The sequence below is a fragment of the Mytilus trossulus genome, chromosome 7 (genome assembly GCF_036588685.1).
Source record: "Mytilus trossulus isolate FHL-02 chromosome 7, PNRI_Mtr1.1.1.hap1, whole genome shotgun sequence".
NCBI lineage: Eukaryota > Metazoa > Mollusca > Bivalvia > Mytilida > Mytilidae > Mytilus > Mytilus trossulus.
In genome coordinates this window covers 42,837,971-42,956,457 of record NC_086379.1, presented here as the reverse complement: position 1 = coordinate 42,956,457, position 118,487 = coordinate 42,837,971, and the positions used below count along the sequence as shown (strand labels likewise).

The 118,487-nt window shown below is 31.5% G+C and overlaps 2 protein-coding genes across 2 annotated transcripts; one reads left to right on the top strand and one right to left on the bottom strand.

Annotated features, from left to right (window-relative positions):
* The first annotated feature begins 34,559 nt into the window (after positions 1-34,559).
* On the top strand, positions 34,560-36,839 carry LOC134725107 (carbohydrate sulfotransferase 11-like). The gene is made up of 2 exons (XM_063588654.1): positions 34,560-34,795; positions 35,880-36,839. Exons 1-2 carry the CDS (start codon positions 34,646-34,648, stop codon positions 36,780-36,782), a joined length of 1,053 nt encoding a protein of 350 aa, XP_063444724.1. The 5' UTR covers positions 34,560-34,645; the 3' UTR covers positions 36,783-36,839.
* A 3,163-nt stretch (positions 36,840-40,002) lies between these two features.
* Positions 40,003-107,256, bottom strand: LOC134725106 (proto-oncogene tyrosine-protein kinase receptor Ret-like). Its single transcript, XM_063588653.1, has 21 exons — positions 106,715-107,256; positions 74,863-75,036; positions 73,925-74,176; positions 60,872-61,122; positions 57,858-57,999; positions 56,602-56,717; positions 55,245-55,346; positions 53,712-53,940; positions 52,894-53,109; positions 51,873-52,100; positions 51,136-51,413; positions 49,915-50,068; positions 49,196-49,303; positions 48,215-48,432; positions 47,767-47,889; positions 47,089-47,159; positions 45,873-45,913; positions 45,306-45,402; positions 43,863-43,962; positions 43,107-43,185; positions 40,003-42,329 (listed from the first exon to the last, which is right to left on the bottom strand). Exons 1-21 carry the CDS (start codon positions 106,752-106,754, stop codon positions 42,067-42,069), a joined length of 3,282 nt encoding a protein of 1,093 aa, XP_063444723.1. The 5' UTR covers positions 106,755-107,256; the 3' UTR covers positions 40,003-42,066.
* Positions 107,257-118,487: the final 11,231 nt, after the last annotated feature.

The window sequence follows — 118,487 nt, the reverse complement described above, 5'->3', positions numbered from 1 at the left end:
AATGACGGTGATAAAGGCGCGTATAATTGACGAGTTTTTTCCGGTGACGGATGAACTCGAAAGTTGTCTAGGTTTATTTACTGAGAAGAAAGCTTGATTATATGAGCTCTTTCAGCAATTCCATGAAAAATGGATGCAGTCATGCCTATCGATATGTACTAGTATATCATTTTTTTTTTACCGATACTGACTTTTACGAAAAAGAAAGAAAACATTCGACACTCCCTTTTTTGGACAACACAAGTAAACAGGAGTTGGGTCGGTTGTTGTGCTCGAGACCTTTATCCGCCACTCCTAACCCCGATAACTACAATCATTTGTTGCATATTCATGACTTCTCTCTCAATTTGGAAATGATATTAATATTTTAAATTGCATAGTATGCATTAAAACATTTTCTCATTATATTGCTGATCTTTACAGACAATGCACAACAACCGACCCAACTCCTGTTTACTTGTGTTGTCCAAAAAAAAGGAGTGTCGAATGTTTTCTTTCTTTTTCGTTAAAGTCAATATCGGTTAAAAAATGATATACTAGTACATATCGATAGGTATGACTGCATCCATTTTACATGGAATTGCTGAAAGAGCTCATATAATCAAGCTTTCTTCTCAGTAATTTTCAAGTTCAGTTCAGTTCAGTTTCTTGTATATTCCTCCATTAATTGTGGAGCACTACCCAAAGGGTATAGTTTGAGGAACTATGTACATCTAACAAGACAAATTCAATTACAAAAATATGTAATGCACTATTTAGAAGGTACATTTATATGAATATTTTACAACTTCACTGTCATACCTCAATATTGTTTCATCTTTTATTTTACAATCATACGTTTTACTGATAATTTATATATTTCAAAGTTTTGACCTCCACTGAGTTGGGAATAGAACTGGCATGCAGTAAAAAAATTAGTTGGTCGTCTATTTGGCTCTGTGGGATGTACAAGTACGAAGCCACGTTTGGTCAGAATGGGACGCCTAACACATTAAACCCGATGTCTCGATTTAAATGAAGGACCAACCAGTTTTATTCGACAAACACTTTAACAGGGGTCCTTAGGTGGCGTGTTCCAATGGGGAATACCATTTTTTTTTAATACAAAATAGGACTTGAAGGTCTTTTTTGGTTATTCAAAAATGGCCAAAAGTTATTTTTTGGCTCGTGTTTGCTTTGCTGTTGTCATGAATTGTTTAGTTTAAATTGTCTACCTATCTTAAATATAGTTGGTTTTTATTTTTACGTACACATTGGACATGTAAACTGAAATATAAAAAAAAACTAAAACTGTCAATTTGTTTTTAGCCGATCCTGTTATATAATGACTTAAAAAACTAGTTTAATGCTCATTGGCCGATAATATTACTAATCTAGTTATTATGTATTTAATGTTAAGTGCAGGCCGGTCGATTGTTTCAATGTTTAAAAAGTCACGCAATTAAAATCTAGGACATGATTCATTCTACTTAGCTACCCCCCTCCCCCCCCCCCAATAAATAAAAAAATAAAATAATATCAACAGAAAAACAAACATTAATCCTAGATATTTATAGAAAGTGAAGACTATATATATAGAGGCTCTAAAGAGCCTGTGTCGCTCACCTTGGTCTATGTGAATATTAAACAAAGGACGCAGATGGATTCATGACAAAATTATGATTTTGTGATGGTGAAGTGTTTGTACATCTTATTTTACTGAACATTCTTGCTGCTTACATTTATTTCTATCTATATTGAACTTGGCCCGGTAGTTTCAGTGGAAAATGTTAGTAAAAATTTACAAATTTCATAAAAAATGGTTAAAAATTGAATATAAAGGGCAATAACTCCTAAAGGGGTCAACTGACCATTTTAGTCATGTTGATTTATTTGTAGATCTTACTTTGCTGAACATTATTGCTGTTTACAGTTTATCTCTATCTATAATAATATTCAAGATAATAACCAAAAACATCCAAATTTCCCTAAAATTACCAATTATGGGGCAGCAACCCAACAACGGGTTGTCGGATTCATTTGAAAATTTCAGGGCAGTTAGATCTTGCCTAGATAAACAATTTTACCACTTGTCAGATTTGGTCTAAATGCTTTGGTTTTGAGTTACAAGCAAAAAACTGCATTTTACCCCTATGTTCTATTTTTAGCCATGGCAGCCATCTTGGTTGGTTGACCATGTCACGCCACACATTTTTTAAACTAGATACCACCAAGATGATTGTGATCAAGTTTGGATTAATTTAGCCTGGTAGTTTCAGAGGAGAAGATTTTTGTAAAAGATTACTAAGATAAACGAAAAATGGATAAAATTGAATATAAAGGGCAATTACTCCTAAAGGGGTCAACTGACCATTTTGGTTATGTTGACTTATTTGTAGATCTTACTTTGCTGAACATTATTGCTGTTTACAGTTTATCTCTATCTATAATAATATTCAAGATAATAACCAATAACAGCCAAATTTCCCTAAAATTACCAATTCAGGGGCAGCAACCCAACAACGGGTTGTCGGATTCATCTGAAAATTTCAGGGCAGTTAGATCTTGCCTAGATAAACAATTTTACTTCTTGTCAGATTTGCACTTAAAGGTTTGGTTTTTGAGTTATAAGCAAAAAACTGCATTTTTCCCCTATGTTCTATTTTTAGCCATGACAGCCATCTTGGTTGGTTGGCCAGGTCACGCCACACATTTTTTAAACTAGGTACTCTAATAATGATTGTGGCCAAGTTTGGTTTTATTTGGCCTGGTAGTTTCAGAGGAGAAGATTTTTGTAAAAGATTACTAAGATTAACGAAAACTGGTTAAAAATTGACTATAAAGGGCAATAACTCCTAAAGGGATAGACTGACCATTTTAGGTATGTGACTTATTTGTAGATCTTTCTTTGCTGAACATTATTGCTGTTTACAGTTTATCTCTATCTATAATAATATTCAAGAAAATAAGTGAAAATGGACAAAATTTCCCTAAAATTACCAATTCAGGGGCAGCAACCCAACAACGGGTTGTCCGATTCATCTGTAAAATAGAACATAGGGGTCAAATGCAGTTTTTGGCTTATATCTCAAAAACGAAAGCATTTAGAGCAAATCTGACATGGAGTAAAAATGTTCATTAGGTCAAGATCTATCAGCCCTGAAATTTTCAGATGAATCAAACAAACCATTGCTGGTTGACAATTTTCCACATGTCAGATTTGCTCTAAAAGCTTTGTTTTTTTAGTTATAAGCCAAAAACTGCATTTTACCCCTGTATTCTATTTTTAGCCATGGCGGCCATCTTGGTTGGTTTGACGGGTCACGCCACACATTTTTTAAACTAGATACCCCAATGATGATTGTGTCCAAGTTTGATTTAATTTTGCCCAGTAGTTTTGGAGGAGAAGATTTTTGTAAAAGTTAACGACGACGACGAGGACGACGATGACGACGACGGACGACGGACGACGGACGCCAAGTGATGAGAAAACCTCACTTGGCCCTTCGGGCCAGGTGAGCTAAAAAAGGATTGATATTTCTACCCTATTCTGGTTCCATGAATTCAGAGAACGTATTGAATGGTAAATGATGGTAAACAGATTCCTGTTATTGGTGTTATGTCATCCTGCATGCGCGAATTACATTGTTTATATCTTGTAGGAAGGTTGAAGATAGCTTGTACAATAACTATAAAACTAAAGCCTTCATCACATATTTTGAAATTATATTCTTTCTCATATACATATGAACAGATGTTTGTTTATACAGTAATCTAACGAAACAATAAAATGAGCAAAAAAACAAAAATAATTATATGGACTCAGTTTGATGATGAGTAATTTGAAAAATCATTGTTGATACACATAATTCTAACGTTCGAATTAATTTTGGCAAGGAACATGCACATTTTTTAATGGCAAGGTTTTTTTCTCTCAGGATTTTTTTTTTTTTTTTTTAAAGAACAAAGAAACTACTTTTAATTACAAACATGAACAATACAAGACTCATTTTTCGACTCCTACTGTATTATTTTATCCCTAAGATGCCAAACTATCCCCCTTAACTTTAGAAACAGATATGTGTTTTCAAGAAATCTAGAATCAATCAATTGATTTAAGAAACAAGTAGACCACACTCCCAAAATAAAATTGATACACGGTGACTGATAGAATAAAATATTGTTTTAAGCAAGTACATGTAGCTAATTTATTTTATTCCATTGAGATGTAAATTATATGTGTGAAAAAGCAATTGTAATGAAATAGATCCATGTATAGTAGTGGAAAAGTAAATAGTTCAATTAATGGTACTGTGAGTATTGGATATTTGATTAATAAATAACGATCTAGAAATAAAAAAAGAATTCAATTTGGTTTTATAACTGACCTATATACAAGTCCTATATATTGGCATAAGACTACCCATTTATTGAACTGATAATTATTGACAAAATAAGTGGTGCATACAATTATACTCTTCTTGTTCGTACAAAAAATGTATATCGTTTTAGGTTCACGCGTGTGTCAATGTCGTGAGACATGAATTAAGAGACTTAGTCAAATTAATAAGAAATTCAGGATTAAGCTATTTAATTTCTGATTACTCTTAATTCGCAATTGCTTTTTGCATAAATATCACCTTCTCTGGGTCAAATTCCACCAGGTATGCTGACAATCGGATGTTTCAAAAGTTAAAGATCCATATGTTTAAAAAGCCATATATCCATATATTGAACTCAAAACGATTAAAACTAATACACAAATATGTCAAAAACAATGCAAATATCCACATTTAATTGGAAACTATAAAAAAAAATTATTCTTGAGTAAGGCAAATATTATCTTCCTAACGTTGTTACGCATCTGATTTATATATAAACTTTACTTAAAAAATCACATTATCATATTACTAATAAATTCTTCGGTTAAGCATTTTTGTCCGAACAATTAATTGCTTAAACATAATATATGCCTAAAGAGAGCACCAAACTGCATTATTTATAGATACCGTTGATATCGTAAAACAAAACTGCACAAGAAGCCTTCAAATTGAACAGCTAGTTGTGTCAAAAACATTTTTATTTCTTTAATGTATTATTCTATAGTTCATTTTACATCGAGGAACACGTAACATATGGACATTTTTAGCATAGTGTGCTTCAAAGTAGCATTCATAGGTTTGATAATATTTTACGGGACTGCTTACATGTAATATAAGCAAAGTTGCTTGTTTATGAGTTATTATTTTCTACACGTATAATTTTACATTGCATAATTCGACCCCTGAAAGAGAAACATGCCGTATAAATGCAAATCAAGATGAAAGAATAAATTAAAGCTTGAAGTTCTACTGTCTATTTTCTGAACTGTATCATAATTTTTGTTCTGCTTTGTGTGTAAACTTCGTTTTTTTTTTTTATTAAATGAAAAATGGACTGTCATCGTAACCACGTCGAATAGCCCGACGGTCTCGGCCAATAAATCGTCTCCTGTCATAAATAGATACCTCTCCTAACAAAACTTCTTCCTTTACCTTTAGCATTATTCAAATCACTACCAAGTCTCATATATGGGATCTCTTCAGACTTTTGGTGAACATTGTTTTAATAAAAGATTTCTATCTCTGATACTCCTACTTTTTCACATTAGTCATTTAATTGTACAGTGATAGAAATACAAGAGAGTGTATTCCGAAATCTATACAAGATTTCATATCTTCTGAAATTCTTCACGGAATCAGGTTTTATGCTGCGCATAATATTTAATTGTTAAGTAACGTTGCAAGTTGCCTTCACAACAGTATCTTTATGTTGTATAACTGAGACAAAAGACCAAGTTAGAGGAGAAAGTAAATCCCATACAAGCTGATTTACTCTTGTACACAATTTTCTGGCCTAGTAACTAATTTAGTCAACTCATTATGCTTGTCTTCTGAAATACCCTCACGAAAATAACGCATTGACAGTGTCTGCAAAAGCGTCGTCTACAATAAAATCAACATATATTCAGACCTTTAAGATTGAGCAGCGACATTGTGAAAATCTTTGTCACTCTTTTTTGTTGTTCCTCCTTTCATGTTCTACAACCTCCTTATCTAACAACTGATCACATGTATGCTTATTATCTACATGATTGTTAGTTACATCACAATATTCTCCGGGTATTTTTCTAATCTACTCGTGCTCACGATACGCGGGCCGTATTCTATTCTGATCATGTCAACTTCCGGCGGTGAGACCTCTTAGCAGAATAATTCCAGTTTCAGTTTGTGTTTGCTGCACTTCTGTTCCTGTTGTTTCTTTGTTTTCCTCTTATAGTTGATGTGTTGCTCTGGGTTTAAGTCTGTAACCTGGATTTTCTCTCAATTGCTAAAATTAATGACGTTTGAACACCAGTATACTACTGTTACCTTTATTTGATAAAGACCAACATTTAAACTTGGAGTGGACCTCCAAGTTGTATCTGCCAGATATTTGCCATTGTACCTTACATGGATAGAACAAGTTAACCTTATCTATAATTTTATTATAAGTTATTGTATCAAATATGGTGTCACAAGTTAATACCAATCTAATTAAAATATTGATCTCTGATTACGTTATACTGCATATGAGCAGTATAACGTAATCAGAGATCAATATTTTAATTAGATTGAAGTTAATACCAACTCACCTGGATATTACCGGAAATGGTTTTGGGGAGGCGAAATTGTTTTAAATTGTGTTTTGTAACAAGAAGACGATTTTGAATACAAGTAGACGAAAAAGGCGAATAACGTTTTAAGTGTTTAACACATGTCAATATTCTTTTGTCAGTTTCACTAATAATTTATTTGACAGTTATTTATTCCTTTAGGGACAGAGGTTTGATTTTGTTCTTTGTCATTGTTATGACAAACTATAAGGACAGGTGTCAGTGTTACTGTAACTTATTACCATCATCAGTGTTTCTGATAATTAATATATTTATACTGCAACTAGTTGTGTTTATTTCCTAAATATAGTAACACAGCTATATTTTGTGCAATGCCAATTTCATCATGGAACACTTTCTTATTAGATTGTTATTAAGATTTAGATTTAAAAAGCTACCAATGTATTAATTTAAGTTGTAGTATAAAAATAATACTGTGGATTCATTTTCATTCGTTGGATACCAATTTTCGTGAATTTCGTGGTTACATGTTAACCACGAAATTATATGATCAACGAATGACAACTTTTATATAGGCTTGTACGCAGAGAAAACCCCGAAATTAAATTTCCACGAACTTGTAAATTTTCCTTAATCCACGAAAATACAAGAATCTACAGGATAAGGTCAATGTCTTAAAAATATAACTCTGTGTACTCGGCGCAAAACTAGGGATGGACTCATACAAAAAAGTTTATATTTTTCCGACTTTGACTTTATATTAAAATTGAGAAAGGAAATGGTGAATATGTCAAAGCGACAACCACCCGACCATAGAGCAATCAACGACCGAAGGCAACCAATGGGTCTTCAATGTAGCGAGAATTCCCGCACCCGTAGGTGTCCTTCAGCTGGCCCCTAAAATATGCATAATAGTACAGTGATAATGGACGTCATACTGAACTCCGAATTATACACAAGAAACTAAAATTTAAAATCAAACAAGACTAACAAAGGCCAGAGGCTCCTGACTTGGGACAGGCGCACAATTGCGGCGGGGTTAAACATGTTTATGAGATCTCAACCCACCCCCTTTACCTCTAGCCAATATAGAAAAGTAAAAGAATAACAATACGCACATTAAAATTCAGTTCAAGAGAAGTCCGAGTCCGATGTCAAAAGATGTAACAAAAGAAAATAAATAAAATGACAATAATACATAAATAACAACAGACTACTAGCAGTTAACTAGCCAGCTCCAGACCTCAATTAAACTGATTGAAAGATTATATATATAAATACATTGTATCTTACAATATTTTTTTTATAAGAGATCATGACAGAACCCTTAAACAAAGCTACACTTATATAACTGAAGTCTTTAAATGGCATAGGGGAGGCCACAGCAAATGCAATAATGAGAGCAAGATATGAAAAGGCTCACAATGAGAAAATTTCTGTAATCTTAATTTCTAGTAGCTTTTCTCAGTCAGACTGTCTGACTGATGAAAACAATACTGAATTTTGCAGAATGTTTTTCTGACTAGTAGAAACAGCTCCAAAGAAATAGAACAGTTTACACTGCAGGATTGGGAAACCCTGATGAACGCAGATGAGGATGTTTGAGACCTGACAATTATTTATGACGTAATTCCAAATGTGGACACACTAGTTAAAACCCGTTCGATTGTTTGAATAATAACAGGGAAACGACCTCAAGATCCTTACCTACTTTGAAGACATTAATTGGCATTGTCATGACAAAGTTGTAATAACATGAGCAACACGACGGGTGCCACATATGGAGCAGGATCTGCCTACCCTTCCGGAGCACATGAGTTCACCCTCATTTTTTTGGTGTTCGTGATACGTCTTTAGTTTTCTATGTTGTATCGTGTGTACTATTATTTGTCTGTTTGTCTTTTTTTTTAGTTTTGGCCTTGAAAGTTTGACTGTCCCATTGGTATCTTTCGCCCCTCTTTTATATATATAGTTATGTAGGTTGCATGTTTAATACCATTGTATATATAATAAGACGAAGAACTGGATTATGGGCCGAAGAAAGAGAAAAAGGCATCAATGAAAGATGGTAGAATATAAGGTAGCATCAGTAGTTTAATATAAAAAAAGGTTGATGACATGCTGTATGTACCGCAAAATTTATTGATATCAGAAGCTATATACTCCGAGCACATGCCCACTAGTAAACTGCACCTCTGTTGGAACTGTCAACTTCAAGTTTAATTAACAGGGTGCACTATCCAAACACTGAAATAACTATCATAACACAGAGAAAAAGCATGGATATAAAGATGAGTTATTGCTTGATTGGTTTGAGATGATTTTGGTTTGCTCATAGAATTTTTCCGTAGTATAGTACGCACCCTGGGTTTCAACAAGGCACATTTGTTTGTACATCTTGTCTATCATAGAATTAAGCGATAAAAATTTAGGTTTTTAAGAACTTCGTACAATCAAATTATATAGTCTTGAGGTATTTTTGGTCAAATAATAAGTAAACTCTTCTTAAGGTGGTACCTAACACTACAGGGAGATAACTCTGTAAAGTCAACTTAACGTTTTAATTATGCTGTGTTGTTATAAGAATATTAGGCTTCTCGATGATCAAAATGAGTGTTTGTCTAACTGCTATATAACCAGTGTAATTTTTCTGATAAAACGGTTGGTTCAAAATTTTTTATATTTTTGTCAAAGGGTAAAAGTGAATACTTTGTCAAAATTTTAAGAAAATTAAACGAGCCAAATTAATTTTAGTTAAAGTGTTGGGTACCACCTTAAATGAAAAAAAAGGAAATAACAAATAAACTCATCATAGATACCAGGACCAAATTTAGTATATACGCCAGACGCGTGTTTCGTCTACAAAAGACTCATCAGTGACGCTCGAACCCAAAAAAGTTAAAAAGGCCAAATAAACTACGAAGTTGAAGAGCATTGAGGACCAAATTCCCAAAAGTTTTGCCAAATACAGCTAAGGTAATCTATGCCTGAGGTAGAAAAGCCTTAGTATTTAAAAAAAAATCAAAAATTTGTAAACAGCAAATATATAGATATAACCATATCAATGACAATCCATGTCAGCACAAAAAGTGCTGACTACTGGGCTTGTGATACGCTCGGGGAAATAAATCTCCACCAGCAGTAGCATCGACGCAGTGGTTGTAAATAAACTCATCATAGATACCAGGACCAAATTTAGTTTATACGCCAGACGCGCGTTTAAAATATCGAACTTCGAAGAAAATTCAAAACGGAAAGTCCGTAGGGGTGATTGCCCATAACTGACGACATTTTTTTTACTTCTTTTGTATCTTTGGTAATAGCTGAAGAAGATATAGAGAAACGGTAAACATAAAATGGTCAGCATGTACGATAAAAAAAAAAAGAGAGTGTTTTCATGAATCTATTCGACAAAGTTGGACTGTGCCTATTGTTGTTGAAAGAGGGACGAAAGATACCAAAGGGACATTCCCACTCATAAATCTATAACAAACTGACAACGCCATGGCTAAAAATGAAAAGACAAAAGGACAAACAATAGTACACATAACAAAACATAGAAAACTAAAGAATAAACAACACGAACCCCACCAAAACTAGGGTGATCTCAGGTGCTCCGGAAGGGTAAGCAGATCCTTCTCCACATGTGGCACTCGTCGTGTTGCTTATGTGATAACAAATTCGGTAAATAGTCTAATTTCGGTAGTTCACATTCATGAAAGGGAAGGGGATTGTAGTTACGACGCAAGGAACATATCCGATATCATTTGTGAAACGGTTATTCCATAACGGTCAACCAACTCGTGATGGCGTCCGTAAAATTCACGAAGGGATGATTTCACTTCACCATTTGGAACTCTTGGTTTAATAGCTTCCGTGTGAGCAGCAACCCTCTATCAAGAAAATCATGATAGGAAATGCAAGCACGGGAATATCATATCAATTGGAAGATATATACCCCGTTTGCAGGTGCTGCTGGAATGTTGCTACTTAGAAATGGAAAGTTCGCAAGATTATTTTTTTCGAAATTCTCATCATTTTCCCCCCAAAATCGCCCGTATAAAAAATATCTTTCCGTTTCCGCCGTTTAGCCACACCCATTTTCGTTTTAATATCCTCTTTATAAAAATGATAGAAATGGGAGTGTTTGCATGAAACCTCGTACTTAACAACATAAGTACACATACATTCATTCGTATAACTTGGTTAGACTGTCGTACAAGTGAGAGGTTTAGGTCTCAGGATAAAATATTTGTCATAAAGGGACAACCTGTAGTAAAATCACGATATATTGAAGCCCCCCATGAAATATTTCTAAATTAAACCATCGGAAGATACCAACACCTTATTGATAAATATTCAGTATCAACTTAAAAAATGATACATCACGGTCTTTAAGTATAGATCATATGTACAAACGTAGTGGATCATCTCATAGTGCTCTCTTTAGTCGTTTTTTGTATATTTTTTACCTTTACTATTTAGTCCATTTTTAGTAATATACTATTAACGTGACTCGTTACTTACACATATCACCATGTAGTTATTGTGATATGGTCCTTTTTGTATTCTTAACAGTCTCTGGGATAAGTTTGCAATTTCGCTGAGTGCAAAAGTTGTCACCTTAATTTTTGGAGTTAAGTCAAAATGAAGTTGATAACTTGGTTGGTAATGGTTCCCTGATATTTGTCTTAATTTTGTTTTGCTCTAGCACCACTGTTGAAAAAGTTATGACCCTTTTTTCAACAATTTCCTCAGAGGAAAAGTAGTCTTCCTGCGTACTAAATTATAATCCTGGTACCTTTGATAACTATTTACACTACTGGGTCGATGCCACTGCTGTTGGACATTTCGTCCCCGAGGGTATCACCAGCCAAGTAGTCAACACTTCGGTGTTGACATGAATATCAATTATGTGATCATTTTTATAAATTTTCTGTTTACAAAACTTTGAATTTTTCGAAAAACTAAGGATTTTCTTATCCCAGGCATAGATTAATTTAGCCGTATTTGGCACAACTTTTTGGAATTTGGAATCCTCAATGCTCTTCAACTTGGTACTTGTTTGACTTTATAAATATTTTGATTTGAGCGTCACTGATGAGTCTTATGTAGACGAAACTCGCGTCTGGCGTACTAAATTATAATCCTGGTACCTTTGATAACTATTTCCTCACGGGAAAGGAAATTTCCCGAAAGGAAAAAGATTTTCCTCAAGGGAAATTGTTTTTTCCTAAAGGGAAAAAGATCTCCCTTAGGGAATTTGCTGCATCAATATTTCATTAGAGGAAATCCTACTTCCTTTTAGAAAATTGTTTTTACTTTCGGAAATTTGCGGCATCAAATTTTCCTTTGAGGAAATTCTATTTCCTTTGAGAAATTTGAGGCTTCAAATTTTCCTTGGAGGAATTACTTTTTCCTGTGAGGAAATTTGTGACAAACACTTTTCCTTGAGGGAAAATTCAAGACAACAAATTTCCACTAAGGAAATCATTGTTCTTCAAATTTCCTCTAAGGAAATTTCTGAACATCAACTTTCCCTTAAGGAAATGGTTTCCCTTATTTTTACTCGTTACTTCACTATACAATATACAAACAGTATGAATATAATTTTTACATGACTGAATAATTGATACAAATGATATTTAAAACTTTAATAAACGTTTGACTCAACATTTTAATGACATTGAAAATTAATACAGTCTTACTGTTTAGGTCTAGGTATTTGTTCATACTTTTTATATAACTTTAACTTTGATTTAAAAAAATTATTTGTAGCAAAGGATTCTGTTTTCTTTGTAATTGTTTCAATGCAATACATTGAATAAGCAACTAATTTGAATATCATACTATTTGTGGTGTTCTAAAGAATTTGTTTATAATTGCAGATTAAATAATAAAATAAACATTTTTCCTGTTGTTTCAAATTAAAATTTTCTACTGTTTCAGCTTGTGTACAGTTATTCAATCCACTACGTAGGAATTCAATGAATACAGTATTCCATTCACTAAAAATTTTCCTTCGATTCTAAGAGAAAACATTTTTGCAAATTGTTCTTCAATGATCTTCTTTCGTATATTTGATATGAGGGAGCGATGTAAATGAGTGGATAAAACTGGTGTTCCTTTTTTCAACAACAAAATAGTTTTTTTCTGCATTTATCATTTCGTTCGACTAATATATATATATAATATGTTGTTGATTTTATACAATAGTGTGTTTGTGTATCTATGATAGAGCTCCATTTTGTTTCTGGCCATTAGCATGTGATTATGATGAAATTTCCTATTTCTTTTTTGCAGGAAAGAACATATTCCAGATCAAATTAATTCAATTGCATACTATGTATGCATACTTTAAGTTTCCTCTGCAGTAATGATCATGATATTTAGTTCTAATATAATCTTAAAGCAATCCTAATTCTATCTCACTTTTGAATTATAGTTTTTCATGTGTGACGTCATGCTGTTTCTAAATTTCATAAATTCAAATGTGGCATAACGTTTGCCTTTTCGCCATCGTATGTGACGTCATTTTTTTTAATGGCGTTGACGCCTGGACTGATTCGGGCGTGTCTATGCTGTATTGAACTTGGCTTCATGTATTCGGGTTTAGTTTCTGTAAAAAGTTTATACTTCAGTTTCATTATGAATATATCTTTCATATTCATTTGTTAAAATTTACTGTTTCAATAGCATGAATCGTTCTACATAATAGTGTTCTTATCCCCGGCATAAAAACAAGGCCGTATTTGACAAAACCTTTTCAAATTTTGATCTTCAGTGCTGTACAACTTTGTATTTTTTTCACTTTCGATCTTTTATATCTGGGCGTCATGTATTCGGGTTTAGTTTTCTGTAATTAGTTAATACTCCAGTTTCATTATGTATATCTCTTTCATATTCATTTGATAAAATTTACTGTTTGCAATAGCATGAATTGTTCTATATAATAAGAATGTTCTTATCCCGTGCATACAAACAATGCCGTATTTGGCAAAACCTTTTCAACTTTTGATCTTCAGTGCTCTACAACTTTGTACTTTTTTCACTTTCGATCTTTTATATCTGGGCGTCACTGGTGAGTCTTGTGTGGACAAGACGCGTTTTTGGCGTATTGAATTTTACACCTGATGCTTTTTGTTATCTATTAATCATGCTTTTCTTTGTCTAATATAATCTCCTTTTTATTTGTATTGTAGTCCTGTAATATTATGTTTTCATTTCAATGTTATATTTAACTTTGCCATTACAGTGCGAGGTTTGGCATGCCATAAAACCAGGTTCAACCCACCACTTTTATTCCCCTTTAAAAGTGTCCTGTACCAAGTCAGGAAGATGGCCATTGTTATAATATTGTTAGTTTCTGTGTGTGTTGCATTTTAACGTTGAGTCGTTTGTGTTTTCTCTTATTTTTGAGATATTGAGATAAGACGTGGCACGGTACTTGTCTATCCCAAATTTATGTATTTGGTTTTGATGTTATATTTGTTATTCTCGTGGTGTGTTGTCTGTTGCTTGGTCCGTTTCTGTGTGTGTTGCGTTTCGGTGTTTTGTCGTTGTTCTCCTCTTATATTTAACGCGTTTCCCTCGATTTTAGTTTGTTACCCCGATTTTGTTTTTTGTCCATGGATTTATGAGTTTTGAACAGCGGTATACTACTGTTGCCTTCATGGAAACCAAGATGTCTGATCACCTATGAACACACAAAATAAACAAATAAAATGTTATAAATGGAAAGAGAAAGAGAAATACAAGTTTGTTCTGTCATGTTTATTAACATTTTAAATATAATTCCTTTCTTACTTGTGAATGCTTTTGTCTATATAGTTCTTATATATTCTGTTAAACCACTGTCTAAAGTTAGGGTAGGATTGAGTGTTCATACACCTGTTTTTATTACATGCATTAGTTTTTATGGATTTTTAACTTGAGCTGTCAGTTACTGTGAGTACTTAACTTTGTGTCTTTTCAATTAAGGGTAATGTATAAAATTCTTGCTTACTGTAAACCAACTTAATATTTTGGCGAGCGATTTATTTCACAATCAATTTATTTTCCGAATTATTTTCATATGTATCTTTCCTTATTAAAATACACTAAGTAAACTTGAAAATCGCAAAAAAATAAATAGCTGCAATGTAAACTAGAAAGTATAAAACGCAAAAAAAAGAATTCGCGAAAAAATAGTTGGTTTATAGTAGTCCAGTCTTCGTTTGCAGGAAATTTACATCATTGGTTGTCTGGAGAGCTGCCACATCTTATTTTTATATAATCTTGCCATATTCCTATTGTGCCTGTCCAAAGTTCGGAGCCTGTAGTTTAGTCTGACACTAACATTTAGTGGTTGTTTTTTTTATTTCATACCGGTCATATTTATTTTTTGTTATAAACTAGGCAATTAGTTTTACGGTTATGATTGTTTCAATTTTTTATCTGAGGGTCTTTTATAGCTGCCTACTTTGACTATAGGGTATGGATTTTCTCATTGTTGAATGTCGTCACAGGCCTACAATTGCTTTTTCAAAGCCATGATAAATAGTTTTCATATTTAAGATACCACATCTTTCAATTTTCATAGTGATCATGATAATCATCTTTCAAGTTCAATAATTAAAAAAAAAATAAAAGCGGCATTACCATTTAGGTTTAGTTGGCTTCTGCAAATTTTAAATCATCTCTGCTGTTTATAATTTCTCTGTATCTTCTATAGTTCTTGTCCTATACATAAAAGAGTGAAAGTAATTATTGAATGACATCTTGCATCAATATTTTTTTTTTTGCTGTTTAATGTACATCATGCACATGATGTATAATGCTGTATATTAATTTGTTTAATAAAAATTTGTACCATGAGTGCTTGATAAGCTTGTCGCCCTTTTAGCTGGTCTTTATGCTCTAAATGAATTTTAATGATCAACTAGAAAAACTATGAGCACTGCGCAAATAAGACCCCCCCTTTTCTAAAAGAAAGGACATGCATACAATTGTTGAAAAAGGGACATAACTTTTTCAAAAGTGGTGCTAAAGCCAAACAATTTTAGGACAAATATCAGGGAACCAATACCAACCAATAATAAGGTGACAACTTTTGCACTCAGCGGAATTGCAAACTTGTCCCGGAGACTGTTTCTTGTCTTATTTTACTAATTTCCATTGTCTATAGAGTGTCTGTATGCCTTTTTATTTTTCTATGGTGAAATGGTTATTTGTTGTATATACCCAAGTGATTAAGATAATAACTCAATGTTGATTGCTATAGTTTGTACATAATTTTACTAAAATTTACTTATAACTTGTACAATGATATTTAGGGATTTTGTTATTAAAAAAACATCTATCCACACTAAAGAATGTTTAAGAAAGTCTGATAGACGATCCTACTCATTTGTAGTAATAGTTATGCATTTTGTTGAAAGCCATCCTTCACATTTGCCACAACAAGGACCATTTCCATTTTTTAGATAGGTCTTCACATCTGTGCACTTATTTGATCTAAGTATGCCAACAATCCTGCTTCAATGATGGAGAAATAAGATTGAAATACGGTGTTACAACCATATTAGACAAGGAAAAGCATTACTCGACTAAAGTGTTATTTTACAACCAGGTCTAGGGTATTGGACAAAGTATATGCAGTGTTCCTTTAATGTCATAGGAGCAGGTTATAGTAGTCTCTGTGTCTTTGTTAATTATTAATTTTACGGTTTAGTCTATTTTTGCTGATGTGCTTTATCAATAGGCCTTTCTCATCACTTGGCGTCCGTCATCCGTCGTCGTTAACTTTTACAAAAATCTTCTCCTCTGAAACTACTGGGCCACATTTAACCAAACGTGGCCACAGTCATCATTGGAGTATGTAGTTAAAAAATATGTCCCGTGACACGGCTTACTAACCAAGATGGCTGCAATGGCTAAAAATAGAACATAGAGGTAAATTGTAGATTTGGGCTTATATCGCTGAAACCAAAGCATTTAGAGCAAATCTGACATGTGTAAAATTGTTAATCAGGTCAAGATACATCCTACCTTAAATTTTCAGATGAATCAGACAACCTGTTGTTAGGTTGCTGTCTCTGAATGGTAATTTCAAGGAAATATTGCCGTTTTTTGTTATTATCTTGAATGATATTATAGATATTATAAAATGTAAACATCAATAATGTTCAGCATAGTAAGATCTACAAATAAGTTACCATGACCAAAATGGTCAATTAACCCCATTGAGGGCATACGATTCAGTTTTGATCCCGAATTTACATTTTGATAAAAATTACCATGTAGGCTATTTTTTACCGGATTGAATCAAATATGTAATAAAAATTATACCTTCATGTGCTACTTTTTGAGTAAAATGAGGTCGAAAATTTGTATATTTGCTCAAAATTTGAATCTGTGGCCGTATTTTCCCTTTCGAAGAAAGACATAACTTTTTTTGTTTTGAAAGATAAGGCCACACCAATTTGATTCCTTGTTCGACGGACCCGCCCGCACCTATTTTTTTCAAAACAGATTTTTTTTAATTTTTATTATATTCCCGCTTCCCGCATCCGGAAATGAAATCATGTCCATTTCCCGCACCGTTTTTTTGTAAATATTATATAAAGATCTCAACATTTGTTTTTTAAAATCACAGTCTAGCCTTTATATAACGATTTTAAACCTATCAGCAGCCCACAACACTGTAAATATCTGCGAGAATATTTGTTTCAGCATGAAACCATTTTATTCCAAGCGGGAGTGCTCCGATATAAATAGAAATACCAGTACAGAACAAAACGTTGGTTTCTTTCCCCCTAACTTATATTCCCTATAAAAAAAATGTTCGTTGTTAAAATAAAGTACAAAGAACTTCTGAAGGATTTGCCTTCAACTGCAATTATAATGTATGGTGACGGTCATACCCGCTGCCGGTTTGTGCACCTGTCCTGGTTGATTCAGAGACCTGTCGTTCAGCAGTTATCGTTTGTTGATGTGGTTTATTGGTATTTTCCCGTTTGGAAATATAATTTAGATCGTTGGTTTTCCTGTTCGAATTGTGTACAATACTAAGTTGTGGTCCCTTATAGCTTGCTGGTTGGTTTTGATCAAAGCACTGTGTAAAAGGCCGTACTTTGACCTATGTTTGTTATTATCAGGTTGGGACAAACCCTCCCTAAGACAAGGGCCTTGAAGGGGTCATTTTACCATGTTTACTAATACTGTTCAGTCTGTTGTAGAAAAGAAAATAGAAATATTAAGGATTTGTACAGTGCTACATTTGTACTATACAAAACCTTTGACAACTTAAGAAATTTTTATTCAAAAAGAGGAGAAATACATTATATTTTAAACAACTTTTCTAAAAGAGGGATGGGTCCACTTATTTTGAATGATATCAAACTGTTTAAGTAAATGTGTTAACATGGTTAAAGTCCAGGAATATTACAAAAATCTTCGACATATTTTGACCATTTAATACCAAATATTAATTATAGTTCTTTGGGAAGATATAAGCCCTTTTGTACTTAGTGTTTTTACAAAAAAAATATATTATAACTTTAATATTTTGACACCTCATAAAAGGGATATATTCATAACATTAAGGGGTTGTTCTCAACCTGATTATGACTGTGATGGAGAATTGTCTCATTGTTAGTCACACATACATAGACCAGATTTAATTTTTCAATTATTTCTTGTTGAACAGGGAAAAAATACTTCATAAATTAAAGAAATGTCAAGGTACAAGTGATAAATCAAGTTTTAATATAGTCAAAACCTACTATTTTAGGTTTACAAAAAGAAATTATAATCGCTCGCCTTTGCTTTTTAAGCTTCGCCTAAAAAATTTGCAAATTAAATATTTTTTCATTAAAATTTTCAAATCGCTCGCTCGCCCCAATTTTTGGAGTCCAAAAATCCGTAGAACAAGAAATTAAATTGGTGTGGCCTAAACACACATTGTTTTTTGTTAAAATAATTTGTAATTTCTGTATTTTATAAGAATTCTAAAAATTTATACATTTTTTAATCAAAAATAACTCATACTTCAAATGTTCGTAAATGTAGAAAAAACATCATGTTTTGCTGTATATTTATCAAATTAAAAAAAAAGCTCTATTTAAGTTATCATGAAAATTTGCACAAATAATCTTCTTGCGTAATCAAACCAAATGAAATTTTAAAAAGAGGCGTCTATGAACTCGTTTTCAAGTTTAATAAGTTTGAATGGTGAAGATCAGTCGAAAACTGAATCTTTTCCCGATAAGCCATAGTATGACGTCAAGAAAATTACTATTTACGTTAGCAACGCCATTACCTCTCCTGTAACTATTTAGTATGCCCTAAAGGAGTACTTGCCCTTTATACTAAATTTAAAAAAAAAATCGTAAATGTTTGTAATCTTTTGCAAACATCTTCTCATCTGATACTACACAGACAAATTTAACCAAACTTGTCCACATTCATCATTAGGGTATTTTATTTACAAAATGTCTCCGATAACCCTGCACGCGAACAAAGATGGCCGACATGGTTAAAAAATAGTACATAAGGTAAAATGCAGTCTTTGAATCATATCTCTGAAACCAAAGCATTAAGAGCAAATTTGACAAGCTTAAACATTGTTTATAAGGTCAATATATATCTGCCCTGAAATTTTCAGACCCAACAAAGCATTCTGTTGATGAGTTGCTGCCCCTAAATTGGTAATTTTAAGGAAATTTTGCCATTTTTGGTTATTATCTTGAATATAATTATAGATACAGATAAACTATAAACAGCAATAATGTGCAGCAAAGTAAGACCTGCAAATATAAAGTCAACATGACCAAAATGGTCAATTGAACCCTAAAGGAGTAATTGCTCTTTATAATTTTTTTTTAACAATTTTCATATATTTCTTTTAATATTTTCAACTCTAACTACTGGGCTAAGTTCATTATAGATGAAGATAATTGTAAGCAGCAAGCATGTTCAGTAAAGTAGGATCTACAAACACATCACAATCACTAAAACACAATTTTGTCATGAATGCATCTGTGTCCTTTGTTTAATATGCACATAGACCAAGGTGAGCGACACAGGCTCTTTAGAGTCTCTTTTTGTTTTTCTTGGTTGACATATTTCTTTGTTTTTATGGTGATTAAGATTATAACACAATGTTGACAGCTGTATCCCTATTTTTAACATTTTACCTATTATGTGTTTGCCTTGTTCACACATTATTGTCAAAATAACGGATTGTTTTTGCGACTGTTATACAAGTGAAAGGTAGTTATCTTTAAAACCATGTTAAATCCATCATATTCTTCATTTGAAAATTCCTGTACAAAGTCGGGAATATAATATTTGTTGTCCATACGTTTGATGTGTTTGGTCTTTTGATTTTTCCGTTTGATTACGAACTTTCCGTTTTAAATTTCCCCCGAGTTCAGTTTTTGTTTGTTATTTTACTTTTTATCATTCATATTTATATGTTGTATGCAATTACATTAACGGTACCAATTTTTGGCACTAGATGCGCATTTTTACAACACATGTCTCTTCAGTGATGCTCGTGGCAAAAATATTTTAAATCCTAAGCTTATATAAAAGGTGAAGAGCTATAATAAAAAAAGTCCAAAAAGTATAGCCAAATCCGTGAAAGGAATCAAAGCTTTGCATGAGGGAGATACATTCCTTAATTTTTAATAATTTCTAACATTTTGTAACAGCAAATTTTAATAACACAAAAAAAATCCGTAATTTCATGCCAGTACCGAAGTACTGTCTACTGGGCTGGTGCTAACCTCTGTGACTAATAGTCCACCAGCAGAGGCATCGACCCAGTGATAGTAATAACATTAACGATACCAATTTTCCGGCACCAGATGCGCATTTCGACAATAAATAAAATTAAGAATGGAAATGGGGAATGTGTCAAAGGGATAGCAACCCGACCATAGAAAAACACCAGCAGAAGGCCACCAACAAGTCTTCAATGTAGCGAGAAATTCCTGCACCCGGAGGCGTCCTTCAGCTGGCCCTTTAACAAATATATACTAGTTCAGTGATAATGAACGCCATACTAATTTCCAAATTGTACACAAGAAACTAAAATTAAAATAATATAAGACTAACAAAGGCCAGAGGCTCCTGACTTTGTATGCACATGTATGCAAGTTATCATTTATTTTACAAATACATGTAATAATTTGTATTTTGACTTTGTACAAAATTTTACCAAAATTCTCTTATAATGTGTACTCGTTCATAGATGGATGTATTATTTCGTATTGAATGTATTCAAATGCAGCACCGTTTTGTCTAATTGTAAATACTTTATTAAAGTATTAGCATGAACTTCTTGAAGTTTAAATCGCAGTATGGATTAGAGTTACCTTTCTTTGTGTAGTCTTTTTGTAGATTTTAGAATGATCGAACTCCACATACCGTGTATCTTATTCTGTGCAGATAAAGAATGTGCCGTTTTAAAATTTGCACAAAAAGGTTGTTAATCGTTTCGTTGTCTCAGTGGGACATGATTGCCTTTGATATAAATTCAAACATTACACTATGTTTCAGTTTTCAAAACATCCGCATAGATTGAGACACTATTTCATTTATAACCTTCATTTTTTTTAAAGGATACTTGTAAGCCGTCCAGTTTAAGTTTGAGTTACCTTTCTTTATGCAGTCTTTAGATTTGTAAATGATCGAAATAAAGATACGGTGTATCTACTAATGCCCAAACTTAGAATGAGACAATTTAAAGTTCACACAAAAAGGTTGCTGAATGTATAACAATCACAATGTGACATGATTTCTTATGTTATTATGTCATTCACGACATAACGTTTACGTTTTCTGAAAATCCACATATATTTAGACAATATTTAATGTATTCACTTTATTTTTAGCTCACCTGGCCCGAAGTGAGCTTTTCTCATCACTTAGCGTCCGTCGTCCGTATTCGTTAACTTTTACAAAAATATTCTCATCTGAAACTACCGGGCCAAATTTACCAAACTTGGCCACAATCATCATTGGGGTATCTAGTTTAAAACATGTGTCCGGTGATCCGGCCAACCAACCAAGATGGCCACCATGGCAAAAAATAGAACATAGGGGTGAAATGCAGTTTTTGGCTTATAACTCAAAAACCGAAGCATTTAGAGCAAATCTGATTGGAGTAAAATTATTTATCAGTTCAAGATCTATCTGCCCTGAAATGTTCAGATGAATCGTACAACCTGTTGTTATGTTGCTGCTCTGAATTGGTAATTTTAAGGAAATTTTGCTGTTTTTGGTTATTGTCTTGAATATTATTAAAGATATAGATAAACTGTAAACAGCAATAATGTTCAGCAAAGTTAGATTTACAATTAAGTCTCATGACCAAAATGGTCAGTCGACCCCTTTAGGAGTTATTGCCCTCTATAGTCAATTTTTAACATTTTTTTCTTAAATCTTAATAATATTTTAGAAAAATCTTCTCCTCTGAAACTACTGGGCCAAATTAAACCAAACTTGGCCACAATCTTCATTGGGGTATCTTGTTTAAAAAATGTGTCCGGTAACTCAGTCAACCAACCATGATGGCTGCCATGGCTAAACATAGAACATAGGAGTAAAATGCAATACTTGGGTTATTTCTCAAAAACCAAAGCATTTAGAGCAAAATTGACAGGTAGTGAAATTGTTGATCAGGTAAAAATCTATCTGCCCTGGAATTTTCAGATGAATCGGATAACCGGTTGTTAGGTTGCTGCCCCTGAATTGGTAATTTTAAGGAAATTTTGCTGTTTTTTGTTATCATCTTGAATATTATTATAGATAGAGATAAACTGTAAACAGCAATAATGTTCAGCAAAGTAAGACCTAAAATTAAGTCAGCATGACAAAAATGGTCAATTGACCCCCTGAGAAGTTCTTGTCCTTCATAGTCAATTTATAACAATTTTCATAAAATTTGTAGATTTTCACTAACATTTTCCACTGAAACTACTGGGCCAAGTTCATTATAGATAAAGATAATTGTAAGCAGCAAGAATGTTTAGTAAAGTAAGATCTACAAACACATCACCATCACCAAAACACAATTTTGTCATGAATCCATCTGTGTCCTTTGTTTAATAATCATATAGACCAAGGTAAGCGACACAGACTCTTTAGAGCCTTTAGTTAATGTTTACGTCATAATGAGAATAAAGCTTCAATTAATTGTGAAATCATTCTAAGTGCTTCAGTTATGTTAGAATTGAGACAGTTGCATTGTTTGCAAACTTCCATGGACCGGGTCATAGCTGAAAGTCACGAAATTAACAGGTTTCGACACATGGTATAGAGAGAGAAAAAAATGCCTACAATGCAAAAAAAAAATGACTAAGTGGTGAGCATGTTTGTACAGAAGTACAGAAGCTATTTTTGGCCTAGAAAAGAAATGAACAGAAATTTGGAGGATTTTTTACGCCCCAAAAATGTTTACCAAATTAACTTGTAGTGTTTTTATTTACTAAATACAGCATTCTTTATAATTTGAATGCCGTCAATTTCCGATCATATTGTGCATTGTCTACAAAAATATATGCGCTCACAGTTTGGGCACTATTTATCTGAATTGGAGTGTTGCAAATTTTCTATGAGTAGTATACATTTTGACCACTAGTATAAGGTTTACCTAGAGCGCGTTTTATGTATTATTGAAGTAAAGAAACTATATGCTTTTCAAGATATTCTAGATTGTTTGAATATAAGCAATTTTCATATTGATCCAAATGTCAACAAAGTTTCCTGATAACAATTATGTCATAAACCACTCAAAGTTTGTCAAACTGTTTATTATAAAGTATGAAATATGAAATTAAATAGCCTTGTCTCTAACATGTCTAAGTTGAAAAGCAATATATAGATAATTATATTTTAAACTCGCAAGCTCAATCTAAAGATATAACTTGGGACAATATTTAACAATATTGAATTTCATGCAATATCCAGACTAAATTATAATTCACATGTATGTTTGTTCGTCTTTCATAGTAATTGATTTTTTTTTTAATATAGATTATTCTAGAAATACAAAATGTAGGACAACTTCTATAATAAGAATACCCTTCTGTAAAACATTAAACGTTGAATATAATGTTAAATGACATTTTCTACGATTATCGCAAAAGATATTTTTTTTTATTCAAACAGCAATTAAAAAGCGGAGAATTAATAATTATTCGTTAAATGCAGCCACTTCGATTCAATTTTGTAAATATAAGCAAATAGACATTGCAAATATATTATTGTATTGCAAGACAATAATTCTTCCTCATCTAGGTCGATATGCATGCAACCGATTTTTTAATTTAAATTTTTGTGTGAGATTGGTTTTCCTGGTGCTCAGACGGCGTTTTGCATTTGCGCCGATTTTTTCTTTCATTTGCACCGATTTTTTCATTTGCGCCGATTTTGTTTACAGGTAAATGTTATTTTTCAGTTACAGTTATCAATATGTAATTTTAGTCAACAATTTAGTAAATAAATGTCAATTCGTCGGTAATACATTTGACACGTAAGAGCCCCTTCAAAATTAAACCTTAGAAATTCCGAAAAGACATTTTTTAATGCTCGTTATCGACATTTTGCATTAAGAAATAACCTCACAGCAGTGATTGGTATGGTATAAAGATTCTATAGAAATCCACCCTTGAAGTAATTTTGTATTATATTCTATGTAAATTTACTATATATATACATGCTGTATAATGATATCATATTTCATGCATATTTTTTTACCTAATGACTTGACATACACTGCACTCAATTTTATGTCATTATATTTGATAAGTGAATCGTTCATTTTGTATTTAAACTGCATTTAGCATGTTTTTGTATCTTAAGAAAACAAGATTGCAGAAAGGATTCCATTATTGATCAAATTGAATCACGTAACCGGTTACAAACCAGGTATACATGTCACCATGACAACGTAAACAATAATTCATCATCCCAATTAGCGATTGTATGATAAATTAATTCTTTTCCAAATATTGAAACTGGCACATATAGCGACAATAATTATTAAATTGTACTGTTAATAATTCGATAAATACAAGTGTTTAACTTAGAAGAATACATTTTAATAGCTTCATTTAATTCTATCAATTCTCAAAACTATATACAACGTCTTTCCAAGAAACGAAGGGAAATAAATACATGTATATTGTTTTAAATCTGTATACATGTACGAAATTATTGAGTGTGGGGAATGTCACAACTGCGTGTCAAGACTTAGATGATAGTTCAATGGAGACAAAACATTTTTAACAGATACAATTAAACACCATGAGTTATAGAAATGTTTATTAGACACCGTTGTTTGTTTATAAATCAATATCAAGGTAGATACACTTATTTTTAACAAACTATTTATTGACCATGTTGGGGTAGCGTGTGGAAGCATAATTATTATGACAGTAATGAAATATAGCTTTGATGTAAGTAATATAGATTTTCTTTCATTATTTACATGCATGTACGATAAAAAAAAAAAAACAGGTATGACATGCCGAACAATGGAATAAGCTATTGGTTGTGAAAAATAATCTGTTATTATTGTAAGTAAAACTATATATATTATAACAAACAAGTTTAAGAATTAAATATTATTGATATGGATGAACTTGGGGTTGACCATTCCCTCTACATTGGACGGGGTTTAATGGTCAACACAGCGTTTTTATTTGTCCCATTTAAGTTATCGGTCGTGGGATTTACATGTATTAAAAAGGTACATTTTAAACATTTTAATGTTGAATGGAAGTTAAATAAAATCTAATAACCTGAATTGTACGTGTAAGATAATTATGTCACTGGGCAAAATGTTTGTATTTGACTGAACATTCATTTCTCTCCAATTTATGTTTTTTATGAATATTTCATTACTTAGCTGTATTTAGCAAAACGTTTTGGAATTTTGGTCCTCAACGCTCTTCAACTTCGTATTTTATTTGGCCTTTTTAACTTTTTTGGATTCGAGCGTAACTGATGAGTCTTTTGTAGACGAAACGCGGCGCGTCCGGCGTATATACTAAATTTGGTCCTGGTATATATGATGAGTTTATTTATTTACATTTTAAGTTTTTTTTACTACATTAGTAATATATACAAGTAAGATTTAACATAAAAATAAAAATAATTAATATTTGAACAATTCATTGTTTCATTTCTCTATATGTATGCTTAACCCATATATAAATGGTTCGTTTTTAAAAGAGTCGTAAAAACTACTGTGTAACATACATTTTAACTTGACAGTGTATTATGAAATACATTTACAACCGTACGGGAAAATATCTTATTCCGCATATTTATTTATTTTGTGTTATAAGAATATGTGTACAAGGAAGATAATAACAAGTATCTTAGACCAAATTAGATTTCTCCGTTTATCACACTTCTATGAGATTTTACGCTGATAGAATAACAATTGACATTTCTACTATTTTGAATAAAAGAAATGTGAGGCTTACGACCAACCAGGCAGTTAACCTACGACACAAAAAGAAACCTAAAATGTTCAACAACATAATTTTTATACGCCTGTCAAAATTTTCACGGGAAGTATTATAATAAAAAAATGTCTGGCGTCCGTCCGTCTGTCTGTCTATCTGTTCGTTTGTCCGTCTGCCTGTCCGTTTGTCCGTCTGTCTGTCTATACATATATTGCTTTAAACTTAACACACTTCTTAGTTATATTGATTTAAAGATCTATAAATTTTTGGTGATGCATCAACATTCTATTTTAGAGTTATTGAGTTTTTGTAAACAGAAAAGGGGCTTTAACATGTCGCGTCGTATCGCAGAAACTATAGTTATGATTATTGCATAAAACACACAACACGAATGATATACATTGTATCATGTGCTCGTTGCGCAGCTATTTATTGTCTTTAGACAAGTACAAAATGTATTGATGCAATTTGTCAATCTCTTAATGACATGAATCTAAAAAGTTTAAATGATTTTAATAAAAAATTCCTTAAAGATAAATTTAGAGGCTAATTCAGAGGGGTAACAAGGGGGTATTTTATGGGGAAGAAAAACTGATGATTGGTAAGTGAATAACTGGAGTGGGACCCCTCTTATTAGAGTCATTTTGGGACCCTCTGTATGAACATGTCTGGATCCGCCACTGAAATTATAAATACATTTTTATTTTCAGCTACTTTTTGAGTGTGTGAATGCTCATTCTAAAAGACAACGACTGACCCTGTTGCCTGACGTTTCACATGCATATGGACTTGTATAGATCATACAAACATGACAAACAATAGGAAATAAATAAATGGTTAGATCGATTTTGTTTTATGGTATTCAGTTTGAATATGATATTTTTAGAGTTAATTATGTAAAAATATACTGTTGTCTTAATATTACTATTTAAGTTTATATTACTTAAACAGTTCAAGTTAAATACAATCAAATTCAAAGCAAATATTGATATTTTAAACTTAAATGCCAGTTAAGTACTAATATTTAACGATTTAAGATGGAATCTATTCAAAAATTGATAAGACAGTTTATAGTATTGCAAATAAACTGTTTGAAAAAGATTACAGAATTAAAATACGTGTATTGGACAGGATTAAAAAGTATGCACTATATCACATAGAAATACTTCTTTTTGGATCGATTTGCTTCGCTACCCGTAAATACACCAAAAATAGTTTCTATACGTGTAGTTTGTTTTCTAATGCAACGAACCGATACATTTTTTAAACGAAGCTGTGATTTAAACTAGGGCGTAGTTTCCCGACTGATCAATGGTTTCACGGATTTGTTACTTTCAGGATAGATCTGGCGAATCCAATGGTAATCGATAGCACCCTTTCCTGATGGAACTTTGGAAGTGTAAAAATACTTATAAAGATGCGACCATATATGATAAAGCGATATGTTTTCTTCGTGTTTCTTATGACGACCATAATTTTAATATCAGTATTTTTACATGGAGACATTGTAACACAGGATAACTCTGAAACAGGAGCAGGTTCGTAAAAAAGAAATTTTTAACTAAAAAAAATTAATTATAACTTTGAAAGAAGGTGAAGCGTGTAATTGAGCTATAATGTTGTAAGGAGTTAATTAATTGTTGGAATCCTTCTTCTTTTTATTACATTGTACTCCCATACGTTTCATGTAGATATAAAAAGATGTGGTATGAGTGCCAATGAGACAAATCTCTATCCGAGTCATAATTTGTAAACTATTATAGGTCAAAGTTCTGCATTTAACACGGAGCCTTAGCTCACATCAAACAAGAACATGTGTACACGTACATTTGTAGTTTCACTGTATGATATCATAGCTGTTTATTGTGATCATAGCTGTTTATGGTTGCTTAGACATATCAGATTTCTCTACTGAAATCTGCCTGTATCGATGAATCAGAGAAGAAAAGGTGTGTTAACATTTTTGTGGTTTCAGTCTTATTACAAGCTGGCATACATGTACATGTACGTCTTCTCTTAATTCATTTATTTAGTAATTTTCACTTTATGATAATCAAACAAACTAATAAATTAAAGATAGGAGAAACACTTCGACCTCCATGGGACGTGTGTACACAGTTTAAGTGTGTAATACACTCATCAAAATTCGCAAATTAGACTTAAATACCTGAATCGATATAAATCTTAATAAGTAGACTTTTAAAATTTAAATATTAATATAGTTTTACAATGTGTGTCTATGTACTGATTTGGCTATATTTAAATTGAGATACTGTACGTATTCAACCGAATACGATCGGTATTTAATGACCCTGATAATGATGAGGGTTTTATCCGACCGTGCAAGGGCTGTATAGCCAGTTAAGGTCGTTAAAAACTTCCATTTGTTGTTGAGGGTTTGTTGTGAAACTCCTTTGGTAAATTGAATAAAGGCACAGTTAAATTGTTGTAACGTTTTTGATTTACTCATTCCACACCCCTCTAGATCGCACACAATAAAAGTGTTTTATGAGCAGATTTGTAGCCATTTTCAGAGGTAGTAGTGAATGATAATTTTTCACAAACTGTTTGAATACAGTACATGTTGTATAAACTGTTTTTGTGATCGATGCATGTTGGAGGCGAAATATATCAAAGTGACATCGATATTCATAAGTCAAATCGACATTCACAAGTACAATCGACATTCATATAAAGTCAAATCAACATTCACAAGTCAAATCGACATTCACAAGTCACATCGACATTCACAAGTCACATCGACATTCATAAGTCAAATCGACATTCATAAGTCAAATCAACATTCACAAGTCAAATCGACATTCATTAGTCAAATCGACATTCATAAGTCAAATCGACATTCACAAGTCAAATCGACATTCACAAGTACAATCGACATTCATTAGTCAAATCGACATTCACAAGTCAAATCGACATTCACAAGTACAATCGACATTCATTAGTCAAATCGACATTCATTAGTCAAATCGACATTCATTAGTCAAATCGACATTCATAAGTCAAATCGACATTCACAAGTCAAATCGACATTCACAAGTACATTCGACATTCATTAGTCAAATCGACATTCATAAGTCAAATCGACATTCACAAGTCAAATCGACATTCATTAGTCAAATCAACATTCACAAGTCAAATCGACATTCATTAGTCAAATCGACATTCATAAGTCAAATCGACATTCACAAGTCAAATCGACATTCACAAGTACAATCGACATTCATTAGTCAAATCGACATTCACAAGTCAAATCGACATTCACAAGTACAATCGACATTCATTAGTCAAATCGACATTCACAAGTCAAATCGACATTCACAAGTACAATCGACATTCATTAGTCAAATCGACATTCACAAGTCAAATCGACATTCACAAGTACAATCGACATTCATTAGTCAAATCGACATTCATTAGTCAAATCGACATTCATAAGTCAAATCGACATTCACAAGTCAAATCGACATTCACAAGTACAATCGACATTCATTAGTCAAATCGACATTCATAAGTCAAATCGACATTCACAAGTACAATCGACATTCATTAGTCAAATCGACATTCATTAGTCAAATCGACGTTCATAAGTCAAATCGACATTCGCAAGTCAAATCGTACATCAGGGTCCTGTCCTAAGTCAGGAATCTTATGTACAGTAGTTGTCGTTTGTTTATGTAATATATACGTGTTTCTCGTTTTGTTTATATAGATTAGACCGTTGGTTTTCCCGTTTGAATGGTTTTACACTAGTAATTTTGGGGCCCTTTATAGCTGGTTGTTCGGTGTGAGCCAAGGCTCCGTGTTGAAGGCCGTACTTTAACCTATAATGGTTTACTTTTTAAATTGTTACTTGGATGGAGAGTTGTCTCATTGGCACTCACACCACACCTTCCTATATCTATTCACAAGTAAAATCGACATTCATTAGTCAAATCGACATTCATAAGTCAAATCGACATTCACAAGTCAACATTCACAAGTCAAATCGTCATTCACAAGTCAAATCGACATTCACAAGTCAAATCGACATTCATAAGTCGAAGGTAATCTTTCGACATGACATCAACCCAAAAAAATACCCAAAGAGGCTCTAATTTACATTTATGCTAACACAAGCAGAATGAGGGATAAAGGAAAAGAAGTCTGTAATAAAATAAACATTCTGTAGGATAAAGAAAAAAGTCTTTGTTTAATAAAATGCATCTTGTGTATTGTTAGAAATTGTCAACCAGTCAAACAAGTTTATGTATAGAATCCAAACTCATATATCTTCGACTTAAGAATTGTATGTTGCTTTTGTTTTCTTTATAGGTGACATGTTGGTCCAACACACAAATGAAAAGGTAAATTTTATCTTTATATTGATTCATAATTGAAACTAAAAAAATAATGTATTATCCACCACAGTTGCAGATTATTGATAAATCATTTGAATTATGTGAAAGTTTTTCTTACAGTGGCTTTTATGAGGGTATAGATAGGGATCAGTAACTTCTTATTTTTGAAAATTTTAAAGCATTTTTCTTCATCTTGGAAAGTAAAGCGTAAATATAAAAAAGAAAAAGTGGTATGATTGTTAATGAGACAAATCATTTCAAGAAACCACATGACACAGAAATTAATTAACAGCTATAGGTCTCCCAAATATTCTTTATTGTACAACAGCTTTGAAAAATAAAGGGTATAATATTTTACCTTTGTCTGTCCATCCATTCATCCGTCAGTCCATCAATCAATCTGTCCGTCCGTCCATCCCATGAATATTTTTCGTCACATTTTTCTCAGGAACTACAATACATGAATTTCTGAAATTTGGTTTCAAGGTTTATACAAGTCTGCTATACCGTGTGATGCGTTTTCAGATTCATCCCTCAACAACTTCCTATTTTACGAACACTTACATATTATTACACTTGCGGCAGGGGTATCATCAGTTAGCAGTAGCTCGCAGTTTCACTTGTTTTATATATTTTTGCTCATTTCCCCCTTTCTTTTTGACAACTATTAACTTTTTTGTCCCAACTAGACCCCCTTTACTGTTTCATCCTTATTTTTTGGGGTTATTATGATCTTAAAAACTTGAAGTCTAGTATTGCTGTACTAAGGTACATGTAAAAATGACACTTTTTGGTAGTAAAGTTTTAATTTATAACCTTTTCTATTGCGTTGTACTTGCAATAAAATACCTTCAGAAAATGTTTATCCATGGTGATATTGGCCCTTCGTCTTAAATGATTTATGTTTTTTACTTCTAAAACCCTTGGGCGTACACGGCAAGGCAATAAAAAAAACCTCGATATTGACACAGAAGTCGGTTTAATATGTTTAATAGGGAATAAAATAAACGTTTTAAAATCGGTTGAAAGTTATATGTGTACAGGGGCAGAATTATTTGAAAAGTCTAATGACAATCACTTTTCATGCCCAACCTACGATGGACATTATGTTTTCTGGTCTGTGCCTCCGTTCGTCTGTTCGTTCGTCCCACCTCAGTTTAAAGTTTTTGGTCAAGGTATTTTTTGATGAAGCTGAAGTCCAATCAACTTGAAACATAGTATACTTGTAGCTTCTGATATGATATTTCTAATTTTAACGCCAAATTAGTCTTTTGACCCCAATTTCACAGTCTACTGAAAATAGAAAATAAAAGTGGGAGTTTCAGGTTAAAGCTTTTGGTCAAGGTAGTTTTTAATGAAGTTAAATACCAAACAACTAGAAACTTAGTACACCTGTTCCATATGGTATGATCTTTCAAATTTGTATGCCAAATTATATTTTTTATCCAATTTCACGGTCCATTGAACATGGAAAATAATAATGCGAGTGGGGCATCCGTGACTATGGGCACATTCTTGTTTAAAATGTTTTGAATGATCATGGGTGTGTGTGATAACTTTGTCTCTGTAGGATCTTTACTTCTGCAGTGGTCTTCTAGATTTTTTCATTTAAAAAACCCAAACAAATAGCAATTGAAAACTCGATTGAACGTGACCAGTTTTGAATCAAATCTAATAATGTTAATCGATGGCATCGGAATATCCCCCCCCCCCCCCCCCATACAGTTATTTATTATTAAAATAAGGAGATTAATTCAAAATTCGAATGCTGAGTTCTTGAATATGCTTTTGAAACCAACTCTGCTTAACCAAATACTTTCCCATATAAGAGTTATCTTCCCGATCAATTCCTTTGAGACCGCAACTTAACAACAGAGGTGAATCAAAATAAACATTCACCATATGACATTTAGGCAACAGTTGGACAAGTAGTCATAACGTATAGTAACTATTTATTCATTAATTTTTAAAATTGATTTTGAATAAATAAAAATCGACCAATATATGACATGTAAACCAAAGTTCTTCGGAGTATAAATACAAGACATTTAAAGACAGCAAAAATCAATGACATAGTTCGTAAACATGTGGCGATATTGAATTAGTTTAAACAATTTTCACAATTTCTCCTTAACGATATTTCGTGATTACCCCCCACTTAATTTGATCATTAACGCGATTAATCGGTACTAGAACGTAATAACAGGATGGTGAACTTTTGACACTCCATTAAATTGTTATAAGCTTCCGTAAATTGACATCTTAATTAATTTCAAAATCAATGACAACACATTACAATAGTATTTATTGTTCGTAACAATATAGTACGAGTTATGGGTAACAGGAATTTGCCGATATTCCAATCCATTAAGCAGATCCGATGTGCATCATAAAAATGAATTTTAACATCGATAACATACTGTAACCTTTAATTTATACCGTGTTAAAAGTAAAACACAAAGGCTGCGAGAATTGCAAAATGAGAGAGAACGGGTGCATTGTCCAGCGACGAATAGTACATGCGTTTCAGAACATCAAAATGTGAAAGAACTTGAACAATGCTACACATGTATGTACTTGTCCGATATGCTGAGCCGGATTTCTAATGTGCTTAATGCACGAGAAAACCGTTCACAGTAAGACATGTCCCAATTGTTCCTAAACAGTTTATTTTGACTTCGAGTTGTTCAGATACTACTCCTAATGTCTTATGCTTAGCAGTGACGCAGCAAATATCAATATTCAAGTCTTTACTTTGACCCGGCCGGTTAACGAACCCATTTACCTAACGCACACGTTGTGGTCGCGCTAAAACGAAAACTCCTTAGTAGCTTAATTATCACAAATCAGTTACAGATGCATAATCATTCACTGCCATGTAACTTGATTTTTTGGGGGAGAATCAAGAACCACTACACAGTGTATAATTCTGAATTTCGTTTACAAATAGATGTTTACATGTAAAAGTGAAACTTGTGATAATTCAAAAAGACCCTTAATCAATCAGTATTGGTTAACTGATTACTAGCTTATCAAATGCTGTTTTTATGGTTTTGGCTGAAGGATCAGCACCCAAACCGTATAACAAGATCTTACTTTTCTCTATTATTGAAAAGTCATTAGTCAACACAAAGACCGTAATTAACAACTTAACATCGACCCATATAATTTCTCAATGGACAGACATGTTTTATAGACAATCAAAGTCATTCCTTATTTGGAACGTGAAGCAGAGTTTATTAATCTATGGAATCAACTCTTGCGTTAGTAATCATCATGAAAATCTATGTTTACATAATAGTTTCAAAACAACTACACAATAAACAAACTGAAAATTCGTAATTACGATGCGAGTCATTACAATCACGAGATAGTTTTTGAGAACTAAGACCTGTCAATGATAAGACTATGAAAAGTCAAGAGAGAACATTTTCCCGCCAAAATTTCAATGACTTATATCTCGAAAACAAGCACATTGACCTATATATTTTTTGTCCCTTTCGGTTCCTTTATTAATCCCCAATCAATATATACTAGTGGTATGAAAAGCTTGGTATTTTGAAACTGTGTAGCAAACTTCCTTAATTTACATTAGCCAACTGGTTTAAGTGGGTATAATACATTCTTTTGAATGAATCTTAAAGTTTTTAAACCACCCATCATCGAGATTTATAATTTAGCAAGTGGTTAACAGTTTGTCTCAAATACACCAAAAAATCAGTCTTAATCACATTTGACACACTTTGGGAGATTCAACAATCTAAAATTAGAAGTAAGGGAACGAAGTCTACCGAGGAGTGCCGATAATTGTCTAGACTGTTTATAAAGATCTAATTCATAACAAGACGGAATTTCGACCTTACTTATGGTATACTAACATAATTTATCAAACATTTACAATCATGATGTACCACATTTAAACTAGTTTGTAAATTAAATTATCTGTCTATTCAATACACCATTTATTTATACCCGATGATATATATGGGAAACCTTTGAAGTTCTTTATCTGATTCCGACCATCCGCAAAAAGTTTCATAATATCATGTCCTTGATATAGAACGTTGCATCATAATTGACAAGAAATCTTTCAAAAGATTGAATATCATATTACCTAATTTTTTTATTCTATTTTTCAGATTATAGAAGATCCTAACTTGAAAGTATTCAATGATAGACGAAATACAATGATAAATGCCTGCAGTAGTAATGAAAGTTATACAGCTAAGAATTCCGAAGGCACTCTTAGGAGCCATTTTGTAATAGACAGAAACCATAAATTTATATATTGTGCAATGGAAAAAATAGGTTCGACGTTCTGGAGACGACTTTTTCAGGTAATAATACACCAAATAGAAATTAAAGATAAAAATGATATGGATGAACATAAAAGATATGCATAACAACAATATAAGGAAAATACACAACAAACAAGCGATAAAAAGCACAAAATATCTTTTGAAAGAATTCAACAAGATACCAAATAGGAAACTATAAATTGCAATCAGTTTAGAAAAGTCATGACGATCCGAGTTCTCCTAATATATCGAAAGTAAACAACCAACACAAAACCAACATTTAGATTATATAAAAGACAATGCAACTATCAGTAAGATTCTCGACTTTTGACAAGTAAATACATATACATATTGGGTGGAGACGAATTAGTTTTAAACATACCAACCCTTTCCATTTATAACCCATTATCATTGGATTAACTCCGAAAGAAGAATCGAAAGAAAGATAACAGGAAAATCATTTGAATCCATAATGATATCGATATATCAAAAGACTACACAACTTATCAACCATAGTGATTTAAAAAATGATTGCGATTGTTGAAAGCAAGCTTGGAGTTTTCCTTCTGTACAAACTTTAGACCATTGACTGGTTATAAAAATCTCATCTTGTTTAAATCTAGCCTATAGTATGGACGAACACATTTGTGCTAGAATGATGACTACAACATAATTTAATAATTTAATTTTGGATGTAACGCGTATTCTGATTTGGAATTAAATGATAAGAAATGGCTATTATTTCCTCTGTCTATTCGAATAACATAAAAATGTGGTGCTTTAAACTACGCGAGATATTCATTGTGCACCACATTTATTATTTTATTTCTTCATAAACAGAAAAAAATATTACAGTCATTCCTTAAATACACAGAATAACTTGTTTGTGTTAATATATGAATAAAACATTCTATGCTACAATTTATTCCAACAGTCCCTGTTAAGGAAAGGTAACTGGGATAACATATGGAAATTTTAAGATTCACATACATAATGGTTTGCTTTTTTTTAAATTGTTATTTGGATGGAGAGTTGTCTCATTGGCACTCACACCACATCTTCCTATATCTATCATATATTCGACCAACTCAGTTATATTAATAATAATTTCGTGTATTTACAGATTATTTCTGGTTCTTCGAAGAAAAAGAGTCCATTCGATATTTCTCCAGGTGCAGCCCTTGGAGGGCATCAAGAAACTTTCAAATCATTATCATTTGACGATATTCATTCAGCTCTAGGTTCATCGAAAAAGTTTATAATTGTAAGAGATCCTTACGCACGTCTGTACTCAGGATATATGGACAAACTTTTCTCAGCGAATCTTATGTTCTGGGAGAGCATAGGAAAATTTGGTGTGGAAAAATTTCGAGATAAACCGTCAAATATAAGTAAAAAGTGTGGACACGATTTGACGTTTACAGAATTCATTAAATATTTCATTCATTCTGAAACTTATAACAAAAGACGAGATGGACATTTTCTGCCAATGTACGACCATTGCCGTCCGTGTGAAATTAAATACGATATCATAGCCAAAATGGAATCCATGTCTAAAGATACATTAAGCGTGCTGAAGATATTAAATATGACAGAACTGCATAATACTCTTGCACAACAATTTACCGAAGATACTCGGGACGATTCGTTCATTGACCAAACAAAAATATTATTTGGATCTTTTGCAAGAACTAAAAATTGTTTAAGTATTTATGAAAACCAAAAGCGAATGTGGACGAAATTTAAATCAAGAGGCTTAATCAGTAAATATGCAGAGTTTCCATTTCAAGAAAGTGAAAGTGTAAGTTTAACGAAGGAAAAATATATAAAAGCTTTACAACAAGCTGTTAAAGAATCGAATGACAAAGTTAAATCTAGACAATATCGAAATGATTATTTACATGATGCTTTTATGTCAGTGCCAAAAGACGTTCTAAGACGGTTACATGCTATATTACGGACGGATTGTCTGATATTCGGATATGATTGTGATAGTCATCTGTGGGTGAAGAATGCTTTCCATTGATACCATCTCAGTAGTTCATGAATCATTTTGTTTTTATAAATAAATTGTTAAAGAGGGTATTTTAATAATGATTTAGTTTTCTAGGAGTTTTGCAAACATAAAAACACTTTTTTAACATGCTTTTTTAGTATTACCATTGACAATATCTACATATTTGGTTTTATTCATCGGTAAGTTTCAGCAGAATTTTACATTTGCATGCTTATTCAATCTCTGTGTTTGATCTGCTCGTGTGTTTAAAAATTATCGTTTTTTAAAACTCACACTGAATTTTGTCCTTTTATCAAAAAGATAGAGTCGTTACCCGCTTTTAAAATTTACAAATGCATTTTTTAAAGCCTTTCCCTCTTTACATGTACAGCAAAAATCATTTCGAAGATGCATTTATACTTAAAAGAGTGGTGGAAGATAATTGAGGAAAAGTCAAACTCAGAGATCGAAAATAAACTGACAACTTAATGTACAAATACTAATAATACAATGAGTGACATAATCTGTTTTTTTTAAGACGATGTATCATTGACGTAAACAACCCTAAATTTCCTTTTTTTATTATTCATCGGTATGACCATTTGTTTACATTAATACCTATTATGTATGTTAGTTTTTTTACACATCGTTGTCAATATAATGGAATTTGATGCGACTGTGAAACAAGGGAGAGGTTATATTAAACCAGGTTCAATCCACCATCTGAAAATGCCTTAACCATGTCAGGAATATGACACATTCTTTTGATGCGTTTGATTTTTTAATTTTGCCATTTGATAAGGTACTTTCCGTTTTGAAATTTCGTCGGAGTTCAGTATTTTTGTGATTTTACTTTTTAGTTTGTGAACTATGTTGTGGTATTTGTTTCAAATAAAACAACACCAACATTCGGTTGTAAACGTATTTCTAAATGTTTATGTTTTATGATTGCAAAAATACTGTTGATGTAGAACTTATATTGAAGGGTTTACCAGTCCATTTTTCAGTTTTCAGTTATCTCCCCTTATCCGATATATAAAATTGAATTAATCATAGCCATTATTCAAACTTCACACAACGTACTGGGGAAAAGAAAACATCTGTAGATTACCATTTGTCACGTATCACGTGTATAACAGTTCTACTGCTTTACGTCGTGAGATGTTTCCAATGTTACATGTAAAACTAGCAATGGCCAAATAGAATTGCATGATTTGTCTATCTTAAAAAAACTATTTAAAAGAAGGCAACATAAGATAAGATTAAATCACAAAGTCTAGCCTTTATATAACGATTTTAAAGCTATCAGCACCCCACAATACTGTAAATATCTGCGAGAGTATTTGTTTCAGCATGAAACCAATTTATTCCAAGCGGGAGTGCTCCGATATAAATAGAAATACCAGTACAGAACAAAACGTTGGTTTCTTTCCCCCTAACTTATATTCCCTTTAAATAAATGTTCGTTGTTAAAATAAAGTACAAAGAACTTCTGAAGGATTTGCCTTCAACTGCAATTATAATGTATGGTTACGGTCATACCCGCTGCAGGTTTGTGCACCTGTCATTGTTGATTCACGGACCTGTCGTTCAGCAGTTATCGTTTGTTGATGTGGTTCATTGGTATTTTCCCGTTTGGAAATATAATTTAGATCGTTGGTTTTCCTGTTCGAATTGTGTACAATACTAAGTTGTGGTCCCTTATAGCTTGCTGGTTGGCCTTGATCAAAGCTCTGTGTAAAAGGCCGTACTTTGACCCATGTTTGTTATTATCAGGTTGGGACCAACCCTCCCTCAGACAAGGGCCTTGAAGGGGTCATTTTACCATGTTTACTGTTGTAGAAAAGAAAATAGAAATACTAAGGATTTGTACAGTGCTACTATACAAAACCTTTGACAACTTAGAATTTTTTACTCAAAAAGAGGAGAAATACATTATATTTTAAACAACTTTTCTAAAGGAGGGATGGGTCCATTTATTTTGAATAATATTAAACTGTTAAAGTAAATGTGTTAACATGGTTAAAGTCCAGGAATATAACAAAATTCTTGGACATGTTTTGACCATTTAATACCAAATATTATAGTTCTTTGGGAAAATATTAGCCCTTTTGGACTTGGAAGTGTTTTTACAAAAAAAATATATTATAACTTATTTTGACCCCTCATAAAAGGGATATTCATAACATGAAGGGTTGTTCTGAACCTGATTATGACTTGGATGGAGAATTGTCTCATTGTCAGTCACACATACATAGACCAGATTTAATTATTCAATTATTTCTTGTTGAACAGGGAAAAAATACTTGATAAATTAAAGAAATGTCAAGGTACAAGTGATAAATCAAGTTTTAATATAGTCAAAACCTACTTTTTTATGTTTACAAAAAAAAAATTATAATCGCTCGCCTTTACTTTTTAAGCTTCGCCTAAAAAATTTGCAAATTAAATATTTTTTTATTAAAATTTTCAAATCGCTCGCTCGCCCCAATTTTTGGAGTCCAAAAATCCGTAGAACAAGAAATTAAATTGGTGTGGCCTTACTTAGTATTTTTTTGGTAAACTGTTTGTCTTTTTGTCGATTTTCTTTTTGACCATGTCATTTTCCGTCTTTCCATTTAATTACGGTTTTTGCTTCCGTAGTATATCATGCCACTTTCGGAGGTAGCCAACTTGGTTTTGTGAGTTCTTTTTGGTTTGTTTACTATTTTGTTATTATTTCTCCACAACGGCTGCTTTCAGGTACAGTTTGGTAAGCTTGGCAGCCCGCTAGCCTCGATCGTGGAGTACTGGTAGATGAGTCTTGGATGTAGTGCTAAAGATGACAGGAAGCGTTACCAGGACCAAAGCCGCGAGGCAGTGAAATGAAGTTCAATCATCTAACACCTAGGATACAGCACTCGGACGTTTATCGGCATAACACTCCCTCATCTACAATGGGTTGTGGAGTGCATGTTAACGCGGAAATACGCCAACTACAACGTTTACTGTACAGCGTTGAATTGGTTTCTGTCATCTAAAGTAGTCAGTCGTTGATCATCTTAAAGTAAACTCTCATCGAAGATAGCGGATAAAGGAGAGCTGGCCCAAAACGACCGTTCAGCTGTAATGACTGGTCGTGACTGGTAATGATATTGAATGAGTATCATTGACACTCATATCAAATCTTCTTATATCTAAAAATAATAGTAATTGCACTAACAACGCGCGCACGAATAAGAGTAACAGGTAGAATTTTCAGAAATACTGCATTTATTCAAATCATTGACAACAAATGTTGAATATTAATATACATTTCCATTACACTGTAAAGCCAACCCATTCCAATTTACAACTCAACATAACAACACTATAAACTGTATGATTAGTTTGTGATTATTGTATGTGTTAATAATTTGCATACATGATAATAGTGATGCATAAACTTTAGTTTAATTCAAACGAACTTGTTTTGTCTGATAATGTTGCAAATATGGGCTTGATTTAGGAAAACAATGATGTAAAAATAAAAAACTAATCTTTCAACAAAAATAAAGCCATTAATAAGTACACATTGTCCCTTCCGTAGAAACTGAAATACTGGATTAATATTTTTATTATTTGAAAATAGTTTAATCCAAAATGTTAAATAAATTTTCATGAGTTCTCTATCTCTGCATTCTTATTAAATACATATAATTGGAGGAGTTGCTTACAGGTATCTTTTTTTCAAACAGATAGTTAACAAATTAACTGGAATGTACCGATACCCGTAAAATTTTAAGCAAATGTACCATGTATAAAAATAGAGTTAGACATTTTGATTTTTTAAGACAGTATAGTTTAAATAAAAACTAAAATGCAACATTATCAAAACTATGCGATCGGAAAGAAAAGGAGGTTAAAAAGTTAGTGGCATTTTTTTCATATTCTTTTCACAATTATTTCTATTTTTGGTTTTTAAATGGTGTGAATAGATAGTCAAAGAAACTGAAGAGCAATGGTCAATAATAAACTTATTGTTCACACTAAGTCCATTGATAAATGATGAAAATTGGATTTAAAATTATCGAAATTAAGTAAACGAAAAGCAGAAATGCTTGAACGTTTTTAAATGAGTGAAGTTCAAACTAGTTCAAATTAAAAAAAAAAATCCTTATATCATTTTTTCGAATTTTTCACATGGAAAATGTAATTTAGGAAGAGACTACACGTAAGTCAATGGTCTACACGTGAGTCAATACTCGCGTTGTAATTAAAGCCATGACCAGTTATTAGAAATATTTATAGTAATAACATTAACTGTATATCCATCATATGATCACTACCAGAAAAGGAAACAAATTCCTTAAATCTAATAATTTTTAAAAGAACTTATCATCTACATACCCGTTTCTATTAAGTCACACTATTCATGAAACTAATATCACAATATTTTATCAGACATTATACAAACAAGTTTTGACAGTAATAAATATGGTTACATGTATGCAGAATATAATGTCTGCACTTTTTGTACCCAATTTGTGACCTTATTTCGAAAATGATGAACGCACATTTGATAAATAATGGCACTCTTCTTTACTTTGGCTGCTGTTAAGGCTTGACAGGCATTTGATTTTATAAATTGTAGTTTTTAATTCATAAAGCAGTTACCCTAGCCAAGTAGTATACACCAAGATAAATAATATATATTTATGTCTTAATCTTAAGACAAATACATTTATTTACATTACATTTAATGATCATTATTTAAATATATACACAAGTTTTATTGTATACGCTGTTTGGCATTGTGTAACAGGAAGCAAAAATTTGACCAAATATTAAAATGTTAGAAAGCTATCAATAAAACCGTTTTAACTTTGGGTCATAATTGACTTCCTTTTGCACCATCAATGTACGGTGATTGCGCAAAGAATGTACAATTTAAGGCTACAATTTATCATATATATTTTGATACAAGTTTAATATACAATTAACAAAGGTTTGTATCATACAAAAGGAAATGCTGATTATGATACAAGTAATATGTATATACAGTTACACATGACAATACTTACGTGTTCTTTTTTTCCTTGAGATTTATTTTGAAAAAAGTCATATGACCTATTCAATGCAATTACTTAGTAACAGAAACCACGGATATCAAGCATATTGTATACATTTTACATATTCAGATAATATATAAGAATATTTACACAGATACATATTTGTTTGAAGTTCATTGCATAATTATATATAGGTTATAATGTATATATGGACTCCATCACAGAAAAGCATGACTAGATCAATTAAACAATTTCATTATGTACACATCACAATATAAATTTATTCACACAACCGTTTGTTCCGCTTTTGGACTGACTAGACCTTCATTAATAAAAGGGTTTTTACTTCTATTGTCAATCAGTAAAGACGCCATCTCTGAAGTTTCACTTTGTTCACGTTTTGACAACGTAGAGTCTGAAAATCTAGTGTTTGTATCAATAGGGTTAGTTAATGCTGGCGTAAGATATGAACTTCCACTGTTCCTATTGTCCATAGGTGTGGGTTCGGAATGTACAGGTAAAGGCCGACTACCAAGTATAGAAATCCCTGAAAAAAACCCAAATACTATTAATTATAAAAGCATAACTATAGAGAAAAATGCAAATAGACCAACATAAAATACATAGAAAATTAACCTAAGACAGGATAATATGAACCGCACTATGAAACTGCGTTGATAGCAGATTCTCCAGAAGGTTTATTATACCGTGCTCAAGTGTCACCCAACGTATTGCTCAAGGTAAGTACATATTCGATTCAAACATAAGATGATGTTTCGATCGAACAAAATGGAACGTGATTATGGCATACAAATGGAACATATCCTGTAATACCGATATTGCATAACGCACAACGTCAAAATGGCTTTCTGAAAACTTTATTTTTTTAAAAAATTTTTTGTACTTGACGGTTTATAATATAATAACCAACAGAAAATATTTCATGGAATACAAACATAACTAGACGCGATGAATCCGACATCGATAAAAAAAAAAGCTCTTGATCAGCTCTGGTACTGTTCAAACTACACGGACGGAGAATTTGGAAATAAAAATAGAATATATCAATAAGTCATAGTTATCTGAAAGTCATTCACTGTGGCAAACAACTATTGCTGACAACAGCATACATTTCTTTTCGTGTTGTAATAGTCATATAAGCTATCAATGATATGTCTTTGGCATAATGATAGGGTTCTACTTTCTGAAAAGAGAATAGAGCGGAAATTTGGGTAAATCCTACTTTTTATCAATCAATCTTATTAACGGTTACAGAAATGTAAAATACACCTAAAAAATTGCTAACATTAAAAAAATTACTCACCCGATACTGACGGAGCATATCGACTGCCAAAAAGGTCTGATGTATCATCTTCAAAACCACCCGTCAGTTCTAGATACTCCTGTAAAGGTTTTTACATACTTAATCAAATGAGCTGTTTACGATTCATACACTAAGTTATAGCATTGTTTCATAATTGCGATTGGTTTAATGGAGAAGCCTCTCATGGTGAACAATATTATGTGATGAATGTGAATAGCGTATCGGGCCATAGCAGTGTAAGCACAATACTTTAAATGGTTTCATATAATTGCATATGATTTATCTACGTAGAGGCAGTATCTTAAATGTACCGTAATTGTTTGCGACTGACACAAGTTAAAGAAGACCATTTTGAATTTTCAATAGGAAGAGTGTGTACATCAAAAAAACCGAAAGCAATAAAAAAAAACTAAGTCGACGGAAGAGAGACAACTGTGTCAAAAAACAAAAGGATGACTATACAAATAAACAATCATAAATATATTCTTGAAATAAAACATTTAGCAGTATTAAAACATTAACAAGGGTTGACCATATGTGTTCTCTCAAATTTTGCACCGAAAGTGTTGCGGCGATAATTTTAATCTCCCATACAACCATTATTAGCACCTCGACCCGGTAAGTCTTTATATAAACAATATGTATGCTTAGCAAAATAAACAGAAATATATTGAATGAATTAACTACAGCATTGTACGCGTAATTTTTAAAATGATTCTGATATTGTAGATACTTTATATATGTATTAAATAATACCGTTCTTTGCTGCAACATTCTATCAAATATATCTGCAAGTTTTGAAAATGTTGGTCTATCCTGTGGGTCTGTTTTCCAACATTTTTGCATCACAGCATATCTACAATCAATACATTTAATTTTTATTACATCTATATTCTTGGACTGCACAATTTGAGTTTTTACAGTTATTACATTGGCGCAAACAAATGGTATAACGTTTGCGTGACTTAACATTAATGTTTTACCTTTTATCAGATAGAGTTCTGATAAAGCGTATTTTAATTTAAGTAGTAAACCTAACTTCTCATTCACGATAGTTATTTTCACAATTGTGCTCATTGTTTTCGTGGAAGCAAATCTTTGCATTCGCGATCAGTTCTTACCGATATATGCATATTTATTTTTTTATAGCTACATGGAAAGTATATCGAATATCTAGAATGTTTCCCTTTATGTGTCTCTGTAATAGTTAACTCTGTCTTGAATGTCATTTTCAACTTGTCATTTCAATTTTGTTAATATTATTTTTTTTTCAAATTCATCTTTTCGACAGTTAATTGTGTTTTGTAGTGCAAACATTTGACAATTCGCGGAAACGTTATGCTGTCCAAAACAATGCCAAACTCGGACAACCTGTCATTATTTAATACTACATGTATAACGTTCATATTCGTAGTTCACTATTTTTGTTGTTTTACTGTTTTATTCATTTAATTAGATGTACAATTTTATTCGTTATTTTTCTGAAAATTGTTTCAGTCAACACATCATTCAAATAGAGGTACAATTTGTATTTTATTTTTCTTTCTGAAAAAAATCAGCCAACACATCAGTGTTACTTTTTCCAAATACAAGACTTCCATTTAAAACAGTCAAATTACCTTGACGCCATTTCACCTTGTGTTTATTTCAGAAACTCAAAACTATTCTGTCGCAAAACATGTTGTTTTGACACGTTTGCAGCTTTATAACTTGACAATTGTCTTTTTAGAATACAAATCAGCAATCCTAACAAATCTAATGAGACATATTTTTAAACCTAAATTGAATTGATGGTGCCATTAAATTGAAAAATTAGCAATTTTATATAGGATTGTTTCTATTTTATTTCTGGAAGTTATTTAAAACACATTACATTATCTTAGAATGGGTCTATTTGTAAAGATGTTCACATTTTAGAAGACAAAAACGTGTTTGCTGATTAAAATGCAATTAGAATACTAAAATACAATCTTTTGTTACAAAAATAAAGGAATAGGATTGGTTTTCCTTTAAATGCAATTTCATATTCTGGTTTTTATTTGACAATGACATGAAAATTAGAAAAAATCCTTTTAATTTACATTTGCTTTACATTCAAAATACTTTCATATTCTTTCAGCTAATGTTTTTAACCTGGTTGTCTCTTCTGAATCGATCAGATTAGAACAACGGTTAACTGCTATGCCTAATTTAACTTACAGCTCATCAGAACAATTTTCAGGTCTGTCCATGCGATAACCTGCTAATAATAGGTTATAAAGACGCTCTGGTGGTACACCAGGATATGGTGGTGCCCCTAAAATAAATAGCAAAACAAACCGTTTAATTATACGAATGATAATTTCGTATGTGAAATGTGTGATATTTATCCATAAATATATAATTTCTGTTGCAAAAAAAATCAGTTAACAAGATGTAATATTTTTGAAGTAGATTTAATCAATTTTTAAACTTAACATTTCATCTTTACTTTGTTTATGATTATACTTCCTAGATTTAATATTGCCAGAATCGCTTAGATCGCCTGTTGCTACAGCAAAAATATGTAATACCATGGATATATAATATTTAGCACATGTGTATGTGTCAGACAACTAGTCTTCAGAACATAATAATTTGTAGTCCAGCATTAATTTCACTGGATATTGTTTGAAATCGAACTTGTTAAGTTTTCGTGTTTAATGTATATTGGAACCATAACTCATCTGGAAGCCTCTTCAGTTGTATTGCGTTCGTTTGATATGTTTTAGCTTTAATTTCACTTACCGAGAGTAACAACTTCCCATAAAACAATACCAAAGGACCATCTAGAATTGAAAAAAACCCAAACGATTACAATAGGTTAATACATATCAACGCCTATGGCATCAATTATAAAATTTCAGTATTAAGTACTGGTATTTTGTTATTTACTGTTCGTTTTACTTTTAATAATACCATCTTGTGCAGAACAAACTGACTTTCATCTAAGGGTGCGACTGCTTTTCTTTCTTTCGCTTCATTTGAAAAGTTTCTACTATTTATTAGGGTTTTGTTCCTTTTAAATAATCTCTGTTAAAATGAAATTCAGTACCGATTATTTATACGTTGGTGTTCCTTGTGGTTTGTGTCTGAATTGCACACTATCTTAAGCTAAACAAACTCATTTTCATTCATACACATGACTGTTATTTTTACTTTCGTAAATTATACTGCCTTTCATTATAGATGTTTCTATTTCATTCCTCTTTAATTATCTTGTCCGTGCTTTTTCGATTTACAGTTCATGATTTAATTTGATATCTTACAAAAAAGAAGATGTGGTATTATTGCCAATGAGACAACTGTCCACAAAAGACCAAAATGACACAAACATTAACAACTATAGGTCACCGTACGTCCTTAAACAATTAGCAAAGCCCATGCCACATAGTCAGCTATAAAAGGCCCCGATAAGACAATGTAAAACAATTTGAACGAGAAAACTAACAGTCTTATTTATGTAAAAAAATAATGAACTAAAAACAAATATGTAACACATAAACAAACGACAACCACTGAATTACAGGCTCCTGACTTGGGACAGGCACATACATAAATAATGTGGCGGGGTTAAATATATTAGCGGGATCCCAACCCTCCCCCTAACCTGGGACACTGGTATAACAGTACAACATAAGAACGAACTGTAAAAATCAGTTGAAAAAGGCTTAGCTCATCAGATCGATAAAAAATCCAAGTGGACGTGGCCGGGTACTTATACATCCCGACAAAAAAAAAGACACAATGAACAGATCTGAGAGTACTCGCAGTTATCTGACAGCTAGTTCAAAGCCACTAACAACTAATAAAAAAATCATACATCTAAGACTAAACTGTTTTGATGTGTTATCCTCGGTTTTAGTTTGTTTCCAGATTTGTTATCGCTAAATCGGAGAGTGACTTTTGAACAGCGCTAAACATCTGTTGCCTTTATTTTTAATGATGACTGGTATATACTTACACATCACTTTGTGTGGTATATATCTGTGCATATAGTGACTCAGGTGCTAACCATTTTACTGGAATTCTTCCCTAAAATAATTTTAAAAAGAGAATCTAAAATTACTCTTTTTGATATATCACATCTGAATACACACATTACTTGAAATGAATATAATACACTGATTTGATTCAATAATAAAACGAAAGAAACATTTATGATACATACTAGTATTGTAATCGATTTTATATAAACATAAGCGCATAACATTTTTTTTAACATAAACTTGTGTATTGCTTCACGTCGCTTCAACAAAAAAGGCATTACACGGCGATTTTAGTTTTGAAGTCAGCATTTTGTGAACGTTGTGTTTACTTCTAAGAATCATACATCGTTATTTTGTTGTTTTTTGTATTATTGCTCTAATACATAATACATTAAAACATATACTGTAAACCAACTTATTTTCGCGAGCGATGTATTTTCGCGAGTAGAAAAATAACACGAATATAAATCGTCACGAATATGTTAAACTAGGATCTTAACTACATCAAGTAGATAAAAAAAATCGCAAAATTAAGTAGCCGCGAAGTAGACTAGAAATTGTAAAACGCGAAATAAAGTATCCGCGAAAATAAGTTGGTTTACAGTATACAGCTGTACGCTCTATTAAAACGATGAAAAGTTAAATGTAATTACCTTGCTCTGTTTAAGATATGTGTCTGCCTCATAAACATCTCTAGTTAAACCAAAGTCTGATATCTTTAACACCTTGCCAGAACCAACTAGAACATTTCGAGCTGCTAAATCTCTGTGTACAAGCTTGAATAAAAGAATATACATTTAATGTCTTATAATCTGAAAAAAATTAATGTATTGCTAAATTATTGATTCCATACTTAATATACAATTTTCATTTTCCAAATAAACAGAATTATGCACTTTTTATTCTAAACACAGGAAACATAACCGATACTACTATTCAATTGTTAGTTAACATTATTTCGACTACCAAAATATTTTATTAATGTCGATGAGCAAATTCAGAAAAAACAGATTGAACACAATTACAAAACATGTAGAATAATTGCTATATACGCACAAATCAATTTTCAAATTATCAAAATAAATATAATCTCTGACTTACTTTGATTTCGCTCAGATATTTCATTCCCTTTGCAATTTGCCAACCAAAGGAAAGCAAGTCCCGAATTGTGAGAAGTTCGGGTGGTTCTTTTGGATTTGATATATGTTTTGATGGTTTATACCGCTGATTAACATAACCATTTTCTTCAAGTCTAGAATTTCGTAAGTAACTTAGTAAAGATCCATGTTCACAATACTCCACTATCAGATATGTTGGACCTGTTTTAAAAAAAACAACACTACAGCTGTTATCTTATGTAAGCAAGTTAAATGTTTGGTTTGCTTGCTAGCTTTGACACGAATATCAATAGTGTAGTCATTGTTTGGTTTTTTTTTTATAAATTTCCTGTCTACAAAACTTTGAACATTTTGAAAAAGATAAGGATTTGGTTATCCCATGCATAAATTACCGTAGCCGTATTTGGCACAATTTTTTTGGAAATTTAGATCCTCAATGCTCTTCATTTTTGTATTTGTTTCGCATTATAAATATGTTGATTTGAGCGTCACTGAAGAGTCTTTGTAGACGAAACGCGTGTCTGGCGTACTAAATTATAATAATGGTACCTTTGATAACTATTTTATTCTAATAATGTTTGCTTAAGCATTGCATCATGATTGATACCTGCAATCAATTTAAAAAGACAGAGTTTAACCTTTATATATCATATCTAAAGTAAACAGGTTTAACTCCGCCGACTAATATTGCATTTCCTTCACCTTTTAATTTACCCTGCACCGGTTTGCCCTATTATCTTTTTCGAGTTTGCATAAAATTAAATTATACTAAAGGAAAACCATTCAATCTTGAAATGTTTATGCAGATCTACTATGTTTAAAAAAAGTCATCAAATATGTTTACAATTTAGAAATTTTGACTATTGTCGAGTATCCGATAATCGTATATTGATGGTGTAACGTTGTTATGTAATCATGCTTCCGATTCACTGTGTTTGTATCCTGTTATTAGTGAATTACTCACCATTCTGAGTGCATGCACCCAGTAATCGTATTACATTAGGATGTTGAACATCTTTCAGTAAATTAAACTCCGACCATAATGCTTGTTGTTCAACCCCAGAGGCACAATCTAAAACATTTAAAAACTTACATTATATTATTTTTTTTAAATGCATTAATTTGCCCACTCGGGGAAATAAATATAAATAGGAAATATTTATTATGACATAATAATGAGAATGTTAGAATCCAACTGTAGCAGAGTGTTCAATTTAGTGTTGATCTATTAAGAATATGTTATTTGCAAAGAAAGAAAACAGATCCATTAAAACGTTTAATCCCGCTGCAAATGTTTGCACCTGTCCTAAGTCAGGAATCTGATGTACAGTAGTTGTCGTTTGTTTATGTAATATATACGTGTTTCTCGTTTCTCGTTTTGTTTACATAGATTAGACCGTTGGTTTTCTCGTTTGAATGGTTTTACACTAGTAATTTTGTGGCCCTTTATAGCTTGTTGTTCGGTGTGAGCCAAGGCTCCGTGTTGAAGACCGTACTTTAACCTATAATGGATTACTTTTTAAATTGTTATTTGGATGAAGAGTTGTCTCATTGGCACTCACACCACATCTTCCTATATCTATGAAGATATAAACAGGCAAAAAGATTATGATTTATTATACAAATTCGTATATTTTCATTTGGTTTAAATTAATTTGTTTAAGCGTATAAGTAAATGTTTACTTTTGAGCATTTTTACTGCTACTTCAGTATAATTTTGTTTTCCGTCTAAGTTGTAGGCTTTTGCTTTGACAACTTTCCCGAATTCTCCTTCACCAAGAGTTGTGTCTAATTGTAGATGTTCCCTCTCAAATTCCCACTTTGCATCTTCTGGGGACTGCAATAGAAATACAAAAAAAATCTAAATATTGATATGGAATATAAAAATTTGCAGCAATATAAAACAAGGCCTTAGGAATAATGTGTTACAAAAATTAAATTTTTCCTGTTATTGTCAACATTGTATTTATCCAGTCAACTGCGTACCTTCATCTTATCACACATTAGTGTTGGAAACAATAACTAAAAGTTACATTTCATATAATTTGAATACTTACAAAATGACAATATATTTGTCAAAAGGAAGCATTATCTCGACAAAAGGTAATATTTGCTTCCTTCAGATTTATGAATACAAAAAACACACCTTTATTGTGAGTTGGAAGAATAAATTCCTATTGTTATCTACACGAAAAAATGAGAAAAAAGCAGACCATTCTTCCACTCTTTTAATGGTTTAAAGGTGTAAAGAAAAAAGTCAGTAACCTATTTTTTCACAGTTTCCACGTCGTTACACCGAATCATATCATATTTTCAGACATTTGATGTGATTAAAAACACGCATCATGTCATTAAACAACAGAAATTTGGTTTATGTCATAGAATCAGGTGTTCATTCAAAATTTAAAAAACTTTATAAAAAGAGCACGAAAAGTGAGAGTAAACTCCTTGGATAATACATTATGAATATATGACATCTGTGTACAGAGAAACACTTTAAATTATCCTCTGGTTTCAATAGCACATATTCAACATAGCCATAGGGCGTTTGCATCGATCTAGAGCAAATGTCCGATTTATAGAAAATATCATATAGCTTTTTCGAATAACATATCCATTTTAACCCAAGACACCAATATAATTACAATAGCTCGGTTTAGCTGTATTTGGCAAAATTATTTGGAACTTTTGGTCCTCAATGCGTTTCACATTCGTTTCTATTTGGCTATTTTACTTTTTGATTCCAGCGTCTCTGATGACTCTTTTGATAGACGAAAAGCGGGTCTGGATTTCAAATTGTATTCATAGAATCAACGATTTGCACTTTCTTTTTAAATATTTTTTAAAAAGGAACAATTGACATATTGATCAAGAACAAAAAACGTAATATGTTAAAAATATTACCACGCTGCTATTGTACGACTCTTTGTAATATGGACCGTACTGTGGGGAGGAGTGTTGTGTCCTGTAATCTCTATCGTCAAAATAGTCCGATGGTATTACAGACATTGATGCAACACTTCCGACATGCTTTAGTGTTTTATTCCTCTGACATTTAAATCTTCTGGTCTTCCACACAAGAACAAACAAACATGCAAGCGCACTGATGCATCCGCATATCGTTGCTATTGTAATTTTACAGTCTATATCACAGATAGTATGATCACTGTTATTAAGCTTGTCTGCAAAATATTAACAAGATTTTTGTCATTATATGAATGTTATAATAATAAATGTATCTAGTAATAAGATGGAAATGTTGTTATAAAAACCTAAGACGTTAGAATAGTGAATGAAAGGTAAATAAAGTAGAGTCCGTTTAACTTTATCTTGAAAAGATATAATATATATTTTATTAATTTCTTATAATTTGTTTTGAGTAAAATGATGGAGCAAGATTTGCTAAAATGGACGTTTGATATACTCGTGCAATGGTTTTTAATTCCAGAAATCACCAATCACATTATCATCTGTTCGTGTATGTATTCGTTTTGGATTTTTAAACTTATACTGAACAAATCAAAAGTTTTAAATGTATATTCTTTTATTTTATCGTATATAAAATACTTAATGTTATGTACAACAAACTAGATAGAAAATAAATTATACAAGACTGCCGAAGCTGTCATAGAAATACCTACCATCTAAAACTGGATCAACCCTAACATTTTCTATGGTTTGGTTCCTATCTTTTGTACTACTATTATGTCCGCCAGGTTTGTATATGACCGAAAGTGGTGTAGTTGACTTGAAAGGAGCGGGTTCAAAGCAAGAACATTTCCCGTTATAATCACACCAACATGGTCCAGTAGCTTGTAGAATACCTCTGCCTGTCTGGGGATCCTGCTTTACGATCCCAATAGTTTCAGCTATAAAATAAAACTATATCATAATTGAAATCAAACAAATTGAATACACCTAAAATCTTAAGTGACATCACTAGATATTAACAATTTTTGTTTTGAATGCATTTTAAATGCATTATGTTGGTTTGTTTTGTTCACACATTGTTGTCAATATAATGAAATTTGATGCGACTCTCATACAAGTGATAGGTTAAGCTAGCTTTGAAACCATATTTTATCCACCATGTTCTACATAAGAAAATGTCTGTACCAAGTCAGGAATGTGATAGTTGTTTTCCATTCGAGTGATGCGAATGAGCTTTTGATTTTTGCTATTTGATTAGGGACTTTCCATTTTCAATTTCCCTGAGAGCTCAGTTTTTTGTGGTTTTGCTTTCCAAGTAGCTCTAGTAAATGTTTGCGATTATACTTGTCGAGAATAAGAACGATATTTATCTTCTCATTTGTATAAATCTTTATTCGATATAATTGGTTGTACATAAATCACATGTTTCCGGACTCGCCTAGAAAACTGAAGAACATTTAGTCCAAACGTTCACAATCTCTCTTATATTTAGTTATATATTCCAAACTAATAAAATCTTTAGAATATACATCAACGATATTATGACAATTTTCTACAAAAGCTTTCATTATTTTCAAATTGTTTTCCTATATTTCTTTGACTAATTATAGTATTTCAGAGAATTCAAGTCGATAACTAGCAATGATATTGTATGGTACTTTTCTAATTATTTTGGTCACGTCTTTAATTCATAGATTAAAAAAACTAAACAATAACGAAAAGCTTACTTACTTGTACAATCTTGTGGACACAATAAATGAAATGCCCTTTCTAAGGGGTCACAGACTTGATCAGGACACGTATGTAAATTTGGAGAACATGTTGAATATTTAGATTCAAGGCCACTTCCATCATTTCCTTGACGCCAGACACATTTCCCATTTGGTGCACCAAGGCCACAACCAGTTTCACAATATTGTTTATACATAAATCGAGAACAAGACTCATCTATAAAAAATATTTTATCATGTATGAAATTGATAAATAACGTTAAACGGTGTCTGTATCATTTCCAAATTGTTTTCATATAATTGGTTTGTGTTTTTAACAACTATGACTTAAATAGCTTTAAAAAACTAATAACAATTTCGAACAGTTTTTTTTTGAAGTTCTAGACAATACCAAGTTGTCCAATTTTCCCTGTCCTCATGGGTCATCACTATGCCGGGATTTTCAATGTTTGAGTAGAAAAGTTGGTGTCAATAGAGAGAGAGAAATTATTTTAGTTTTTAATGTTTAGATAACCAGAGTAGATTTCCGTACAAGTGAGTTTTTGTCAATTCAGTACGAAACCGATGTTTTACCTCTCTGCTGCAAAGTTGATTGTGTTATCGATTGAAAGTCATTTTTGGGGCATACAACCTTTAACAAGTAGTTTGTCAACTTTGTTAATTCAATCAAAGAACTTGTTGGTGCTCTTGTTTGTTTCCCTTTACAAATTTTAATACATAATATATAACTTGAATTTTCAAAAATTTTGGAATTTTACATGATAAAATAAATATGCTTTCATGGCAAAAACATATAGTTTAAATAGAAGCTTTACTTACTACAAGGCTTGTCGGTCTTCAAGACATGGTATTGTCCTATTACAGAGATAAACAAATCTGTTTGGAAGTTATCCGGATGCGAGATAACAGTGACTTTAACACCAATATCACTCTGTCGTAACGTATCCGCATTAGAAACATAGACTATACCACTTGTTATATCAAAGGCATGTTTTGGTGGATTCATTACATATACAGTCTTATTAATGTGTTCAGGAAACTTGTACACCTGCAATGAACACATGTTTATTATAATTAACCGGAAATGATTTGTGTATATGTACAACAAATAACAGTTCGCTGTAATATAGTTTTGAATTAAACTGACTAATGTCTTCAAAAAGGATCAAATTGTTTTGTATTAAACATATCAAAATCACACTGTGTCTTGTGAATCCAACCTCTCGCGAAACCCAAAAATCATCTTTTATAACTAGTGTATTATTTGATTAAATTTTTAATATTATTTTTTAAGGTATTTCATTTAATTTATCATGTTGCTAATCGAGGATTATTGACTCCAAAAAGGAAATAGATTTTCCCATGCATGTTGATGTTTAAGTGAAAGTAAAAAGGATAAATAATTACGTAACAAGTAATTGACTTGATGAAATATTAGTATGTGCACAGTTCAGATGGTCAAATAAGCTTTAAAAACAATTGCAAGTGTTAAACATTTAAAGATCATCAAACTGGACAACAGAAATTAAAAAAAAAACAAGAATGTTTCCCAAGTACACGGACGGCCCACTCGCACTTTCATTTTCTATGTTCAATAGACCGTGAAATTTGGGTAAAAACTGCGGACGGACGAACAAACTGATGAACGAACGGACGGACCCACACACTAGAAAACATAATGCCCCTCTAATATCGTAGGTGGGGCATAGAAACAGTTTAAGGGATAAATAAACACATCATAGATACCAGGATTGCAATTTTATGTTTGCGCCAGAAGCGTGTTATCACGTTATCTCCACAAAAAAATTCATTTGTGACGTTCGAATAAAATATGTTATATGCAAAAAAGAGTACGAAGTTGAAGAGCATTGAGGACCAAGCATTCCTAAAAGTTTTTGCAAAATACAGCTAAGGTAATCTATTCCTGAGGTAGAAAATCATTACTATTTCAATATTCATAGTTTTGTTAACAGGTTTTTATAATTATGACCATATCATAAGAAGCCATGTCTACACAGAAGTGCAAAGTAAAAAATGATGTTTAAAATTTCCAAGAATGTACTACGTTGTTTTGTAAGTTTCAGGTATTGTCCGTTCATTCCGTTGGTTGTAGATGAATTGTTGTCTTATTGACTAGCATACATCTTCTTTTTTGTTAATTGTTATGACCTTTATTTCCTGGTTGTCTCGAGTACAGAAATATTTTATTGTTTTGACAGAAAATATCCATTTAAACTTTCTGAATGAATAACGGAATGTTCAAAATTTCTAATTAATATCTCTTTGACTGAAACTTATAAACAACAACACATATAATTCTGATGCAATAACTATGTTTTTCAACAACTGTACCTGAGTAAGCTGACTTGCACTCCTATTTATTCGCAGCTGTATCATTTTGCTATTATCGTTGACTGCATTTGTACCTTTCTGCCATCGTAACTCTAAAATTACCTATTAAAATAAATGATATATCCTATATTCAAACTCTATATTTGAATTATATATACAACTGCAGTTTTAATATGCCTGTGTGTCTCTTGTATTCTTCAGTACATTACATGTAACAGTATTAAACCGAAGTTCAAAACACATATGTTATTAACATTTTGGATATACAAAACAGGAGGGAAAATAAGATAACTGTAAAAATTATAAACGCGTGACTCAGGAAAAGCAAGACAAATCATGAATTGGAAGAAAAACTAAATCGATCAACACATTTCTATTGTTGTAGGATTTTGTCGTTCTTCGTCATAACGCTGATGTATGAGCTTTGCGTCATGTACTCGCACATGAAGACCAAATAATATAATCATGCATAATTTGTGTGTTCTTGTTGCAGTTTCTTAAGTACACAATATAGTGTGTTTATTTCACTTGTTGTTTTGGATTTAATTCTATTGTAATTTTTAGTTTATTAGGTTAAATATTTTATTGTAGTTGTTTTTATTTTCCTATTTGTTTTGTAATGTTTTGTTTTTAGTTCACTGATTTTAATTTCCTAATTAATGTTAAATGGTTATAGATAACACCGTTAGCTTTCCCGTTTGAATGGTTTAACACTAGTAATTATGGGGTCCTTTATAGCTTGTTGTTCGGTGTGAGCCAAGGTTTCGTGTTGAAGGCCTTACTTTGAGCTATAATGGTTTACTTTTTTAAATTGTTATTTGGATGAAGAGTTGTCTCATTGGCATTCAAACCACATCTTCTTTTATCTATATAAGAAGAGTAGTATGATAGCCAATGAGACATCTCTCCATTCAAGTCACAATTTTAAAAGTAAATAGTTATCAAAAGTACCAGGATTTTTAAACCATTATGTGTCAAAGTACGACCTTTACCACGGTGTATTGGCATACACCGAACAACAAGCTATACAGTGCCATAGAAATGGTTAGGTTAAAATATGTGTTTGTTTCATTGATCGGATTCGGGTTGGTTTTTATCAATTTGTTTTAAAAACAGGCACAAATACAAAACTTCTCTTGTTTTCTTTCAAAGGTTTTTCGATTCGCCGATGAATCTTATCTCATATAACGTTGAATCAATAACAAATATCATATACCGGGAATGACGTCAATATCAAAATCAATCAAACTCAGCACAACGTTTTTTATACTTGTTTTATTAACTTTTTTTCGATAACCATTAGCTTTTCCTGATAGCTCAACTTTCTTTCCGAATGATAATCGCATATGGAACTTACTCTATCAGATCTTGTCTCATTTGATGACAGCATATATCCTTCGTCGATAAAAGCAACATTACACGTGTAATCCTCCGGAAGTGGTACTTTAGGCCTGGTATTATTAATGTTAACGACTGGAATTAAAAGGGGACATTATCAGTAAGTCGATGTTAACTTCAAAATTAAATCTTTGTTATACTAGTTAACACTTAGGTTAATAGATGTTTACGATGCAATTTGCTACGTATATCACACCAATACAATTTAATTTGTCATATATACTTTTCTTATTGATGAGAAGTTTCAGTTGTAATAAATCTAGTTCTTATCAGTCTGATTTTCAGATAATAAAGTGGTCATTGTGTTGAAAGGTAGAGCAAAGAAAACCTTGGACTAAACGAAATAATTCCTGAATTACTGCAACAAATATATGTTTATAGGAAATTTCTGCAACTTATAAATTCAAATCGGTTCATATAAAAATATCCGTTTCATTTCATGTATTGACATTTTGCATTAATTGTTGATTAATTGTACTTTCAGAAATATGCTTTTTGAAAAAAATAGTACAATATATCTTGTTCGCGCCAAATTATTTCCAAAAAACAGTTAATGCAAGCAAACAATATGTGCGTATTGTTCTTCCTGTATATTTCAGCAATGGTTTATAATTGTTGTATTATATAATGTAGACCTGTACGAACCTGTTATTGTGTCAATAATTCTTTTCCTTTAAGTTCTAATGGTAAAGAGGAGTGAAAAACTTTCAAAAAAAAAGAAAAGCGCATCGAACGCACGTTATTTATGGTTTTACTTATTTGATACAAGTACATGAAGTATGTCCTCTCTTTTGCAATAAACAGCTACGATAGCAGCTAAAGTTTAAAACATTACTTTGGTTGTCTGTCACATAGAATTGACCTACGATGTTAACATTGTTGAGCATAGCATGGTCGTCCTAATACGATATTGTCTAACACAATGGTTTACATTGCATTCCTACATCCTTTGAAATAAGCTTCACTTTTGTTTTTCATATCACAAATAAAAGTTAGTTTTCTCGTTTGAATTGTTTTACATTGTCTTATCGGGTCCCTTTATAGCTGACTATGCGGTATGGGCTTTGCTCATTGTTGAAGACCGTACGGTGACCTACAGTTGTTATTTCTATGTCATTTTGGTCTTTGGGGGAAAGTTATCTCATTGGCAATCATACCACATCTTCTTTTTTGTATTAGTCTTCAAACTGTAATTCAAATCACAGATAAACTTACTTAATCTACAAATTGTTACGTTCGGTACCCTGAAACCAAGTGGTGATATAGCGTGACAAATGCCCAGAGAGTCTCCAAATACTTGTACAGAAAACTTTGAACAGTCAAAATCATCTTTATCTGTCACGATAACTTCAATTTTCTGTAAAGTAAATTTGAGAAAAATTATATATATATACATGTAGCGGAGCTTGCAGTTATTTAATGGTAGTCATATAATGCTTCTTCTTATTTCTCATCAGAATTTTTTAATAGGTCTTGTATGGAGTTAGTTTAATATGAAGAAGAAGTGCACAGCTAGGTCTCCTGGGAATGCCGAATATTGTTTTAAAAACTTGTCTCCCAATGCTTCTCTGTCAAGAAATCAAGCATCACGATACCGCCACTTTTGGTTAATACTTTACTTTACTCAGTCTAAGTCTCTTTCGATAATACGATTTATCATTTCTTAAAACAGGATATATGGGCATTTAACCATTTAAGGCCAATACATATTTTTTTATCAAGCATATTCACACAGGACCTATTGTTTGTTTCTCTATGTGCGAGGACAACATCATAATTGGCATGGAGGCAAGACAGAAGCTTAGAATGAATTAGGTTGTTGAGCCCATTATTTCAAAGTATAACATAGTGTCCATATATTTCAAATCATATAAAATGTACATGCATGAAAATATAAAAAAAAATGAAATGTAAAATAAAAAAGCCATGTTCATCTTTTAGTACATATAATCCTCTATGATAAACAAAAAATGACGAGACAAATTTGTTGTAACGACCTATCAAACTTGATGGGGTTTGTTTTGATTGTATATAAATTTCATCTACGTCATAACACCGGAAGTTGCATCATATATCACAGCACGCCTATCAATGTTCATGCTGTTGCTCAGATGTAAACTTAATCAATTATGAAATTATAACTATCTTCATCTATCATTTTTTTGTGAAAAATCAATGTCATTATGAAATGGAAGACAATTTTACTGCTTTCACACCATGAGCAAATGTTTTCCCGCATAATTTTTAATCGTTACATCCGGTTTTTTGTTATATCATGTGTTGACATATAATAAAAATCGTAAATTATAGGACATTCGATAATGTGAGATTAAATGTACTTTTTCAACTGGAATGATTTTACATTCAATTGGTAGATTATAACTTGACTATTTTATAGCTATTTCATAAATCAGACATTTACTAGGCTTGTTTTGCTTTATAAATATTTTGATATGAGCGTCACTGACGAGTCTTATGTACCGGGGGACGAAACCCGCGTCTGGCGTACTAAATTATAATCCTGGTACCTTTGATAACTATTTAATATACCCGTTAACATATCCAGATGAAAAGGGAAAAAACCCGAGAGCCTCTTTATTGAATTTTGCAATCTTGAATCGTGTCTTGAAGACGCAAACAACTGACATCTTTCCTAACTTGATAGACATACTCGCGTTTCGATTTTTGTTTAATAATTTCGTCTTTGCTTCAGAATTTGTGAATGTGAGCATTATTTTTCCTAAGAGAGTAAATTTGAATTGTTTAACTCTATATCATATGTCAGTGCCCTTCATAGCTGACTATATGGTATGGGTTTTGCTCATTGCTAAAGAATATACAGTGACACATAGTTGTTAAATGTAACATCCACGTCATTAAAATGGATAGATCGCTGTTTAACGTCATTAGGTCTTTGGTAGGTTCATGTAGTTGTCTCATTGTCAATCATACAACATCTCCTTATTTCACTAAATATTTTATTCTGAATTGAATGGATAATATTTAGCAGTGTGAAATTAATGTTTTGAGTATAGACATAAAATATAGTTTTACAACTCAGTTAAATTGTTTTTATCAAATCCAATATCGCAAAGCTCTCAAAAACTCCTCATGCACGTTCTGACTTATTCATTTTGTTTTACCCTTTACGGTTAGAACCATAGACTGGCATCAGAGAAATTGGTTAATTAGCAATAGACTGACGTTTGAGAAATGGGTTAAGTAAATTTCCGAAACTAGTTAAAAATGTTTCAGGATAGAATAAAGTTTTAATGAACAATAATATAGGGTTATTGCATTAATATTGGGGAATATTGTCCCGAGTAGAATTTTATATTGCACGAGCTTGCGAGTGCAATATATGTTCTACGAGGGACAATATTCCCCAATATTCATGCAATAACCCTTTTATTGTATAGCAATATAATATCTAAGAGTAAAAATTGGTTTAAACTCAGATTTAAACGTTGATGACGTCATGAATTTTGAAGATTTATTGCACTAGTGCAATATTAGAATTTATTGCACGCTAACTTTTGGTTACGTTCTGTGGGAAATATTATATTGCTACGCAAAAAAAATAGATATTAAAATGTTTAAAAATCAAAAAATTATATGAATGGTGTTTAGACTATTTCTACTTATGGTTTCAGTTCGGAGTACAATGATGATGCCATGAAATTGAAAGGGACTTCTGGAAATGGTTTGGCAAAGATTTTAACATTGCATTTTTTAAGATTCCAATAAAGACTCGATTAGCAATTGATGTCTTTGCTGAAGTAAATATAAAATTTAGTATTTATATGTAATAATAGGAACCTTTCTAATAATTTTATCAGATTATACTCATTTGAAAATATCAACTTTATTTTTATTACCCAGTTAATGTCCGTCAAAAACATATTGGGGGTTGTTTTTTCTTCATCTGCTCTAGCGGGAAGTTGGTTTTTGTGATTAAAAAAAAATGTATTTCAAGATCATAGAGTTTGAATTCTCTCGTATACATTTTTCTCAGGATGGTTAAACAAAACACCTTTCTGTGTTAATTGATGGGTTTTGTAGTCGACATGACTTACAGCTCTGTGGAAGACATGTTAACCATTTTACAATATTCCTTGAATCGTGTGGTGAAAAGAACAAAAATCTGTACTAATCTGTAATTGTAGTTTCAATGGTATTCTTAAACTCAATGTAGTGTAACGATCTTTTATTATTTTGAAACAATATACCTTTTTGTCGTTTGTCACAAGAACTGATTTAATTTGATTTGATCTGTCTTGAAAAAGTGGCGGACTGTCATTCTGATCTTGAACTATGACTATTAAGTTGGCAGTATAATTTCTGCTTGTCTTTCCTTGTGTCAGCTGACATCTGACTTTCAAGTTCCATGTAGTTTTTATTTCAAAGTCTAATGGTGACAAAATAGAGAATTCTGAGGTTGTTGAATCAATCCCAAAAAACTTTGAAATCTGTTGATCTTCTGAAATGAAAGAAAGATAAAACGTTTAATATAACACACACTGAAGATCAAGATTAAATGATTATCAAAAAGGTGAAATTATTAATACATATTTTCTATAACAAAACAAAACAACAAAAATAGAACAAAACATAGTCAAACGAAGTTATGAGACACGAAATGATTCTATATGTGATCCTCTACAGGCAAGTGCTGGCAAAGGATATATTTGTTTTTCAAATTGATATGTTTGTTTGTCTTGTGATTGTAACACAGTGATGGCTGTTGTAACAATATTTTGACTATTTTACCGAGTATGTCTGTTTTGTTCACGCATCGTTGTAAAATAACGAAATTTATTGCGACTGTCATATAAGTGAGAGGATAAGCGCTATAAAACCAGATTCCATCCATCATTTCTGCATTTGAAATGCCTGTACCTATTTGGGAATTTGACAGTTGTTGTCCGTTCGTTTGATGTGTTTTATCATTTGATTTTGCCATTTGATTAGGAACTTTTCGTTATGAACTCTAATGCTACATGTAAATATGTCAGAGTTGCTTTATCATGACAATATGTAGGTGTGTGTATGGTACGACATTTATTGAACACGCACATTGCAGCTTATAACTGAAAATAACCTTGACTGATTAGTTTCTGAAACAATAATTTTCCCGTCAATGCAATCTTTCTCTGGGAGCGAGTCAACTGTAATATGTAAACAGCAAACACAAGGGACATTCTAACACGAGATTACTTATAGGGAAGTTAATGTTGTCATCTGTCATACAGATGAGTCCTTAATAACCTGACAAGGATAAACTAATGAAGCAGCTTTGGCATAACAACTCACGTTATTGGAAACATACTTTATGAGCTACCCTCTAGACATTCGATATACAATATGCATGTAAATATATGAATACATTATTAAAATGATGTTGAAAGAAGTAATCTGTTTCCCTATAGTAAATAAACATGTCAAATACGTTTTTGGAATCTAGAGCATAAAAATTACACAATGTGGAAACTTCGTTATTTTATTATATAAAGGTTCTGGTTCAGAGTTCTGGAATCTATAGTGAATAATGTTACCTTTCAAACAAATGTGTTACGATTGACAACTCTTCGCATTTCCCAACGTAATAACAGCAAAGTTTTAGAATTAAATATGACTGAAGATAGTTTTAACATCAAAGTAGCTGATGCTTCCCTTAAAAAATTAAAGGTCAATATGTGGATGTCTCGAGATTAACATACATTTATCTCTATGTCAACATCAGACATCTAGAGGTCAACATATAGACATTTAGAGGTCATCATGAAGACATCTAGTGATCAACGATGACGTTACAACCATCAATAATAGTCAGCAACTGATTTCGCAAAAAAAATAAAAATATTTACATTTCAGTAAAGCTTTGGATCGATTGATGTCTTAAGATTTTTGTCAAAAACAAACACTTTTCATCACATAAATACCAAACGCTACAACTGAATAATAACGACGAGGGGGTTTATTAGCTACCTTGACTTCCCATATGAACCACAATTGCGTACCTTGTAATAAGTTGCTGGTTCCAAATATATCTTCAAATATATTACATGTTTATCTATACATTGATAGCATAAGTATTTTCGAATATTCTATGAATTTTCTCTTTTAAGAATGTCATAATAAGGCAATTTTAATGATTAATTTTAATCTATTAAAAGCATTTTAATTGGCTACTTTAACAATACTTCCGTTTTATTATTTTGTGTGAAGTACAAACAGAATAACATACTAAACTTGTTAAAATGTTAAAGTATGATTAGGTGCTCGAATGACAATTGTGTTTAAACAAACTTTAAAAAAGGGAACTTCCTTTGTTGTATATAGATCAAGAAGTTCTTGACATTTCAGAATTTCAATCAATGTTTTAAAACTAATTCTAACTGCTTCTTAAAAGAATAAAGATTACTTTTTGAAATTAATATCAAACAGAAATCGTTTCTTTTCTTTGCAATCGCATAATGTTAAATGCTTAGATATGCGTGTACACTGTAACACAATAAAAAACATAATTTGCTTAATACCACAAATAAAACATAACATGCAATATCACACTACCACTTCCACATCCCCCGAATCAAAAGTGAAAAGTCTCTGAACATACTAGATATGAAAACGTTTTTAAATCAACAAAAATGAATCTAGCTTAGCTCATACATTCAATGCTCTTCAACTTCAACTTCGATTTTGTTTTTATCTTTTTTCACTTTTTCATATTCGAGCGTCTTTTTGGTGAGTTTTTCTGTAGACGAAGCGTGCGTCTGCCGCATAACAAAATTTTAATGCAGCATCTTTGATGAGTTTATTTCCATGCATATGTTGCTATGACGAAAAAACGTCATCGTATAGGCATTTTGGTCAATAGTTGATCAACCTATTGTATATGAATGAATTTTTCAATCAATAAAAGCAAAAGCTAGGACAGCTCAAACATTTATTATATTGTAAAAAGAGCGTTAATATAGCAACAAGAGTCATCTGATTAGCGTCAAGGGCAATTCGTATACTATAGTCTATCAACAAAGCAAAATCTAGTTTAGCTGAAATATTTTGTCAACTTATTAACATTAATGCCAATGGTATATTAGCATACTGCATACTTATGAATTTGTTTTTTCAATCAACAAAACAGAATCTAGTTACGATCATCCATGTCTAATGTTGTAAAAAATTAAGCTTTGACTAAAACAGTCAACTGATAACATTTAAGTCATAAGTCTATTAATTGATTGTATATGAATTATATTCTAATCAAAAATCAAAATCAAGAATAGCTGAAATATTTATAAAATTGTAAACAAAATAAGCCTAAACGAAAAAAAGTCAACTTCAAGCATTAATGTCAATAGTCTACTGGAATACTTTATATGAATGAATGTCTCAATCAACAAAACATAATCTAGTTAGCTCATACATTCTTAAAGTTGCTTTGAAGAAAAACAGAGTAATCTTACAAGCATTAGGGTCAATAGTCTATTAACATATTGTATATGAATGAATTTTTCAATCAACAAAACGGATGTAATTAAGTAATCTATCAGAGAGGACATCTTAAATTAGGTTACTAACTAGCTGTGTGATCACTTTTAGAACTTCATAACCATCCTTAATTTAACAAAGAAGCTGACACAAATCTTGTTTAACGTGTACAGACAGAATATAAACAAGACCTTATCCGTTTCTAATAATATTCAGTTAATAATCTAATTTTAGTTTATCATTACTTTGAACATATAAGATTCCGTTGAACGGGAATGGGTAATTTGTTGGTTAACTTTTTTGTTTCATTTTATGTAAAAAATAGATAATATAGCAAATCTAGTGTTAAGGACATATTTATATGGAATGGTAATTAGCTCTAAATTATATAAGGCTGTTCAAATCTGACAGTAAGAGAAACCAAAGTAGTATAATATTTAAAGACATTGATCGCAGCCGAAAGGGGAATGGACAGAACAACCGAAATCATCTAATGACATTTTTGTCTTAATTGTAGTACGCATATGCTATCTAGAACAATCGACATCATCCTGACCATATGAGAAACCACCACAAAAACACCATTAGACCATTTTTAAAAACAATACACAGAACTATAAAGTCTGACCAAAACAAACACAACAAAATTCGATCTAAAAATCATCAGTTCCTTCGTTGATTATTTATCAATCTTAAAAATATAGTAGAAACAGAAAAAAATTTGAGTGCAAACATTAATGCATTTGTTCTCAGTTTTCATCACATGTCATATGCTTAATCCGTATTTAATAACATTCTACCTTCTTTAAGGGCATGCATCCAAATGATAACTTGTTTTGTCACGTGAAGATGTCGTTTTTTATACAAAACTGATTCTATTTTAATTGACAGACAATCTCTTTAAAATCATTTACCATCAATAAAGATTTAACAAACTCTATTCAAAAATGCTCCGGCACTTTATCTCTTTATCTTGAATTATAGAAGTGCCCTTATTAAAGCTAATGTCGGATCGCAGTATTAAACTTATCGTAAATATTACAAATGCATCCCCTGACATAAGAAGTGAAAGTTTACTATATTATAAAGGCATTCCAAAATAGCCTTAAAAAGATAAAAAACGAATTACAACAAACAATGTTTTAATTAAATGCTATTTGCATCAAACCTCAACCTGCCTCAAAAACACGGAAAATTTTCTTTTCGAATGTCCATCTTGCCCAAATGATTTTTGAGGTACAAATAGGCGATTTTCTGTCGTTTTTTTATACACATTATATTCAATTTCATACAATAAGCTTGTAGCATATTTTTTTACAACACTGACGTTCGAAAAAACGTAAAATAACAAAAATAACTTACTCTAAAGAAAATTGTAAACAGAAATTCAAAAGCAAAAGGCAAAATCAAAAGCTCAAACACGCCAAACGAAAGGATAACAACCGTCATTTTCTTGACTTGATATAGGCTTTTCTTAGGCAAAAATGGTGAACTAAACCAAGTTTATAGCTAGCTACATCTTTCACTTTTATGACAGTCTCATACAATTACATTATATTAACAACTATATGTAAACGGAAAAAAAGACATAATAGGTAAACGTTTTGATTTATTTGTTGTATGTTCAACACTTACTGACAAAGATATCAAGAAAATCCAGAACGAGGACAAGTTTATTAATCTACTCGGTGAATCAATCTGTATAGGTGGCGCATACAACACTACAGAAAAAATGAGGGAAATTTGGACAGACATTTTGCCTTGCATCAAGTTAAAAGGAACTTTCCATTTTGAATTTCCCCCGAGTTCTGTATTTTTGCTTTTTTTACTAATTACATCAAGATAAAAGACTCCTCGCTGATTTGTTACAGGTTTTTTAACACGCAGCTGAGAGGTCGATTCTATCCGTTCACGATGCACAAGATTTACATGTATCGTCGTTATTTGCAATGGCCGTTACGGTATGTTAAACTTTATAAATCACGATCGACCAAACTGACGTATCTCTTTACACCTAGGTTATACTACCTAATGAGAAAATATGATTTTGATTTGATTTTGATTTTTGGTGTTTTAAAGCCACTTGTAAGCACCGCTTTTGGGCTATTTCGTGGCGGTCAGTTTTTATTGGTGGAGGAAACCGGAGTGCCCGGGAAAACCAGCGACCTTCGATAGAAAAACTGACAATCCTTGTCAATTATGTTTGGAGTCGAGTGCTTTCAAACAAGCGGGGTTCCAACTCACAACTTCAGTGTTGACTGGTAAGTGATTACAGTAGTTACTTCTTAGACCACTCGGCCACAGATGCTCCTTGTGAAAATATTACCGAACATGCTCATCTAATGAGAATGATCATGAAATTTCAAACGCGTGGTTTATATTAAATGTTAAAATGTCGTCTAACAGTAATCTATCTGTTTACATTAATAGTTATTTAAAAAATATGTATCTGAAATGTCTTTGTAACAATGTGTTCCAAACAACGCTTACATCGCTTCGCCATTTAAAATGCAAATAACAAATAGTGAAACAAAAATGAAGAATGGAAATAGGCGTAATGACAATTTCATCCTACTGTTTTACTTCTACTATAAACACTCCTGTGAATATATTAAATTGATACGGCTCGTTACACCAGTAAATCAATTAACAAAATGCACTTTTGTACTTTCAAACTGATATATGAAGTAGAATGATTTCAATGAAATTGTAAAAACATATTGTAAAATGCAAAACAGGAGTCAATTTTACGCTTCATTAATAAAATGTGTAGAAAAGGTACAGAAAGGTAAAATTACTAAGTCAGTATACGTACAGTCTGTAGTGTGATTTTATTTCATTTCAGGTCTATCCCTATATTTGTCGGTAGTGAAACACCAAAAAATATCCAATAAACCTACGCCATGATAGGTACCCGTATTGGCAGGCACATACAAGTATTGGACATGATAAAACCCGGCTAACTCATGTTTGTCTATACGTCTATTAATAAAGGCAATAGTGTGTACTGTTATTCAATAGTCATAAATTGATTCAACTGAAACAATGCAGGGTCTCAGACCAAAACCGAGGGAAACACATCAATTATCAGAGAAAAAGAACGGAACAACAGAAACACTAAACATATAAAAAAAAAAAAAAAAAAAAAAAAAACCATACATTTAAACGAATTATTTTATAACAAATTCCATATTCCTAACTTGGTACAGGACTTTAGCTATCCACAAATAGCAATGCATATTTGTAACTTCAACACTATACCCAGCTATCAAAATGTGTTATCTGATGAAATATCGTAATAGCATTTTGTGTATACAATTCTTTTTAGTCTAGTCCTGTTAATCAAACCAGCTAGTAGTTATGACAATAAAGACTTTATTGACAACGACATCTGAAATGAATGTGAATTAGATAAATAAAAGTTGCAGTTATGAATTATTCAAATAAAACAGACCGCAATTCTAAATTATAGTGATAAACAGACTGCAATAATCACATCAACAAGGTCGAGTTTATTTATTATTAGTTTCTCCACGTAATAATTTGACAAACAAAGCGAATAACTTGATTGTTCAAACGTTGTTGTTCTCCAAATAACACCACCAGTTAAGCATTTCCTTTCGCACTGTTATGATAAGTGTAAAATATTTTGAACAATCACATATGAAAATTGAATCTATGACACATTAAAGTCATTTCAATTTCATTAAATCAGAGGCAACAGTGTTTAACTGATTTCATATCTCAATTTATAAGATACAAATGGAAAAAAAACAAAAAAACCTCCATAACTTCAATAGGGAGAGGCTATTAACAGATAAAAACGTCACCAACAAGACTCTGTCGGTTTACAGATATTGTCACCTACTATTTCTGCATCCCTTGCCAATTGGATCCACACGAAATTCGATTGGCGAGTGGTCGAAATGGTTTATCAACAATATTTACAGCAATTACTAGCCAGTTAACACTTTAGTTGTAAGTTCGGAATCACACACGTGTCCGGTGCTTTCGACTCAAATCTAAATGTACCAGTATTGTCAGTTTTGCTACATAATGTTTGTGGTTCCGTCTTTTTATTCCAGATTTTGACATATAAAACAATTGGCCGCCACTATATAGCAAAACCACAAAATGCGTTAAACACTTACACTCAAAAAATTATCGAGTCCTCACACTATCAAAATGTTACAATTACGAATAGAACGCCATTGGTTAAATCACAGATCAAACAACTATTCCAGTATCTTATTACAGATCGTTACAACGTATTGATCAAAACAGAGTTATACCTGGTGAGAAGACGAAAAAAAACGTCCCCTGCTAAGCATTCACCTTTCATTATGTGAATAAAAGACCAGAAATAATCAAGTAATATCCACACAACCATAACAGTGTTTGGCTGATGAAGTGAATAAGTGGATCAATGCAAAATTAAAATGTCTGTAATTAGATGAGAAACCGAGATGTTTCTTTATAATCTTGCTGAAGTTTTTACTGTTAATCTCTGTAAACATTTTTAGTAAATTTGTGTTTATTCAATTAGGGGAAATAATTTGTGTTTTTAAATAAATAATTTTATTCTTGATTACATATATTATAGATATTTATACATTTCCTTGTAACAGAAAATCGTACTGAAAATTAAAAAAATATTATTATGCAACAACTGCGCTTTAACTACTGCTCAGTGTCGTCTTAAGTTTAAGTATAATTTGTTCCTCAATCGTGAAATCTCTGCCCTCAGATACCTTTTTAAAAAAAGTTGAATGTAATCAATTTGAAGAGGATTATTTGTCTCCATCTGTTTATCAAATTGTTTTTCAATCTTTCATTTTTTTAAAATCCCTATAATACCTTCAGATGCATTTACAGTGCATAAAGGTATTAAAATAAGTAATCTATGAGACGTAATAGGTTTTGTGATGCTATGCACTTATGAGGGGCTGAATGGTGACCCAAGCCAGGAGCCTGTAATTCAGTGGTTGTCGTTTGTTTATGTGTTCCATATTTGTTTTTTGTTCATTTGTTTACATAAATAAGGCCGTTAGTTTTCTCGTTTCAATTGTTTTACATTGTCTTATCGGGCATTTTATAGCTGACTATGCGGTATGGGCTTTGCTCATTGTTGAAGGCCGTACGGTGACCTATAGTTGTTAATGTTTGTGTCATTTTGGTCTTTTGTGGATAGTTGTCTCATTGGCAATCATACCACATCTTCTTTTTTATATCACCCGTTCTTTAATTTTGTTGGCAATTTTGCCCTTATTTTAATTGTTTTCTTAGTGTCTTTTTTCGTAATGTAAGACTAACGATCTTTCTCTTTTTTTTGTGTGTTAGTGGTATTTTCTTTTATTCTGTATCTTTAGACCCTTTATTAGATATTTTTGCTCCATCCAAACCCTCACATTTATATTGACTGAACATAATAATAAAAGGACCATGATCTGATTAGTAGTTTTTTCAGCTCTGAAAAGTTTGAAAGAGATTTCTTGCAAAAAAACCCAGATTAATGGTTTTCCAAAGTATTGTTTACTGCTATTCAATGAAATATAAATACAGTTCTCAGGAAAGACGCCTACATTTTTTCATAATGCGCTCACAAAAAACATTGATAACTTTATAGTATTTCTCTTAACACTTCATTGTATCGAAAATGGTATTCTGAATAACATTAAAAGAACTATTAACGGAACCACATGATATCAGTTTATAAGTATAAGTACGCACATTAATCACAAATACAGAAAACAGTGATAAAATACACAATATATCTTTTGAAAGAATAAGAAAATCTACTACTATTGTTTGATATGGTTGATTTCAAGGAAAATGCCCTTGGGTACCAAAAAAGATAAGAAATTTATTTAAAAACAGCCGACACAACAGTGGCCATATTCATAGCTTAAACAGATAACAAAAATAAACATAACATTAAAGATTTAAATGTAGTTCTTATTTCATAGTAATCAGTTTCGCATCTAACTTTTCGAATTGGAAATTTGGTTCTAGACTCGCAGGAGACTTATTTGCTTTGGTTGAATGAGTAACATATACATTTGATTTGTTTGGATGAGTAACATATACATATACTTAGATACGGCCTAAATCTTTTGAACTCCGTTTTTTTTCTAAATGATCAAATGTAAAGTTTATCGTGATATCAATATTTAAAACTTCGATTCATCTAAATCTCTTTTAACATGTAATAAAAATTCTTCCAGTTTGCATGATAAACATCCAGTAAAACGAATTGTATGTTTCTTTGTGAACTAACATGCAATGACAGATCTAAAAACACTGAAATTTAAAAGGTCTTTCATTACATTTAAAGTTTAGAAAACATGGTTTGATATAAGTAACTGATATTTCTTCCTCTCGAAAAATTTAAATATATATATATAAATATAAATCGTGAAGGACAAAACCTGTTGATATGGTCAGCATCAAATAATTGTATGTATTTTGAAATATAAGGTAGTCATTACAAACGAAATAAACACTGTATACGTTTCGTGGATTTGTGCATCAGAACTACATCTTCATTAGAAGCGTTTAAACCTGAACAATTAAAAGATATTGCTTAATCCGAAAAATATCTTGATTTAAAAAAACGTAATGCCAAAACAAAACAAAAAAGTAAAACAGGATATCATGATCAACCAATGATGAATACAAAACCACAAATCAATACTATCTTAGAAATGCTAGGGGCCTCAGAGGCCAAGTGGTCATACTAGTTACTGCTGTAATCACTAACCATTCAACACTGCGGTGCACTAGACTTCAATCTTAATTGACAAGGATTGTCAGTTTGCCCTATCGAATGTCTGTATTTTTTCCGGGCACTCCGGCTTCCTCCACCAATAAAAACTGGCCACAACAAAATAATCTAAATGCTGTGCTTAAAAGTGGCGTTAAAACACAAAAAAATCTTAATTTTTTTTAGAAATGCTAATTTTTTTAATTTTATTTTAAGAACGTTTGCGTATGCTGCCATAGTCTTGTCTTGCACGAATATACTGCCTTTCAAAGGCACACCTCTGGTTTCAGAGTAGAATATATATTATAAATGATATTACTAATTTTCATAAGATATGTTTGATGACAAATTACATATTCTTTTTTTTTTAAAAGTTCTTGCTAGATGCACATTCATAAACTTCTTTTTCGATTGTTTTCCTTTCATGACTATGATCCGGTTGCTCTGTCATTAATATAAAAATCTGAGATATGATATTTCTAAGAAAAGGGTAAAGGTAATGTAAAATTATGATTTGTCATGATTATAAGAAATAGATATGGGTTCAGTAGCCAATCATATTCTAACATCGAAGCATGTTGAAATCTAAAGATACAGTTAAGTACGCTTATCAATCGAATTTCTATCGTGTTTCAAATATTGCGTAATTTACAGACTTTTTAAATATTCTAATTAATAATGGATTTATTTGCATGCCGGAACTCAAGTGTCGGAAATCCGTAAATCAATCCAAACGCAGATACTTTATAATTTAGTATGTCATAGGGTACAATTTTCTATATAAACTCTTTTACGTACATTTTTAAAGGTATTCATTATCTATTACCTATAACAAAGAAGTAAGTTAGATATATATTTTTTTTTGAACGTACAAATTTCGACATTGTCAGAACCAACCCACTTGTTACGAGTCAAATGATACCAAGGGGGGCAAAAGTAAAATATTTTTGGTACCGACCGAATGATGGTAATTTAAACGATAGATAGATTGTTTTATGTATTTAACGCCGCTGTCATCACTGTTCGTTACATTGTGGTGGTACACTTTATTTATATAGAAAAACAGAGTAAATCACCAACCTTCGGCCACGATTGCCAGGAGAAATTGGCAAACCTCAGGGTTGACTTGCTAGTGATACAATATACGAAAAACTTGTATACATTCTCGCCACCAATGCTCCTTTTGAGGCATGAACACAATTACCTCATATTTTAACTCACCAATTCATAAACTGAATTGTCAGGCTCTGTGTTCTTATAAATAACGTTATCTTGACCAATCAGAACATGCCACTAATCCTGGCCTATTAATTACCTAAGACTGGCTACTACATTAAATTGTATCATTATATTGTGAAAAATCATAGATCGGCTCTAATTATTTATCAAATTTCTATTTCAAAAACAGACCATACGTTAACGAGGGTAACAAGATCATGTCGTTTATTTTCAAGATTTCTTTGTTTTCAGCTTGTTTACAAATAATTGACAGTAGTGAAATTTTCATGTTTTCTTGTATATCATCTTATATTGCCATCTTTGATGAGTTTTTGAAAATTTTTAAATGTTCCCAATTTTCGATCTAAAAAGTGAGGAAACAAGTAATACAATTATTAACGCACAACAAATATAAATAAAGGCAATAGACGTATATCGATGTTCAATAGTCACAGATCAGAAATAAAAGAAACAGTAGTACACCGCTGTCCAAAAGACACCAATCGATTGAGAAAAAAATAAATCCGGATTACAAACTAAAACCGAGGAAACACTTCAACTATAAGAGAAAAACATTGTAACAACAGAAACACTGAAATGTAACAAATAAAAAAAAAACCAACCAGAAAACAGATTTTCATTCTGAATATCATAACCACAGAATTTTATATAAAAAAATACACCATCATAACTTTTACTGATGACATTTAAAGGATTTAGCAACCAAATACTAAAAGGAAATCCAGTATGCAGGACAAGGTAATGATGCCATCATATATATTTACCACGCAATTAGAATGACTTCTCTAAATGCCGAATATATGGTTCCATTATAGCTTGTCATTTGTAAAATCAAATTAATCATGTTAATGATAAAGAATTAAAAATTCATTTAAATAATAAATAGTTACTATAAAATTCATTTAATATATACAACAATCAAATGACTGTTTTTTAGCAAAATATGGGATGAACAATAAAAGATAAAATTTGATACTGAAATAAATAACATTAATGTATTCCTACTTGGAAAGAGGATATTTTACCATATTATTAAAAGTTTAACAGAAAAAAACATTAAAGCTATAGGTTTCTTTGTACCTTTCAAAAAGGGTATGTGGGAAAATGTCAAGTTTTGTTTTAACTTGTTTATAGCTTGTTTCATTTCATTACAAATATTTAGATTTTGCGGGCACATTCATTGTTGTAGTGCAAAGTATTGTTAAGTTGTGTTCGTGTTTGTCTATACTCCTCTAAATCTTTAATTTAAACTTATAGATTAGTCCATGTGTTCATCAACACATGATTAGTTTATGGTTTAATGATATTTGATTTACATTGCATTTGGGGCTTTAGACTACTACTACTTCCAGATGCATCGTGATGAACGTTTTTCTAGTGCATTTCACTAAATTTAATAATCTATAAATTGATATATTGTGTAATTAGCATGTTTCAAATTAAAATTTTCCTCACACATTGCATGCTTTGAATCATTGATATTTGACATGTTCCCAAAGGACATATAAATGTTTCATAGATAGCCGCGAGATTCAGATCATGCATTTTTGACAGCTAACCCATTCTTTATAACTTTTGGAAATTCATAAGAAATTGAAATCATATGGTCCCTAGGTATTAATTACAACTACATGTATTGACTTGCACATAATCATCTACTAGTATTAAGTTTTATTCTTTTGCTCATTTCTCGATGATAATCTCCATTCAATGATACATTGTTCGCTGCGTTTAAGCAATAAATGCTAAATATCAAATATAATATTTTTATAAGCTGCATACTTACTGTTTACTAATATGTACTCTCTTGCGAATCCATTATTAATTCCTGAATATACAGATAACTTTCCCAATACAGACTTCAAAACGTTTTCTGTAATCGTAAAATTCATAAGAGTTCCGTCAAAGCACAAAAGGTTCTTTTGATCTGTAGACAATGAAGACGGGTCACAGTTAGCAATCACATCAGCAAGAGCGGTTGTTTCCTTTTTATGTCCATTTTCTGTGCATGTTGCTTTGACTATTAAATCATTAATCCCTAGAACAAAGATAGGGTCAGTTTTACAATTGAAAAAAAAAACAAATGTTTTATATATATCATTCAATATTCTAAATCAAAAAGGTTAATAGTATAACATTTTCTGTCGTCTGACAGTTTTGATGTTTGTTTTGATAGATTGATAACATCTAATAAAATGCGTTGAAGCTGGAACATATCACTTTCAAAGCTGAGTAATTTTTGAAAAGGTAAATTTTCCGGAGCATTATGTTGTTTCTAAATGACAGAAACCAAATAAAACAACAGGACATGTTCACTGAGCGTGTAATGCATAGTTCTATGTGTATCTAATAAAAGACATCGTGATCAAACCTATATAAAGTCGATCTCAATTGTTACGTATGGATCTTTTTCATTTTACATAGATTAGGTTTTTTTTTTTTTTTAATTTGACATTGAACAAGTGTCAATAGACATCATCAAAAGTTGAATGTAAAGGTTAAACAAGAAATTAGTTATACAAAAAGAATTAGTACTTATTTAAAGTGCTACGAACCATATGATGCTCGTATATGTTATATAAAGTTTTTATAGCTATTGATATTTGACCCGGCATATTTGTGTTTTTATATTTTGCTTCGACAGTATAACATTTTTAGTTAGATAATGATATATAATTGATAATCTTCCTAATTTTTTTTATAGGAATACATAAACATAATTACCTTGTTTGGCATTAAATGTAGTCACCAAACCATTAGAATTTATGTTGAACGCATTGCGGGAAACAGTATATTTCAGAGATCCGGGAACACACAGAGAACTGTCTACTAGAACTTGATTTGAAACGGAAGGACAAAACTTGTATCTGTATTGCTTGAAGTACAAACACTGAGCACCTGCAAATCAACGAAAATAGATACAAATGTGTTACAATCATCTGTCTGAATTAAGACAAGTACTAAATTCTAATTTACTTCCCGCATTGTAAAACCAGAGTGCAGATTTATGTATGTCAAAAAGAAATCAGGTTCGTGAAGAGGCAGAGAGATTTTGGAGTTAAGTACATTCTGATTCGAAGTTTATGATTTTGAAATATAATATAAATGGATGCATTTGTAGTGAAATTTAACATCACGAACGTTATAACCACGACAAGAAATATATTTCCCCATATTTTCATGGTATAATGTGCAGATTTGTTTTCAAGTCAAAGTCTTTTTACATGTATATAGAAAAAATTGGTCAAGAGTCTATTTTCATTCATGAAGTATATAAAAGTATATTAATATTCTGTTTTGCAGACTAGGATGGGATTAAGCTTCTGCTTCAGTGTAAATTGTTAACACGATACTCATGTAATACTTGACATGATGTAAAAGATCAATTTCTAAAGCACTTAATTTAGCTAAATCTTAATAATTCAGACAATTAAAGAACGAATAATTTGATCTTTAGGTCAAAAGTCTTTAATACATAAGATGAAGATGTGGTTTGAATTACAACATGAATGTAATCATAACTTTTGTAATGACTCTTGATAGCACATATAAAACCATCAAAGGCATCCAAATCATCATCTGATGAAATATTTATTGTCTTAAACACATTAAAAGATCAATGAATGTTCATCACTAATGATGTACATAGAACGTCTTCTTTCCGACATTGAAGGAAAACATTATCCTAGAATATCAGTGATTCGTAATTCTTGCAGTATGGAATTTCATTTCGAAGGATTTTAAAAAGTTGTTAAGATTTCTTTAGTATCAGTGAAATGTACTAAACAAAACAAAACTGTTGGTCATACAAAAATAACCAAAAAGGATAGATAGTAGGCGAGTAAAATAAAAAACATTAAATTTATCTGAAGGTACTAATAAGGTGACAATATTAACAATATTAACATGGAATTTATGATGCAGAAACATTGTACATGATGGGCTTTATAGCCTGATTAAAACATTTTGGCTGTTGCTGAGACTAAATGATGCATGAATACATATATCAAGAGCCATGTAAACATGGGACATGATACACTCATTCGACGCTCCTTGTCTCGCCCTTTTTTGTGGATTGTTTTTTTGGAGCGCGGGAAGGGGGCTATGCGTTATCCTCAATTGTGTATTATAAAACCAGAATGTGTTTCATTGGTAGGGTTAGAACTGACCATAATATTTGAATAATTCAAATTCAAATATTTCGTCCTATACTTTTGGCGGTTATGTGAATATAAGATATTGCCATTCGAGGTTCGCTTTTGGTGCAGTAAAGTTTCCATCCTTTCCACCCGACAAAACGATTTTTTCTTGTGATGTTTTTTGATTAATGTGAATATTGATGTGTGTAAGATCAGAAACTAAAATTTGAATCATAATCTGTATATTTGTGTACATAATAAAAATAGATTTTGTTTGGTAGTTTGGTTTTTGCTTTTGTTACCTGCAACGGCCTAGGCAGATACTTTATTTTACGTTTGTCTAAAATAAAATTAAAGCTTTGCTGCACACTATATTTGCTGATCATATACAAAGGTGTGGAGTGTATTTTGTAAATAATTTATGAATAAGAATCAGTTTGTCTTCCTGATCATTCTTTAATATTTACACATCGGTAAATTACTGAAGCATTAGTTTTATTGTACTTTTAAAATTGATATAAAAATTGATGTAAAAAACACTTGAAAAATGAATTGTGGAATCACTCAAAGCATTTATTTGTTAAATAATGCATGTTTCCGGTAAAAAAAATACAACATTAAAGTAATACAGTCCATACATTAATACTTGAAATATGAAACATGAATGAAAATCAATTGAATCGTGATAATTAATCTGCTGACTGAGCATTTTAAAAGTAGGTAACTATGCTAATCAAATATTTAATGGTAGCATAAAAACAGTAGATTCAATCATGAAGAATCTATATAGATCTACCATAATATAACAATGACCATACAAAAAAGCATAGACAGCATTATTGCGTTTTTACAACATGCTGCAGGTTCGTCACGAAAGAAAATAGTAGGTTTCTTACATTTTAATGCATTATGGGAAGGTTACCGTACGAACTGAAATCAATGACTGATTCATACTTGTATATTTCCAAACCACGTGTTCATTCAAATGGATAAACAATTTGTTTAAGGCCAAATGTGTCGTCTGTTGCAGTTAGCGTTTTTATCGCTGACATTAATTAATAGGTAATAAAAGTCAAGTAAACATAAATAACTTTCACTAAACTGTAAATATGAATATTTACCTTCATCAAAACCGGCCCAAAAAAATTAGAATCAAGAATGTATTACTTTACATACATTTGTATTTCTGCTAGTTCTACAATTCACATACTTGTTCAAATTTTCTTGACTAAAGTATTGGATGGATTTTTAAAGTTATAACAACCGTCAAAAAAAAAACATTGATCAAACAATTGACGGACTTGGATGGAATACAATCATATCCTATATCTATTAAAACTTGGATGGAGTTGGTCAAGAATTGCCTGATCACAGAGTAGTTTTTAGTTTGATCAGGTTTTATATAGAAAACTTTTATAGTGGCAAAAAGTATAATCACAAAAATACTGAACTTCGAGGAAAATTCAAAACGGAAAGTTCCTAATCAAATGATAAATCAGAAGCTAAAATACACCAAACGACAAGATAACAACTGTCATATTCCTGACTTAATACAGGCCTTTTCCCATGGGGAAAATGGTGGATTGAACCTGGTTTTATAGCTAGCCAAACTTCTCACTTGTATGACAGTCGCATCAGATTTCATTATATTGACAACGTTGCGTGAACAAAACAAACATACATAAAGGTAAACATGTTAATTTTACAGAAATCAACATTGTGCTATAATCCTAATCACTAAAATAACACACAAACATGTAACAAAGAAGATTACTCGGAACAAGTTTACGTTATCAAAGAATTATTTGGACCATGTTAACTATGTTCGTTACAACAGCGTTATGGTTATTTTTAAATGAGACGTGTCAAAACTAAATTGGAAAGGTAGTATATTGTTTTGTAATTATCGTAGACGTTAACAAATACCAGTTAACCAAAAATACTTCAATATTACCCTGCAGTGAAGACCAGCTTATACAAAAACTAATAGTTGCTGGTTTGGGGAGCGATATTGTTTAAAGAATTGATAAACCATACCTTTTCATTTCCAATGAGTACTAATCTATATATTTGATCTACTACTTAATATATAAATATGCGGTTTCATGTTCCAACGAATTCTACAAAAAGTGTAACCCCACGAATTATTCCACTGTAATACGAATACAAACATTTTCAATACAAATTTAGGGATATGTTCAGTTCATTTGTCCTATGTACATGTTATACATGTAGTTTCAACAGCTGTAAAGTTTTCCTGTATCATCTAAAGAAAAAAGGTTCAACGATGAACGAAACAAAATTGGCATACAGATCATTATATATATATATATATCAAAAGCTATAGTTTTCATTTGGATAACATTTCACAAGGAGCATATGCGCACCCATTTATGTGTTTAAAAATGTTATCTGTAGCTGTATAAATAGGAAATTAAAACTGTGATGTAAGCAATCATATTTCTAACAACGAAAATTTCAAATAATGTACGTGATGAATTAAATGTTATATCTTATTCTTTTGTAACTGATATGATAAATCATGTACTTACATCTGTTCAGAGAACTGAAGAAATAATTTGAGGAAAATTGAGACAAACTATCCAATTGCTTTTCTTAAAAATGATAAGGAAAATGAACAACATCAGAAGTTTATAATCATGTATACACACTTTTGTAATGTAATACTTGTCAGAAAATTTGCAGGATATAGGTATTATTTTAAACGTAATAATGTAATTACCATAATTGTTTTCCACAATAACTACTGTCAGTATTGATAACACCACTAAAATTCAAAAGATCAGGTCAGCAAAACGTAAAAACATTAAAAAAAGAAGCTAAAAGACCGACACATGCGGCTAATATATATAATATATAACTTGTATGCCGTATATGTCCAGACGTTGTTTTGGTAGGATTCGTGGGGCTTAGTCCTTAGTTCTTTGTGTTTTGTTTTGTGGACTGAACATACTGAAAATTGATGAAATTTTGCACAGAGTCCAAGAACAAAATTTTAAAATATTGTATATTTATTATGTGGCCGGAGCTTATAATTCTTTGATAAGTCTGTGATGCTCTTCAACTTTGTACCTATTTGGCTTTATCACTATTTTGATCTGAGCATTACTGATGAGTCTTATATAGACGAAACGCGCCTGGCGTATCAAATTATAAGCCTGGTACCTTTGATAACTATTGTGATGTTTTAAAACATAAGTTGTTTTCTTTTTATTTGAAACATAATTGACGAAAACAAATAATGCACCGTTCTGTCAATCAAATTATGATATTAGTACATGTATTTCTATGAACTGGAATCTACTGTAAATTTCGAATGCATAATTCGTCCTCAACTTTTCTCACTTTTGTTTTAAAACATCTATACTGGTGAAAAGAAAAATCACAAAAATACTGAACTCATAGGAAAATTCAAAACGGAAAGTTCCAAATCAAATGGCAAAATCAAAAGATCAAACACATCAAACGAATGGATAACAACCAACTGTCATATTCCTGACTTGGTGCAGGTATTTTCTTTGTAGAAAACATTACAACTTTTAAGATAACTTAACAATCGCCCCATTTAAATTATGACACTGAAATACATTTTGATATCCTAGACACTCAGTTCATATTGAAATTTCCATGTGATAAATATTTGCGTTTGTCTCCATAATGAACCAGACGGACTTGTTTTATTGGGGTGTCTTTTTCCTATACGGAATTAGATTGGCATATTCCATGCGATGTCTCTATTTTTTCCAGATGTTCCTGACAACCATGCAATAATGTAATTGAAATTTATCGGAAATAATATGTTGTAAGTTGTTGTTCAACGGCATAGAAAGTGACAAGAGTAAATTAACAGATAATATAATGCCGATTTAGACCAATTCATAAAACAAGTTTATTGATCCCTAGGGGAAACATGAGCATAACCATTGATTCAATTGTGTCTAGGTCAGAAACCTACAAAGGGAATTTCGAAAAAGATAAAAGACAAAATGGCTGAAAAATCACAGTTATATGTATGTCAGACAAGGTATATGTCCCAAAATCAATTACAAAATCGTTGTGGTATATATTCTTTAGACAACTAAACATCACCACTTCATAGAACTAATGATATTAAGCGATGGCGTAAGGATAGAATGAAAAGGGTGGAGTAAAGTCTTGCCCCGCCCCCAACTCTTAAATGAGTTGACACCCCTTGTCCCTTTGGTATTCCTATGTCCCTAGCATGTGTATTAAAATAACGTTTATATTCATTTAAATATTTCAGGGTCTGCGAAAGGTAAAAAACGTACCTTATAAATTAGTACATCCTTTGAAGGTCTCTTAATTTGGACTTTTTTGTAATGTCTGAGGAGTTTAAGAACAAGAATCACAATTTCTCATTTGAATTTTAGCCAGCAACATAACAAAATGATAGTGATGTGCTTGCATAAAAATGGTTTAATTGGTTTGAAGCTGCGCTTAAGTTATCAATCAATATGTTGGCGGTTCCTTTCTTTATTCCACCTATATACATGTGTACTTGGTATGTCAAAATGGATTAGAAAATTAAATGGAAAGTTTGACACTGTTAAAATACAATTAAAGGTTAATATTTACAAGTCTGTAAACTAGGTCGAATGTATAATTTTTTTTTAATTACAATGAAACACTGTTTATTTACAAATGCATATATAATTGTTTAACCTAGTCTTAAGTTTTTAACTAACATATTAAACTAGAAATTCAAAAAGCATTTATTATAACGCAACATCCATTGGGATTCTTGCACTTGAAAATGCAACAGACGCAATAATTCAATTTAACCATTTTGTCCCTTTAAATGAGTGTAATAACGCCTCAATCAGTTCAATAAGGTCGACTAATAAAATATATGTTCGTTTGAAATAAAGGTATACGTGATATGTAGTTTTTTTCCTATTCCTGGACTTGTAATCTATTGAATGCGATGTAAATTATTAAAAGTAAATAATCTCATCACATATACCAGCCTAAAAGGTCTGTCCCTTAGACGCGCGTTTCGTCTGCAAGAGAGTCATAAGTGATTGATGCTTGAAAATTAAATGTTTTAATGATAGTATATTTTGCATGACATGTTTAATTAGTTTGAATTTTCGCTGAATGTTAGACTATTATGACATGTCTGAAATTTAATTTGAAGTTTGAATTGAAGCTTTTTGAAATAGAATGACTCGGTTAAGTACAGAAATAAGCTAATATAGATATGTCTGCATGCAAGCTAGTGCGAAACTAAGATGTAAAGTACTTTAATTTTGAACAAAAATCTAAAGAGCAGCAAAATGGTTTCCTGATCTAATTTTACAGTACGATACTACTGTACGTGTTAAGTACGGGTCCTTCTTGTTCGTTCTTTTATGTAATATTAGGCTGGTTATTGGATGTCATTCGTAATAACAAATATCAGGGGTAGTGGGGACAAATGCACTGTTATAGCGAAAATGGAACGGCATCATGATGTATCTGTTTCTCTGCTTATACATTTTGTACATGTAAGCAACCTATATATGATATAGAAAAAGTTTTCTTATTAGCCCATGAAATAGAAAAATTGTACGTTTTCAATACTAAAGATGGATAGTTTCCCGTTCTCTAGTTTAAATTAATGCCCGATATAGTTTAACTCAATGCATTCCGGACTGTTAAAATAGAGTCGCGAGATGAAATATTATCTTATTGGTGTGCTCGTCGCTCTGGCTCTGAAGAATAGTTTTTCAAAGGTGTATGTCACGATAAATTTGTTAGGTCTATTCAGTTTTAATAACACACTTTTAAATTTTCGTTATTTGGCCCAATACCCCCCCCCCCCCCTCGTTTTAAAAAAAATGTACATGTCATTTTTGCGTAACTGATTTAGACAGATTTTATTTGATTCTTGTGGCAGACGGATATATAAGAAAAAGCCCGTGTTATTCTTTCAATCACTTTCTTCCGTGTTGTGTGTGTTAATACGTACATATTACATATATTAGACATTAGTGTTCAGTGATCTAAAGTATTACAAAGATAAAACTTTAAGTAAAAAATCCATAATTACTTATGAATTTTAAAGTTAATTGTTTTATATTAGATACAGGTACACATGCACTATAAAGGATCGAATGCAGAGCAAAAACAAAAACTAAAATGGAAGAAAAAAGTGTTATGCCATTAGCAATTTCGTAATTTCTTGAAAGCTCTAAAAGTTTAACGACAGAGATAATCATGTTGTTATTCCCTGTATGCACTATATAAAACAACATTGTGTTCGTGCTTTCAGTGAGTTATTAGAAACAAATCAGTGTAAATTAGTTATAATATAAACTGAAATTCGACGGTTGTTTCGAAAAATTGCATTTCGAAAGTATATTTAGAACTTTCATATCACTGTTGATTTCTTGATAGAATGCAAAATACTTTGTTCACAGATTTGACGATAACTTTATTTAGGTTTTTATAGCATGCATTAATGGTAAATTGAAAGACACGTATAGAGATTTGAATTAAGACTGTACATGTATGTATGAACAATTCTGTCAACATTCAGTACGCTCAGACGGAAGAAAAACAATGCCACGTTATTAATTCAAAGTATGTTTACTTCTTAGGTCAATTGACTACTGAAGCAAATGGAATTACACAGCAAACATTCCAAAAATGTATGTAATAAACGTACAGGAATGTGAAATTATTGTAAGTATGAAGTTAGAGTACAACCTGTCATATTGTAGAACATAAATCCCTTTCAGTGCTGTTAAATACTTTTATTTAGTATGAAATGAACTAGTGGAATGTCAATCAATAACATTACATCAATATGAATTATACTTTACATTTTTTATGAACACTTTTTCAGTCTGCTGAATCAACAACTTACATAAAATGGAACGGATAGATGGTGTGTTTTTCTCTAATTACCCTAGATTTAAATTGTTTTATTGATAATTGGTAAAAGAAGAAGTAGATTAGCAAAAAAAACTGAACTCCGAGGAAAATTTAAAACGGAAAGTCCCTAATCAAATTGTATAATCAAATGATAAAAAAACATCAAACAACTGTCATAATCCAGATTTGGTACAGGCATTTTCAAATGTAGAAAATGGTGGAAACAAATAATCAGCAATTTATTTTAGATATCTTCCTTTATTTAAAAGATAAAAAAAAAAAAAAAAGGACAGCAAATTGACTTTGTTTGTTTGACTATATCTCATTTAGAGTGTGTTGTTTATTTGTTGTACTGGTAATCGTATCATGTTATCTTCAAGTGTTTAGATCAGATGATATCAAGAAAAAAAGTGGTATTCTAGATTTGTCAATTACATGTAGACTATGGTCGCTGCTAATAATACCCCTTTTTAGCAGTGAACTTGTACAATGTATCAATCGAATTATTATAGTAGTAATATGTTTAAATATCAGGAAAGACAACAGGAAAGAGGTGGCGACCGTTCATATAAAAATAAGAAGATATGTTATGATTGCCAATGAGACAACTCTCCACAAAAAGCGTGAATAAAGTCAAACTACGATATTCACATTCAATTACTTCTATCATCGCATCTTAAACGAATTCAATCTTTATAGAACCAGGAACCGCCCGAGTATCTGTATCGAAGATAAAGATCGGTAAACCCTACTAAATCAACATTATATTTCAAATATCCGATAGCGCTCTTTAGATATAATAGATTTTTACTGTTGCAGGAGCGACTCAGTAGGGCAACCACCTATCAAGATAACCAATCAATGAATACTGGTGCTGATCGTGACATTTCTTACTAGTACGATACGCGTGACATGATATCCATAGAAGGCCTTGAAATGCTAATCCTTCGACACAAATGGTCACAAACGGATTTTACTGTATTTCGTCAATTATTTGAATTTCCTTCCGGTATAATGATATGTGGTTGTGACCACAGTATATTATTTTCATATATATATATAGATAAAATATATAAATATATAAATGGATCAGTATACGAAATTCAACGTCCGCCCTAAGAAAATAACAATGCACTGTTTCGCCGTCCTCCTATATGTAATTGCAAACATTTCGATGACAGAAATTCCATTTATTTGGCTATATTCAAACAGAATAAAATTAATGTTTTAAAGTTCAGCGGAAAGTATTACAAAGAATCTGCCATTGATCTTACAGATTCTACATATTTGTTGATGCATTATTTAATACATTATTGTCCTATAATGTTTTGTTAATCTATTATAAATACCATGGGATTTTACCTTGAACTTTTAAACTATAGGAAATCCAATTTTATTACATTTTAGTAATCTAACTTTTTTACAATTAGAGAAACAGCTGCAGTTCGTTGAACGGAACGGCTTTAAGTAGGTATGTTAAATTTTCAAGTTTATTTGATGTCAAGGAAAGATTTTTTCATTGCAAATAAAGACGTCTGAATGATGTTTTCTACATATTACGAAATTTAATTTGATTTCATTACTTTTTAAGGACACATTTGCAACTATTTGACTCTAATGAGTAATATGTCTTGTCAGAAGTTCACGTCTCCGTTTTATTTGACAATGCAAGTGCCTGAGATAATAGCATGTCATGACGGGTTGATGTCTACAATGTATGTGAACCTTCCCATTCACAAAACTAATATAACAGTGACTTACCAGAATGACATGTCCTATAAAATTAGAAGCAGCGCATATTGTTATGGTATTTAATTTGTGTGCATTGTATCGATATATGAGTTAACAGTCATCAAAGCATTTTAATGTACCAGGCTTATTATTTGGTTCATCAGACGCTCGTTTCGTCTACACAAGACTTATCAGTGACGCTCAGCTCAAATTGGTAAGAAAGCCAAACAAGAATAGAGTTGAAAAGCATTGCAGAACACTGATAAGGAATACTGTTTTCCAGTTTGTTCTTATTTACACCGTTCCAATTTAGGATAAGGGGGACTAAGAACTCACACAAATGTTGTTCGCTGCCAAATGAGTAGGTCCGGTAAGGGCCGATTTTGGCCTCAAAATATAGCAGTTTTACAAAATTGATAAAATGTAAACTTTTAGTTATTTATTGAACAGTAGAGAGCTTCTGCTACATAAATATGGGCTATTTTTGACTATACAATGAACATATATCGGGTACTGGCACCCTAAAGTCATGCTAAATTACTGAATTCTTCACAATTCTAGCATTTTAGTTAAATTTTAGACGGTTTTCGTGTAAAACGAACGTTGCCGCATTCGTGTTCATCCCTAATATTGAAATGGAAGTTGTATTTTGTGATAATACATAACATATATAAAGATTGAGGATGAACACGGATGCGGCCACTTTCATTTTTGACAAAAAAACATCCGAGAAGTGAAATTTTTCGGCATATTTGGTTGATTTTTCATATTTGAGCTTGAATCGGATAGTTTTAAATGACTAAATCAGTTAAAATCTTTCACAAAAACGAATTGAATCAATTGAAATAGACACACAAGTGTTTGAAAAGTGGTCAAAATCTTTTGTCAGATGAACCTACTCCTTTTGTATGTACCTGTCCCATGTGACGAATCAGTAATTTAATGGTTATAGTTACTAGTAGTTCTTCATGTTTGTCATATTTGTGTTTTGTAAATTGTATTGTGGACCTAAACGTGGTTTTTTTTAAACGATGCCCTCTAAATGCATGTACAAGACCTTAGTGGGTTTTCCAGATCGTTAATAATCGTTGTAAATGCCTTTTGTATAGCAAGTATTTGTTTATAATACAGGTTGTAAACACTATTATTCAGAACAACTTCAATTTTGTACAAATATAAAGATTGGAAAATGTCATTTGCATTTATGTCAAGTGTCCCTGAATTTCAATTGAGACATCAAATGAATGAAATAAATTGTTCAATGGACCATGGAGTAAACAGCAATCAACGCATTTGATATATGTCATGTGAGCTGTCTGAAGCTGCTACTGATATTTCAACAGTTATCAATAACGTATGATCAAAACACCAAATCAGCTAAGGTATTATGACTGAAATGTCTCAAGCCTTTTGTTATGGAATTCCACAAAAAAACGTTTCTAGAAATATTCTTACCATCATCAGTTATATACAGGATGGTCAATGGATAATATTTACAACGGCTGTTTTTTTGAAAACAAGGATGTATATGTACATGAATGTTTTTGAAAACAAGAATGTATATGTACATGAATATTTTTTCATACAGCTTTAATCTATTCTCTTTTTTTGTTAAATTATATGTCTTTCTTATTTGTTGTTGTTGCTTTCCCTATTTATATCATTGTCATTTTAGTCAAATGCTGTTTGAGTATTGCCGGAATTTTCTTATAGTCTAACAAATTATCAAAGTGATAGAACTGTAATGGAATGTCATGCTCTTGGGAGGCTAAGTGTCGCAAAACATATTCATATCTCACAGAAAGTCTGGTAGTTGCATATAACAAGTCAGAATTATCAAGTAATGACGTTTATTAGTAGTATATGGTTGCGACTCCAGGTTTTGTAAGTATACAGGTGTTATACAACAGTGACTATCTATTTATCCCTATTGGTCTTCATTAAGTTTTGACCTTTTAAAAAAATGTGCAGATTTATCCTTCAAGTTGTTTCAAATAAAGATAATTATTTTTTAAATACTTGGCATAAGTACACTTTTATCCTCTCCAGTACTATAGAAAATTATGTCACATATCATTTCATTGCGTATAAGATAATAACCTGAAGTTGACCTATCAAATGTTCACCTCTTTCTGTTTTTTTTTTAATCTAACATCAAGTTTCTAAAACATCTATAGAATCGCCAAATAAAATGGTGCTTTGAAACACCCAAGATATATGTTTAAGACTCAAATCTTTTACTGCAATGAATTGTATGATTAATTCCCTTCAACTGTTAAATTAACGAGAATATATTGTTTCGACCCCTTGACGTATGCAACATGGTGTGACGTACTATTATTTGGTGGTTTTACACCTACTGATGATTTTTCTTAAAATTTGCAGTATTTTATCTATTTTCGAAGTATTGATAACATAGATGCTAGGTTTATGGGATACGATGTTCGATTTACCACTTATAAGCATACTTCCTGTTCGTATGCTTCATTTCCTGAACATTAATCGTTATACATTATTCATTGAGATGTGTACATACTCAAACTACTCCTCGAAATTTTCTACGAATCCATTTCAAGTAAAAAAAAAAAAAAAAAAAAAAAAGGAAACAAATTCTAATTGTAAATATTAGCTGTTTATTCAAGTTTGTAAAACTTAATGTGTTAATGCTCATTTTATATGTATATACAATTAATAAAGCAAATATCAATTTAATTCTAATTTGAAAATCTATTTAATTATATATGTTTATGATACGGTCGAGAAGCCAATATCTAATAGGTCACTTTCGGATCTTTAAAATTAGGAAAATACCGTTAAATGAAGAAATCAATTATAATAGAAAAAAGGTGCTTTAAGTCCTTTATTTTCGTTATTTTCAAATTTTATTGACATGTTTCGTTGATAATCATAACACAATAGTACTAAGCCAAACGCTAACTGTAATGTTCCCTGTTGCTACATTGTATATGCGGGTATATTAGCGGGTTTCAAATATCAGTTTAGATAAGCTACTCATATTTAAATCTCGTTAAAAGCCGTTTTCAAGGGTGAATTTTAGTTTATTTAAAATATATACATCTATACCCCACAGCAAGGAATTGTATATTTAAATATACAATTCCTTGCCCACAGATACATATCGTATCTGAAGTCTTGTTGACTTATGTATATATCAATCATTGCGCACGCGTGGGGTGGGTAGTTATTCTTAGCAAACGCCGGAGATATGAACATGATAAAATAATTAAGAAACCATATCGATTAGGAATCATATTTCAGGTGTTTTATGTTGGTAGTGACATTACAAAAGAAATGTTATCAGGACTTATTTGATAGTTTTGTAATAATTACCAGTTTTTGTTAAATGTCAGACGAATCACAAGTATGTAAAGGGTAAACATCAGGGTTCTCCTGGTACATGCCTTAAAGTAATATCAAAACTCATGGCTTAATTTTAGACAGATATACATTTTGTTGAAGGCAACACTATATTTTGAGATATAATGATGTAGAAATGCAATTAATATTGTATCATTTATAGCATTCGATGTTTTAATTGGAAAATAATATTCCCGTATATCTACATTTTGTAGATAAATATCAAATAATCCGTTATCACTAAAACAATTCAGAAACATAAATGTCTAGCAACTCAATTATATAAACATTGCTATCTAAAGCAGAAAAGCCGTCGACATCATACATAGACTGGAAACAGCAGATTGTAATACAGTAAAATGGAGGCTAAACTACGTGGCTAAACAATACGGGCGCTTGAGTAAGCCAAACATTAAAATTAGTAGAAAAACAAACTGATGCAAATCATTTAAATTGGGTGAAATAATAGAAGGAATGTGTTTAGAAGTTGTTGGCATCAAAAGTTGATCTATAATCATGCTGTTTAGAAATGGTTTCAATTATTCCATATGTTAACCTTGTTTAGAAATGGTTTGAATTAATATATATTCCATGTTTTAATCTCGATAAGACATGGTTTCCATTATTCCATGTTTTAACCTTGCTTAGATATGGTTTCAAATCTTCCAACATATAACCTTGTTTAGATATGGTTTCAATTATTCCAAGTTTAAAGCTTTTAAGAAATAGTTTCAATTATTCAAGATGTTTGTTAGCCTTGTTTAGAAGTTGTTTCTATTATTCCATGTTTTATTCTTATTTAGAAATGATTTCAATTATTTCAAGTTTTAACCTTGTTAGGAAAGGTTTCAATTATTCTAATCTTGGTCTCATTATAAGAGTGGGACAGAAGTACACAGTGAAGACTATAGAAATACAAAAATGTCAACACTTTAAATATTTTTTTTAAATCAGACCACAGTTTTGTAGATATCGACATAGTCAGCCTTACCACAGAATCGACTATAAATTTCTTAGCATTCACATATGGTAATACATTTTGCGTCAAGATCTCTTATCTGTACAAATAAAGAGAATGGACAGGTAAAGATAAAAACAATAAGCAGATGGAACCAACAATCTTAGTCACGAAACATGCTGGAGAATGTAGGTTCAGGATTGTTTAGAGGGTAATTGCAAACCAAGAAATTAAGAATTCAATGAAGAATAAACATAAAAAGTTATCAAATGCACCAGGAGTATCAAAGATACCAGTTTATATTTAATTTAGTACGCCAGACGCGCATTTCATCTAAACAAGACTCATCAGTCACGCTCATATCAAAATATTTATAAAGCCAAACAAGTACAAAGTTGAAGAGTATTGAGGATCCAAAATTTCAAAAAGTTGTGCCAAAAACGGCTTAGGTAATCTATGCCTGCAGGGATAAGAAAATCCTTAGTTTTTCGAAAATTCAAAGTTTTGTAAACAGGACATTTACAAAAATGACCACATTATTGATATTCATGTCAACACCGAAGTGTTGACTACTGGGCTGGTGATACTCTCGGGGACGCAACGTCCACCAGCAGTGGCATCGACCCAGTGGTGTAAAAAGTTATCAAATGTACCATAACACTTGAGTTTTGTTGTGAAAACAGAATTATAGCTTATTTGTATTGTTTATCGATGATTTACAGTACATTTCCATTTATGTTCGATGTTCCTTGCCTTGTACAGTTTAAAGAAAACCCGTTGTTAAAAATTAAAAACAAAAATTTTGTATCGAGAAATTATTATAGGTGACCGTATTTCCACATGGTCTCAGTTTTGTTGAGCAACTCTTGTGTATGTTTAATAATCATCAAGAATTGCAAGAAAATACGCACTTACGAGAGTAAAATACAAAAAAATATTCAAGCATAAAATGAAAGTAATTGATAAACAAATATTAAAGAATATCTTTTAGTGACATCAGCATCATCAAGTATTCACGTCATGCTGTTTTAATCTTAACAAACATCATTAACATGTTGTATATGGTGAGCATTACATTGCAATAAAAAAAACAAATATAGATATGAACTAGCATTCATGTTTACGTACGATGTTTAGAATTTTAAAAAAAACGCGTCAATATAACAAAAAATTAACAGGGATGATATGTCATTGCATTGTTTTCCTTCAAGTATCTCTTTTTCCGAGGAAAATTAGTCTGGTCATGAAAATTAGGAAACATTAGATTGAGTTTTTACTGATGGCCAATACATTCTGCCCTCGGAACCTTTTAATTCATTATCTTGTCACTTTTAACGACGGTAGTTAATTACTTACCATCAAAATAGAGCAAATAAATACGTACCTGACAGTCAGACCAGGAAAATTTCAACAACATTTGAAGATTATTTGTATCAGAACTAATTCAAGGTCATAATATTCAATGACTAGTTTATTTTCTTTTTATTAAAACACGGGTCTTATAAACGTCTAGAAGAAATAATAAAAAAAAAGATTTCTCAACTTTTTTGGGAATTTTGGGTCCTCAATGCTTCTCAACTTTGTTTTTGTTTTAGCTTTCTTACTATTTTGATCTAAGCATCACTGATGAGTCTTGTGTAGACGAAACACGCGTCTTGCGTATCAAAAATAAGTATGGTACCTTTGATAACTTTATTCATAACAAGTAATAGCATGCTTCTAAAGTTCTAGTAACCTTACTTGGACTTAATCAACCATTTCTAATGTTACGACTGGCTGTAATTTATACATTTCAAAAGATTGCGATTCAGTCATGCGGGCATGGATGATATGAATGATAAGAGTATGATTCTGATTATTATAAATTAATTCGTAATTAAGTATCCTAGATAACAACCTTCACCAGGCAATTTTGATACGGAAAAATTGTGCTTCCACGTGTTAAAAAACTTCAGGATGGATCTAAACCACGACAACGCGAAAAGAAATATCAAAACTATTTCAAACATACTATAAGAGTTACAAACATACAATACTGCATTTCATCTGTATATCCTTAAAAATACACTTTTAAAGTAAATCCATGAAGTCCGTAGAAACCACGAATCTCAATATTATAAGCAATTAAACATTTATAAAATATACAGGAGTTTACTAGTATGGCGTTCATTATCACTGATCTAGTATATATATATATTATATTTGTTAAGGGGCCAGCTGAAGGAAGAGTGTGGGAATTTCTCACTGCATTGAAGACCTGTTGGTGACCTTCTGCTGTTGTCTGTTCTATGGTCGGGTTGTTGTCTATTTGACACATTCCCCATTTCCATTCTCAATTTTAGATATTTAATTTATAACATATGAAAACTAGTAAAAAAGTCCCATATACCAGCGATGTCCAGATTTATGCATAGTTCACTCATAAGAGGTCCTTATTTCCAAATTACTGATATTTTCCGGGGCAGATTTTCCGAAACATATCAATATTTTACCACCTCATTCTTTTTTATTTTCTCTTTTTTAGCCTATTTTCTCAATTCTCTCTCTCTTTTATATTTTGCCAATCATTTAACTCTGCTCTGTTAAACCCATCCAGACCCATCATAGTCGAGTCTCAATGGTACTGTATCTTTATCCCTTTCTATTGAAATATTTAAATATGGCTATTGGGACAATATAAGCCAATCAAATTGCGACAAATTGCTTTAAAACAGGATAATTGAATTTGCATTGACGCTCATTTAAACGTAAATAATCTACTTGAAATAGGCAAACATGCTAATGTATGGATACAGTTTCCGTATAAGCATCTTCTATGTCTGTTCTGTTGTAATATACGTCAAACAGCAGGCATATTTGTGTCTATAAATTTCATGAATTTCTGAAGAGTACATTGACATATAAATTTAGTATTGCCTTATGTATCAATTATTGTCTTCGAGTAGACCTCGTTAGTTTAAAGCCAATTTTCAACCATTGTCAATTTTTTTGTTAGAAAAATAAAATACGATTCAAGTACATGAAACAGTTAAAAAAGAAAGAAACAGAAAAAGGACAAGTGTCTTACATATATATATATAAAAATGTAGGACGTAATAAACGAGAAAAAAGTCTAGTCTTGTGAATGTCACAGTTTTTAACGAGTTGTATAATGTCGCAATTAAAAAAATGACGAGCTAGCACTTTATTCTGACAAATTTCATTCCGAAATAAGTCTTGCAATTCCATTTATATTAAATTCCCAAATGATTGTTTTAGACCTTTAAAAGAACCGCAGTCAAATATTCAAAACGCAGTTAAATATTTCTGTGTTCATTTTTATCTTTTGATACACTTTTGGGGCATCCATACTTTTTTAAGAGCATGATGATCTTTTTGAGTTTGGGGTTTGTTACGTTAGGTTTGATTTCTTATTCGTATACCCCCAGTCCCCATTTATTGATTTCCATTTTCACAAGCATACAAAACCCCTATTGAGACCTCTCACACACCGTTTCTTTCTTTTTCTTGATGTGTGTGATCTTATAGAGCATATGGTATTATATTGTTAAATTCTCACTACCGTTAAATATGAAATATGTGAGGTATTTACTTAATTCTTGTGTTTACGAGTAAATATCAATAATTTAATAAAGCATACAGTATTCAATTAAATAAAATGACAATACTTTGTTAAACTAACACTACTTAATGCTTAATCGATGAAATATCTTCCCGTAAGGTTATAAAAATGAATAATATACCATTGTATGTTGACTGTATTGAGCTTTTCATCCTTTCTTTTTCCACTTAATGATTTCTTTCATTAAAACCGTAGAAAATTGCGGTATAAGTGTCATAAAACATATTAAAGATTTTATTAAATACCTGTTGAGACAAAATATAATTTACCTTTTTCGATAAAATTGATAGTGAACAAACCACAAAGAATAAGAATAAACCCCATTTGTTATAAATTTCAATAGGTTATTTCAACCTTACAAAATGAACCTTTTTTGAAAATTTGATATTTATTATACGTTTAAAGTATCAAACATAACGATTGTGTACATCATGCTCAACAGTATCCATAAGAGGGGAAACTTTTGTAAAGACAAATATGATTTACTTTTAATCTATTCATGCATGTGGTCTAAAATTTTACTCAACTGTAAGCAATATTATTTGAATTACCTTAACAATTATCAAAATATTTTTGCTCAACAAAACTGAAAAGGGTTATGAAGTATAAAAGAATATTTTGGTTAATTGAGAGTACAATAATGTGTACTAGTAAAAGAACAGTAGATAATACATATATGCTACACGTACATGTACTTCATACTGTACAAACAACTTGATGAAGTTGAATGTCAGCAGACTCATTCTTACCCGAATAATTTGGTCCCTCTCGTCATCGACTCCCCAATTGCAAGGTTAATGTAGCAGAAGCATATTATCATGTTTTAAGTCCAAATATCAAGAAACAATTTATTTCTTATAACAATTGCTTTACTCCAGTGGAAATCTTACATGTATTTTCAGGACAAGAACATTCTAACACAAACTAAGATATATTATATCCGTTAATATATACATGCACATGTTTTTATATTGTAATTGGTGTTACGCCTGTTACAAATGATATGTATTTAGATATGAAAATTAGTTTGTCCTGCACTGTTCAAGACGTTGATATATGCAAACAAACTCGGAAGTACAGCTAGATATATAAACATATCAGAGTACATAAAGAGGTTTGATTTAATAAATAAAACAATTAAACATGCAATAAGCATTTTAAAAGGTTATCAGATAACCCAATGTCTTTTTCTTTCTTTCAAAATAGTTTTGGAAGCATTTAATCAACCTTTAGTATTCTTGTTTGAAGTACCACCTACAACTCCGATTAACGGTTATCATAAAACAATCTTATGAATAATAATATGAAAACAGTTATAAATATAGATTGATTTAACTTTATAAGGCTTAGCCCACCTGTTGTTCTTAAAGAGGATAAAAACACCTTTTATTTTACTGTGTTAGAATATAACAAACAAAATAATTACTATTGATCGTTCATATCCAACTTCTTAGAACTTACGAAAACATTTATGTTATTTGGTTGTCCAACTGTTGCTACAAATACTACATGAATTTGTATTTTATTATTTGTTGTGTTTTATGGAAAGTTTTTGGAAAATTTGACCGATTTAACGACTATTTACAACAGTATCATGATCTTTTTATATTAGTATATGATTTATAAAAAAACTCATAGCCATAGTAAGACAGTTTTGGTAAGACTTTAACAATAAAAACTGATGTGTTTAATTCTCAAACAAGTCTCAAAGACAGACGTAATTGCAAATCATGAAAGTAAAAAAATAGGGGGGAGGGGGGTCAACAAGGTAAACTTATAAGTGGAAATTATGAAAAGTCTACGTATTGGGAGTATTATAATTATTTAAATGAGTTACAATAGCTAAATTTTTAAAATTAGAGAATTAAAAAGGGGGGGGGGGGTATACCATGGCAAAAGGGGAAAAGGGGGGCAAAATCCATAGCAAAATAACATTTTTAAAACTTCTTAAAAAGCATGTAGAGTACATACAAACTACTTATAAGAGTATTTTTACTATGTAAAGGAGTGTATCACTTGAAACAGCCAAGATGATTAAAAATAATAATGTCCTTTTCAATAATATATCAGGTACGTTTTACAATCATGAAATCAAAGTCTAGTACTATTATAGATGAAACTGAATTCTCAGAAAAAAATAGCGTGGGAGGTATATTGCATGATCATTATTCATTGAAAAATTGATTGAAAGTGTAAGAAACAAATTTGATAGGACAACTTATAGAATTAAGTAAAAAAAAAAAGAATAGCCAACTGTGTTTAGATTTTATTGAGTGTTTGGTGTTATATGTCAGCTTGTGTCTGGAAATCAATCTATACCTGCTATTATCTCTTCTCCACATGGAAATCAAGTTTTTAAATATCTTGGTTCGATGCACTTTTCTTTTTCAAATGATTGTTTTTATCATAATACATGCAGGTGTAAATTTCAGTAAAATCAATACGTTTTCAGAAAATAGAAACATAATATCAATGCTGTGAAAGATGCTGACGTGACAAATTTAAAGTATTACGTTCAAGAATGAAAGATTAGTTCTGAAATTACAACTGTCTGAAGAAACATTGTCTCGTCTTGAAGAAATAAGTAGCCATCCAGTCTGCGTAATTTATCTATTCTATCCTTCAGCAAAACAATAAAAACTATGTGTCTTGTCCGTCTGTATAGTATGGCTGTACAGTGTCCGTCGGGCAACTTTGCAAAGACATACAAAAGCACAGCACAAATCGTTAAGGCAGTGCGTAAAAGGGAAAGGTATTTTGATTTTTTTTTGCTGATTGTTATAAAAGTTTATTGAGAGGCACGTATTATTAATTTAGTATATGATATAGTTCGAAAATTTAAAGGAAAAAAGAGGGGGTAAATCACGGTTTAAACGATGGAAGAAGAAAGAGTACACGTATTTTTTGCTATGCCAACCTCTTTGTTTTAAAAACTGTTACTTAGTAATTTGCTGATTTTGTTAAAGTTGCCGTGGTTTTTGGCCTTCACCTTAAAGAACACATCGGACCTATACCTATGTTACTTTTGCTACTATTTATTTAGCAGATATAATTTTAGTTTTAAAAGTTTAAAATTCGACTAGAAAAGTATTGCCTAATGTATTATTGACAGCTATGTCCGTCCAGATTGGGGATGAACAATCTAATATTTGGGATTGATCTAGTTGTACACAACCAAATTTAAAGAGAAACAGTGACATGTTTAAACTGTTTTGTATCACTATGAAAATCAATTTTATTCCAAGTATATGTGTCCAACTTTTTATAGTACATAGAAATTTAGAAAAAAATCATGTTATGAAACGCAAAGGATTGGAACCGATTTGATAGCAGATTGTAAATAAAGCTTACTGGGTCAATACTGTCATTTCTGGAACTTTTCATAATAAACGTATGTTTCACAAGCTAAAAATATGAAATAACTATTGTGAAAATTTACAGGTCTCTAATGATTATCAATCAATTTATTGATATTACTGCATTAATGGCTATTTTCTTGTATTATCCATTTGGGACAACGAGTAAAAGTATTAAATGCATATGAGAAGTGAGGTGCATGTTGTTGATAGAATTAATGCGTGTATACAGTCCAGAGGGAAATCGAGATGCCAGTACAGACGTTCGGGTGTTTTAATGTTTAAAATTTGTATTGTATGGTTGATACATAGTTGGTACTTGTCTTTAAACCAATGGATACATGTACTATCATCAATTTGTGTAAAATGGTCAGTAACCAATGTCATCACTTCAAAGATTTATCAAAAATACAAAAATCCATCCAAGTCACAATGTACAAAAAGTTAGCTTGTTATTCTTAAACAACAGGGATCTATACATGTAAATTAAATGGTCTACAGTATGCTTTTATAACGCATTCTTTTTTTGTTAGATTGTTTATGTTCCAAACACATACACTATTTTTATAAAATTTTGGAAATGTTATTTGAACTTTTTTTTTGATGGAAGGTTACTATACACATGCATGGTCGGGTTGTTGACTCTTTGACACATTCCCCATTTCCATTCTTAATTTTATGTATGGCTGTTTGTGATTTGCCGTGATATTGTAAGTTGTCTTTAAATGTAATATTTCTCCTCCTGGATGAGCATGACATGACCATAGACGTGTGTTTGTTGCTTTCAAATGAAAGTTCGTAATAACGATCGTAACCGGCATTATTTATTTAAATAGGGGTTTAACAACACTTGACATACTGAAGTCATATACATGTAAACATGGCTAGTGATAGTATACACTGTTATATTGATACACCACAGTACCAGATAAAGGAGTTTTGGGCGTTCAAAACATGAATGACCTGGCCTTAGTACAACGGGTTGTCGTTGATTTTTAATGTTAGTAGAATCACTCATGCCGTTTGTTTTTCACTTTTGAGTTGGTTTTGTTATATGGTTTAGAAGCTAATTATAGCTTGTTGTTCAATGTGAGCCTAGGCTTCGTGTTGAAGACGGTACCTTTACCTATAATGGTCTACGTTTATAAATTGTGACTATGAGGGAGAGTTGTCTCATTTGCACTAATACCACATCTTCTATATCTTATTGCTAGTTGTTGAATGTCGTGCGGTTATTGATGGTTAATAATCTTGATCTTTGGTCTTTATTTTGGTGATTACAGCCGCATTGACATGCAATCATACCACATCTTTATACTTTTATAATGCATGCTCAAAACAGTCTCATTTAAGTAAATTTCCTACTGTTTCGTTATATTTCGAATTATATAGTATCTTCCCACTTCGGTTTACCAACAATAAAACTTATTTATCACCCACACTTTATTGGTATTCATTATATATGGCATGCTGCACAACAGTCGCAGGGGGCATTGTTATTTGAGTAATGTCAGATATTGCGTGAGGCAGAACATATCTATTCGTTTTAATATCTGAGTGATAAACACTACTAGTATACGATAAAATACAAGCTACATTTTTTGTACATAAAGGTCACGTAGAACGTTATATTGTTTTGTTAACTCATGATTCCTGCTTGATTATGTAAACTAGTAAGACACATCTCGTGTAGTACAATTATCTATTCAATGCGTAAATTAATACATGATAACTCTTCGAATCTGCAGAAGCAACAAGCGCTCTTTATGTCAAATCAACAACAAACTTGCATGTAAACATAACCATAATTTACTATACTTAATTGTTAGTGATCAAGTAAGGATTTGATTTTCGAAATGTCAAAAAGATAGTCGTAAGAAGATGTGATATGAGTGTCTATGAGACATCTCTCCATTCAAGTCACAATTTGTAAAAAAAAAAGTAAACCATTATAGGTCACCACAGCCTTCAACACGGAGCATTGGCTCACACCTAACAGCAAGATATAAAGGACCCCAAAAATGACAAGTGTAAAATCATTCAAACAGAAAAACCAATGGTCTAATCTATAAATAAAAAAAAGAAATGAGAAACACTTATGAAGCACATCAACAAACGACAACCACTGAACACCAGAAACCTGGACATCATGATCCTGAATTAGGACATGTGCAAACAAATGCGGCGGGTTTTAACGTTTTAATAGGTGCCAAACTTCATCCAACTCAATGTATGCTACATAGAATTAATAAATTGCTCTTTGGATATGCAAAAGCAACAGTCGCTCTTTTCGTAAAAAATAAACAACTCAAAACGTGCAAGTAAAGTTGATCGTCAGTTATTACACTAAATCGTTGAGTAAGGACTCTCCTCGTAAGAGTTGATCGAAATGACACATAAAATCCTCTAGCGCATGCACAGCACAAATGTGATTATAACACAAAGTATCAGAAAATATTTTATTTTTAAATTCCTCAGAAACTCAACTCCTACTTCGTAAGTAATTTTCCCTTACGCTAAGCATTTTCCATTCACACCTTTCCCACAGTTAAGCTGACGTTTTTAGTTCCATTTTCTGTCAAAACATGAAAATATTAAGCTGACAGATGTATAGATAATCTCAAAATATATTTTTATAGATGCAACAGATAATGTATTTTAGTTTAAATTGAAGATCGGTAGGGGAACCATGTTTTTTTTATGAACACATTTATTTAAGGTTTTATTTCATTGCATTTTACTATAGCAGTACCCACTAATAAAATGATCACTAAAATTATCCTTATTTCCCGCGGGAAACTGTGCGTAGGCAAAATAACTGTTTATGAATGTTTTCGTAGTAAATATCACCCCCTTTTCCTGTGGGAAACTATATATGCGTAGGCAAAATATATGTTTGGAAACGTACACTTTATCAAAATCCGTGATAGTGATAAAGTCATCCTTGCTACGTTTCGTTGATACTTTAAAATAGCGAAGCAAAGTATCTGCTGTTTCGAAGTTTTACACTTAAAGAACTGAACAGTTGCTAATTTGATGTTTGCCCTTAGACAAAAAATAAAAAGTTGACGTCTGCTAAAAGTTTCCACAATCACTATGATATTAGGTTCCTGTTCTGATTTAGACAAAAAATATATTTTCCAACACACACTAACAATTGTATTTACATATAATTATAGCATTAGCAGTTTGTTTTCGTACAATTATAAAATTGAGAATGGAAATGGGGAATGTGTCAAAGAGACAACAACCCAACCATAGAAAAAAAAAACATCAGAAGATCACCAACAGGGTCTGCAATGTAGCGAGAAATTCCCGCACCCGGAGGCGTCCTTCAGCTGGCCCCTTAACAAATATATACTAGTTCAGTGATAATGAACGCCATACTAATTTCCAAATTGTACACAAGAAACTAAAATTAAAATAATACAAGACTAACAAAGGCCAGAGGCTCCTGACTTGGGACAGGCGCAAAAATGCGGCGGGGTTAAACATGTTTGTGAGATCTCAACCCTCCCCCTATACATCTAGCCAATGTAGAAATGTAAACGCATAACAATACGCAAATTAAAATTCAGTTCAAGAGAAGTCCGAGTCTGATGTCAGAAGATGTAACCAAAAAAAATAAACAAAATGACAATAATAAATAAATAACAACAGACTACTAGCAGTTAACTGACATTCCAGCTCCAGACTTCAATTAAACTGACTGTAAGATTATGATTTCATCATATGAACATCAAAGAATGCATTACATTTTTAAAAATAACAAATCTAATTCTTGAAACGTTTTCCCTCTGTCTTAAGACCTCTGAAAAATTACAACTTTTTGATTTAATAATGTAGCATATTAACTATCGATGAAGGTCATGATTGTATATATAAAACTGACAAAAACAGGAGTTTTCTGTTGTTACATGACAAAAACTTTAACTTTAAATGCAAGTCGATTTACAAGTATTTATAAGTAAAGTTTTTTAACGGAATTTTATACGTTTTGTAGTGATCGCACAATTCGATATTTTCTTTGTATTGTATTCGCTGTTTACACCTTCGTAAAAAGTGTTTTATAAAATGCATACATTTTTTAATTGTCTGTTATTACATTGATTGTATTTCATACAATCAATAAAAAATAAATTACATCACAGTAATTAAGAAACCAATTAAACTAGTTTGTGATGAACTCAATCGTTGTTGTGCGCATGCACTGAAATCGACATCATAATACATTTATACATTGTACTACTGGCCCGAGAACACAGTTATTTCGTAGTGCATTTCTTTTAGACAATAAATTCAAATTAAAAAAGTCGCACCTGCTCTTTCTCAAAAATATTTTTACAGTGTAGTGTACTACCAGTGAGACCAATAATATCAAAATTATAGAAACTTCTCCCAGCTCTAACTCAAAATATTGACAATTCTGTGTTAAGGGGGTGTAAAATTCAGTTTGACAGCTTCAGACGTGATAAAATTTGACCTTTTAGAACTGGACAAAATCACTACTTATCATAAAGTTTCAGCACCCAAATTTTTTTGACATGTAATTACATCCCCCTACTTAATATTTCATGCATTTAATATAAAGAAATAAATTGGGAAAGTGTATTAAATAAATCATGCAAGTTATACACATGACTGTTTACACTACGGACTATATTCGTAGACAACGAAAACCAAAGGACGATAACTGTGTCCTTGGACCTACTGTCTTGATCTGACCTACTACCGTTTTGGTCCTTATTGATACTGAATACAGTTATTTCATATATACATGCGATTGCCAATTTTGATGCCCCAAATGCACTCAAAAATATGTATTTAAAATAATACACGAGGGAACTGTAATGTTGTTCAGACAGTGGTGATTTTTTTCGTGTTTTTTTCAAAATGTAAAAACCTCTTGCAATGATGAAGAACTGGTACAATTGAAAAAGGCGGCAATTTATTATAATTATAGATTTTTGTGACGATCTTTTATGTGCGTTGCCGGTGAAAACAAACACCATATAGCATGTTAGATTATTTCATACTTTTGTTATTTATGGAAGTCAATTATATTTCTGCTTGATCTGAAACGAATTTATCGTTTCCTCATTCGTTTGAAGTCTGACTCGGCATATATTTATTGGAAGGCTGTCAACTATTCTACAGAAATATTTACGTGTACGTTTCCGACATTGACTTTTATGAAATGCCAAGGGAATTTTTTCCATTTACTTGTATTGTTAATGACAAATCGGTCTTCAGATTATAAACGAATATATGTCTTTCTAGAAGTTTTGTCAACTTTCATCTTCTTGTTACTAAGAATAGACCTTAATATAGATTTCAAAAGAGAGAAATTATATAATAATATAAAAGAACAATAGCGTTCGCTGTCAGTTACATTTACTATATTTAATCATTTAGGGTATATTGGATAAATTCACAAAATCACGCTACGTAAAGGTATATCTGTAATTATCGTCATCCGTTCTTAGATTTCTATGTTTATATACAACGCATATCGTTTGTTTATTACATTTTTTTATGTTATCTTTTGACATGTTAAACTAATTGTGTTCTTCTGTTTGTTTAGCATGGTAAAATATTCCAAGCTCTCCAGATTTAATTGACCTATTCCCACTACAAATGAATACAATATTAGAATCGAATCTCTTCGAATAAAAGTCTGAATGGCTTTATCTTGATTTATTCATTCATGCTGAGACATACGTTCAATCAACAGAATTGTCTGTAACGTTTGTCTCATCTGCGAGAATGTCACAAAACAAAAACAAAAACAAAAACAAAAACAAAAAAGTAATTAAAAGAATAAGATGTGGTATGATTGCCAAGGAGACAACACCTAATGACGTTGACATAAAGCAACTATAGGTTAAAACGAGGCCTTCAGTAGTGTTTTGTTTGAGAAATACCACATAGCAAGCCTAGAAACTCATCAAAATTAAAGGCTCTTGACTAGGGACATGACCATACAAAATTTGGCGGGTCCAAACGTGTTTGAGGGCATCCAACCCACTCCTAAGCTGGGATCGTCGTGTAACAGTACAACTTAAGAACAAACTATGAAATAAGTATAAAAGGGCTAAAATCATATGAACAGTATATAGAGCTAACTTCAAAATGCTTGTAAAGTAAGACTTTGGTTGACTTGCTTGCTTTGTTTGTATGAACGCTAGCTCAGGCATCTTAATAAGGATATACATATGCAAACAATACAGATAGATATAGATAAACCTGCATATATCATATCTAAATTTGATTGAATGTTATTGTACAATATACAAAGAAAGAAAGCAATCGTACCAAAGTCTTACTCTACATGCATTAGGACATTAGCTCTAAGTACTTATACTTTATTGATGCGGTTTAGATATTGACATACGGTTAAGACATATAGACGGTTGGATACCGTATGATGACCTCTTAATAATTACTAGTTTTATCATTTTATATCGGTTAGTTTTTTGTCTCTTTGGCGATAACGCTATGAAAGTCTATCCTTTTATTGGTATTTTAATTCTGTATTATAAAATAATTATCTGTGTATTTCCAAATAAAGCGGGTATAAGTAAGTATAACTCATCTTATGGCCTTCGACAATGAGCAAACCCATGCAGTATGGTCAGCTACATGTATAAAAGGCCACGACATGACAAAATGATAAAATTTCTATCAATTCTAATCATTACTTTTGATTGTAAATGGACGCGCGCTTTATGACATTATTATCGTTTAGGAAATATTTATTATCTTTTCTTTAGTTTTGTAAGGAACTACTTTAACCTATAATGGTTTACTTTTTAAATTGTTATTTGGATGGAGAGTTGTCTCATTGGCACTCACACCACATCTTCCTATATCTAGTCTTTCAATATTTTTCTACTCATAAATTTATTTTGTCCCTGTCGATTTTCTCTAAAATTTGAAATGCATTTGTCGTTCCTAAGTACACTAGCATGACTAAATATACACAAGGGTTGCGAAGGTCAAACAGTTATTGGCTATGAGCTAAATTAACGTGTACAACTATCTTAAGGCTTTTATCTCTACGATCTCTACGACCATTGCAAAACAAATGGCAAGCGACTCTAGATTTACCGATAAGGTAAGAGGTCTGTCTTTAATGTATAAGCTTAAGTTTGAGCAAAATCCTGGAAACTCTGAATTATTCGTATAGAAAATTGTACCCTCATATTTAGCGAATGCAGATAAGCAAAAACAAGCAATACAATAGCATGTTTTCCCTCAGTGTTCATTAGCATTACCGCCATATTTTACGAAATGACTTTAAGCTCCAACAAATAAACAAATACATAAAATATATAATGGCTTATTTTTTTCTAAGTGAGTAAAAGTATTGCCTTGGGACTTAATACTATTTGTTACAGTTGATTGAAGAATGGTATACAGAAGAATTTTTTATCGACTTGTATTGTTGAACAACATTATCACTGGTGTCAACGTACGGTAATGATCGTAACTGCAATTACGATCATCTCAATATGGCGGACGTAAATTCAGGTAAATTTTATATGGCCAATTTTTCCCGCGTAAACAAGTTACTTTTAGGTCTATATCATGTCAAGAAACATCTATATAAGCATTGTCCGCCATATTGGGATGATCGTAACTGCAATTACGATCATCACGTTGACAGTGATCACGCAAAAGTAGATGACTCTTAAATTCGTTTTTTTTTTATTAGCTTGAGACACTCTTAAGGTCAAGTGTTATTTTTCAAACGCAGTTCTTAATGACGTTTGCGAATCTATTCGTTATTGCCTTGTTAAACATAGTGAGTTATTCCAAAAAGTAGATGACTTTTATTTTCGTTTTTTTTTTTATTAGTTTGAGACACTCTTTAGGTAAAGTTTTTTCAAACGTAGTTCCTAATGAAGTTTACCAATCTGTTCGTAATTGCTGTTTTAGAAATGGAGAGCTATTCCAAAATCATAAGACTTCCATACTGAAGCCAATTAACTGGTATTGTATTAAAACAGAATTTATTTTTAGCTCTACGACCATTGCCAAAAATTGGCAAGCTACTCTCGATTAAGCTATAAGGTTAGAGGTCTTGTCTTTTTTATTTATTGGTTTGAGACACTCTTACCGTCAAGTGTTATTTTTCAAACGCAGATCCTAATGAAGTTTGAGATACTATTTGTAATTGCCTTATTAAAAATGGAGAGTTATTCCAAAATCCTTAGACTGCTATGCTGAAGCCAATTAGCTGGTATTGCTGATAACATTTATACTCTATTCATTACGTCAAGGAATGTTTTAAAAACGGTGTTTTTGTGAAAATATATTATGAAAGTTAACTATCTTTTTTAAATTAGAGACCGAATAGATGCTTTAAACATCATAGAACCTTCTTTTTTCTACTTAACGATACTTTGTATCCATTATTGTTCGTTGAATGACTTATTGTCTTATTCAGTCATATTTTGTTTTTTTCTTTATAAGTTTAGAAAGAAGACATCGTGTTAATGAGTTTACCGCTTAAACGTTTATAAGCTTAACTTCATAAACGCAGTGAATTCATAAGGTCAATGTTTTAAATGAATTTTACATTATTGAGACATTGTAATAAATTGTACCATTTATTTCCACGATGCATAAAACAGTTTATTAGATTGTAGCAAAATAAATGAATATTTCATTCATCTTATAAGATAGGTTGCAAAACTATTTACAAAAAAGTGTCACGTTATTTAATATCAGTAAACAAACATTTAACAACATGACAGTTGTTTAAGTGGTTCATAATCTACTTTAAACTCTAAGATTGTGAGTTCGAACCCCTTACATGATATAAGCACTAGACTCAAAACTTGATTTACGAGTATTGCAAGTTTGTTTTTTGGCCAAATGGGTTTGGCTCTCTGAAAGTTGTCCGTAATGCAATGTTTTGCTAGCATTTAAGAAAAAAAGGTAACTAAAATGATAAGTTGGTATTTGCATCGGTAACATGTTTTGCTTATGTGTTGTGTATCTTCTTTTCAATTACAAATTCCAATGAGTATTTCCATATCGTCCAAATGGAAGATTTTGAATTTGTTGGTTTGTTATCATTGTTTATCCTGCAATTGACCTTTCTAAACAAATACAGGGTGACAGATGGGATGGGGCGATAAATAAAATATACATTTACAGTCTGCTGGTATCCCGCTTCTGTCATGAGCGAACATAATATGCTCAAATTACAATCAATACTGTTCACATCACAGTTCAATTTGGAATTGCGGTTTTCTATAAAGTCGTTCTGATTCGGGGAAAATACATATTTTAACTCAATGAAACATTGCAGAATTTAAATTGTATTTAAACAGAGTAGACTATCATGTTGTATAAACGGCTTCTATCTATTCTACTGTTTTCCAGTACAAATACATTCTATATCTTCCTACAAACCACCCACCAGTGACACTCGAGTATACTAAAACATGTTTTTTCTTGTCGTGAAAGACTATAATTTGAATGTAATGTCATATTTAAACTCAGTTTTTTGAAAAACTAAGGCTTTTCTACCTCAGGAAAATATAACCTTAGCTGTATTTGGCAAAACTTTTAGGAATTTTTAGTCCTCAATGATCTCAAATTTCGTACTCTTTTAGCCTTTTTAACATTTTTGATTCGAGCGTCACTGATGAGTCTTTTGCAGAAGAAACGCTCGTCTAGCGTTAATTAAAAAATTTGATACTGGCATCTACGATGAGTTTATTCGGAAGATGTTACTATGAAACAATTCCTCATTTGGACTTTGAACTAGAAAGTAAGTATTCATAACACATATCTGTGTGTGTCTGTGATTGACAGCACTTTAAGCTACCACGGCAATACCATGGATGAAAATTGTATGTATAAAAGGAAGCCATCGTACCGTGAGAGATCCACGATCTCGAACAAGAAGACTGGTAATCTTTGTCAATAAAAATCGTAGTCGAACATAACTCGAAACAAACGGGGTTTCAACTCTAATCCCCGGAGTTGACATGCTAGAGATAACTGTATATATTATGAACTACAACTTATAAGACCTTTCGATTACCGAGGCTTTAAAAATCAAAATGTGAATGAAAAAAACATTGTCATCCCACTTGACTTTGAACGTCAATAAATTCCCGGAATAGTGTGTGTGGCGTATGACAAAGCTACTATTTTAAAATTATATGTGTTATTACATGAATTACATGAAGACTAGTACCTGGAATATAAAGCTAGTATCAAGTTTGCATTGCGTGTTCAATTTTATAGATAATATTTCCAATATCCTCCAAACCCAATTTATTTATTCAGAATTCCACATGCGAAGTCTTTCAGGTGTAATGCTTTGAATGCAATTAATGAAATTCAGTGAATCATAGAACTTTTCAGTGCAATACCACACATTAAAGAAGTAAAAACATAAAACAATTCATTGATTTTGTCATTTTGTCGACAATTTTTTTGAAATTAAGAAAAATGAGCAAAAACTTACCTTGAAATAGGACTAGTAAACACAAAATATAGAATCTCATAATGTATATCCTTATCCAAGTAAACAAATCATTTCTAAGAGTTTAAAGTAACAATTTTACAATTCATTTTCTAGTTTATAAAGTATTAGTACATTTTCCTTGTTCCATAGCGCAACACCTGTGAATACGACTAAAGTCAACAATAAAATAATTTTCCAATTGAAAACCAATTCCTAGAGTTTTACTTCATTATTGATATTTGTTAAAAATCCTCGTGTGTTCGGATCAGTATATAAAGCCTGTAGCAAATGAAAGCAAATATTTCAATATGTTCATATAATAACGCTAACCGGACCCCAAATATCGTTAAGTGTAAATTACCAATAATTCAATAAAGATCTCGTTGTTGGTTAGTCAAAAGCGTATTTAAACGTTTCTTTATGATTTACATGCACTTGAATATATTTTCTCCACACCTACGAACCGACTTAATTATTGGATTATCGGCCTATCAGTTTCAGCAATAATGACAGGCACTATATTGTTCATATTTGAAATTAACATTCAGTCAATATTTTAACTGATTGAAATCCAATCATGTGCTACGGTCTGATGCGTATGTATCTTTCAGGAGTGCGTGGAGCGGGTATCGTGTAGTGTTTACAACAAAACTCCATTTTATGACTTTGAATTCAGATTATGCTTAAGCTACAGCCGTAAGAATGTACTCGGAATATTATTGAATATGTTTTACAGCACTGCAGCTGGATAGATTCCTTGCAGAGCAAAGATGAAAGAGCGATAAGTTAATCAGTTCTCAATAAATAAATGAACCATAGAACAGTGGTGGGTGTCACAATAATTATATATAATGAATAGAATAAAATAACATTTCTGGGTACATGCGATATTTGTTTTCAATTTCCTTATCGATATTAATATCAGAATACAAAATAAAACGTCCCGTAATTCACACGTTTAAGGGCATCATTTTCTTTTTATTCAGGGGAAACTTACATTTCAAATCAATGGCAAAGGTAAATTAATTACCTGAGTGAAATTGACAACTTCGATGCATGTGTCAATAAAATTTGATAAATGTATCGATCGTTGATATTTTCTGTTTTAAACGACATGATTAAAAGAGAGAGGATTGCGACGACTTTTTATGGAAATATCATTAGTATTAATATATTCAACAGCTTGCAAAACTTCTGGTGCGGTTGAGACAATTCCACAAAATCGTGACACATTTTAATGTGATTGTCCTCGTCGTATTTAATGACTTATGAATAAGTGAAATCGGTGAGATAATATAAATATTTATAAAAAGGTTTTGTTATACATGTACAGCGCTTCTATTTGAATTTACTGGGCATCACATTATTTGTGCAATTTAATTTTTTCGGTATAATTACTTTGAAAAAGAACAAATCCAAATTGAGAAATCTGTTTTTCCGCTTGAATATGATTGATTATTATATCTTTGCTTGAATAACATGTTTTACTGAGAATCCGTTTAAAGTCTGAAATATGCCAATAAAATAGTAAAATAAAAAATACCGAATTCCGAGGAAAATTCAAAATTCAAAAAAAAATTCAATTCCATATTTCTATTTTATTCTAATATCTCCTTTTATCTCCTTTTATCCGGAACCGATTCATATGTGCCGTTTTCACCCGTTGTTATTAGCCTTTTTGTTATCCTGAGGTGAATTAGCTCAACTAAGCGTATCAACCAGACATACTTTTATTAATTCAATTTCCGTCAAGAAAAATCTCAGTATAAACTGAATCTTTATAAAAGAATTGAGATGTGGTATGATTGGCAATGAGACAACTATCTACCAAATTTCAAATAAAGTGGATGTAAGCAACTATAGGCAACCATGCGACCTTCATTAAGGAGAGAAAAAAAAACATACCGTTAAGTCGATTTTAAAAGGTCCCGACATGCAAAATATGAATAATTCTATTCAATTGAGAAAACTACCTAATGATGTGGCGGAGATAAACATGTTTATTAGCCCTTAACTATCTCCCTAACCTGAACAATAATGTAACCGCACATTATACGAACAAACTATAAAAAATCAGTTGAAAAAAAGCTTAAAGTTCTCTCCATACCAACACAATGTAGAACAACATCTATCAAACATATAGACCGGAAGTGGAAGATTATTTATCTTAGATATACTCACAGCTACTAAAAGAAAGTTCAAAGCCCATAACAAATACTTTTTTGCTTTTTTGTTATCCTGAGGTGAAACAGCTCAACTAAGCATATCAACAAGACAGACTTTTATTAATTTAATTTAGGTCAAGAAAAATCTCAGTATAAACTGAATCTATATAAAAGAATTGAGATGTGGTATGATTGGCAATGAGACAACTATCTACCAAATTTCAAATAAAGTGGATGTAAGCAACTATAGGCAACCACGCGGCCTTCATTAAGGAGGAAAAAACATATCGTTAAGTCGATTTTAAAAGGTCCCGACATGCAAAATATGAATAATTCTATTCAATTGAGAAAACTACCTAATGCTGTGGCGGAGATAAACATGTTTATTAGCCTTTAACTATCTCCCTAACCTGAACAGTAATGTAACCGCACATTATACGAAAAAACTATAAAAAATCAGTTGAAAAAAAAGCTTAACTCTCCATACCAACACAATGTAGAACAACATCTATCAAACATATAGACCGGAAGTGGTAGATTATTTATCTTAGATATACTCGCAGCTACTAAAAGATAGTTCAAAGCCCATAACAAATACAAAATAAAGTGCACGTGATGTATCTGGAATTAAGATATCAATCATGAATATTAGTTTATACTCGATACTCTTTTAACTGCTCCCTTGAATCAACCCAACCTCATAGTGTCAGTTAATCCACGCGATAGGATATAGATATGTCCTATGAGAGACACAAACGATCAATTCCTACCAATTTAATAATTCAATGTTGTGTAGTTATTTACTCTATAATGCCAGTGCAGCCCAACTATTATAACAAACATATCACTTAAAAAAACCATGTCATAGAAATGCTAGCTAGTGGGTTGCTGTGTTTAAGTACTAGTCTTTATAAGCATGTAATTTAAGGAACAGCTCAAATTACAAAACTTAACTCTGAACTTGATTTCAGAAGTCTAAAAATCCTTAAAATCTCAACGTAATGTTTGTTGAAAATTGCCGCTCAAAAAAGAAAATTAATCATTTCTAAAAGATTTCACGAAGCCTCACCAATATAGTAATATATTAATCGATACATAAATATCAATTAAAAAACGTTCGTAGTGTGCTTTTCCTATCAGAATTTTCTTAATCGCTTTTATAAGTCCATAGTTGACCAATGGTTCTCAACAGTAAAGCTGAAGTTGAGTAACGGAGGTTTCCGGTTGACAACAGGAGTAGACCTGATTTATATCTGTATTTATGTGACATAGGTGACCACACCTTAATTCGTTTGACACCGTTCCTCTTTCATCAATTATGACTATCATTGCAAATTGAAACTTACATGTATCCTCAGGTTTTTACTGGGAATGAACAACACGACGGGTGGAACATATGTAGCAGGAATTGATTTTTTTAATATTACGGGATATCATGATTTAATAGAGGATTCGAGTTGCTGAATCTTTTTCATGAACTGATTTGTTTCTTTTGATCAAAGTGTTTGCTGTTCTATACATCAAGTATTATCTGTTCCCTGTGATATCGTGATATCTTTTTTTTTAAATTTATTTCTTTGATATTGTGTTTGTCACTATTAAAATATATGGATGCAATAATCCTGGTATCTTTGCACTTACATGTGCTCTTGGGAGAATCCGAACAAATAACATTTTAATTCTCTAACTTTAGCTTGCAAATTACATGCTATCATATAGTTTTATACTGACTTTCCTAAAACAAATTGTATTTTTGGTGTTTAGTTTGAAGTTAATTATGAAGAAGTTCAATACAATGTATTTAAGCAATTTTTTTTAATAATAATTCCTTTATTGCTATTATATTCTCTTTATGAATAGTTTCATATACTAGTATATCCAATAACCCTTGTGTCTTTGCACTTACATGTATAACTCGAGGGTGAATCCGAACAAATAACATTTTAATAGATATAGGAAGATGTGGTGTGAGTGCCAATGAGACAACTCTCCATCCAAATAACAATTTAAAAATTAAACCATTATAGGTTAAAGTACGGCCTTCAACACGGAGCCTTGGCTCACACCGAACAACAAGCTATAAAGGGCCCCAAAATTACTAGTGTAAAACCATTCAAACGGGAAAACCAACGGTCTAATATAATACTCTAATTTAAACTTGCAAATTACATGCTTTCATATAATTTAATACTGGGTTTAAAAAAAATTGTATTATTGGACTAACTTTTTATGTTAACTATGAAGTGGGTCAATAAAATCCGTCTAAGCAAATTTTTTATTTAAATTATTTGACAATTTACAAAGTTAACAAAACCTTTATTGCTATTATATTCTCTTTGTAAATAGTTTAAGTTATCATATATATCAAATTACCCTGGTGTCTTTACACTTAAAAGTATAACTTGATGGAAAATCCGTACAATGAACATTTCCTTCTCAAATTTTAGCTTGCACATTATATACATTCAAATAGTTTAGTACTGGTTTTCCAAAACAAATTGTATTTTTGGAATTTAGTAGTTACTTTCGATTTCATTATGAAATGGATAAAAGCAATCTGTCTATGCAGTAATTTGTGTGACAATTCACGAAGAGTTAACAAACCCTTTATTGGTAAAGGATTCTTTTGCTGACTAGAATGCATCCTTCGTGATAGTTATATGTAAAAAGAAAAATACGTTCATTATGAAATGGGTCAATAAAATGTGTCCAAGGAAGATTGTTGTCTAGTTTATAATCCTGGTACTTTTATAGTCCTGGAACTATTAAATAACAATTTACTAAGAGTTTACAAACCCTTTATTGCATTGACATTCTCTTTATAAATAGTTTGTATCCTTTGTGAAGTGCATTAATTCTTTTTATGATTATACAATATGTAAAAATAATTGATATTCCCCATTTTCAAGGCGAGGGTTATAAAAACTAGAGGCTCTTTAGAGCCTGTGTCGCTCACCTTGGTAGGTATGTGAATTAAACAAAGGAAGCAGACAGTTCATGACAAAATTGTGTTTAGGTGATTGTGATGTGTTTGTACATCTTACTTTACTGAACATTCTTGCTGCTTACAATTATCTCTAACTATATTGAACTTGTCCGTGTAGTTTCAGTGGAAAATGTTAGTAAAAATTTACAAATTTTATGAAAATTGTTAAAAATTTATTATAAAGGACAATAACTTCTAGGGGGTCAATTGACCATTTTGGTAATTTTGACTTATTTTTAAGTCTCAAATTGCTGAACATTATTGCTGTTAACAGTTTATCTCTATCTATAATAACATTCAAGATAATAACCCAACACAGCAACTTTTCCTCAAAATTACCAATTTAGGGGCAGCAACTTAACAACGAGTTGTCAGATTCATCTAAAAATTTCAGAGCAGATAGATCTTGACCTAATAAACAATTTTACCTCTTGTCAGATTTGCTCTTAATGCTTTTGTTTTTGAGTTATAAGCCAAAAACTGCATTTTACCCGTATGTTCTATTTTAGCCCTTGCGGCCATCTTGGTTGGTTTGCCCGGTCACAAAACACAATTTTGAAACTAGATAGCCTAATAATGATTCTGTTTATGTTTGGTAAAATTTGGCCCAATAGTTTAAGAGGAGAAGATTTTTGTAAAAGTTAACTAAGATTTACGAAAAATGGTTAAAATTGACAATTAAGGGCAATAACTCCTAAAGGGGTCAACTGACCGTTTTGGTCATGTTGACTTATTTGTAAATCTTACTTTGCTGAACATTATTGCTGTTTAAAGTTTATCTCCATCTATAATAATATTCAAGATAATACTAGTAACCAAAAACAGTAAAATTTCGTTAAAATTACCAATTTAGGGGCAGCAACCCTAACAATGGGTAGTCTGATTCATCTAAAAATTTCAGGGTAGATAGATCTTGACCTGATAAAAATGCTTTGGTTTTTGAGTTATAAGCCAAAAACTGCATTTTACCCCTATGTTCTATTTTTAGCCATGGCGGCCATGTTTTTTGATGAAATGGAAATTAAAACACAAACTCTATTCTAGATACCCTAGGGATCAATCAGATGAAGTTTGGTTTGAATTGGTTTAGTAGTTTCTGAGGAGAAGATTTTTGTAAAAGTTACCGACGACGGACGACGGACGACGGACGCCAAGTGATGGGAAAAGCTCACTTGGCCCTTCGGGCCCGGTGAGCTAAAAATCATATCTATTCTAAAATGATACATCCTTTGTGATAGTTATATGTAAAAAAAAAAAAGATACGTTCATTATGAAATGGGTCAATATTTTTTTTTTTTCTAGTTTATATGACAATTAAATATATAAGAGTTATCAAACCCTTTATTGGTATTGGATTATTTTGACGAATAGTTTGCATATTATGTGAAGTTTATCAAATCTTCTTAAAGTTTACCAATATGTACAAAAACAATGTAATAACCCCTTTTTTAAGGTAATGTAAACAACGTAATATCTATTTTTCATAGGAATCTTCAGAATGAAAAAGCAAATTGTAAAATATTTCATCTTCATGTATAATATACTAGGTAAAAACAGATCACGTGTAGAAAAAAATCCTTTGTTTAAAACTTTTCATTTGTTAATTATTTACTGGACACTGTAATACCTTTTTTAGATATGCCTCATCTGGAACGCTCAACTCAAACATTTGAGGGATAAGGATGTATAAGACCGGAACACGGTTAGAGTTATATGACCTCGTCTTCATCTCTTCTTCACGATATTGAGTATCACCAATTGCAACTCTTCTCCGGGTATCAACTTGGCACGAACAACACGATGGGTTGAACCTATAGCAGGATTTAGCTACCTTTTTCAGTGATACGAGAGGAGAATTCGTGTTGCTTAACCTTTATTATTTTTGTCTATTTTTTAGTAACCCGAATAATCCAGTCGTTATATTCCGACTCACTATCGATCGCTACATTAACTCGAGAGGACACTGACCGATAGAGGGCGCTGAATCATTCGAGTTAAATGTTTAGTGGACTGCTTTTCTCTTTTGATTAGAGTGTTGTCTGTTCTATAAATTAATTTGATTTTCACTGAGATAGCATTTTATTTGTTTAAACAAAATAATTATTGTGTTTATCTTTTTCAGTACAGATTTATACAATAATTTTGGTATCTTTGTACTTAAATATAGAACTGGAGGGAGAATGCGAACAAATAACATTTTCATACTCTAATTTTACCTTGCAAATTATATTCCATTATATAGTTTAAGACTGGTTTCAAAAAAACAAATTGCATTATTGGAGTTACGTTTTTACGTTCATTATGATATGAGTCAATAGAATATGTCTAAGCAGTAGCTTATGACATTTTACTAAGAGTTAACAAACCCTGTATTGTTAACGGATTCTCTTGTTAAATAGTTTGAACCCTTCGTGATAGTTATGATAGTTAAGTAATATGTACAAAATGCAAAAATGAAATTGAGAATAGAAATGGGGTATATTTCAAGGTAACTTTTGACATAACAAAGTAATGATTCTTCTGCAAAGTGGTCTTCAATATGAGTGAGCAAATTGTAAAATATTTCATCTATGATATGTTCCATGGTGAAAAACATATCAAGTGTGATAATAACATTTGTAAAACATTTTATTTTGTTGATTATTCACTAAAAACCAAAACACCTTTCTTGACTTGCCTCATTTGGAACGGTCACACCAAAACATTTGAGGGACGGGAATGAATAAGACCGAAACACGTATAGAGGCACATGACTTTTTTTCTCGATATTGAGATCATCAATTGAAACCTGTCGCCGGGTTTTTACTTGGCACGAACAATACTATGAGTTGAACCTATGTAGCAGGATTTATTTTCTTTTCAGAGCACTTTAATACGAGCGAAGGATTCATCTTGCTAAAGCTTCTTCGTGGACTGCCTATCTCTTTTGACTATTAAATAGAAGACTGTTGCATACATAAATTTGATTTTCCGTGGAGCATCTTTTTTATACCTTTAAACAAATTTGTAATTGTGTTTGTCTTTATTGATACATACATATCCAATAACCTTGGTGTCTTTGCACTTAAATGTAGAACTCGAGGGAGAATTCGAACAAATAACATTTTAATATTCTAATTATAAGTGCAAATTACATATAAGCAGAGTTTAATACTGAAAAAGATTCGTATTATTTGAGTTTAGTTTTTACGTTCATTATTAATAAATTATGTCTATGCAGTATTATATGTGACAATTTACTAAAAGGTACATTTAACAAAGGCTTTATTGCCATGTGATTCTTTTGCTGAATAGTTTGCATCCTTCATGATAGTTCAGCAATATGTAAAAAAAAAAAAAGAACGTTTGCTATAAGGTTAGTTAATAAGATGTGTCTAGGCAATTTGTTATTTAGTTTAAACAAAAAATTACGAAAATTTAACAAACCCTTTACTGCTATTGGATTCTGTTTATGAATAGTTTGTTTCCTTTTTGGAGTTTATTATCTCTTCTTATAGTTAAACATTATGATATTGCCCATTTTCAACTTAACTTAAAGTTTTAAAATAAAACAAAGTTACATTTTGTTTACATATTTGTTTTCAATATAAAAGAGCAAACTGTAAAGTATTTCATCTGATGTTCCAAGGTAAAATTCCAGATCACGAGTAATAATAACAATTGTAAAACACTTTGTTTTGTTGATTATTTTCTGAAAACTGAAATGCTTTCTGGCTGTGCTTCATCTGGCACGCTCAAACCAAAACATTTGGAGGATAAGTTCGGAACACGTATAGAGGTATAGTTTTTACCAATTGACACTTGCATCTGGGTATTTACTTGACAAGAACAAGAAGGGTTGAACCTATGTAGCAGGATTTAGTTACATTTTTTTGATAACAGAGGAGGATTCGTGTTACCTAAGATTTAATATTTTTGTCTCTTTTTTAGTGGACTGCTTTTCTCATCTGACTAAATTGTTCTCTGTTGCATACATGCATTTGTTTTCCTTGCAGTATTTTTTTTATATCTTTAAACCAATGTGTAATTGTGTTTGTCTTTATTAAACACATATATATCCAATAACCTTCGTGTCTTTGCACTTTTAATCTGAACAAATAACATTTTAATTATCTTACTTTGCTTCCAAATAACAAATCAGCGTAGAGTTTAATAATCGTATTCAAAAAACTTGCCTCTGTGTATTTACTTGGCAAGACAAAATACTATAAGTTGAACCTATGTAGCAGGATTAAGTTAACTTTTCCGAATACTATGCTACATGAGGAGGATTGGTGTTGCCGAATCTGTACTTTTTTGTGGACTGCCTAACTCTTTTGACTAACCCGTTGCCTGTTACATACATTTTTATTTACCTTGCAGTATATCTATTATATTTTAAACTAATTTATAATTGTGTTTGTCTTTATTAATACACATATAGCCAATTTATATATGTCAATTTACTAAGATTTAACAAACTCTTGACTGCTTTAAAAGAGGGACGAAAGATACATGTACCAGAGGGACAGTCAAACTCATAAATCGAAAATAAACTAACAACGCCATAGCTTTAAGATTCTCTATATGAATAGATTGTATCCTTTGTGAAAATTATCTGCTCTTTTGAAAGTTAAGCAATACATGAATAAATAGGACAAACTCTATTTTTTTCAATGTAAGGTTTGATAAATATAGTAACATTAATTCTTCATCCTATTCTTCAATATGAAAGAGCAAGTGTAAAATATGTCATCTTTAATATGTTCCGTGCTATTAAAACAGATCACGTGTAGTTATAACATTTCTAAAACACTTTTCGTTTTTGATTATTAACGAAAACTGAAGCATTTTTTTATTTGCCTGATCTGAAACGCCCAAACCAAAACATGGAATGATAAGAATGTATAAGACCAGATATATGACCTCTTCTTATAAATATTAAGTAAACCAATTGCAACTTGTCACCGGAAGTTTACTTAGCAAGAACAACACGATTGGTTGAACCTTTGTAGCAGGATTTATTTATTTATAACTGTCATAAATATGAAAATCGAGTGAAAATCCGAATAAAGACATTTTAATACTCTAAATTTAGCTTGCAAATTAATTTCTAACATATAGTTTAATATTGGTTTTCCTAAAACAAATTGTATTATTGGACTAAGTTGTTTTTACGTTCGTTTTGAAATGGGTCAATAAAAAAAGTTTAAGCAATTTAATTTATCTAGTCTATATCGCAATTTACTAAGAGTTAACAAACCCTTTACTGCTATTAGATTCTCTATCCTGTCAATACCAAAGCACTGAGATTTAGCTTGATGATAGTCTTGTGGATAAAAACATTTCACCAATAGTGATATGTTAGTAAATTAACTGTCGCCAATTGGAAAATTATATGAACCAAAGTAAATTTGTGTTTATCTCTGATCAGTGAATCTACAAAAGGTAAACACAATAACATGCAATATATTTAGGTTCAGAAAAAGGGCTTTATGCTACATGTATGTTCAAGATTCAGGAGATACTAAATTAGGTCATTCAAAACAATAAACATAGCGAACAAAAAAAGCTCAAAGTATTTAAAATGCTTATATTTAATCATGTCATTCTAAACTCTAACACTAGCACTGTTTACTTTACTTTTTTTAATGTATCGATTAATATTTATCTTTGCTTTAGATATAAGGAAAAATCTAAAATATACATAATAAACAAAGTTCATAATATTTTACTTTACACTACACATGTGTTTTTAGGAAGAAAGAATAGAGCTAGCGTTACTTTTTAATTTCACGATCTGCTTTATAGATCATGTTCTCTCACTAAATAATTCAAATTTTGGTGACTATATTGAACGAATATCTCCAATCGAGATTCAGTTGATTCTGCCATATATCTTGTCTTACATGTAAAACTTATCAATGAGGATGGGTTGAGAACAAACCTTAACGACTAAAGAGTTGATTTTAGCTTCCCAATTGTGAGTTTCAATTTCTATGAAGACACAATCCAGCAACACTTTTATATGGAGTATATACCCTCAAATGATTCAAAATTCGAACTAAAAGTCCTAAATGGTGAATTGAAATTGAGTTCGTTATGAAATATCTGTTTCATGGATGACGACAAATATATTCCAATTGTTGTACCGATAATCGCGTCCTCTTTTCCTTGATTCTGGTCTACCAAAATAAGACTTATGACCAGGTTTGTATTTACAGGAGCAAGACGAATGTGAATCAGGATCTGTTTACCGTTTTGGTGCCTCTGAGATATAACCTAGTTTTGTTTGAAATGGGTTTGTGTTGCTCTTGTTTTAGTTTTAAGTGTTGTTCCTTTTACTTTTTTCGTTTTCAGTGTTTGTGTTTAATTTTGGCGACTTCAAGAATTATATCAGAGCCGCTATTATGTGACGCCTAATCAGTTGTTATTTATTATCAGCGTGTGTTATAGTAGTTATAGGACGGGTTTCCCGACTAAAGCAGGATCTGCTTACCTTTCTCGAGCACTTGAATTCACCCCTTCGTATTGGTAGGGTTTGTGTTGGTTAGGGCTCTATGTCTTGTTTAGCGTAATGTTGTTTTTATTTGGGTCGACTATTTAGTTTTACTTATACCTGTGTGTCAATTGTCTATCATAT

Excerpts from the sequence above, each read along its gene's own strand:
- LOC134725106 (XM_063588653.1), bottom strand. The coding sequence starts at position 106,754 with ATGAGATTCTATATTTTGTGTTTACTAGTCCTATTTCAAG. Across the intron at positions 58,000-60,871 it reads TTGTGACAAACGACAAAAAG|AAAATTGAAGTTATCGTGAC; the intron begins GTATATTGTTTC and ends TTTACTTTACAG. Across the intron at positions 48,433-49,195 it reads GGGTGCATGCACTCAGAATG|GTCCAACATATCTGATAGTG; the intron begins GTGAGTAATTCA and ends TTTTTAAAACAG.
- LOC134725107 (XM_063588654.1), top strand. The coding sequence starts at position 34,646 with ATGATAAATGCCTGCAGTAGTAATGAAAGTTATACAGCTAAGAATTCC. Across the intron at positions 34,796-35,879 it reads TCTGGAGACGACTTTTTCAG|ATTATTTCTGGTTCTTCGAA; the intron begins GTAATAATACAC and ends GTGTATTTACAG.